General features: G+C 41.6%; 1 protein-coding gene, 1 non-coding gene and 2 pseudogenes across 2 annotated transcripts; 2 read left to right on the top strand and 2 right to left on the bottom strand.

Moving 5' to 3' along the window:
• The first annotated feature begins 4,541 nt into the window (after positions 1 to 4,541).
• LOC107523091 (zinc finger protein 14-like) lies at positions 4,542 to 80,471 on the top strand (annotated as a pseudogene).
• Positions 7,417 to 7,521, bottom strand: LOC132532504 (U6 spliceosomal RNA). Its single transcript, XR_009544458.1, has one exon. It is a non-coding gene; the product is annotated as a U6 spliceosomal RNA (small nuclear RNA).
• LOC103128127 (ras-related protein Rab-11A-like) lies at positions 10,069 to 10,866 on the top strand. Its single transcript, XM_060170903.1, has one exon. The coding sequence runs from the start codon at positions 10,131 to 10,133 to the stop codon at positions 10,779 to 10,781; it is 651 nt and encodes a 216-aa protein (XP_060026886.1). The 5' UTR covers positions 10,069 to 10,130; the 3' UTR covers positions 10,782 to 10,866.
• Positions 80,472 to 131,486: 51,015 nt separating the features above from the next.
• LOC103122945 (heterogeneous nuclear ribonucleoprotein A1-like) lies at positions 131,487 to 133,038 on the bottom strand (annotated as a pseudogene).
• Positions 133,039 to 144,179: the final 11,141 nt, after the last annotated feature.

Raw genomic sequence — 144,179 nt, forward strand, 5'->3', positions numbered from 1 at the left:
AGGATCTTTAGACCAATTATAGTTAAAATATATATTGATTTTTAGCCATTTTTACTTTGGAGTATAAACAAACTCAGGTTACTTAGAGAGTTACCGTATGTTAGTGACAATGGTTTTAACATTTGCAGTGCCAGATTGATGCCAGATCTGTTGTGAATTAATTTCCACAAGATAGTTTACAGGGCACTTTTGGGGGCCCTCCAAAAGCATCCTGTATACAGAATTTGCATTTTAGTTTTGGGGATATATTGTCACGTTAAATATTTAGACTTTACCTTAAATAGTAACTTTACCAAATTAACTTTACCTTTCCTGGTAGTGATATAGCTTCAAGGTTACACTTTTAACCATTAAGTTAATGTTTTACCAAACTCGAAACATACATATAAACATTTAGTTATAACACACAGGAGGGAAAAACTTTTGGTATAAAAACATATCATTTAAAAAAAACAAATTTATATCTGTCATTACTCACACAGTTTAAGACTAAACACTTACATATATACCAAAACTTATATATAAAATCAAAAGAGAGAGAGAAAAAAAATTGGAATGTTTCTGGACGTCTCCAGAAACTTTGACTGTGTCCAGCATATTTATATAAAGTCAATTACCTCATAGAGTACTCTGTGCAGATGGGTCATGCAAAAATTTTTGGTCATTCAACACACTCACTCACAAAACACAACTGGCCAGTCATAACATAAGACATTCAGGGAAGGGGTAGGAGAGAGGGCTCTGTGAGCCAAATTTTCTAGGTTCTGCCATGTCATATTATGGATCCTGGGATGTATCCTGCATCTAGTCCTCCTGTATTTCATGAGGGTATTGTCGGACATGGCGGGCAGGAACCCAGACAGGTTTAGAGTAATTATGTGGGGAAATGCATGCAAAACCTCTTCCAATGGTCATTAGATAGTCAGGCCCTTTCCAAATTTTATCGAGTTGGTCTTTCCACTTGACCTTAATAGCTGGAAGAGTAGATGGTGTTTGCCAGTGAAGAATAATAGGAGTTAAGTCTGAATTATTGTAAATATCAAAAAGATTTAATGTAGTTAAGGGTTTTGCTAGCTGGATATTGGGGGGTACGTTCCTCCTTTATCTTTATTTAATTGAGCCTTAAGGGTTTGATGGGCCCTCTCAACAATGCCTTGTCCCTGTGGATTATAGGGAATGCCTGTGGTATGAGTAATGTTCTAGAGGGAACAAAAATCTTTAAATTGTTTGCCGGTAAATGCAGGTCCATTGTCATTTTTCAGTTGCAGAGGTAAACCCATCCCAGCAAAACAGGAGAGCATATGGCTTATAAGCTTTTTTGAGCTTTCTTCCATCTGAGCTGTTGCCCACATAAATTTAGAAAAGGTATCAATTGAGACAAGCACATATTTTTCTTTGCCAAAGTTTGGTATGTGTGTGACATCGATTTGCCAAAGAGCATTAACTTTTAAGCCTCAGGGGTTAACACCAAGAGTCTGCATAGCAGGTGTTTTTATGAAACTTGCACAGGAAGAGCATGTAGCAAGGATATGTTTTAATTGTGGTAAAGGAACATCAGGAAATTGAGCTCGAAGGCCTTTAAGATTAACATGGGTTAGGGAATGAAAGTCAGCAGGATCAGAGACAGAGACTAGGAGAGTTCCTGTGGAGGCAAGGTGGTCAGCTGCATCATTCCCTTCAGACAGGGAACCAGGAACAGGGCTGTGGGAACAAAGGTGTTGAATATACAGTGGTTGGGTTTGAGAACAGAGCGTATAGGTGATTTGAATCAAGAGAGGGGAAAGTGGGTTGTCATCAATTTTCACATAAGAACAAGCAAGCCATGGAAGTAAGTGAACAGTATACACACTGTCAGAAAAAAGGTTGAAGGATCTGGTACAGCTTTTTTTTTTTTCCCTCCAGGGTTATTGCTGGGCTTGGTGCCTGCACCATGAATCCACCACTCCTGGAGGCCATTTCCCCCCCCCTTTTGTTGTCCTTGTTGTTGTAGCCTCGTTGTGGTTATTATTATTGCCCTTGTTGACGCTATTCATTGTTGGATAGGACAGAGAGAAATGGAGAGAGGAGGGGAAGAAAGAGTGGGGGAGATAAAGATAGACACCTGCAGACCTGCTTCACCACCTGTGAAGCGACTCCCCTGCAGGTGGGGAGCTGGGGTTCGAACCAGGGTCCTTACGCCGGTCCTTGCATTTTGTGCCACATGTGCTTAACCCACTGCACCACTACCCGACCCTCTCTGGTACAGCTTTTAATGCAAGGAAAACAGCATAGAGTTCTTTGTACTGAGGGGAATTATCAGAAAGCTCAGTAAAGAGAGGTTTAGGGGGTTGCTTGTCCCAGTAATATATAAGAGCAGCAGTTCCCTTTTCTCCACCATCAGTGAAGACTGTAGGAGCAGTAGGAATGGGATCTCGAGAGAAAAGTTTAGGTGCTAGTAGAGGCAAAAGAGGTAAAGAAGCTATCAATTTATTAGAAAGAAAATGGTTATCTATTTGTCCTGGAAACCCCACGAAGCTTATGGCAAACCGGGAATGTTGGCATATGAGTCACTCTGTATCTGTGGGAGAAAAGGGAAGAATAATTAAATCCGGTTCTTTCCCTAAGACCTGCACAGACCTATTTCTCCCTTGGCGAACCATGAATGCTAATGCATCTATCTCAGTGAGGAATCTTGGAGCTCCGCCTACAGGTGTGTGAAGCCATTCGAGAACCAACCAGATACAGCAGTTCATCATGACCAAGTGGGGTTTATCCCAGGCATGCAAGGTTGGCTTAATATATGTAAATCAATCAATGTGATCCATCACATCAACAAAAGCAACACCAAAAACCACATGGTCATATCAATAGATGCAGAGAAAGCCTTTGACAAAATACAACATACCTTTATGATCAAAACACTACAAAAAATGGGAATAGATGGAAAATTCCTCAAGATAGTGGAGTCTATATATAGAAATCCTACAGCCAACATCATACTCAATGGTGAAAAACTGGAAGCATTTTCACTCAGATGAGGTACTAGACAGGGATGCCCACTATCACCATTACTATTCAACATAGTGTTGGAAGTTCTTGCCATAGCAATCAGGCAGGAGCAAGGAATTAAAGGCATACAGATTGGTGATTAGTGATCTCTTGTCTGCAGCTGGTTCCCTTACTCCTCTACTGTGGGAGTTGGTCTGGGCTGCAGTGGGCCAACCCCATGATTCCTTAGCTCTTTTCTTTTTTTTTTTTAATATTTATTTTATTTTATTTATTCCCTTTTGTTGCCCTTGCTGTTTTATTGCTGTAGTTATTATTATTATTATTGTTGCTGTTGTTGTTGTTGGATAGGGCAGAGAGAAATGGAGAGAGATGGGGAAGACAGAGAGGAGGAGAGAAAGATAGGCACCTGCAGACCTGTTTCACCGCCTGTGAAGTGACTTCCCTGCAGGTGGGGAGCCGGGGCTCGAACTGGGATCCTTATGCCAGTCCTTGTGCTTTGTGCCACCTGCGCTTAACCCACTGCGCTACAGCCCGACTCCCTCCTTAGCTCTTTACATCCTCTGATTGCCAGAAGGTGAAAGTTGTATTTTAATATATACATGTTTAATTTACTGTTTCTTTTTTGCCCATCAAATTTCTTTCTGTATCTCTTGTTTCTTTCACTTTCTGCCAGGACACTGCTTATCCCTGGCTTAAGTGTGGGTTGTAGGACTCTTCCTTGGTTCCTTAGAGCTCTCCTACATTCTTCCTCTGCCACTGGCCTGGAAATCCTACCCTCACCTGAAATTCCTAGGTTTAAATCAGCCTCCTTGCAGAGCTTACACCAGGTGTGTCTAACTTTTTAAAATATATACTTTTTATTTTCCCTTTTTGTTGTCCTTGGTTCTTTTATTGTAGTTGTAGTTATTGTTGTTTTTATTGGTATCATCTTTGTTAGATGGCTCTGGTATCTTTATAATGAAATTGTCATTTACAAAATATTTATTCCCTAAAGCATTAATTCCCCAATAAAGAAATAAATTATTTTAAAAAAAGATGATAACAAGTTTTAACCTGAGAATGCTCTGTTCGCTCTCTCTTTCTTTCCTTCTTAAAAAAATATTTATTCCCTTATGTTGCCCTGTTTTTTTTATTGTTGTAGTCATTATTGATGTTGTTGCTGTTGGATAGGACAGAGAGAAATGGAGAGAGGAGGGGAAGACAGAGGGGGAGAGAAAGATAGACACCTGCAGACCTGCTTCTCCTGCTGTGAAGTGACTCCCTGCAGGTAGGGAGCCAATGGCTCAAACCAGGATCCTTAGGCTGGTCCTGAGATCCTTGTGACATGTGCTTAACCTGCTACGCTACCTCCCGACTCCTGTTTTACTAGATTTTTGTGAATGCTTTTGTTGAATAAAAAGTAAAAGGTTGGAAAGAGATGTCAGATGTCAGTATAATTTGTGGGCTTTGTAGTAGTCCTAATAGGCAGGATAACTCACTAAATGTTCCATAATCTTTCTGTTCACATTGCACAGCAGGGTATTGTACCTTTTATTCACTACAGTATCTTCCATCTAGGGGCCATACTGTCCAGTGAAGAGGCTGTGTTCCTAGATTTAAAACAGTCTCAAGCTATTGCTGTGATTGATCTTCCTTTTTCTGGCCTGAAAGACATTCAGGGAACGAGGAAGAGATGGCAGTTTCTTGGGTAAGTGACTTGCCCCACATGAGAGTCTGTTTCTTTTTCCTCTTGAATAAGTTGTATTTTAATTTATATCAGGAACCATCTTCCTCAGATAGAGTATGTTGTCCAGCATCTCTTTGGAGGATGGAACATTCTCTACTATTTTAGATCCAAGTTGAGGGCAGGCCTTATAGGGCCCCACAAAGGGGTCTATTTTGTTGTTCCTGATAGAGATGACTGTTATTGGAAGTTCTCACCATAGCAATCAGACAAGAGAATGGAATCAAAGGAATACAGATCAGAAGGGAAGAAGAAGTCAAGCTCTCACTATTTGCAGTTGATAGGATAGTATATGTAGATAAGCATAAAAAGGAGCCGGGGTGGTGGTGCACCTGGTTGAGCACACATGTTACAATGTGCAAGGATCCAGGTTCGAGCCTCTGCTCCTCACCTGAAAGGGGAGAGCTTCACAAGCGATCAAGTAGAGCTGCAGCTGTCTCTGTCTCTTTTCAAAAAGTGGTCTGGGAGGTGACGCAGTGGCTAAGGCACTAGAGGTTCTGAGTTTGAACCCTGGCAGCACATATCCCAGAGTGATGGCTGGTACTTTCTCTACACCTATCTTTCTCATGAATACATAAATAAATTCTTTAAAAAAAAAAGGGAGTCAGGCTGTAGCGCAGAGGGTTAAGTGCATGTGGTGCAAAGCGCACGGACTGGAGTAAGGATCCCAGTTAGAGCCCCCAGTTCCCCACCTCCAGGGGAGTCACTTCGCATGCGGTGAGGCAGGTCTGAAGGTGTCTATTTTTCTCTTCCCCTCTCTGTCTTCCCCTCCTTTCTCCATTTCTTTCCCTCCTTTCTCCATTTCTCTCTGTCCTAACAATGACAACATCAATAACAACAATAATAATAACTACAACAAAAATTTTTAAAAAACCAAGGGCAACAAAAGGGAAAATAAATAAATATATAAAAATGTTTTTTAAGGTAGTCGGGTGGTAGCACAGTGATTAAGCGCACATAATGCAAAGCACGAAGCTGGACACAATGATCCCGGTTTGAGATCCCGGCTCCCCACCTGCAAGGGAGTCGCTTCACAGGCGGTGAAGCAGGTCTGCAGGTGTCTGTCTTTCTCTCCCCCTCTCTGTCTTCCTCTCTTCTCTCCATTTCTCTCTGTCCTATCCAACAACAAGGACAACAATAAAACATCAAGGGCAAAAGAGAATAAATAAATATTTTTAAAAATGTTTTTTTTTAAAAAAGAAAAGTCTAAAGAATCCAGTAGAAAGTTACTGGGAGTTATTAGGCAATATAGCGAAGTATCAGGCTACAAAGTCAGTGTACAAAAATCAGTGACATTTTCTTATGCAGACACTAAATCCAAAGAAGAGGATATCCAGAATTCACTGCCATTCACTGTTGCGGCAATATCAATAAAATACCTAGGAATAAACCTGACTGAAGAAGTGAAAGACTTGTATACTGAAAACTGAGTCAGTAGTCAAAGAAATAGAAAGTGAGAGGGGCTGGGTGGTGGCACACCTGGTTGAGTGCACATGTTACAGTGTGTAAGGGACCCAGGTTTGAGTCCCCAGTCCCCACCTGCAGGGGGAAAGCTTCACAAGTGGGGAAGCAGAGCTGCAGGTGATTCTCTGTGTCTCTTCCTCTCTAGCCCCCCCTTCCCTCTCAATTTCTGGCTGTTTATCCAATAAATAAATAAAACTATTTTTAAAAAAAGAAATAGAAAATGATAACAAATCAATGAGACTACATCAAATTAAAAAGCTGCACAGCCAAAGAAACTATCACACCACCAAGAGACCCCGCAGAGAATGAAGAAGATCTTCACATGCCATACATCAGACAAGAGGCTAATAACCAACCAAAATATACAAAGAGCTCAGCAAACTTAGCACCAAAAAAGCAAATGTCCCCATAAAAAAATGGACAGAGGATAGGAACAGAATATTCACAACAGAAGAAAACCAAAAGGGTAACAAACACATGAAAAATTGCTCCAGGTCACTGATTGTCAGAGAAATGCAAATAAAGACAACATTGAGATAGCACCTCACCCTTGTGAGAATGGCAAACATCAAAATGGACAGCAGCAACAAATGCTGCAGAGACTGTGGCAACAGAGAAACCCTTCTGCACTGCTGGTGGGAATGTAAACTGGTCCAGCTTCTGTGGAGAACAGTCTGGAGAACTCTCACAAGACTAGGCATGGACCTTACGTATGACCCAGTAATTCCTCTCCTAGGGATATACTCCAAAGACACCATAACACCCAACCAAAAACATATGTGTACACCTATGTTCATAGCAGCACAATTCATGATTGTGAAAACCTGGAAGCAACCCAGGTGCCCAACAGATGAGTGGCTGAGAAAGTTGTGGTATATATACACAATGGAATACTACGCAATTATTAAGAACAGTGAACCCACCTTCTCTGACTCATCTTGGATGGAGCTAGAAGGAATTTTCTGTCTTTTTTAAAGTAGATTTTTAAGATACTATTTGTTTATTTATTTAACAAAGGATTGAGACCAAGAGAAATGGATGGAGCAGGGTAGATAGAAAGGGAGAGATAGAGAGAAACCTGCAGCCCTGCTTCACAATTCATGAAGAAGCTTTCCTTCTGTAGATGGGGACAGGGGGCTTGAACTGGGTCTCGGCACACAATAAAGTGAACACTTAACAAAGTGTGCCACCACTTGACCCCCTAGCCTTCTTTTTCTCTACCCAGCATTCTTTTTTTTTTTTTTTTTTATGAATGCTTCCCGAATTTGTGTCATCCTTGTGCAGGGTCCATACTATTCTTCTCTGTATCGTTCCAATTTTAGTACATGTGCTGCCGAAGCGAGCACATCTGCCCAGCATTCTATATAGGATGAATAATTCTTACGTTGGTTAGTGACATAGAACTGTTGAAAATGTTTTAATTTTTGCAAATACAAGTAATGGCATTAATCCACTATTCCTATTGAGAAAGATGTCTGTCCCGGCATATCAGAGATCTAACAAAATTCTGCTTAGTTTCCATGTGTGCTTTTCCTAACCTTTGTCAAAGATATTATAAAATTAGTAAATCTACAAAAGATGATTAAACCAGAGTTACTCCTTTTTTAAAAATGAAGCTTTATAGTTGTAATATACAGGTATCTGACAGGGATTGTGAGCAATTTTTAATTGCCCTGTGAATAAACATCTTCTTGGTTAAAAAGATTATAAATGTCTTTCTGCACATTTACTGTGGTTGTTGATGTTACTCTACTGAGTTGTGTGAGTACATATGTTGCTGATTAGCCTTTTGATGTATAGCATGTAAATATGTTTTTTTTTTTACTGCATCTCTTTGTCTTGGTGATAGGTTTTGTCATTATACCAAATATTTTCAGTTTGATGTAGTCTCAGTGGTTCATTTTTCCTTTTATTTATTTATCACTGATGTTGAGCTCAGGTCTCTGAAGACATTTCCAAATCAGAAATTAAGTACTGTACTGAGGATGACTTCTATAGGTTTTTTGGTTACTGTTGTAACATCCAAGTGCATCTTAAGGAATGTAAGACCCTTACACTGCCACAGACTTTCCATTAGGGCTCCCTCCTCCTTATAGCATCTTTTTGTATTTATAAATTATATTTCACTTCCTATGATAGAGCGAATTTGAGGAGAATGTAGATTACTGGGGAACAATTCTCTTTCTTGGCCTCCACTTTTTTTCTGCCACCAGGGTTATTTCTCCTCCCCCACCCCATTTATTTATTTATGAGAAAGATAGGAGGAGAGAGAAAGAACCAGTTATCACTCTGGTACATGTGCTGCTGGGGATCAAACTCGGCACCTCAACTTGAGAGTCCAAAGACTTACCACTGCAGGACATCCTGGACTATGAGATGTTTCATTTCTAACAAACTTATCATAATCATCATATGTTTTCTTTTTTTCCCCATCTTTTTTTTTAAATCACTGTGGCTTCATTATGAATTCTTTACACCCAGTGGCCATTTTCTTTCTTAGCTATATTTTTGAGTTTTATGTAGGTGAAAATAATTTAATAAGAAAAAGTGAGGTAGAAAGTGAAGTAGAGATATCTTTATCTCTGTGTGTGTCATATGAAATTGTTATTTATATATAATAAATGAAATTAATGTTTATTTCCTTTTAATGAGAAGAACTCAAGATAGAAGACACACCAACTTTGAGCTCTAAGTACCTATAAGTTCAATTCAAGTTACCTTCTACTTCACTCTCCCTATCAAATTCTCTTTACCCATATAAACTTTACATTATAAAGAAGGAAGAACATGTCCATAACTGCTCCACCGCTTGTGAAGAGTGCTGTGCCTCCCCCCCACGCCATACATGTGAGAACAAGGATATATAGAATCTCAGTCCTTTTATATGGCAACGTGAGCATCCTATCAGTTGTACTCCCACACAGCCCTAAGGTTTTATCATTTACTAATTACAAAAGTATAGAGGGGAAGAGTGAGAATAGGGATATCTATCTGTCATGTGAGATGGCAGGGATTCTACTCAGGGCCTCGTGAAAGTGAGACCTGTGTTCTAATCAATGTACCAACTTCTAGACCATGATTAAGAGGTATTTAATTTTCAAGTCACCAAAGACATGTTTGCAGATGATACAATCCTTCACAGGCTTCCTAAAGTAGAGATTGAATGGCTAATCTGCTTGTCACTCACATTTTCTCACATCAACACATTGCACATATTTTAGGGCTCAGTGACCTATGAAGATGTAGTTGTGATGTTCACTCAAGAGGAGTGGACACTACTGAATCCTTCAGAGAAGAAACTCTACAGAGATGTGATGTGAAAACTTGAGGAACTTTCTTTCAATAGGTAACTCTGATCGTCTTTAATTTTTCAACTAGAAGACAATTTCTTCACCAGTGTGTAAATGGAGACAGTGTTAAGTGAGCAGGGTTTGATTGTGACTCATAATGGATCGCAAATTCAGTCTTGTGGTCCAGGAGGTGGCGCAGTGGATAAAGCACTGGATTTCTCGACCATGAGGTCCTGAGTTTGGTCTTTGGCAACACGTGTACTAGATTGGTGTCTGGGTCTTTCTCTATTTTTCTCATGAGTAAAGAAATATTTTTTATTCCCATTTGTTGCCTTTGTTTTATTGTTGTTATTGATGTTGTTGTTGGATAGGACAGAAAGAAATGGAGAGAGGAGAGGAAGACAACAGAGGGGGAGAGAAAGACAGACATCTGCAGACCTGCTTCACCGCTTGTGAAGTGACTCCCCTGCAGATGGAGATCCTGGGGCTTGAACTGAGATTCTTAGGCCTATCCTTGAGCTTTGTGCCAGGTGCTCTTAACCCACTACACTACCGCCTGACTCCCCAAGAAATAAATTCTTAAAAAAAATTTCAGGGGACGCCCCCCGTCCCGCCGCCGCCGCCGCCGCCGCCGCCGCCGCCGCCCCTCCGCTCCCGGCCGCGCCATGGGCACCCGCGACGACGAGTACGACTACCTGTTCAAAGTCGTCCTTATTGGAGATTCTGGCATTGGGAAGAGTAACCTCCTGTCCCGATTTACTCGAAATGAGTTTAATCTCGAGAGCAAGAGCACCATCGGGGTGGAGTTCGCCACGCGGAGCATCCAGGTGGACGGCAAGACCATCAAAGCGCAGATCTGGGACACGGCCGGCCAGGAGCGCTACCGCGCCATCACGTCTGCGTACTACCGCGGAGCCGTGGGCGCCTTGCTGGTGTACGACATCGCCAAACACCTCACCTACGAGAACGTGGAGCGCTGGCTGAAGGAGCTGCGTGACCACGCCGACAGCAACATCGTCATCATGCTGGTGGGCAACAAGAGCGACCTGCGCCACCTGCGCGCCGTGCCCACCGACGAGGCCCGCGCCTTCGCGGAGAAGAACGGCCTGTCCTTCATCGAGACGTCTGCTCTCGACTCCACAAACGTAGAAGCTGCTTTCCAGACAATCCTGACAGAGATCTACCGCATCGTGTCCCAGAAGCAGATGTCAGACAGGCGCGAAAATGACTTGTCTCCGAGCAACAACGTGGTGCCCATCCATGTCCCGCCCACCACTGAGAACAAGCCAAAGGCGCAGTGCTGCCAGAACATCTAGGGCGCCTCTCTCCCTCTCCTAGCAGGCTGTGTACAGTCCGTTTCCCAGGTCTGAGATTTAAATATATTTGTAATTCTCGTGGTCACTTTTGTGTTCGGTCACTTTCTCACCCCTATGAATTTTCCCGTGTCTTAGGCCTTTTGATTTTCGCTTTCCAAAGCCGCCCACCTGTCCTGAATGACTGCTGCTTCCCTTTTTCTTTTCCCGTGCTATGGCTTCAGTAGCCTCAGTTTAATAAACTGAATGTTTGGATTCCTCAGTAAGTGTCGCCTTCTCCTCTTGGAAGCCTGTCACTGTAGGATGATAGATGGTGATCCCTTGAACTTCCGGCCCAGTTACTGGTCTGGAGCAGATGAGACTAAAGATGAGACTAAAGACTAGAAATCAGCTGTCGTGGTCGCCAGAGCAGCCTGCCCACAGCTGCTCAGCTCAGAAGCTGCCTTAGAAGCGGCAGGACCAGGAGAGCTTGAACATGTCCCCGCTCTTCCGGAAGCCGGTTTCTAAAATGCCTTAACAGGCTTGTGGAGCCTAGCACATTTTGGGTTTCGACTTTTTTTTTTTTTTTTTTTTTTTAATAGAAGTATCAAAGTTGACTGGTGAGGGGACACTTTTCCTGACTAGAATTCTCTGGGTAAACATGGAAGTCTGCTCCGGTTTCAGGAGCAGTGTGGTCAGCTGCCCTCTTGGCCAGGGGCCGGGGGATCGGGCGCCCCCGAGGCAGTGCTCGGCTGGCCCCAGGCCCCTCCACTCCACTCCACCCCCAGCAGTAGGTCGCAGTGCGGCTCTCATTGCCGAGTTACAGTAGCTGGTCTGATGCTTTAGTCTCAAGTTGCCAAGTGAATGCAGCCTAGTAGCACTGACCACTATGCCCACCAGCAGCGTGGATAATTCTGTTAGCGTTGCTGAGTTTTAAGCTTTGCAGTAGATCCTGGACCACGGTTCCCTCCAGTACGTGGTGACAGTCTGACTGAAGAAGGCCAGCGTGTAGGTGAAGCGGCGCCTTGAGTCTGAGTAGCTGTGTCCAGACCCGCCACAGCACTGAAGTTCCCAGCAGCTAGCATTCGCACTCCGAAGCGTGCACAGTGTTCGCTTTTCCTGTGGATGACATGAAGCACTTCACCCTGCAGCGTTCTGAAAGCTGTGTCAGCTGAGGCGATACCACTCAGGATGGTGGAATTAGCCCCCCCCCCCCCCATATTGATGTGGGCTTGCGCGGCTTCCTGTCTGGCAGCTACCCCTCTGTCTCGCAGTGCTCATGATGTGTGGGGGCACGGAAGGCATTGCTCTCCCCCGTCCTTCTGGTTGCTATTTAGTGTATCGGTTATCAAGACCCTGCGACCTATTTGTAAATTGCTACTTTGTATCTTATGCATGCTCTGTAATTGGTTTTTCCCCCTTTTTTCTTTTTTAGTTTGTTGATTTGAAATATACTCACATTCTAATAAACAGTTACGGGGGAAAAAAAATTTCAGGGTGGGGGTAGACAGCACAATGGTTATACAAACAGGCTCATGCATGAGTCTCTGTCAAGTCCCAGGTTCAATCCCCTGCAACATCATAAACCAAAGCTGAGTAGTGCTCTGGTAAAGAAAATAAAAATAATTCAATCTATTTGTATTATTTCTTTCCTTTTTAAATTAATTAATTTATTCATGTGAAAGATAGGAGAAAAACAACCAGCCATCACTCTACTACATGTGCTGCTGGGGATTGGACTCGGGACCTCATCCTTGAGAGTCTAGTGCCTTATCCACTGTGCCACCTCCCAGACCACTATTTGTATCATTTCTAAGACTTTATAATTTTTTGTAATTTTATAAAAAGTACAAGAACATTCTACCAAAGAGCAGCATAACTTGCATGGGAGTAAACAAAGATGAGAGTTACATTTACTGTAAAGCATGATATACCACCCAGAAAGCTGCTGTGTTTTCAAATATTTGGTCTCTGTGTAATTTACCAAGATCTGGTGCCTACATGGTTTCCCTGTTGTAGACTTACGGTTTTTTATTTATTTATTTATTTATTTATCCATTCCCTTTTGTTGCCTATGTTTTATTGCTGTAGTTACTGATGTTGTCATTGTTGAATAGGACAGAGAGAAATGGAGAGAGGATGGAGAGAGAAAGACACACCTGCAGACCTGCTTCACCACTTATGAAGCAACTTCCTTGCATGTGGGTACCCAGGGCTCTAACCTAGATCCTTAGTCAGGTCCTGGTGCTTTGTGGCACCTATGCTTAACCCGCTGAACTATCACCCAACTCCCAACTTACAGGCTCTTAATTGTGTGCTCTCTACTGACTTAATTACATAGCAGCTCTTTTAATACAATTTTTAAGAAAATAATATTTATAATAAAAACAAAAACATAAAATTTATAATCACTGCCACCTTTTTGTATAGTCTTTTATTCAATATGTAATTATTTATTCCCTTTTGTTGCCCTTGTTTTATTGTTGTTGTCATTGATTTTGGACATGACAGAGAGAAATGGAGAGAGGGGGAGAGAAGGATAGACACCTGAAGACCTGCTTTAACACTGGTGAAAAGACTCCCCTGCAGGTGGGGAGTCAGGGACTCAAACGGGGATCCTTAAACCTGTCTTTACGCTTTGTGCCATGTGTGCTTAACCCACTGTGCTACTTCCTGACTCCCAAGCACAGCCACTTTTTACCAGTTTTTTTAACTTTACTTTTAATTTGAGATCTTTTTAAAATTTTTTTTCATTTGTTAATTGATAGAGACAGAGAAATTGAGAGAGAAGGGGGAGATATAGAGGAAGAGAAACAGAGAGACACCTGAAGAACTTCTTTAACACCTGTAAAGTGACTACCCTGCAGGTGGAGAGCCAGGGGCTTGAACTGGGATCCTAACCGGTCCTTGCTCTTTGCACCACTTGTGCTTAACTTTCTGTGCTACTACCTGACTCCCTTAAGATCTTTTTATAATTTTGAATATTTGTGATTTTTTTCAGTATATGTTTTTAGTGAAATCTATTGTTAATGTCTGATTTTGTGGCTCATTATGTAAAATAATTTCATGCATCTTGATAATAGAAGCAATTACATTCTTATGTATTAAAATGTCATTAATTGTTCATTATTTTTACAGTTATACAGCAGTGAAAATCTTTGAGGGCAAAAATGTCAGAATGGTAGAAAATCTCAAGGATGTGAAGTATACAACAAATCATTCACTTATTCTATTCATCTTCAACAACATGAAAGAACTCACAGTAGAGAGAAACCCTATGAATGTAAACTATGGAGTAAAACATTCAGTTGTTCCAGTAGTCTTCAGACACATGAAAGAATTCACAGTGGAGAGAAACCCTATGAATGTAAACTATGGAGTAAAACATTCAGGCAATACACTCATCTTCGGGTACATGAAAGAACTCACAGTGGAGAGAAACCCTATGAGTGTAAACTATGTAGTAAAACATTCAGTGATTTTGGTACTCTTTCGAAACATAAAAGAATTCACATGGAGAGAAACCCTATGAATGTAAACTATGTAGCAAGACATTCAGTCAGTACAGTCATCTTCAGAGTCATGAACAAACTCATAGTGGAGAGAAACCCTATGAATGTAAACTATGTAGTAAAACATCAGTTGTTCCAGTAGTCTTCAAAAACATGAAAGAATTCACAGTAGAGAGAAACCCTATGAATGTAAACAGTGTAGTAAAACATTCAGTTCAAGTTATCTTCAGAAACATGAAAGAACTCACAGTGCAGAGAAGCCATATGAATGTAAACAATGAAGTAAAGCATTCATGGAGTCTAGTTCTCTTCACTTACATGGTAGAACTCACAGGGGAGAGAAAGAAACCTCATGGATGTAAACAGTGTAGTCAAACATTCATTTAAGTCAATGTTCTTTGGAGACGAGAAACATCTCACAGTGGAGAGAAACCCAGTGAAAGTGAACAGCAAAACTGATTCAGGCCAGTCATCGTTGTCAACATGAAATAACTCAGAATGGAGAGAAATTTGATAAGTATAAGCAGTGTTGAAAACATTCTGTTATTCTGGTCCTCTATGTAGACATGAAAGAATTCACAGTGAAACAAAACCCCAAGAAAGTCATAAAGCTTTCCAATGTTCCACTAATTTTGAAACACATGAACATATTCGCAATGGAAATCAATGTTTTTTTTAAACTTCTCTTTTGTTGCCCTTGTTGTTTTAGTGTTGTAGTTATTGTTGTTACTGATGTCATCGTTATTTGATAGGACAGAGAGAAATGGAGAGAGGAGGGGAAGACGGGGAGAGAAATATAAACACCTGCAGACCTGATACTTGTGCATTGCGCCACATGTGCTTAACCTGCTACCCTACTATCTGACTCCCAGAAGTCAGTCTTTTGAGCATAATCTGTACTATAGATTAGAGAGAGATGCAACGTGAGACATGATACAGAGGCTTGTATTTCAATATAATAGCTCTCAGGTGTGAGCCTCTGCGGGGCGTTACTTGTCTCGACAGGCTTTTTTTTTTTTTTCTCTGTGGGCATTACCTAGCATGGGGGCGGGGATATGGCCTAGAGTCCCAAGGCAGCTGGCTCCAGTTAGTCTTTGAGAAACCCAGCAGCATAAAGGGAAGCTGCTAGTTTTGTGCAAAGTGTCCAAGAGTTGTACCAGTGAGTCCAATAGAAATGCCAGTCCAAAGCAGATGTCCATGGAAGAATGCCAGGGGGTGGAACGTTGTATGAGGAAGGTCAGCTGCTGGAATACCACTTTTCTGTAGAGAACTTGACAGCTGCAATTTACTTACTATGAAACAAAACTTGTAGCAGGTTAGAAGCTTTCCTATTCTATAACCCTCTGGGAGTATGTACCTATAGTCATTGTGTGTATGCAGAAGATGGAAGATGTGGCTTCTGGAATTGCTTCCCTGGTGAACATGGGCATTGACATGTCGATCCATACTCTCTGCCTGTCTCTTTTTTTTTCTTTCTTTCTTTCTCTTAAAGAACTGTTTTATTAATACAAAGTTAGATTCACAAACCACAACGTGTCAAGTTTAAATAGGTCATTCATACCAAAAAAGGCAGCAATTCAATGTCCAGGGCTGACAGAATGCTTGAAGGAGACTGGAACATATCAGATTCCCACAGTGGGCTGGGCATCTTCACAAGGGAAAGGGGAACCAGGTTCAGCAGCCTGTAAAGTTACTTGTCCTCAAGAATCATGAGGGGCACACCTCTCAAGGGCAGGTATGCAATCTGATGTTCTTCAAGCAGGTCAAAGCTCTCAAAATCTAGAGGATTAAAGGGAAAGAACTCTATTTCTGGATAGGTGTCCTCTGAGACAGGAGCAGTGCTCTTTGCTTTAACAGACTTTTCCGTTAACTCTTGGGCAGAGAAAGTTTTCTGTCTCTGTATAAGGGGTCCATTAGTCTGCATAGACTTTCCTGTGGTTCTGTTTACATTCGGCCCATGAGCTCAGTGGTCTTGTGTATTCTGCTGCCCCCTTCCCTGAACCCTCTCTTCCAATGCTTCCCTGTGTGAACAAAAATGTCACAGGTGGTGGGATTGCTGTTCCTCACACTGCAGTAACTGGACAAGGCTCTCTTCTGCTGATGCATTTCACAGACTGTCCTCTGCTCCAATGCAGGATAGGCAGCTCCCCGACGATAAGCGGCATCTTTTCATCCAGGCCCCAGGGGTGAGCTCCATTTAGCAGTTCCTGGCATGTCTGCAGGAGTGGGCTGCGCCCTTAAGCTGTCCAGGCTGGCTTAGCCATGACCCTCTCGCAGTCTCTTCCACACAGCTCTGCTAGCCTAGGCCCCTGACGCGGGAGGCTGGGGAACCTTGGGGATCTCTTGTCACCTTCCAATGGTCAACTTAGAGTCCAGCAGACACTAAGTCCCTTCCCACACACCACACCCTTGTGGATTTGTGTGAGTCTTACTATAGTCCCAGTCTGACGTCAGCCATATGGGAATTATGTCCCAAAGTCTAGTATCCACACCTTTAGCTGTTCCCACCTCTTTGACACTTGGAGCATTGTGTGTACAGTGGATGGCCCAGGAATATGCCACCAGAATCTGGAAGAAATGCAGATCCAGTACCTACTTCAACGTAAGGACAGTTGAAGCCCAGAGAGGCCATGCGACTTCTTCAAATTCTCCTAAATTGGTCCACACATGCCAGTATTATTATTTATTTATTTTAATTTTTTAAATATTTAACATTTTTCATTTTGTTGCCCTTGTAGTTTTTTATTGATGTTGTAGTTACTGTTATTATGTCATCATTGTTAGATCAGACAGAAAGACCTGGAGAGAGGAGGGGAGCACAATAAGGGGGAGAGAAAGATAGACACCTGCAGACCTGATTCACTGCCTGTGAAGCAACTCCCCTGCAGGTGGGTATCTGGGGGCTCGAGCCATGATTTTTACCCTGGTCCTTGTGCTTTGCGCCACGTATGCTTTACCTGCTGCACTTCTGCCGGACTGACTGCCACAGGATCATTTGTTTACACATAATTATATGTATTTATGTATTACATAGAGGTGTCCAGAAAGCGACAGGGTGGGAAAAAGAGAGGAAGAGAGAGAGAGAGAGACACCTGTAGCTCTGCTTCACCACTCGTGAAGCTTTCTTCCTGCATGTGGGGACTGGGGACTCAAACTCTGGTTTGTTCACTATAATGTTTGCTTTCTACCTGGTGTGCAACCACCCAGCCCCCACATGCTTCAGGATTATCTTGTTTAATGAGGTGGATGGGTCCCTCCATAAGACCAACCTTGAAGCTCTAGGATACAATCAGTGTGTGTGTGTGTGTTTGTGTAGGGGGTGCACAGCACTTCAGGCACTATGGGGTTGTCAGTGTCACTATTACTTAGAAAGGAGTCTCTTGAGCTAAAGGAGGAAGGAGACACAGACCTCTTCACCTCTGAGTAACAAATCTTTGGAGGAATTTGAGGATGGGAGCACTTCTGGTGAGTGACCGTGGAACAAGAGGGGATCACAGGAAGACAACCAGGACACGATCTGGCGAAGGAACTTGGCTCTGTCCTTGCACAGGATTGAAGCCCCTCTACCCTGGAGGGACCTCGACCATCTGGTGAAGATCCCACCTCTGGTCAATAAGGCTGTTTCTCTTTTCCATCTCTCTGCTGGCAGTTGACATCTACTTAATCTTTTTCTTTTTTCTTTCTTAATTTATTAGGAGGATTAATTATTTACAGTCTGGTTGTCTTGCACCAAAGTAAAAGACTGTTCCATGGATTGAATTCAGAACATCATGGTTTTTCTTCTTAATTTTTAAAATTATCTTTATTTATTGGATAGAGACAGCCAGAAATTGAGAGGGAAGGGGGGTCAGAGAGGAAGAGAGACACCTGAAGCACTGCTTCACTGCTCGTGAAGTTTTCCCCTGCAGGTGGGGACCGGGGATTTGAGCCTGGGTCCTTGCTCACTGTACCATATGTGTTCAACCAGGCACGCCACCACCCAGCCCCAGAACCTCATGTTTTAATGGCCCAATTTTTATCCACTACACTACCTCCCACACCATAATTTTTTCTAATCTTAAATAGAAGGTGATGCTTAATGTCACTGACTTGATGACATCTAAGCCTACTTTTACTCTTTAGTCTCATCTTTAATTTTCCTTTCATATCAAAGCCCTGAGTTGAGTGAAGCACTCATATTACTTCCCTGAATGAAGCTTTTTCTCTCTAACTCCTTTGGCTTCATGGTCCCCACTCCTCTATGAAAACAAAGGTTCACTGTCTACAACCATGATTGTTGCTCCCCTACACATTATCAAAGACTTCCCTCCTCAGAACACAGCTCTGTTGTAAATTAACTTAAAGAATGGGTTTGGGGGTTGGGGCTGCTTGTGGCTGCTGCTGAGGTGCATAAAAGGATTCATGGCAGGAGCTGGGAACTGGTTTAAATAATACAAGGTTTATTAGGGTGAAATAGGTGAAAGGCAAAATACCCTCATCATCAAGGCTTAAGCGTACATTAAGTCTGTAACATCTGAATATAGTTATCAAAAGGTTAGTCCCATAAGATAAACTATTATAATCTCTGGGAAAGGTTGCTCATGGCTATGGAGGGTTCTAGAAGTTTACCAGCTAGCAGAGTCAAACGTGTTCAGTTCCCAAGAGAAGTAGACATTGCAGATGGATGCTTGGAGCACCTCCACCGAGATGCATCTGACCTTGAGAAGAAGCCTTAGCCAAAGAGACTCACATTCTCAAAGTCCCTTGCTTCTATACATCCCCTTCTCTGAAGCACATCCTCAGGCTGAGGTCATTTGTGTGCTAATAGCCCCAAACTCCTGCTGGGGTCACCACAGAGCTCTATTCTCTCTCTTTTTTCTTTTCCCTCCAGGCTTATTGCTGGGGCTCAGTGACTGCACTAGGAATCCACTGCTCCTGGAAGCCATTTTTTCCCTCTTGTTACCCTTGTTTATATTTCTGTAGTTGTTGGATAAAACAGAGAAACGGAGAGAGAAGGGGAAGACAGGGGAAGAGAAAGACAGACATCTGCACACCTGCTTCACCGCTTGAGGCAAGCACTGTACAAGTGGGGAGCCGGGGACTGGAACCAGGATCCTTAGTCCAGTCCTTATTCTTGGCTCCACTGCACTACCACCCTGACCCCCTCTCCTCTCCTTTATAGTGAAACTGTCTTCAACTTGGATGCCATCAACACTCCTCTCAACAGCCTCCCAGCATGCCCATTAACTAGTCAAATTGTCTCACATTTGACTGAGCTGAGGCCACTTACTGGGCTTCCCCACTGCCTGTCTCGTCTGGCATGGCTGACTCCCCACCTACCCTGCTGCCCAGCCTGTCTCTAGACAATGCTGGGTGTGGTAGACATCAAAGAGAACAGCCCCCACAGCTCTATTCTCTTACTTCCTTCATCTGCTCCCATGCATAAGCAGCTGTCCCTGAGACTCCACAGAAAAGGCTCCAACAGGTTACTTCACACCAATAACTGTAGAAGCCTGATCACATGGCAGATCTTAGTCACCACTTCTCTACCTCTATTTCTAACTCAGGAACAGTGGAGAAATTGACATATCAACTAGGGCAAAGTAAACAGACTGAGTAATCATAAGGAGAGCTATTTACCTGCACTGTTTTTTTATTTTTTTCCTTTTTTCAAAATTTATTTATTTAAGGAAGAAGACATTAAAATTGTAGGATTGGGGGTACAACTCCACACAATTCCCTCCACCCAATCTCCATATCCCATCCCCTCCCCCAATAGCTTTCCCATTCTCTATCCCTCTGGGAGCATGGACTCAGGGTCGTTGTGGGTTGTAGAAGGTGGTGTTGTTTTTGCCAGGGCTGGCTTCACGGGTGGATAACAGATACCAGAAACACACAGCTGAGCTGAGAACACAGTTTAATCTTTATTCACAGGTGGGCAATGTGCTCTGCCATCTTTCTCCTCCTGCAGCGGAGAGGAACTCAGGAAGTACGTAGGATAGGGGGCAGGGAGAAGGGAGAAGCGCAAAACTAGCAATGGCTAAACCACAATCTCCCCGAGGCAGGGGGAATGAGACCAAACCAATGTAAAGCATACCAACAAGGTGGAAGGTCTAGCTTCTGTAATTGCTTCCTGGCTGAACATGGGCATTGACTGGTCGATCAATACTCCCAGTCTGCCTCTCTCTTTCCCTAGAAAGGGTGAGTCTCTGGGGGAAGCTGAGGTCCAGGACTCATTGGTGGGGTCTTCAGTCCAGGGAAGCCTGGCCAGCATCCTGTTGGTATCTGGAACCTGGTGTCTGAAAAGAGAGTTAACATACAAAGCCAAACAAATTGTTAAAGAATCATGGACCCAAAGGTTGGTTTGTGGAGATGAAGTGTTGTGGGGTTTGATTGTTTTCTTACCAAAACTATGCTGAGTTCTGAGTTATTGTGACTTTGAGGACTGAAACATGTTACACTGAGTCTCAAGCATGAACTTTAGTTGTATCACTGCTATGCTAACTCACTGACCCCAAACATGCCCCAGACATATGGTTTCACTTCAAAATTGTTTTGAATATGGGCCCCAGATCAAATTGATGGGGTTTACGGTCGACAATATTTATACACCTTTCCCATATTTGGGAGCTACGCTTCCCTGATCCAGCTTTCTAGCTCTTTTTCCAGCCATGAAATCATCTCCCCAGATAATAACTTGGGTCCACCTGCATATCAGATTTCAGGCTCAGAAAAAAACAAAACCTAGTATAATAGTGGGCTCTTTGGAATATAACAAAAATATGCCTACTAACTAGCTACACAGTGGAGACTTCCAAATCTTCATCTGCATGATTCCAGCCTTTAGGTTCATAATTAGTCAACAATTTGTTTGGCTTTATATGTCAACTCTTCTTAGCCACCAGGTTCCAGATGCCATAATGCCAACAGGTTTCCCTGGGCAGATGACCACACCAGTGTGTCTTGTAGCCCCACCTCCCCAGACCCCTGCCCCACTAGGGAAAAAGAGAGACAGGCTGGGAGTATGGATCCACATGTCAACGTCCATGTTCAGCAGGGAGCAATTCCAGAAGCCAGGCCTCCACTTTCTGCATCCCACAATTCTGGGTCCATACTCCCAGAGGGATAAAGACTAGGAAAGCTGTCAAGGCAGGGGTTGGGATACAGAGTTCTGGGGGGTGGGAATTGTGTGGAGTTGTTTTTCCTATGTTTTTTTCAGTGTTTATTTTTTAGAAATAATTTTTTTTAAGTTTCAGGGGGAGGGGTCTCCAGAAAATTGGGGCTTGCCTGATCCCAGGACTCATGTGTTGTTGACTTTTTCATTGTTTTATGTTTCTGAGAGGTTGAGAGAGGAGGAATTCTGCTGGGCTAACCTGAGGGTGTTTCTTCCCGGGCATGTGCTCTCTGGGTTGGAGAGAACTCGACCAGAGCCAGCCTGGGCTGCTGCTTACTCAGAAATGCTGGAGAGGAACCAGGAACTTGTGCCAGGCTAGCGTCGTGGGAGAGACTCTGGGACTTGGAGTGGGAACACAATGCAATGTTTATTGATTAGAAAAAACTGCCTTTTATATCTTCTGAGATGGGAGTGGAAAAGGAAAATTGGTAGGAGAGTGGGTGAAGAGAAGACAAAGAGCTTAAGATAGCAAGCTTCCATCTAAGCAGTGGGGATAAAAACAATACCCTGCAGGCAGGGCGGGACTCAGGCAAAACAGTGATTATGTAAATAGGCCACAGCAATGCAATGGATGTGGTGTAATGACCAACAGAATTCCACCACAGTGCTCCACCCAAAGTGGAACTTTCCCTCCTTGTGATGTTTCCGTGGGGTGCTCAGACCTGAAATCTCATATACAGTAAGGCAAATGCTCTCCTGTGTGAGCCAGCTCTGTGTCCAGTGTTCATATTTATTCATGTTCAGTAGCACAGTGTTTTGTTTTTTTTTAAGACACATTTATTCAGTGTCATGATCAGACTTACATTTAGCAATCAACAGCATGGGTGAAAAAAAACTACATTAAAACCCATTGTTGGGGGAGCCAGGCAGTAGTGCAGCAGGTTAAGAACACATGGCGTGAAGCACAAGGACTGGCCTAAGGATCCCGGTTCAAGCCCCCAGCTCCCCACCTGCAGGAGAGTCACTTCACAGGCAATGGAGCAAGTCTGCAAGTGTCTATCTTTCTCTCCCCTCTCTGTCTTCCCCTCCTCTCTCCTGTAAACTCCCCTGTGCTAGGCTGAGTTTACAAATCAGACACACAGTTCCCTCCACATTCATGTGCTCACACAGATACACAGTTCCCTCCACACACAGGTGTTCAGCCAGACACACAGTTCCCTCCACAGTCAGGTTCTCAGACAGACACACAGTTCCCTCCTCAGTCACTTTCTCAGAGAGACACAAGGTTCTCTCACAGTCAGGTGCTGAGGGAGACCCACAGTTTCCTCTACAGTCAAGTGCTCAGTCAGACACACAGTTCCCTCACTGTCTGGTGCTCAGAAAAACAAAGTTTTCTCCATAGTCAGGTGTTCAGACAGAGACGCAATTCTCTCCAGAGTCAGGTGATCAGACAGACAGACAGACAGTTTCCTCTACAGTCCAGTGCTCAGACAGACACACAGGTCCCTCCACAGTCAGGTGCTCAGACAGACACACAGTTCCTTCACAGGTGGTCAGACAGATACACAGTTCCTTCACAGTCAGGTGCTCAGACAGATACACAGTTCCCTCACAGTCAGGTGCTTAGACACACAATTCCCTCTACAGTCAAGTTCTCAGACAGACACAACGTTCCCTCCACAGTCAGATGCTCGAACAGACACACAGTTCCTTCACAGTCAGGTGCTCAGACAGGCGCACAGTTTCCATTTCAGAGAGGTGCTCAGTTGACACAAAATTCCCTCAGAGTGAGGTGCTCAGACAGACACACAGTTCCCTCCACAATCAGGTCTTCTGTGAAAGCCACTTTTCTCTTTATTGTTGCAAGTGTCTCACTACTTTAGGCTGACTTTTAGATACAGAGGCAGAGACACAGAAGAATGGATGGGTTCCTAGCTCTGGAGCTATGGCTCTCCTGTGTGGGGTACTGAGTCAAGCTCCATGTGAGCCATCTCTCAGGCTCCATTTCCTTCTCTTCTTCATATTTATGAAGAGAACAGCCAAAGAGCACACCAAGGCATTACTAAAGTACATTGGGTGATAGGAATTGAACTGGGACCTTATGAAAGGAAGTCTGGCACATCATCCCCTGCAGAGTCTCCCAGGCCACAGAGCCACTTCTCTACAAGAGAGAAAAACTCCTCTCCACTGTCAGGGGACCAGGGAGCCTGGCTCCAGATGGGCAGCTGAGGCACCTGTGTTGAGCACCCCCACACTGTGCTTTGCAATATCTCTTGGGCCCACGTGACTGGCTGCAGTCATTAGTGGCAGGTCTGGAAGTTCAAAAACTGGGCTCACACACTTGTGGTGGTCGGTGTTGGCTGAAGGGCTGGGGCCTTCGGCTGGGGCAGCTGTGCCTCGCATCCCAGTCTCCTCACCAGTGGAGTCCTTTCCCAGTGCCTTGAACGTGGGTTGGCATTTGACTTTGCTGTGACCAATAGGATGTGAGAGGAGTGACGCTGTCTAACTTCCTAGGCAAGTCCAAAAGGGCCTTGTTCCCGCCACTTGGAACCATGTCTGACTACCAGAGAAGTCCCTTCACTTCTTCCTCTATCATAATTTTGATTAGTTAATTACTTAAAAATTTTATTATTGATAGAGATAGAAATTGAGAAGGGTGATAGAGAGAAAGACCATTTGTGAAGCTTCCCCCCTGCAGGTGGGCACTAGGGGATTGAGCCTGAGCTCTTGCACATTGTAGTGTGTGTGCTTAAGCAAGTGTACCTCTGCCTGGTGCTTACTGATTTATTTATTTATTTTTAAAGATAGTATTTATTTATTTATTATTATTTTATTATCTTATTTATTGAATAGAGACAGTGAGAAATTTAGAAGGAAGGGGGGAAATAGTGAGGAAGAGCAGCAGAGAGGCACCTGCAAAGCTCTCCCCCTGCAGGTGGGGACCGGGTGCTGGAACCTGGATCCTTGTGCATTATAACCTGTGTGCTCAACCAGGTGTGCCAGCAACCCCTTATTTATTTATTTATTTATTTATTTATTTATTTATTTATTTATGAGAAATATAGGAAGAGGGAGACAGAAAGAACCAGACATCACTCTGGTACACGTGCCGCTAGGAATTGAACTCATGCTTGAGAGTACAATGCTATATCTACTATGCCACCTACTGGACTACTCTATTTATTTTCCCATTTGTTGCCCTTGTTTTGTTTTTGTAGTTATTATTGTAGTTATTGATGTTGTCCTTGTTAGATAGGACAGAGAGAAATGGAGAGAGATGGAGAAGACAGAGGGGAGAGAGAGAGACCCCTGCAGACCTGCTTCACCGCCTGTGAAGCCGACTCCCCTGAAGATGGGGAGCCCAGGCTCGAACCAGAATCCTTCTGCCGGTCCTTTTGCACTTTGCACCATGTGTGCTTAACCTGCTGCACGACTGCCTGATTCCTTCTATTCATTAAAAAAAATTTTTTATATTTATTTTCCCTTTTGTTGCCCTTGTTGTTTTTATTGTTGTTTTTTAGTTGTTATTGTTGTTGATGTTGTAATTGTTAGATAGGACAGAGAGAAATGGAGAGAGGAGGGGAAGACAGAGAGGGAGAGAGAAAGAGAAACACCTGCAGACCTGCTTCACAGCCTATGAAGCAACTCCCCTGCAGGTGGGGAGCCAGGGGCTTGAACTGGTATCCTTATGCTGGTCTGCGCTTTGCGCCACATGAGCTTAACCCGCTACACTACCGCCTGACTCCCTCTATTCATTTTTTTAATGAGTTAGATACAGAGAGAAAAACAGAGAGAGACACCAAAACCAGAGCACTGCTCAGCTTTGGTTTATGGTGGTGCTGGCTATTGATGCTGGACCTTTGGTGTCTTGAGCATTAAAGTCTTTATGCACAACCATTAGGCTGTTTCCCAGTCCATCCCTTCCTTCCACTTTTCTGAAGGAAAAGTCACACAAAATAGACACAAGCGGCCCAAGCTGAGGCCCAAGATATCCCCACCCTATTTATTGCAGAACCACAGGAAAATAAACATTTCCCCCAAGCCACTGGGTTCCAGAGTGTTTGTCACACTGTGATCCATGACTGATGTACTGCCCAGCTCCCTGGGACAGGGTTGAATCTGCACATGGCCCATCCTTTGATCCCTCCCATCCAGAAGCCCCTGGGATGACTCATTGCTTAGTATTTGTTTCTTCTTTCCTCCCAGCCTATTTCCAGGACTGACACAGCCATGCCCACTGCTCTTTATTACTTGAATATATGTTGAAGTCACCAAATGATGCCGGGGCCCAGGTAGAACAGATGAAATGTGACCAAGTTCTGGTGGGTGATGGATAATGAGTAGGGACTGGGAAATCAATTGTGTTAATTCCTGGGGTGTCACTGGGACTGAGAATTAATGAGAAGATCTGTCTAACTTAATGGTATTTACACATTAACAGAGTGTGATAGAATTGTCCACAGGTGCTGCCTGGCATCCCAATGACAGGAGGCCTGCACAGCCCGAGAAGCGGCAGGTCTAAGAGGTAGGACCCAGGCTGAGCACACAGATACCCGGGTATCCCACGCTCCTCTGGGTGGGTCCCAGCACTTCCACGTGGGTCTCATTGACGTGGTTGCCTCCTGCCAAGCGTGGGCATCCAGCTGGCGGCTTTGAAGGCAAGTGCTCCAGAGTGGGTCTCTGGACCTGCTTTGAGGTCACCGCTCCAGACACTGTGTGGCAAGGTGGATAGCAGCCGGGGGACAAGGGGGCAGTTCATGTGTCAGCAGTGTCTGAGATACACAGGCCTCCTGTCCCCTCCGCTCCAACCCCCAAATCGAGGTCCACCCCATCGTCATTGTTGGCAGTGCCTTGAGGAACCTCATGGACCCCATGGCAGAAACTGCAGCCAAACTGTAATGTATGCCTTTCAGACGAGATCAGGCATGTTCAGGGTGGTATGGCCGAAGACATCTACCTTTCTGAAGCTCTAAGACCAGGGCTTGTCCCAGCTTGAGCCACCCATGGAGATCACCACCTCCCCTCTGGCCCCCAATCCCTGGCATTCACACTTTTCTTGTGTGTGGTTTTCTTTCATGCAGAAAATGTTGACTTATATATCCAGTGATATAGCAGACATGAGAATATGCAACTATGAGGGTAGTTTCTGCCTCTCTCTTTAAGAAATATTTTTATTGATTTATTATTGGATAGAGACAGAGAGACACCTGAGTCCTGTTTCAGTACTTGTGAAGTTTTCCCCCACAGGTGGGGGCCAGGGCCTTGAACCCAGGTCTTTATGTACTGTAATGTATGTGCTAAACTAGACGTGCCTCCACCTGGCCCCCAGAATTGAGACTTTTTGCCAGCAGCCAGATCCAGGGGAGAAAACTCTCAGGAATGTGGCCTCTAGCTCTGGTCGAGTCTCTAGATGACACATGCCCATCATATTTTTTAATTTTTAATTTTTAAATTTCTTTATTGGGGAATTAATGTTTTACATTCAATAGTAAATACAGTAATTTGTACATGCATAACCCACCCACCCCAGAGTCTTTTACTTTGGTGCAATACGCCAATTCCAGTTAAAGTGCTACTTGTGTTTTTTCTTCTGATCTTCTTTCAACTTCTGCCTGAGAGTGAGATCATTCCATATTCATCCTTCTGTTTCTGACTTATTTCACTCAACATGAATTTTTCTTTTTTTTATAATTTATTTCTTTTTTTATTTTTTTATAATTTATTTCTTTATTGGGTAATCAATGTTTTACATTCAACAGTGAATACAATAGGTTGTACATGCATAACATTCCCCAGATTCCCATTTAACAATACAACCCCCACTATGTCATTCATCATCCTTCATGGACCTGTATTCTCCCCACCCACCCACCCACCCCAGAGTCTTTTACTTTGGTGCAATATGCCAATTCCATTTCAGGTTCTACTTGTGTTTTCTTTTCTGATCTTGTTTTTCAACTTCTGCCTGAGAGTGAGATCATCCCATATTCATCCTTTTGCTTCTGACTTATTTCACTCAACATGATTTTTTCAAGGTCCATCCAAGATTGGCTGAAAATGGTGAAGTCACCATTTTTTACAGCTGAGTAGTATTCCATTGAGTCTATATACCACAATTTGCTCAGCCACTCATCTGTTGTTGGACACCTGGGTTGCTTCCAGGTTTTGGCTATTACAAATTGTGCTGCCAAGAACATATGTGTACACAGATCTTTTGGATGGATATGTTTGGTTCCTTAGGATATATATTACCAGGAGAGGAATTGCAGGATCATAGGGTAGGTCCATTTCTAGCCTTGTGAGAGTTCTCCAGACTGTTCTCCACAGAGGCTGGACCACTTGACATTCCCACCAGCAGTGTAGGAGGGTTCCTTTGACCCTGCACCCTCACCAGCATTGGCTGCTGCTACTGTTTCTGATGTATGACATTCTCACAGGAGTGAAGTGATATCTCATTGTTGTCTTTATTTGCATTTCTCTGACAGAGACTTGGAGCATTTTTTCATGTGTTTCTCGGCCTTTTGGATCTCTTCTGTGGTGAATATTCTGTCGAAGTCCTCCCCCCATTTTTGGATGGGGTTATTTGTTGTCTTGTTGTTGAGTTTGGCAAGCTCTTTATATATGTTGGTTACTAAACTCTTGTCTAATGTATGGCATGTAAAGATTTTCTGCCATTCTGTGAGGGGTCTCTTGGTTTGGGTAGTGGTTTCTTTTGCTTTGCAAAAGCTTTTTAATTTGATGTAGTCCCATAGGTTTATGCTTGCCTTAGTCTTCTTTGTAATTGGATTCATTTCATTGAAAATGTCTTTAAAATTTATGCGGAACAGAGTTCTGCCAATATTTTCCTCTAAGTATTTGATAGTTTGTGGTCTAACATCCAAGTTGTTGATCCACTTGAAATTTACTTTTGTATTTGGTGAAATACAGTGGTTCAGTTTCCTTCTTGTGCATGTTTCAACCCATTGTTTCCAACACCATTTGTTGAAGAGACTCTGTTTTCCCCATGCAATAGTCTGAGCTCCTTTGTCAAAGATTAGATGTCCATAGGTGTGGGGGCTCACTTCTGGGCTCTCAGTTCTATTCCAATGGTCAGTGTGTCTATTCATGTTCCAGAACCAAGCAGTTTTTATGACAACAGCCCTATAATACAGTTTGAGATCTGGGAGTGTGATGCCTCCGGTTCTGTTCTTTTTTCTCAAGATTGTTTTGGCAATTCTAGGTCTTTTCTGGTTCCAGATAAACATTTGTAGCATTTGTTCTATTCTTTTTTTTGGGTGGGGGTTAACTTTGAAAAGTCCCTTTGTTATGGTTTGCTGTACAGTATCCAGTATCTTGTATATAGCTGTGCTATTGGATGCTTTTTTTTTTTTTTTGTAAATTTATTTCTTTGTTGGGGAATTAATGTTTTACATTCAACAGTAAATACAATAGTTTGTACATGGATAACATTCCCCAGTTTCCCATTTAACAATACAACCCCCACTATGTCATTCATCATCTTTCTTTTTTTTTAATTTAAGAAAGGATTAATTAACAAAACCATAGGGTAGGAGGGGTACAACTCCACACAATTCCCACATTTGTTCTATTCTAAAAATTGTACTTGAGATCTTGATGGGGATAGCATTAAATTTGTAGATGGCTCTGGGTAGTATATTCACTTTGATGGTGTTAATTCTACCAACCCATGAACATGGAATATCTTTCCACTTCTTTGTGTCTTTTTCAATTTCCTTGAGTAGTGACTCATAATTTTCAGTATACAAGTATTTCACTTCTTTGGTTATGTTTACTCCTAGATATTTTATTGTTTTTGTTGTTATAGTAAAATGAATTGATTTCTGGATCTCAATTTCTTCTCACTTAATGTTTGCATAGAGGAATGCCACTGACTTTTGAATGTTAATTTTATAGCATGACACCTTACTGTATTTCCTGATGATTTCCAAAAGCTTCTTGCTGGATTCCTTAGGTTTTTCCATGTATACTATCATGTCATCTGCAAATAAGGACAGTTTGACTTCTCTTCCAATCTGTATCCATTTAATTCCTTGCTTCTTTCTGATTGCTACGGCAAGAACTTCCGACACTATGTTGAATAGTAATGGTGATAGTGGGCAGCCCTGTCTAGTACCTGATCTGAGTGGAAATGCTTCCAGTTTTTTACCATTGAGTATGATGTTGGCTGTAGGTTTGCTATATATAGACTCCACTATCTTCAGGAATTTTCCATCTATTCCCATTTTTTGTAGTGTTTTGATCATAAAGGGATGTTGTATTTTGTCAAAGGCTTTCTCTGCATCTATTGATATGACCATGTGGTTTTTGGTCTTGCTTTTGTTGATGTGGTGGATCACATTGATTGATTTACATATATTAAGCCAACCTTGTATGCCTGGGATAAACTGCAATTGGTCATTTTGAAGTGCTGTATCTGGTTGGCTAGAATTTTGTTCAATATTTTTGCATCTATGTTCATCATAGATATTGGTCTGTAGTTTTCTTTTTTGGTTGTGTCCCTGTCTGCTTTTGGTATCAGAGTGATGTTGGCTTCATAGAAGCTGGTAGGGAGGAAAAAAAAATTAATAAAGGGTAAGGTTTTGCATCATCTAAACTAGACCAAAAAAAAAAAAAAAAGAAAAGAAAAGAAAAGAAAAACAAAGAATAAAAGAAAAAGAATGTTGGGTCTTCTCACTTTTTTGTTTTGTGAGTCTGGCTAAAGGTTTGTCGATTTTGTTCATTCTTTTGAAGAACATTTACTTTCGTTGATCTTTTAGGTGGTTTTCTTATTGATTTTGTTTGTTATTGATTTCTGCCCTAACTTTAGTGATTTCTGTCCTTCTGGTTGCTTTAGGGTTCAATAGTATTTTAATCCCTGAGCTGGAGCTCAGTGATTTAAAAGCCTTTTTTTTTCTTCTCTGTAGGCTATGGGAGCCTGAGGGCTTTTAACTTAATCACTGACTCCTAACCAAGAGATAAGGCAGGGTGTGGCAGAGTTAGTCTGGTGGTTATGAAAAGAGACTTTCACAGCCCCACAGCTATGCTACCAATGTATAGGTATTTTCCTGTATTTCCTGGTTAGATCTCTGTCCCCCAGTGTCCCTCCCTGCACTATGGCCCAACCCTAAACCAGGATTATTTCCTGAGCTCATTGTGAGAACTTTGAATCCACTCCTGCAGAACACCATTTTTTTCTTTCCATTTTATTTGATAGGAGACACCTGCAGGCCTGTTCGCTGCTCATGAAGTGTCCCCCACTCAGGAGGGTAGGAAGTCTCAAACCTAGGTCTTGTGTCATGGTGATATGTACCCTTAACCAGGTGCACCCTGCCCTGCACCTGTTAATAATAAAGAGCTGTGTGGCTTGAGATGTTTCATTTCCTTTTTTCTTTTTTAATATTTTATTTATTTATGAGAAACATAGGAGGAGAGAGAAAGAACTTTGAGCTCTAAGTCCCCAGGGGATATAGGTTAAATTCCTGTTACCTTCTACTCCATTCTCCCTATCAAATTCTCTTTACCTATATAAACTTTACATTATAAATAATGAAGGAAATGTCCAAAACTTCACCACTTGTGAAGAGTGCTGTGCCATCCCCCCCCCCCCCCCCCCGTGCCTGTGAGAACTAGGATATATAGATTCTTGGTCCTTTTATATGGTAACATGAGCATCCTATCAGTTGTACTCCCACACAACCTTAAGGTTCTATCATTAACTAATTACAAAAGTATAGAAGGGAAGAGTGAGAATGGGGATATTTCTCTGTCATATGAGATGCCAGGGATTGAACTCGGCCTTGTGAAAGCCATTGTTATAATCAGTGTACCAACTTCTAGACCACAATTAAGAGGTATTTGATTTTCAAGTCACCAAAGACATGTTTGCAGATGAGACAATACTTCACAGGCTTCCTAAAGTAGAGACTGAATGGCTAATCTGCTGTCACTCGCATTTTCTCCCATGAACACATTGCACATATTTTAGGGCTCAGTGACCTATGAAGATGTAACTGTGATAGTCACACAAGAGGAGTGGGCACTATTGAATCCTTCAGAGAAGAAACTCTACAGAGATGTGATGTGTGAAAACTTGAGGAACTTTCTTTCACTAGGTAACTCTAATATAGCCTTAATTTTTCAACTAGAAGACAAATGGCTTTTTGTTCACCATTGTGTACATGGAGACAGTGTTAAGTGAGCAGTGTTTGATTGTGACTCATGATGGACCACAAATTCAACCCTGTAGTCCAGGATGTGGTGCAGTGGATAAAGCATTGGATTCTTGACCATGAGGTCCTGAGTTTGGTCTTTAGCAGCACATGTACTGTTTTAATACAATTTATTAAGAAAATAATATTTATAATAAAAACATAAAATTTATAAACACTGCCACAGATAGATTAATTTTTAAGTAATCTCATCAAGATAATTCATGACTAGGTTATACAATACTTGGACAAGTGACTGAAATATGTATGTGATGTACATGACTGAAGTTCCCATCTGCGTCACTGGCAACAAAAGTACCATAATGATGTACAGGTCTACAGGTGTCCATCTTTCTCTCCCCCTCTCTGTCTTTGCCTTCTCTCTCCATTTCTCTGTCCTGTCTAACAATGACGACAACAATACTAACTACAACAATAAAAACAACAAAGGCAACAAAAGGGAAAATAAATAAAACTTTTTTTTAAATCTCTAATGTGTGGTCTGGGAGGTAGTGCAGTGGATAAATCACTGGGTTCTCAAGCATGAGGTCCTGGATTCATTCCCGGGCAGCACATGTACTAGAGTGATGTCTAGTTCTTTCTCTCTCTCTCCTCTCTTTTTCATACATAAATATTTTTTTTTAATTTCATGTATGAATATCTATATTTTTATGATAATTAGATGTGGTCCTTCAGAAAATATCAATATTTTCAGTGAAAAATTTCAACACAAAGCCAAAACTTGCTACTAACAAATTTTGGTTCAATTAATACATACAAAATAGCTGTAAAGATATCATTAGTTTTGGCATAATATATTTATATGAAAGTATTTACTTTTTTACCAGTTTTTCTCTCATTTATTTATTGGATAGAGACAGCCAGAAATGTAAATGAAGGGAGAGCGAAAGAGAGGTATCTGAAGTCCTTCTTCACCACTTTCAAAGCTTTCCCCTGCTGGTGGGGACCAGGGGCTTGAATAAGTTCCTTGCTCATTTCAGCCTGTGCACTTAAATATTTATTCCCTCTTGCTGCCCTTGTTGTTTTATTGTTGTTGTTATTGCTGTCATTGATTTTGGACAGGACAGAAAAATGGAGAGGGGAAAGAAAAAGATAGACACCTGAAGACCAGCTTTACCACCTGTGAAGCGACTCCCCTCTGCAGGTAGACACCTGAAGACCAGCTTTACCACCTGTGAAGCGACTCCCCTCTGCAGGTGGGGAGCCAGGGGCTCAATATGCTATCCTTCAACCTGTCCTTATACTTCATGCCATGTGTGCTTAACCTGCTGTGCTACCTCCTAACTCCCAATCCCAGGCCCTTTTTCCACTTTTTTAACTTTACTTTTAATTCGAGATTAAAAAAAAATTATTTGTTACTGGATAGAGACAGAGAAATAGAGAGACAGAGAGATAGAGAGGAAGAGAGATATCTTCAGACCTGCTTCACTGCCTGTGAAGTGATTCCCCTGCAGATGGAGAGCCAGGGGCTTGAACTGAGATCCTAACTGGTTCTTGCTCTTTGTGCTGCGCATGCTTAACCCGTTACACTACTGCCTGACTCCCTGGAGATATTTGTATAATTTTGAATATTTGTGATTTTTTTCACTATACATTTTTAGTGAAATCTATTGTTAATGTCTGATTTTGTGGCTTATTGAGTAAAATAATGTCCTGCATCCTGGTAATAGGATCAATTATATTCATTGAAACGTTATTAATTAATTGTTCACTATTTTACAGTAATACAGCTGTGAAAATCTCTGAGGGGAAAGATAGTCAGAATAGTAGAAAATCTCAAGAATATGACGTATACAACAAATTATTCACTTATTCTATTCATCTTCAACAACATGAAAGAATTCACAGTGGAGTGAAACCCTATGAATGTAAACTATGTAGCAAAATGTTTAGTTATTCCAGTAGTCTTTGGACACATGAAAGAACTCACAGTGGAGAGAAACCCTATGAATGTAAATTATGTAGCAAAACATTACATTATTCCAGTAGTCGTTGTGGGGGAGAAGTATTGTAAGTTACTCCTAGGAGTATTTTTGCCATACTTCCCAGGAGAAGTAAAGGCTGTAATAGGAAAGGAAATCTGTATTGGCCTGACACGTGGTGTTGGTATCATAGTTACACATAATTTCAGGTTGGGTAACGCCATGGGAGCTCTGGTTATCTTCAGGTTTCCCTTTGGTGGAATTAACCATCCCCAAGGGTAATGAGCAGTCTTGATATACATATATCTGTGTCATTTCCTTTCTTATGGTTAAGAGCTCCTCTATCCACTATACATGCTCTGTGGGTTAAGTTACAAGTCAGGAAATTCATTGGTGTATAGTATAGTACATCCCATGGTTGAGTGAATAAATTGGTCATATCCTGTTTGGGTTTCAGTGCTGTCCAGTCAGACATATGCCATATTTGATGTTGCGCATTCTGCCACCACCTCCCCCTGCTCCATTGCTTGAAGCTGTGGTCTATTTACATAATCATTGTTTTGTCTGAGACCTGCCCTGCCTGCAGGGTATTGATTTAATCCCCACTGGTTAGATGGAAGCTTGCTACATTCATGCTCTTTTTTCCCTCTCCACCCCCTATCCTACACATTTCCTTTTCTGGCCTGGCAATTACACTCTGGAAGGTATAAAGGCAGTTCTTTTCTGACCAATAATGGAAGAATTACATTGCATTCCCTCTCAACCAAAAGTTCCTGGTTCCTCTCCCTCATTGCTGAGTAAGCAGCAGCCTAGGTTGGTTTGGCCCTGTTCTCTCCAACCCAGAGAGCATGTGTCCTGGAAGAAACACCCTCAGGCTAGCCTGGCAATTTGAGGTCTAAACTATGCCTCTTTAAGAGGTATTATGTGTGATATATGGTGTCCAAAGTCCATCTTAATGAGAGGTAGTATGTAATAGAAATAATATGGTAGTCCTGTATGTCGTATCTCATGGACTCCTTTCATGGTAAGTTTCCATGATTTACACTCTGTAGTGGTTTATTATCTACCTACTTAATGTGATATCTAGGTCTGACTGAGCTATGATCTAGATCACATCCTGCTACTATGAATTTAGTAATGGCTAACACTGCTGTCTGATACTGTCTACTTTTCCATCCAGTGAAATTAAATGCTTGCCTTATATGGATGGAGTTATCTGGGAGAGTGAAATGTCTTTCCCGAATTCTATGGTCCCTTCTGTGGTATTAATATTCCATGGTATTGGGAATTCTAACCTGTCAGCATTAATTCCAAAATCACAACCCTCAATCATAGTACAGAAGGGTATACACCTTCTGGTAGAGGTATGGGTGTTATGAATCTGAAGACAATGTATAAAAGAAAATATCAAATTGTATGCTGTACTTTAGCTATCTTGTACAGGTTTCACCAGAAATTCCTTATATGTATGAATTGATTATGTTGGCACCTCAGGTGATGTTATATTAATATAATATATGAGTGTTCAAAAAACTAATAGGATAGGTTTACCTATCATAAGCCAGAGGTTGTCAGATAGACAGTATAGGTGTAGTGTGCTGGAGGTTGCTAACTTGGCGGTGCGTGATAACTTGTTAGTTTTCTTAAAGTTACTTAATAGAGATCCTGTGGTGATATTTATATCTCCAGTATGATTATAATAATTGCCTTTCCCTTGTGGTTATGTGGCCAGAAATTTAAGAGCCATAAGGGTTTCTCTCTCTTGCCTTTATGGTACCCTGGTACAACACAACAAGTGTGGGTAGCTCCCTGTGGTGAACAATGCAACTTAGATTTCTTAGGGGCATTGGATTGCCATGGTTGTGGCCCAATATCTGTTAAGACTAATGGCATCTGATAAGGATGTACACCTAGAGTCATGATTTTCATCCACTGTTCCCATGAGGGCCAGTTCTCCAGGGAAGTATTCACAGAAGGCGATACCTCATCATTATTTATACCCTAAGTGTCCACAAAATGGTAGGTTGGGAAATTCCACTACACACAGCCATAGAGTACTACCACTTGAATTCCTTAAGAACTTATCCTCACTCTGTATGTTGTCCTTTAAAGTCTCACTCTGTATGTTGTCCTTTAAAGTCTTGGGCATTAATTTCCCCATGGAATTGGTAGGGCTGTAACTCATCTTTTAACCAGTTTAGGCTTTACTTATTCCCCTTTATTACATGCAGTCCAACTCATTGGATTGCATGGATCTGCAGATTCAGTGGCAATGACTGATTCACTAAATTCCTAATCCTTCCATTGCATCGCTTCTGCAGACCCATTGTAAGTTATACTGTTGTCATCATCCCAAGCATTTTTGACAACCATGGAGAAGAATGCTCTTCATAGCGTCATGTTCATAGACATATCACCATCAAAAGGATGTAAAGTAAAAACTGCTTGAAACACATCCCCTGTTAGTAGCTTAAATGCTATCTGATGTATTCAGCTAGGTGGCCTCCAATGTGTGGAGTATATTACTATGGTATCTGTCTTATTGGTTCAAACTTCTGAGAAACGACATTTCAGTGGCTTTTTCTCAGATCTGTTAGTATTACCTGAGTCATTAGTTACCAGCATATATATCTTATTAGGATGATAAGGGGCTACCCTAGCTCTGTACTGATCACATCCTGGATTCCAGACATATGTGAGACTGTGAATATTTCTGCCAAAATGATTATATGATAGGAACAACATTAGTATATAGGGTCTCATCAGTCCAATAGAGAGGGAGATTCCTCTCAGGGTCCACTTCCTTTGGTGTCCATGCCTTCAGTGGCTCTGTAGTTGGCAGTTCTGGTATAGTGGGTTTGGGTTTTGCAGGAGTGCTGGTTGTACTGGAGAGAGTACTGCCGTCACTGATAGTAGTGCCATCTGCCTGAGTGCTAGTGATGATGCCAAGAATGTGGTCACTAATAATGCACAGAGTGTTATATTTGGGGTGTGTGTAACTACTGGGTGTAGTAAGCTTAGGCATTGTAGGGGTATGGTGTGTGTGGGGGGGTTTAAGGTATCTCACTGGTCCACTAGAGATGACTTTCATTTTCCCAGTGCAATGAGGAGGAGAGTCAATAATCCCCACATCAGTCCCTCAGGTACTGTCTTTGCTCCTCGGAAAAGTGTGCCTCAGTCCAGCAGATGGTGTAATTAGCTAGCAGGACTCCTAGTCTCCTGTTCCCTATGATATTTCTCTGGTTGCAACTATAAATTGGCGCAGGCACCGCAATGCAAGATGCTTGATGTGTAACCAGCTTCATAGGAAGTTCACGGCTGGACTCTCCAGGCCAAACTGAAACCATCTCGCCTTTTTCCATGATTAAGCTCTGTGTGGTCTTAATAATATTTACCTATGGCCAGGCTCAGAGCCTGACCAAATGACAAAAATAATGACAAAACCTGCACAGCACTCTGTAAGATTGATCATAATGGAACAAGCAATAGCAGTAATGGAGAATTTTTCAGGAGGCTCCAATAGGAAAAAATGTTTTCCCCTTTATATACAGCACTTCCTTTAGTGTTCCCCCTACAATATAGAAAAAGATTGGTGGTTCCCACAGTGGAGGGGCCACCTTACATAACATAATTAATGGAAAGTTATGGTACTTGCCTAGATACAATGGGCCTTTTAATCTACAATCCACCACTATGCTCCCTCCTCCTTATACAAGAATAGTACACAAGAACCTAGGTTACACAGTGATCATACACAGAAGATGGATTCTAGCTAGAGAGTTTAACTTGAAACAAAACAAAACAAAACTCCTGGATCAAACAATGGAACAGATTTTGTGAAAAATGGGCTGCTAAATTTGTTTAAGGGCACTAGAAACATAACAAGCTTGAAATTTCTATAAACCATTGTCTTCTGATGCATAGGGCCAAGAGAATGTCATAAAAGGTAGAATATTAATCTTAATCAATAGGACATTTCCCTAGGACACAGGTACAGGAAAAACAAAAGACACAGAAACAGTGATGTGATTTCTAGGGCAGAAAGTGCCCCTGGAAGGTAAATGTTCCACAAAGCAGGAGGTGTTCCCTACCTGTGCTGTTCTTACTTGATGATTTTTGTTTTAATAATCAAAGCCTTGGTGATTTTTGTTTTAATAATCAATACCTTGGTGATTTTTGTTTGAATGATCTAAGCCTTATGATACTATAAAAATAAAGTTCTGCTTATGTAAGACAGAGATGTCTGCTTGAGCTTGATTTACCTAGGGCCTCCTAGGTAAATAGCAATAACAACACTAGGATGTACCTTGTGCACATGCTCTTGTGCTATTTGGTTCAGTTAGGCAAACCTTAAGTCACCCTTGTCCTTAGTAATCCAAGCAGTGTTCCCTTGACCTTCTGTCACAGTCTCAGCCTTTACCAGTGATTGCATTTTCTTGTCCCTGTAGAGACAAGTGTCTGGTCTAATTAGTTGTTGGTCTGGGAGGTTCACATAGTCTAATATAGGTACTTGTCTGATTGTCTCTTGAACAGGGGAATATCTAGAGTCTAGACCTCTTTAACTCAGAAGATGCCTTTACTATTGCTTCCTCAAGATTTTTATATTCACTGTTCATTAATTTAGCTTTAATGAGCCCATTCCATCTCTACATAATCTGTTGCTATTGGATTGTAAGCCATATGGAATTCCCATATGATACCTAAGTTCTGTGCCCATTGTTGGATCATGTTTCCAGTAAAGTGTGTTCCTTGAGATCAAGGAGCTAACTGTATGACAATTGGAATACCATCTATTGATATCCAATTGCATAAAGTAAAAATAGCCAGATTTTGGGAGGGGCTATTGCCACTTCTTGCTAATCCTAGACCTGTTCATACATCCACTATTATACAAGCATATCTGTCCTTGTACTGTTTTAGGGGTCCTATAAAATCTGTTTGTAGGGTATGGTTAAAATGTAATTTTATTTCAGTCTGTCCTGGGTATCTATGAGAAAATCTACTTTGTTCATTTGGACAGTTCTTACAGGACCTGCCAGCTTCCTTTACCATGTGCCAAGTGACTTTAGCATTCCTTTCTCTAAACCACTTGTGTGATCCATGATTCCCGAGATGCCCTAAAAACTCATGGACTTCTATGATTTCCACTAGTGTGATGGGTCTAATCTGGGAGTCCCTTTTTAACTTTAATTTTGTTCCTGTTTTTCTGTCACTCTCCATCCCCTGTCTATTTTTCCTTTAAGATCTGCTAATTTATCAACCTCATTATTATATTTAGTCTGTAAAGATTCATCTTTCTTATGAGCATCTACATGGTATACCTGAATTTTGATCTGTCTCCCAATCTGGTGTAGCTCCTTCCATGCTTCCTTACTCCAAATCGCCTTTCCATTGATTTTCCAATCTGTATGTTCCCATTTTCCTGACCATAAGACTATCTTGTTCACTATACACCATGAGTCAGAGAACAAATGTAAATCCTTTCTCTACTTTAAAGACTGTCTGGCAGCTAAAAGAGCTGCTATAACTTCTCCATGCTGTGTGGAGTGGGTCGTGCCTTGATCAATAATGATCATGTTATCGAATGGTCACAGTGCTGTGGCTTTCCATCTTACCATGTTATTTTGGGTGGTAGAGGAACCATCAGTGAACCAGAGAGGGGGAGTATTGCCCTGGTCCCCATCATTCATTAGGTACCTGTTTCTGGGGAGGGGAGGTATGTGGGGTGGAGGAATATACCCGCCACCCAGAACTTGTTGGAACACCTGCACGGGCACCGTGGGTACCATCTGTGAAGGTTAGAAACCAACTGTTACATCTTAGAGACTGTTACACTGAAACCAACTGTTACTTGTTAGAGACTGTTACACTGAAACCAACGGTTCCTTGTTACAGCCTTTAAACTAAAACCAACTGCTCTTGTTCCCTGTACTATAAAAAACTGAGAGCAAGAATGTTGCAATCATCAGTGCAGACTCTCCCTTGTGTAGACAGGTGTCAGCCACCCAAGCTTCAGCTGGGGAATAAAGGCTCTTGCTGTTGCATGTAATTCTGGTCTTCCTTGTGTGAGATCTGGACTGGAACTTCAGTGCACAATACCATCCTCTTCGCTACCAGGGATACCCCAGGAAGAAACTCGAGAGATGCCATTTCCATTGAAGTACTTTTCCTTCCATGGGTAGGCCAGTCCATGCCTCTGCCGGTGACTTGAACCAATATAATATGGGCACGGTAGTTTGAAGTACTACCTGATTATTCCTCAAAATAGAGTGGCATGTTCTCAAAGCTTTATAGACTGTCCATACATACTTTTCAAACAAGGAAAATTTGTTCTCTGACCATGGGAATCTTTTACAATAAAATCCTACAGGAGTTAGCCTGCTCTGTTCCCTAAAAAATTCATTCCAGTTTCCCCAGCTGAGTTTATAGAACATCAATGACTACTGTTTGACCTTTTTAAAATATAAGTGAGCTCCTTATATTCTTTTTTTTTTCATCCTTCTGTTTCTGACTTATTTCACTCAACATGATTTTTTCAAGGTCAATCCAAGATTGGCTGAAAACGGTGAAGTCACCATTTTTTACAGCTGAGTAGTATTTCATTGTGTATAGATACCACAACTTGCTCACCCACTGATCTGATGTTGGACACCTGGGTTGCTTCCAGGTTTTGGCTATTACAAATTGTGCTGTCAAGAACATATGTGTACACAGATCTTTTTGGATGGATGTGTTGGGTTCCTTAGGATATATTCTTAGGAGAGGAATTGCAGGGTCATAGGGTAGGTCCATTTCTAGCCTTCTGAGAGTTCTCCAGACTGTTCTCCACAGAGGTTGGATCAATTGACATTCCCACCAGCAGTGTAGGAGGGTTCCTTTGACCCTACACCCTCTCCAGCATTTGCTGCTGTTACCTTTTCTGATGTATGACATTCTCACAGGAGTGAAGTGATATCTCATTGTTGTCTTGATTTGCATTTCTCTGACAATCAGAGACTTGGAGCATTTTTTTCATGTGTTTCTCGGCCTTTTGGATCTCTTCTGTGGTGAATATTCTGTCCATGTCCTCCCCCCATTTTTGGATGGGGTTATTAGTTGTCTTGTTGTTGAGTCTGGCAAGTTCTTTATATATGTTGGTTATTAAACTCTTATCTAATGTATGGCATGTAAAGATCTTCTCCCATTCTGTGAGGGGTATCTTGGTTTGGGTAGTGGTTTTTTTTTTGCTGTGAAGAAGCTTTTTAATTTGATGTAGTCCCATAGGTTTATACTTGTCTTAGTCTTGTTTTAATTGGGTTCGTTTCATTTACAATTGATGCAGAAAAGAGTTCTGTCAATATTTTCCTCTAAGTATCTGATAGTTTGTGGTCTAACTTCCAAGTCCTTGATCCACTTGGAATTTACTTTTGTATTTGGTGAAATACAGTGATTCAGTTTCATTCTTCTGCATGTTTCAACCCATTGTTTCCAACACCATTTGTTGAAGAGACTCTGCTTTCCCCATTTAATAGTCTGGGCCCCTTTGTCAAAGATTAGATGTCCATAGGTGTGGTGCCTCATTTCTGGGCTCTCAGTTCTATTCCACTCATCAGTGTGTCTGTTTATGTTCCAGTCCTAAGCAGTTTTGATGACAATGGCCCTATAATACAGTTTGAGATCTGGGAGTGTGGTGTATCCAGTTCTGTTTTTTTTTCTCAAGATTGTTTTGGCAATTCTAGGTCTTTTCTGGTTCCAGATAAACATTTGTAGCATTTTTTCTATTTTCAAAAAAAATGTGCTTGGGATCTTGATGACTGGGTTGAGACTTATTCTGTGGTGTTCACAGGGCTTTAATTTTGTCTATTGCAGCCTCGGGAATTTTAGGTCCCATGGTTGACCAATGTACTCCTAAGAACTTAACACTTTTGGGAGTTGGGTGGTAGCATAATGGGTTAAGCACACATGGCACGAAGCACAAGGACTGGTATAAGTGTCCTGGTTCGAGCCCCTGGCTCTCCACCTGAAGGGGTATTGCTTCACAAGCAGGTCTGTAGGTGTCTTTCTCTCCTCCTCTCTGTGTTCCACTCATCTCTCTATTTCTCTCCTATCCAACAATAATGACAACAGCAATAATAACTGCAATGCTAAAGAACAACAAGGGCAACAAAAGAGAAAGGATGAAAGAAACAAAAAGGAACTCTACACTTTCAGCAGGGCCTTGGACCTTATTCTGATTAATAGTCTATCCCTGTTGTCTGAATTGTTTAACAGAGACATCCAGAGCCTGTGTCACAGTGTCCTTATTCTGCCCTATAATTAAAAGATCAAAGCCAGCAACAAGCAGCTCCTGACAGCTTTCAAGCTGTTGGTCCTGCTCTTCGAGTCCTCCAACTTAATGTTGAGGGGCTGTCCTTTGCCAAACGCGTTCTTATTGGTCAATTGGCGATACAGCATCAGGCAGATGTTATCTGCCTACAAGAAACACATATAGCAGTCGATGAAGCTGCTTGATTCACCATCAGTGGATTCGATTTAAGATGCTATAATCTCCATCCTAAACATGGCTGAGCCATCTACGCCAAATCGTGTCTTGGGGCCGTTTACCATACGGCCTCTTCGACCTTCTACGACTCCATTACTATTGGAACTATTCAGCTCATCAACGTATATAAGCCTCCCAGTGCCTCATGGGATAATGAGGTCCTGCCTAGCCCAAATCACCCAGCCGTTTATGTTGGAGACTTTAATAGTCACCACCAAGACTGGGGATATTCCTCCACTCATGCTGATGGCTCTATCTTAGCCGACTGGGCTTCAGCGAATGACCTCTCCCTATTATACGATCCCAAACAGCCAGGCTCTTTTCACAGTGCTAGATGGAATAAAGACTATCACCCGACCTGTGCTGGATTAGCACAGTCAACGGCCAAGCCTTTCCCGCTACGAGACAAGTTCTCAAGATCTTCCCGCACAGTCATCACCGCCCAGCTATCATCCACATTGGTCTCCAGCTCCCACTGATTCTGTGCTCGGAGAAACTAAGATGGAACTTTCAGAAAGCAAACTGCCGTCTGTTCAGTGATCTTACCAACAAATTTATTCCTGCAATTCCAATTAACTCTATCCCCTCTGAAGATTCCTACAGGTGCTTCCGCCAAGCCATCTTCAAAGCAGCTTCCCAAGCCATTCCTCATGGGAGACGTGCTAACTATACGCCTTGTCTTGATGCTGAATGCGAGCAACTACTAAAGCAGTATGATGAGTCGGGTGACCCAGATGTGGCTGACCATCTCATTGCCTCCCTGGATGCAGCACGCCAAGCCCGCTGGCAACAACTCACGGAAAGTCTGAACTTCACCCACTCAAGTAGGAAGGCCTGGAAGCTTCTTCACAGACTGGGTGCCGGTAGCCAACCCCCTCCAGCCTCCCATCCTCCTGTATCTCCAAAGTCAGTGGCCAATCACCTAACTCAAGTTGGACGTGCTAAGATCGACCCAGGAAAAGAGAAATTTCCCACGAGTGGTCATCGCACTTCCGGTTATCTTGTCCATCTCCAAAACTCTCTCCCTTTACACTGTCTGAACTGGAAGACGCTTTGAAAAGGGTTAAACCTGGCTATGATAACATCACCCCAGAACTCATTCTTAACCTGGGTCCCGTGGCAAAGAAGTGGCTCGCTTCATTCCTGTCCCACATCTTGGAATCTGAGTCTATGCCCAAAGTTTGGCATCGTGCGAAGATTATAGCGGTTTTGAAACCAAAGAAAGACCCAACACTGGCCGCCAGCTATAGACCAATTTCTCTCCTCTCCGTGTGTTACAAACTCCTTGAGAGGCTGCTTCTGTCACGTATTTCTCATCTTACAGAGAAATTCCTATCACCCGCCCAAGCTGGTTTCCGCCCAGGAAGATCTACCTGCGAACAAGTCCTGGCCCTCAAACTTACATTGAGAATGGATTCCAGAAGAATTTAAAGACGGGTGCTGTCTTTGTTGATCTCACAGCAGCCTATGACACGGTCTGGCACCGTGGTCTCCTAGTCAAGATCTCAAGATGCCTGCCTCCATGGGTGGCCAACACTATATCGTTTCTTCTCCAAAACAGAAGATTCCGGGTGCATCTGGGTGACAAGTCTAGCAGATGGAGACTTGTCTCAAGTGGCCTCCCCCAGGGCTCTGTTCTGGCTCCTACGCTATTTAATATTTACATCAATGACCTCCCAGAAACTTCTTCAAGGAAGTTCATCTACACCGATGACATCTGCTGTGCAACTCAGGCATCCAAGTTTGACATCCTCGAGGAAACACTCACGAAAGACATGTCTCTGATATCTGATTACTGTAAAAAATGGCGACTAATCCCTAGCACTGCAAAAACGGTATCATCTGTTTTCCATCTACACCATGCCTCGGCCTCGCGTGAGCTTAATGTGCAGCTTGGCGATACGAGAATCTGGCATGAAGCCCAGCCAGTCTATCTTGGCGTTACTCTCGATCGCACTCTGTCATTTCACAAACATCTCATAAAAACTGCAGCAAAGGTGGGCGCGAGGAATAACATCATTGCAAGACTGGCCAGCTCCTCATGGGGCGCGAGCGCTTCCACACTACGATCATCATCTCTGGCATTATGCTATTCCACTGCAGAATACTGTGCCCCAGTATGGTTCCGTAGCCCCCATGTCCACTTGGTCGATTCCAAATTATATTCCTCTGTGAGGATAATTTCTGGAACCATCCGTTCCACCCCGGTTCCATGGCTGCCAGTTCTTAGCAACATCATCCGCCAGATATTAGTCAGGATGCGGCATCTTCTAAGTTCATTTCCCACGTCTACGCTTGACCGGACCTGCCAATATACGCGGATATCTTTGCCCACACTGTCCAACGCCTGACGTCTCGTCACCCAATCTGGTCCCCTATGCCTACACTGAACTTCTCTGTTCCAGTCTCTTGGAAACAGAGTTGGCAGTCAGCTGAGGTAAAGAACAAACACCTCATCACAGACCCCTGCAAGCGTCAACCCAGCTTTGACCTAGCACGTTATGATTGGGCCCTCCTCAATCGCTACCGAACAGGCCATGGCCGGTGCGCCGCTATGTTGCATCGCTGGGGAGCCAGAGACGACCCAAACTGCCCCTGCAGCTACAGACAGACTATGACCCACATAGTCAACGACTGCCACCTCTCCAGATTCAAAGGAGGTCTTGAAAGTTTACATCAGGCTCAACCTGACACTGTTGACTGGCTACGGAAGAAGGGCAAACGCTAGAAGAAGAAGGGGATTGAATCTGGGACTGTGGAGCCTCGGGCATGGGCGTCTGTTTGCATAACCATTATGTTATCTACCCCTGCCCTATTTATTCCCTTTTGCTTCCCTTGTTTTATTGTTGTAGTTGCTGTTGTTGTTATTGATGTTGTTGGATTGGACAGAGAGAAATGGAGAGAGGAGGGGAAGACACCTGCAGACCTGTTTCGCCCCTTGAAGAGACTCCCCTGCAGGTTGGGGAGCCAGGGGCTCAAACTGGGAGCCTTAGGCTGGTTCCTGAGCTTTGCACCACTTGCAGTTAACCCGCTGCGCTACCGCTTGACTTCCATTTACTAGATTTTTGTGGATGTTTTTGTTGAAGAAAAGTTAAAAGGTTGGAAGGAGATGTCAGTAGAATTTGTGGGCTTTGTCATGGTCCTAATAGACAGGATAACTCGTTAAATCTTTCCATAACCTCTTCTGTTTCCATTGCACAGCTAGGGTATTGTACCTTTTAGTCACTACAGTATCTTTGATCTAGGGTCCATACTGTCCAATGAAGAGGCTGTGCTGCTAGATTTAAACAGAGTCTCAAGCTATTGCAGTGATTGATCTTCCATTTTCTGGCCTGAAAGGCATTCAGGGAAAGAGGAAGAGATGGCAGTTTCTTGGGTAAGTAACTTGCCAATATCAATGTCTATTTCTTTTTCCTCTTGAATAAGTTGAATTTTAATTGATACATGTTTCATCTACTGTTTCTTTTTTTCCCATCATATTTCTTTTTGTATCTCTGTCTCTCTCTGCCAGGGAACTGCTCTATTCTGGCTTATGCTGGGTCAGAGAATAGAACCTGGAACCTGAGAGATCAGGCAGAAACTTTTCATTATCTCCCCTGCCCTACTATTTATTTTCACATTTTTATTATTATGTAATTTTTATTTATAAAATTTTAATGCTTTGGTCCAGGATATGGCACAGTGGTTAAGGAACTAGACACTTAAGCATGAGGTCCTGAGTTCTGTCGCTGGCAGCACACATACCAGAGTGATGTCTGGGTCTTTCTCTTCTTCTATGTTTCTCATGAATACAATAATAAAATCTTTAAAAAAAAATGGAAATGCTGACCAGACCATAGGATAAGAGGGTTACAATTCCATGCAGTTCCCACCACCAGAATGCCATATCCTATCCCAACTCCTGATAACTTTACTATTCTTTATCCCTCTGGTGGTATGGACCCAGGACCATTATGGGGTCCAAAAGGTGGAAGGTCTGGCTTCTGTAATGTCTTCCCCACTGCACATGAGCATTAACATTTCAATCCATATTCCCAGCCTGTCTGCCTCTTTTTGTAGTGGGGCAGAGCTCTGGGGAAGCTGGACTCTCATTTTTTTAAAAAATTATTTCAATGAGAGAGACCAGCATAGTGCTCAACTCTGGCATACCTTGATGCTTGGGGTTGAGAGCCTCAAGTATGGAAGTATTTTGCATAGCCACTATGCTGTCTCCCCAGACACTTACTCTTAAATCTCTAACTTTCCATTTAGTATTATCACTGAGACCCAGTGTCACCATTGTTGAATGTCATAATATATATATAGATAGATAGATAGATACAGATATAACTAGATACAAGAAAAGGGGCAGGGTGAAGACTTCTCTCTACAGCTGTTGGAGAGATGGGTCTTGAATACATCTGAGTTCTCACAGGTGATCATTTGTGGTCTCCACTTGGTATGCCACCATAAAGACCCTGTGAAATAATTGTTGAATATCAACACATATCTCGTGTTGTAAGTGCAACTTTGTCACAGCCAAATATTGAGTTTCAAGCCCTGACAACACAGATAGATATGAAAAGGGAACCTTCATGGGTGTTATTCTGGCATGTTTCCTGTTTTTTTCTGTTTTGTTTTGTCTAATCTTCTATCTAGAGAAAATAAATAAAATTGGTCCACCAGGAATATTGGAATCATGCACAAATAAGCTGCAATAGAATAAATACTTCCTAAGGTTGAGAGTCTTCACTTTTCTCTCTCTTTTTTAATTTAATTTTTTATTTTATTTATAAAAGGAAACACTGACAAAACCATAGATAAAAGGGTACAACTCCACACAGTTCCCACGCAAGGTCATTGAGAGATGCAGAAGTCTGCCTTCTGGAATTACTTCCCCACTGTACATAGGCATTGATAGGTTGATCCATACTCCCAGCCTACTCCCTCCCATACTCTTTCCCTAGTGGGTTGGGGTTCTGTGGAATCTGTGCTACAGGACAGATTGGTGAATTTGTTTATTTTTGTTATATTTCATAGGTTCTGTGGCTATACTAGTTTGTTTGTTTTTCCTCTCTGAGCCAGAAATCTGATATGCAGGTGGATCCAAGTTATTGTCTTGGGAGATGATGTCATGGCTGGAAAAAAGGATCATAAAGCTGGATCAGGACAGAGAGTAGCTCCGAAGTATGAAAAAGGTGTCAGGGAGTCAGGCGGTAGCATAGCACGTTAAGTGCAGGTGACGCAAAGCGCAAGGATGGGCATAAGGATCCGGTAGGAGCTCCTGGCTCCCCACCTGCAGGGGAGTTGCTTCACAAATGGTGAAGCAGGTCTGTAGGTGTCTATCTTTCTCTCCCCCTCTCTGTCTTCCCCTCCTCTCTCCATTTCTCTCTGTCCTATCCAACAACAATGACATCAATCATAACTACAACAATAAAACAACAAGGGCAACAAAAGGGAATAAATAATAAATAAATAAATATTTTTTAAAAGAAAAAGGTGTCTAAGTATTGTTGACTAAAAAGCCCATCAATTTGATGTGATGTAGGGCCCACAGTCAGCTTAGGAGCCAATGTGACCTCTGCATGCCTGTAGATCTGAGCTCACATTCTGTGGTCATGAGAGTAGGAAATTTCAAGCTAGCCTAATATCAGGATCTATCTTCCTCAGGTGGTAGATAGAGTATGTTGTCCAGCCTCCCTTCAGAGGGTGAAACATTCTCTACCATTGTTGATCCAAGTTGAGGGCAAGGTCCTATGGGGGCCCACAAAGGGGTCTATTTTGTTGTTCCTGACAGAGATGACTGGTATTAGAAGTTCTCACCATAGCAATCAGGCAAGAGAAAGGAATCAAAGGAATACAGATGGGAAGAAGTCAAGCTCTCACTATTTGCAGTTTATAGGATAGTGTACATAGAAAAATATAAAAAGGAGTCTGGCATTGGTGCACCTGGTTGAACGCACATGTTACAGTGCCCAAGGATCCAGGTTCGAGCCCCCAGTCCCCACATGCAAGGGGAGAGCTTCACAAGTGGTTTAGCAGAGCTGCAGGTGTCTTTCTGTCTCTCTTCCTTTCTATCAACCCCTTTCTTCTCAATTTCTGTCTCCAATAAACAAAGACAATAAAAAAATAATTTTAGTAGTGGTCTGGGAGGTGACACAGTGGCTAAGGCACTAGACTCTGAAGCATGAGGTCCTGAGTTTGAACCCCAGTAGCACATGTACCAGAGTGATGGCTTGTTGGTATGCTTCTAAATTCTGCTTCTAAGACCCCTCTGTTACATTGCTTGAGGCTGTAGTCTATTTACATAATCATTGTTCTCACTGGTTTAATTTCCACTGATTAGCTTGCTATTCTCCTTCTCCCCCCCCCCCATCCTATGCACTTCCTATTCCTAAAACTTCCACCTCAGGAGATAGATAGGACAGAATTGTGATTAGACTTTGGGTTGTTGAACTGCGTTCCCAGCTCAGCCATGAGTCCCTGCTCGTCTGTCTCCTGCCCGGGAAGCCAGCCCAGCAATGGATGTTTCTTTCTCTACTTTGTCATGAATTCATAAATCAATTCTTTAAAAAAAATAAAAGTCTTAAGTAATCCAGGAGAAAGTTACTGGAAGTTATTAGGCAATATGTCAAGGAGTCATGCTACAAAATCAAGTGTTCAAAAGTCAGTGACATTTCTTTATGCAAACACTAAATCCAAAGAAGAGGATATCCAGAATTCACTCCCATTTTTTGTTTAATTTTTTTATTTGTTATTGGATAGAGACAGAGAACAATTGAGAGAGAATGGGGAGACAGAGAGGAAGAGAGACAGAGAGACACCTGCAGACCTGCTTCACTGCCTGCTGAGCAACTCCCCTGCAGGTGGGGTGCCAGGGCTCGAACCAGGATCCTTACTCTGGTCTTGCGCTTTGCGCTACATGCGCTTTACCCACTGCACCACCTGTGCCTGACTCCCACACTCCCATTTTCTGTTGCAGCAATATCAGTAAAACATTTAGGAATAAACCTGACCAAAGACATGAAAGACCTGTACACTGAACTGAGTCAGTATTCAAAGAAATAGAAAATGATAGGGTCTGGGAGGTGGCACACCTAGTTGAGCACACATGGTACAGTGTGCAAGGACCCAGGTTTGAGTCCCCAGTCCCCACCTGCAGGGGGAAAGCTTCAGAAGTGGTGAAGCAGAGCTACAGGTGCCTCTCTGTCTCTCTTCTTCTCTAGTCCCCCTTGCCTTTCAATTTCTGGCTGTCTCTATCTAATGAATAAATAAATAATAATAAAAAAAAAGAAATAGAAGGTGGCCAGGCAGTGGCGCACCTGGTTAAGAGCATACACTATAGTGCACAGGGATGTGGGTTCAAGCCCCTGGTCCCCACCTGCAGGGGGATAGTTTCACGAATGGTGAAGCAGGGCTACAGATGTCTCTCTGTCTCTTTCCATTTCTATCTTTCCTTCCCCTCAATTTCTGTCTGTCTTTATCTAATAATAAAAATAAAGTTTAAAAAAAAATTTTAAGTGAGAAAAAAACCTCCATTCTTTAGAAAAAAAAAAGGAAGTAGAAAATACTAATAACAAATCAATGGGAGTTCATCAAATTGAAAAACTGCACAGCCAAAGAAACTATCACACAAACACAGGGATCCCTCAGAGAATGGGAGATCTTCAGATGCCATATATCAGACATGAAATGAATAACCACATATACAAAGAGCTCAGCAAACTTAGCAACAAAAAGCCAAATGTCCCCAACCAAAAAAGGGCAGAGGATATGAACAGAATATTCACAACAGAAGAAATCCAAAAGACTAACAAATACATGAAAAATTGCTCCAGGTCACTGATTGTCAAAGAAATGCAAATAAAGACAACTTTGAGATAGTACCTCACCCCTGTGAGAATGGCAAACATCAAAAAGGACAGCAGCAACAAATGCTGGAGGGGCTGTGGGGACAGAGGAACCCTTCTGCACTGCTGGTGGGAATGTAAATTGGTCCAACCTCTGTGGAGATCTATCTGGAAAACTCACAAAGCTAGACATGGACTTTACATATGACCTAGTAATTCCTCTCCTGGGGATATACCCCAAGGACACCATAACACCTAGCCAGAAAGATATGTATACACCTATGTTCATAGCAGCACAATTTGTATTAGTTAAAACCTGGAAGCAACCCAGGTGCTCAACAACAGATGAGTGGCTGAGAAAGCTGTGGCATATATACACAATGGAATACTACGCAGCTATTAATAACAGTGAACACATCTTCTCTGACTCATCTTGGATGGAACTGGAAGGAATTTTCTCTCTTTTTTAAAGTAGATTTTTTAAATATGTGTGTATTTATTTAATAAAGGACTGAGAAATGGATGGGGCAGAGGAGATAGCAAGGGAGACACAGAGAGAAACCTGCAGCCCTGCTTCACATTTCCTGAAGCTTTCCTCCTGTAGATGGGGACAGGAGTCTTGAACTGGGTATTTGCACATTTTAAAATGAACACTTAACCAAGTGTGCCACCACTTGACCCCCTAGCCTTCTTTTCTCTCTAACCAGCATTGTATATGGGATGAACTATTCTTATGTTGATTAGTGACATAGCACTGTTGAAAATGTTTTAATTTTTGATAAAAGTAATGGCATTAATCTGGTATTCCTACTGAGAAAGATGTCTTTCCTGGGTTATAAGAGACCTCACAAAATTCTGCTTAGTTTCTATGTATGCTTTTCTTAATCTTTGTGTAAGATATTATAAAATTCAGTAAATCTACAAAAGGGTATTAAACCAGAATTACTCTTTTTTAAAAAATGAAACATTATTGTTCTAATATACAGGTATCTGACACTCAGGGACTGTGAGTGATTTTTAATTGCCCTGTGACTAAACATCTTCTTGGTTAAAGAGATTATAAATGTCTTTCTGTACATTTACTGTGGTTGTTCATGTTACTCTACTGAGTTGTGTGAGTACATGTGTTGCTGATAAGCACTGTGATGTATAGCATATAAATATGCTTTCTTTTATTTTACTGCATTTCTTTGTCTTGGGGTTAGGTTTTGTTATACCAAATATTTTCAATGTGATGTAGTCTCGATACATTTTTCCATTAATTTTTTTATCATTGATGTTGAGCTCCGGTCTCTGAAGACATTTCCAAATCAGATATTATGTACTGTACTGAGGATGACTTCTATAGGTTTTTGGTTATTGTTGTAACATCCATGTGCATCTTAAGGACCATAATACCCTTTCACTGCTACAGACTTTCCACAATGGTTCCTTCCTCCTCATAGCATCTTGTTCTATTTATAAATTATATTTTACTTCCTATGATAGACAGAAATTGAGGAGCATGTATATTACTGGATTACTGTTCTTCTTGGCCTCCCCTTTTTTATGTCACCCGGTTTATTTCCTTTTTCCCCCCTTTTCTTGCCCTTGTTTTTGAAGCCTTGTTGTGGTTATTATTGTTATTGTTGATGTCGCTTATTGTTGGATAGGACAGAGAGAAATGGAGAGAGGAGGGGAAGACAGAGGAAGAGAGAAACTTAAGACTCCTGCAGACCTGCTCCGCCGATTGTGAAGTGACTCCCCTGCAGCTGGGGAGCTGGGGGCTCGAACCGGGATCCCCACTCTGGTTCTTTTACTTTGTGCCACATGCACTTAACCCGCTGCACTATGGCCCAACCCTAAACTAGGGTTATTTACTGAGCTCATTGTGAGAACTTTGAATCCACTCCTGCAGAACACCATTTTTTTCTTTCCATTTTATTTGATAGGAGACACCTGCAGGCCTGTTCACTGCTCATGAAGTGTCCCCCACTCAGGAGGGAAGCAAGTGTCAAACCTAGGTCTTGTGTCATGGTGATATGTACTCTTAACCAGGTGCACCCTGCCCTGCACCTGTGAATAATAAAGAGCTGTGTGGCTTGATATGTTTCATTTCTTTTTTCTTTTTTTAATATTTTATTTATTTATGAGAAAGATAGCAGGAGAGAGAAAGAACCAGAAATCACTCTGGCACATATGATGCCGGGGATCAAACTCGGCACCTCATGCTTGAGAGTCCAAAGCTTTACCACTGTGTCACCTCCCGGACCTCTTCCTGTCTTTTCTTTTTATTTATTTATTTATTTAATTTATTTATTCCATTTTGTTGCCCTTGTTGTTTATTATTATTTTTATTTAAGAAAGGATTAATTAACAAAACCATAGGGTAGGAGGGATACAATTCCACACAATTCCCACCACCCAATCTCCATATCTCACCCCCTCCCCTCATAGCTTTCCCATTCTCTATCCCTCTGGGAGCATGGACCCAGGGTCATTGTGGGTTGCAGAAGGTAGAAGGTCTGGCTTCTGTAATTGCTTCCCTGCTGAACATGGGTGTTGACTGGTTGGTCCATACTCCCAGTCTGCCTCTCTCTTTCCCTAGTAGGGTGGGTCTCTGAGGAAGCGGAACTCCAGGACACATTGGTGGGGTCTTCAGTCCAGAGAAGCTTGGCCGGCATCCTGATGACATCTGGAACCTGGTGACTGAAAAGAGAGTTAACATACAAAGCCAAACAAGTTGTTTAGCAATCATGGACCCAAAGCTTGGAATACTGGAGAGGAAGTGTTAGGGGGATACTCACTGCAAACTCTAGTGTACTTCTGCTTTCAGGTATATATTTTGCAGTAGTTTACGGATACATGTGAACATATGCTCTCTCTCACAGAAACTGGTGTATATCTAGGTTTTGGGATTTTGTTAGAAAGTGAACCACCTGAGATGGAATTAGAGTATACTATGAAAGGAATGGTCTCACCCGAGTAATGAAGCTGAAGGGTTGTCATTCCACACGTGAGGTCTCTGGACACAGTCTGAAGTGAAGCATGTTGAGGTGGCAATCATTGTGTTGGTTAGGTTGTGATCGGCAGATGCAATATTATTTGATATGTGTTGTTGCGGTGGTCTGGTGTCGGGCTGCACCACGGAGAAGAGAGCAGACGTCCAGAGCAAAGGGGTACACAAATCTTTTTTATAGGATGGGGGGGAGGTTTGGTTCAGACCACGTGAAGCCAGCCAGCAATGGCCGACCACGGGGGGAGAGCAGGGAGCGAGACCTCAGAGAGGGAGAGCTGAGAGCCCAGAGAGAGAGAGGGGAGGGGTGAGGGGGCTTTTTATTGGGTGACAACCAGGGGTGACGTGTAGGGCCAGGATTGGTTGAAAGGGGGCACTCTAGGATTTAGCGGGGCATAGAAAAACCTGGGGGCGGAGCCAGGATTGGTTGAAAGGGGGCACTCTAGGATTTAGCGGGGCATAGAAAAACCTGGGGGCAGAGACTGCATCAGAATAACTCCTCTGCAACATCTCCTCCTATCCCTTTATATCTAAATGGACACAGTAAAGAAAAATGGAATGGAGCAGGCTTAAATGTTTTAGAGGAATGCCATGCTCAGGTGGGAAGATGTAGGACTTTCTGTGGAGGAGGGAAGGCTTAAATGGCTGCCAACCTTGTGAGATTTATGCGTCCTCCTGTGCTCAACCCCTCTTTAGAGAGAGAGACTTACCTGGAGAGACTCATCTCATAGGTTTAAGCGCAGCCTGCTCAACCATCTCTTCACAATATCTCTACATCTTTTCTGTCTTTCTATCTAGTAATTGCATAAGATGTACAAAGTCTATAAAAGACTATCATGGGGCAGAAACCTTTTGGGCATAACAAAATAGGAAGGGACAAGTAGGGGAGAAGTAAAAGCCAGTGTGGTGTGAAGGGAAGGATTGGTGTGTAAAGGAACATTCCCTGCTTGGGTGGGAAAAGGGGCAAGGGTACATAATGAGGGGGAGGCGGGAGGCATGACCCACCAAACAGAGGGGCTATTTGGCATTGTATAGTCCTCAAGGCAACAGTCTGTAAAGTCTATGAATTACTCAGGATCAGTCTATGAAAAACCAGCAGCGTGAAGGGAAATAAGCTGCTTCAAAATTGTGTAAAATGTATATAGGGTATGTCAGAAAGTCCGATACAAGTCTCAGTCCGAAGTACATGGCTAGGGGAAGAATTGGCAGGGGATGCAATGCTGCATGAGGGAGGTCAGCCGCTGGAATGTTGCTCTTTTGTAGATAGCTAGCTGGAACTGCCAACACATAACAAGCAGGTCAGAAGCAGGAACGGTAACCAGGCATGAAGAAAGTTCTGTCCTTGGAGTTCGTGTATCAGGTTCTTCAGATCGCGTTGAGTGACATCTAGGGTTCCGGGGGGTGTGCCACGGTAGTCGTGCCATCTAGTGAGTGACGTCAGGGTGTGCAGGGGTTCAGATGGTTTTTCCAGGATTCCTGTGAAAGAAACACAAACAATCTGCTTCTCGTGGTTAATTTGAATTTGTAACAAGTTATAGGTTTGTTATAGTTGATACCTCGATGATTATAATTGGTTTAGAATCTCTTTATGATTTTATTTAAAGGTCATCTAATGTGACCTCCTGTAGCAGCCTCTACTGCAGGATCTTAAGACCAATTTTAGCTAAAATATGTATTTTAAACAGACTCAAATTGCTTAGAGAGTTAATGCATATTCGTGACAATGATTTCAACGTTTACAGTGCCAGATTGATGCCAGATCTGTTGTGGATTAATTTCCACAAGATAGTTTACAGGGCACCTTTGGGGGCCCTTCAAAGGTGTCCTGTATATAAAATTTATATAGTTTAGTTTTGGGAATGAATAGTCACGTTGAACATTTAGACTTTTACCTAAATAGTAAGTTACCTTAACAAATTAATTTTTACCTTGTCTGGTAAAAGTGTAGCTGTAGGGTTACACTTTTGACCGTTAAGTTAGTGTTACCAAACTTGAGACGTACCCATAAACATTTAGTTATAACAAACTGGAGGAAAAAGAACTTTTGTTATAAAAACACATTATTTAAAAACAATTTTAAATCTGTCATTAGTCACACAGTTTAAGACTAAACACTTACATATATACCAAAACTATATATAAAATTCAAAAGAGGGAGAAAGAAAATTTTGGAATGTTTCTGGACGTCTCCAGAAACTTTGGCTGCGTCCAGCATTTTTATATAAGGCCAATTACCTTTTAGAGTACTCCAAGCAGATGGGTCATGCAAAAAAAAAGTTTTTTTGTTATTCAACACACTCACTCACAAAAACAACTGGCCAGTTATAACATAAGACATACAGGGAAAGGGTAGGAGAGAGGTCTCTGTGAGCCAGATTTTGCAGGTTCTGCCATGTCGTATTACGGGTCCTGGGATGTATCCTGCATCTGGTCCTCTTGTAGTATTTCTTGTTCTTCAGGAATAACAGCGCCATCCTGCGGGTATTGTCGGACATGGCGGGCAGGAACCCAGACAGGTTTAGAGAAATTTTGAGGGAAAATGCATGCGAAACCCCTTCCCATGGTCAATAATGGGTCAGGCCCTTTCCAAACTTTATCGAGTAGGTCTCTCCATTTGACCTTAATAGATGGGAGGGTAGATGGTGTTTGCCAGTGAAGAATAATAGGGGGTAAGTTATTGTAAATATTAAAGAGATTTAACGTAGTTAAGGCTTTTGCTAGCTGGATATTGGGGGGATATGTTCCTCCTTTATCTTTATTTAGTTGAGCCTTCAGTGTTTGATGGGCCCTCTCGACAATGCCTTGTCCCTGTGGATTGTAGGGAATGCCCGTGGTATGAGTAATATTCCAGAGGGAACAAAAATCTTTAAATTGTTTGCTTGTAAACATAGGTGTATTGTCTGTTTTCAAAAATAATGGGACCCCCATAACGGCAAAACAAGAGAGCATATGGCTTACAAGATTTTTAGCACTTTCTCCTGTCTGAGCTGTAGCCCACATAAATTTAGAAAAGGTATCAATTGAGACAAACACATATTTTTGTTTGCCAAAGTTTGGTATGTGGGTGACATCAATTTGCCAAATAGCATTAGCTTTTAAACCTCGGGGGTTAACCCCAAGGGTCTGGATAGCAGGTGTCTTTATGAGACTTGCACAAGAAGAGCATGTAGCAAGGATATGTTTTAACTGTGGTACAGGAACATCAGGGAATCGAGCTTGAAGCCCTTTAAGATTAACATGGGTTAGAGAGTGAAAATTAGCAGGATCAGAGACAGAGACTGGGAAAGTTCCTGTGGAGGCAAGGCGGTCAACTGCGGCATTCTCTTCGGACAGGGAACCAGGAAGAGGGCTGTGGGAATGAAGGTGTTGAATATACAGTGGTTGGGTTCGAGAACAGAGCATAGAGGCGATTTGAATCAAGAGAGGGGAAAGTGGGTTGTCATCAATTTTCACATACGAACAAGCAAGCCATGGAAGTAAGTTAACAGTATACACACTGTCAGAAAAAAGGTTGAAGGATTCTGGTACAGCTTTTAGTGCAAGAAAAACAGCATAAAGTTCTTTGTACTGAGGGGAATTATCAGGAAGCTCGGTAAAGAGAGGTTTAGGAGATTGTTTGTCTGGGTAATATATAAGGGCAGCAGCCCCCTTTTTCCGCCATCAGTAAAGATTGTAGGAGCAGAGGGAATGGGATCCCGAGAGAAAAGTCTAGGTGCTAGTAGAGGCAGAAGAGGTAAAGAAGCTATCAATTTATTAGAAGGAAAATGGTTATCTATTTGTCCTGGAAACCCCACGAAGCTTATGGCAAAGCGGGAATGATGGCGTATAAGCCACTCTGTATCTGTGAGAGAAAAGGGCAGAATGATTAAATCCGGTTCTTTCCCTAAGACCTGCACAGACCTATTTCTCCCTTGGCGAACCATGAATGCTAATGCATCTATCTCAGTGAGGAGTCTTGGAGCTCCTCCTACTGGCGTGTGAAGCTATTCGAGAACCCCATGGTCTTGCCACAGTGCCCCTACTACTGTGGGGGTGGAGTTGAAGATTAGAAGGTTTACCGGAGAGGAGGGGGAGAATCGAACAAGGTGCATGTCCTGGAGGGCCTGGTTAACCCTTTCCAGTGCCAAGGAGGCCTCAGGAGTTAACTTACGTTTTGAAGAGGGCTGTTTGTTTCCTTTCAACAGGTCAAATAGTGGTTGGAGGCAGCTTGTGGGCAGATAGAGATACTGCCTAAGCCAATTTAAATTTCCTAGAAAACTTTGTAAAGAAGCAAGAGTAAGGTTAGAAGGGAAGGTAACATTAGGTTTTAAGGGACGAATTTGCGTTAGAGAAATCTCTGAACCTAGGAAGGATATTGGAGGGATTCGCTGTATCTTCTCAGGGGCTACATTAAGGCCGCTTTTCTTTAATGCAGGAATGAGAAAATCACGTAAGGCATAGAGATATGTATCTGATTTTCCCCATATTAAAATATCATCTGTATAATGAAAAATATTAAGGCCCTTATGAATATATGGGACAAGGGCAGATTTAACAGCCTCCTGACAAATTGTAGGACTATTGGCCATACCCTGGGGCAGCACCACCCATTCAAATCTATCAGCAGGGCTGGCATTATTAATAGACAGAACAGAGAAGGCAAAACGTTTACAATCTCGCGGATGCAAGGGGATAGAGAAAAAACAATCTTGTATATCAATAGCTATGATTGGAATTCCCGTGGGAATTGCAGAAGCAAGAGGCAAACCCCTTTAGGGGGAGCCCCAGACCTGCATGGTTTTATTTACTGCACGGAGATCTTGAAGGAGGCGCCATTTTCCCAAGCGCTTTTTAATCACAAAGACAGGAGTATTTCATGGGCTTCGAGAATGACGAATGTGTCCCAAGGACAACTGCTCTCAAATGAGCTCTTTTAAAATTTTTAGCTTATCCCTAGGTAAAGGCCACTGTTCCACCCAGACAGGCTCATTAGAAAGCCAGCTTAAGCGGGGTGTTTGGCTACGAACAGTGGCATTTAGTATTGGGGGTGCTGAACAGACCTGGTATCGCGGGAATGAGTTTTACGCTCTGCAGAGGCGTCTGTGGATATCCTAACATTAAGACATTCCGGAAGATCCCTGCCCAGTAAGTTGGTGCTAATATTAGTTACCAAAGGGCGGAAGTGTCCGGTAGAACCTTCTGGGTCTTCCCACATAAGCGAGTCTCGTGTGCAAAATGCTCTGGTCATCCCTCCTATTCCATGTAAACTGGGTCCAGGGATGAGTTCCCAATCTTTGGGAACCTCTTCTTGCCTTAAAATCGTCTTTGCTGCCCCCGTGTCAATCAAAAATTTAAAAGGAATATTGCCAATCTTTACTGTCATAGAAGGGTGACCTTGTTCTAAAACAGGAGTGGTCCACAAAATCTCAGGCCCCGAATTTGTACTATTCAGGGGCGAACCATCTTTATGAAATTGGGACCAACAATCTCTCTTCCAATGAAACCCCTTACGACATTTTGGACAAACAGTACGTGGTCTCTGGCTCCCTGACTGAAAGCGGGGTTGCTCTGGCTGGAGGCGTGGTTTCCCTGACTGGAGGCGTGGTCGCAACTTATCAGGACATTGGTTACGCCAATGTCCTTGGCGACCGCACTGAAAGCAGGCCCCGTTTTGCTTACGTGGGGCAACTGCATAGACCTGCGTCGTAGCGGGTGCCCCATAATTGCCTGATGTAAGTTCCTGTGTCACTAGAATCCAATTATCTGGGTGTAGGTGTTTAAGATTAAGGCATACCTGACAGAATTGTGGTGTCATGCCTTCCCAGACAATAGAGCGCAGGAGTAGTGTGCGGACATCAGGATTATAAACCTTTCTCTCTAAGCTTCTCTTCACCCTTGAGATGAAGCTTGCCAATGACTCATCAGAGCCTTGGTGAAAAGAGTTAATGGGAGCTGACAGATCTACATCGGGTGTGGTCACCCTTTCCCATGCTTGTGTTGCACAGATGCGTACCTGTTCAAAATAACCAGTTGGAAACCTGGCTTCTGCCTGCTGAGCTCCAGATTCATAAGCTCCTGCTCCAAACAAAGCATCAGAATTCCATTCTACCTGTTTGTTACTATTTTCCTGCGATTGCCTAGAGCACTCATCGCGGAAACATGCCTGCCACTGAAGATAGAGTGGGTCTGGGAGTGCAGCACGAGCCAGTTCTTTCCAGTCTTGTGGTGTATTTAAATGCTGGTAAAAGCTTCTCAAGATGGACTTGGTCCATGTAGAGTGCATACCGTCCTCCCTGACTGCTTGTCTGAGTGTTCCAAGGTCTTTAGAGGAATATGGCTGCCACGGCTGAGGGTTTTGTTTAGAAGGGGCCAAGTTTACCGGGAATGTGTGGATTTGGTCCGTTGGCACGGGAGAGGGAGCTACAGAAGTGGAAAGTTCAGTAAAAACTGCTGTAGTGGCTGCAGGGGAGACTAAACGCATATCTACGGGGACGGAGCTCCCGGGGTGGACTGCACATGGTTTAAAATCCTTAAATGCTGAAAAAATATCCTTCAGCTCTCGTATCTCAGCCACTAGGTCCCTTAATGGTGACGTGTCAGCAGGGGGCGGGGTCAGGGACGAGGAAGCCTCAGGCGGAGCTGAAACCTTGGCGGCAGGGGCCGGGGGCGGGGTCAGGAAAACGGTAGCTGCAGGCGGAGCTGAAACCGGGACGGCAGGGGCCGGGGGCGGAGCTGAAACTGGGATGGCAGGGGCCGGAGTGGGGTTCAGGAACGCAGAAGCTGCAGGCGGAGCTGAAACCCCGGCGACAGGGGCCGGGGGCGAAGCTGAAACCGGGACGGCAGGGGCGGGGTTCAGGAATGCAGAAGCTGCAGGCGGAGCTGAAACCGCGGTGGCCAGGGCCGGGGGCGGAGCTGAAACCGGGATGGCCGGGGCGGGAGCGGAGCTGAAACCGGGATGGCAGGGGGTGGGGTCAGAGGAGGAGCATCCGAACACGTGTGCGTGTCTGTGGGAACGGAATTCTTGCGTTTAGCCGCTGATCGCTTAGGATGTCTAAGTCTTAAGCACATGTGATTTAACTCTCGTACCTCAGCCTCAAGGTCACTTATCCTTATGGCATACCACGTTTTACATATCTTGAAAGTGGCGACCACAGTTAAAAAAATCCAAGGGGTAGTGAAAATTAAACCTTTTATGACAGCGGGAATCTGTCCCAGGTCAAGAGATAATGACTGGGACACCTCCTCATAAAACGAGAAATTTCCCATGGTGGAGGGAAACGCGGGGCCACAGAAGTGGGCGGATGCCACTTACCTGTGTCTGGGCGGTTTCGGAGACCTCAGGCCGGGCGTGGTGTGGGTACGGAACACGATGGGCGCCAGATGTTGTTGCGGTGGTCTGGTGTCAGGCTGCACCGCGGAGAAGAGAGCGGACGTCCAGAGCAAAGGGGTACACAAATCTTTATTATAGGATGGGGGGGAGGTTTGGTTCAGACCACGTGAAGCCAGCCAGCAATGGCCGACCACGGGGGGAGAGCAGGGAGCGAGACCTCAGAGAGGGAGAGCTGAGAGCCCAGAGAGAGAGAGGGGAGGGGTGAGGGGGATTTTTATTGGGTGACAACCAGGGGTGACGTGTAGGGCCAGGATTGGTTGAAAGGGGGCACTCTAGGATTTAGCGGGGCATAGAAAAACCTGGGGGCGGAGCCAGGATTGGTTGAAAGGGGGCACTCTAGGATTTAGCGGGGCATAGAAAAATCTGGGGGCGGAGACTGCATCAGAATAACTCCTCTGCAACAGATATGGATTGGGAGAGGCATACAGGAAAGTGGGCCCTATCCAATGGTTCCAGGACTGGGGGAAGTAGAGGTTCTATAGTGGAGATGTGAGGTTCCTGCTGTCTTAGGGTTCAAAAAGACAATCGATAGTTAATGTTATCATCACATTATTTGGTAATTGGGTTAACTTTGAAAAGTCCTTTTGTTAGGGTTTGCTGTACAGTACCCAGTATCTTGTATATAGCTGTGCTATTGGTTGCTTCTGATCTACTTGTTCTAGGCTTTTGAGAGTCTGCATATCAATTACACTGCATATATTGAGAAAAGATTCAGTTTGTGTTTTGAAAAACTTACAAATTAATATTAACATACAATTAATTTTCCCCCTCTCATATTAATTAACTAGTGATGTATATGACTACATTTTACTAAGAGTGTACATAAACACCATTCCCACCACCAAAAGACTGTGACCCATCCCTCCCACCCACTCCCACCCCCCACTGTCCCAGGAACCTGCATGTCTACCCCTCACCACAGGGTTATTACTTTGGTGCCATACTTACAATTTGGTCAGGTCCTGCTTTTAGTTTCCCTTTCAGATCTTCTTCCTCAACTTCTGTTGATGAGTGGGATCATCCCATACTCATCTTTATCTTTCTGACTTAGCTCACTTAACATAATACCTTCTAGCTCCATCCAAGATGGATCAGAGAATGTGGGTTCATTGTTCTTGATAGCTGCATAGTATTCCATTGTGTATATATACCACAGCTTTCTCAGCCACTCATCTGTTGTTGGGCACCTGGGTTGCTTCCAGGTTTTAGCTATTATGACCTGAACTGCCCCTGCGGCAACAGACAGACTATGACCCATATAGTCAACAACTGTCACCTCTCCAGATTCAAAGGAGGACTTGAAACTCTACATCAGGCTCAACCTGACGCTGTTAACTGGCTATGGAAGAAGGGCAAATGCTAGAAGAAGAAGCTATTATGAATTGTGCTGCTATGAACATAGGAGTACACACCTCTTTTTGGTTGGGTGTTATGGAGTCCTTGGGGTATAACCCCAGGAGAGGAATTACTGGATCATATGGAAGGTCCATGTCTAGCCTTCTGAGAGTTTTCCAGACTGCTCTCCACAGAGGCTGTACCAATTTACATTCCCACCAGCAATGTAAAAGGGTTCCTCTGTCCCCACAACCTCTCCAGCATTTGTTGCTGCTGTTCTTTTTGATGTATGCCATTCTTACAGGAGTGAGGTGGTATCTTAGTGTTGTCTTAATTTGCATTTCTCTGACAATCAGTGACCTAGAGCAGTTTTTCATATGTTTGTTAGCCTTTTGGATCTCCTCTGGAGTGAATGTTTTGTTCATATCCTCTGCCCATTTTTGGATGGCTCATTTGCTTTTTTGGTGCTAAGTTTGCTGAGCTCTTTATATATTTTGGTGATTAGTTTCTTGTCTGATGTCTGGCATGTGAAGATCTTCTCCCATTCTGTGAGGGGTCTCTTTGTTTAATAGTTTCTTTGGATGTGCAGAAGCTTTTCAATTTGATGTAGTCCCATTGGTTTGTTTCTGCTTTAGTCTTCCTTGCAATTGGGTTTGATTCATCAAAGATGTCCTTGAGGTGTAGGTGGGAAAGTGTTTTACCAATGTTTTCCTCTAAGTATTTGATTGTTTCTGGTCTGACATCTAGGTCTTTGATCCATTTGGAGTTGATTTTTGTTTCTGGTGAGATAAAGTGGTTCAATTTCATTCTTCTGCATGTTACAACCCAGTTTTCCCAGCACCATTTATTGAAGAGAGCCTCCTTTTTCCATTTAATCCTTTGGGCCCCCTTATCAAAGATTAGATGTCCGTAGGTCCTTGTTGTTTTATTGTTGTAGTTATTGTTGTTGGATAGGACATAGAGAAATGGAGAGAGGAGGGGAAGACAGAGAGGAGGAGACAAAGATAGACACCTGAAGACCTGCTTCGCCTCCTGTGAAGGGACTCCTCTGCAGGTGGGGAGCTGGAGTTCGAACCAGGATCCCTATGCCGGTCCTTGTGCTTTGTGCCACCTGTGCTTAACCCACTGCGCGACAGCATGACTCCCTCCTGTTTCATTTCTAACAAACTTATCATAATCATCACATGTGTTCTTTTTTATCCCATCTTTTATTTATTTTTTTATCACAGTGGCTTCATTATGAATTCATTACACCCAGTGGCTATTTTCTTATTTATATTTTTGAGTTTTATATAGGTGAAGAGAATTTAATAAGTAAAGTGAAGTAGAGATATATCTATCTGTGTGTGTGATGTGAAATTGTTATTCATATATAATAAATGAAATTAATGTTTATTTTCTTTTTATGAGAAGAACTGAAGATAGAAGAAGACACACCAACTTTGAGCTCTAAGTCCCCAGGGGCTATAGGTTCAATTCCAGTTGCCTTCTACTTCACTCTCCCTATCAAATTCTCTTTACCTATATAAACTTTACATTATAAATAATGAAGGAAATGTACAAAACTTCTCCACCACTTGTGAAGAGTGCAGTGTCACCCCCTCCCCCCATGCATGTGAGAACTAGGGTATATAGAACCTTGGTCCTTTTATATACTAACGTGAGCATCCTATCAGTTGTACTCCCACACAACTTTAAGGTTTTATCATTTACTAATTACAAAAGTATAGAGGGGAAGAGTGAGAATAGGGATATTTCTCTGTCACGTGAGATGCCAGGGATTGAACTCGGCCTTGTGAGAGGCCATTCTTATAATCAATGTACAAACATCTAGACCATAATTAAGAGGTATTTGATTTTCAAGTCACCAAAGACATGTTTGCAGATGAAGACAATTCTTCACAAGGCTTCCTAACATAGAGACTGAATGGCTAATCTGCTGTCACTCACATTTTCTCCCATGAACACATTGCACATATTTTAGGGCTCAGTGACCTATGAAGATGTAGCTGTGATATTCACTCAAGAGGAGTGGGTACTATTGAATCCTTCAGAGAAGAAACTCTACAGAGATGTGATGTGTGAAAACTTGAGGAACTTTCTTTCTTTTTTTTTTTTTAGGTAATTCTAACTGCCTTAATTTTCAACTAGAAGATAAATCACTTTTTGTTCACCAGTGTAGAGACAGAGATACTGTTCAGTGAACAAGGTTTGATTGTGACTCATGATGGATGAAAAGTTCAATCGATTTGTATAATTTCTTTTTCTATTAATTACTTAATTTTTTTCTCTTTTTTATTTTATTTTTTTTTTATTTATTCCCTTTTGTTGCCCTTGTTGTTTTATTGTTGTAGTTATTATAGTTGTTGTCATCGTTGTTGGATAGGACAGAGAGAAATGGAGAGAGGAGGGGAAGACAGAGAGGAGGAGAGATAGACACCTGCAGACCTGCTTCACCGCCTGTGAAGTGACTCCCCTGCAGGTGGGGAGCCAGGGCTCGAACCAGGATCCTTATGCAGGTCCCTGTGCTTTGCGCCACCTGCGCTTAACGCACTGAGCTTCAGCCCGACTCCCCTATTTTTTCTCTTTTTTTACCAGAGCACTGTTCAGCTCTGACTTACGGTGGTGTGGGCAATTGAACCTGAGACTTTGTAGGCTCAGGCATGAGAGTGTGTTTGCATGACCATTATGCTATCAACCCTCTGCCTCGATTTTTATAATTTCTAATACGTTTTATATTTCGCAATTTTAGAAAAGATACAAGAACATTCCACCAAAGGGCAGCATAACTTACATGGAAGTAAACAAAAGTGAGAGTCACATTTACAATAAAACATGATGTACCACCTAAAAAACAACTGTGTTTTCAAAAGTGTTGTCTCTGTAATTTACTGAGATCAGGTGCCTGCATGGTTTCCCTGAACAAGTAGACTCATGGGTTCTTAATTGTGTGCTCTCTACTGACCTAACAATTGCAAATGACCCCTTTTAATACAGTGCATTCAGAAAATGAAAGTTATAGTCACTGCCACAAATAGATCAATTTTAAATGAGCAAATCAAAAATACTTCATGACTAGGTTATAGAATCGTTGGACAAGTGACTCCAATGTGATGTATGTGATGTACATGACTGAAGTTCCCATCTGAGGCACTGAGTACCATAATGATGTCCTACATTATCTGTCTTTCTCCACTTTACAGGAAAATCTTTATCATATGTAACAAGTAAATGGAAATTTCTAAATAGGGGCAAAGATGTTAAGTATTTATAAAATAATACACTTGGAAGCAACAAGAATATCTTCAGTGTATGAGTATCTATCTATATATTTAAATATTTTTCATTTATTTTCTTTTTTGTCCTTGTTTTTCATTGTTGTTGTAGTTATTGTTATTGATGTTGTCATTGTTAGATAGGACAGAGAGAAATGGAGAGAGAAGGGAGAGACAGAGGGGGAGAGAAAGATAGATACCTGCAGACCTGCATCACCACCTGTGAAGCAACCCCCCCTGCACGTGGGGAGCCGGGGGCTGGAACCATAATCCTTGCAAATATCTATATTTTTATGATACTTAGAGGTAGCCCTTCCAGAAGAGATCAATATTTCTAGTGGAAAATTTCAACACAGATCCAACACTTGCTATTAACCAATAGAAATTCAATTAATGCATGTAAAATACCTGTAATGATACCATTATATTTGGCATAATATATTTATATGAAAATATTTGGGTATTATGAGTTTTATATTTGGCATAATATATTTATATGAAAGTATTTAGGTACGATGGGCCTGTTCATGTTATCCACTTCCTCTTGACTTAGTTTTGGAAGTTGGTAGGTATCTAGGAAATCATTCATTTCTTCCAGATTCTCTAGCTTGGTGGCATATAGTTGTTCATAGAAGCCTCGCATGATATGTTTAATTTCTGCAGTGTCTGTTGTGTTATCTCCTCTTTCATTTACTATCCAATTTATTTGGGTCTTCTCCCTTTTTTGTTTTGTGAGTCTGGCTAAAGGTTTTTCAATTTTGTTTACTCTTTCGAAGAACCAACATGTACTTTCATTGCTCTTTTGTATGGGTTTTCCTATTCTCAATGTTATTTATTTCTGGCCTAACTTTAGTGATTTCTGTCCTTCTGGTTGCTTTAGGATTCCTTTGTTGTTCTTCTTCTAGGTCTTTAAGATGTTCAATCAGGCTGTTTATTTGTGCCTTTTCTTCTTTCCTAATGTGTGCTTGTATAGCTATGAACTTCCCTCTTAGGACTGCTTTAGCTGTGTCCCAAATATTTTGATAGCTTGTGTCTTCATTTTCATTGAACTCTCGAAACATTTTGATTTCTTCCTTGATTTCCTCTTTGACCCAGAAGTTGTTAAGTAGTGTACTGTTGAGCTTCCACATTTTGGCACTGTTACTAATCTTTTGTTGATTGTTAAGTGTTAGTTTAATTCCACTGTGGTCTGAGAAGATGCTTGGGATGATTTCAGTGCTCTTGAATAGGCTGATGCTGTCTTTGTGGCCTAACATATGGTCTATCCTTGAGAATGATCCATGTGGATTTGAGTAAAATGTGTATTCCAGTTTCTTGGGATGAATGACTCTGAAAATGTCCAATAGTTCTAGTTTATCTATCTCTTCATTTAGCTCTCTTATGTCTTTACTGATTTTCTGCCTGGATGATCTGTCAAGTTGAGAGAGTGGGGTGTTGAAGTCCTCTACTATGATTGTGTTACTGTTAATATATTGCTGTAGCTCTTTCAGTAGAAGTTTGATGTATTTAGATGGCTTCTCATTGGGTGCATAGATATTAATAATTCTTAAGTCCTCTTGATTGACTGATCCTCTGAGCATTAAGTAGTGTCCATTCCTATCTTTTTTAATCTTATCTATTTTAAAGTCTATCTTGTCAGATATGAGAATAGCTGTTCCTGCCCTTTTTTGTGGGCCATTGGCTTGTATGATTGTTTTCCATCCTTTCACTTTAAGTCTGTGTTTGTCTTGTTGAGTTAGGTGAGTTTCCTGTAGACAACATATTGTTGGGTTGTGTTTTCTGATCCATATTCCTACTCTGTGCTTTTTAATACGTGAATTCAGGCCATTGACATTTACTGATATCAAAGATTGAAGATATTTTAATGCCATTCTTGTAGAGTTTTAGAGTGTTTTGATATATGTCCTATTTGTGGTGGTCTGGTTGTTTATAGGAGACCTTTCAGAACTTCTTTCAGGGAAGGCTTGGTGATGGTTGCTTCCTTCAACTGTTGCTTGTCTGAGAAGGTTTTGATGCTTCCATCTAGTCTGAATGACAGTCTAGCAGGATATAGTATTCTTGACTGAAAGCCTTTCTCATTGAGCACTCGATAGATATCTTGCCATACTCTTCTGGCCTGTAGTGTTTGTATGGAGAAGTCTGCTGCTAATCTTATGGGTTTTCCTTTGTAGGTGACTCTTTGTTTTTCTCTTGCAGCCTTCAGGATCCTTTCTTTATCCTTATTCCTTTCCATTCTAAGTATGACATGTCTTGGTGTCTTTAGGTCTGGGTTAATTCTGTTTGGGACCCTCTGGGCTTCTTGAATCTTTATGTCTTTGGTGTTGTCTAGACTAGAGAAATTTTCAGCTATTATGGCCTGGAGAATGCTTTCTTCCTCTCCTCTTTCTTCCTCTGGTATGTCAATAATCCGTATATTGTTTCTTTTGAAGTTATCCCAAAGGACTCTGTTGTTGTTTTCAGCATCTCTTAATCTCTTTTTGAGATCTCTCACTTCTTTTTTAGTTGTCTCTAATTCATCCTCAATCTTGCTAATTCTGTCTTCAGCCTCATAGATTCTATTCTCTCTGCCCTCTACTGTTTTCTGGAGTTCATCTATTTTGTTGCCCTGTTCTGATACTGTTTTAGCTTGTTCAGCTAGTTGCCTTCTTAGCTCAGAGATTTCAGCTTTCAGCTCTCTAATAACCATGAGATTATTAGAATTTTCTTCCATATTCTCATTTGTTGTTCCTGCATTTCTGGTTACAATTTTTTCAAATTCTTTACTCACTCCTGTTATTATTTCCTTAGCTAATGTTTGGATGTTGAACTCGTTGTTTTGCGCTTTACCCTCTGGAGGACTTTTAGCTGGACTCTTGTCCTGGTTCGAGTCTCCAATATTTTTTCTTGTTGTTTTAACCATTTTATATATTATGTTATGAGTTCCCTATATCAGTACTTTTCAAATTAATGGTCACTGTTGCCTGGATTGACTTGTGTCTAAGTTAGTTAATTAAAGGGTTTACAGTGGTGAAAGTTAACAGTTTTTTCAATCCCTGAGTTGGAGCTCAGTGGTATAAAAGCCTCTTTTTTTTTCTTCCCTGTAGGCTATGGGAGCCTGAGGGTGTTCAAACTATCAATAGGCTTCTTAGCTTAATCACTGACTCCTGACCAAGAGATAAAGCAGGGTGTGGCAGAGATAAACCAGTGGTATGCAAAGAGACTTTCACAGCCCCTCAGCTATGCTATGGAGGTATAGGTCTTCTCCTGAGTTTCCCGGTTAGATCTCTGTCCCCTGGTGTCCCTCCCTGTTGCTGCTCCAGATTCTGAGGGTAGTAGCAATGGAGACTCAGAGTTGCATTTGGTGAGTCTCTGGGGAGTCCTCTCCTCCCTTCAGCTCTCCCCTTGTTGGTGGAGCAGACTGGAGGTGGTGTCTCCACTGATAAACTGTTGAACTGTTAGCAGTCACTTAATCTCTCCTTAGGCCCCTCTCTCCTCTCTGTCACCAGCCATGCGTGTTTGTACTCACGGGTGATTTACTGGGTTCCTGTGGTCATTCTAGTCCTATCTTATTTCGGTCTGGGTGGTCTCCTTTTCTATTCCTCGTTGATCCGGGAGAGGAGAGGAGAGAAAGTGATCTGCTCGTAGCTCCGCCTCCGGAAGTCGAATCTCAAATAAGTTGAATTTTAATTGATACATGTTTCATTTACTGTTTCTTTTTTTCCCATCATATTTCTTTTTGTATGTCTGTCTCTTTCTGCTCTTTTCTGGCTTAATGTTGGGTCAGGAAATAGAGCCTGGAACATGAGGAACAAGGCAGAAACTTTTCATTATCTCCCCCGCCCTACTATTTATTTTCACATTTTTTATTATGTAATTTTTATTTATGAAATTTTAATGCTGTGGTCCGAGAGATGGCACAGTGGTTAAGGAACTAGACACTCAAGCATGAGGTCCTGAGTTCTGTCGCCGGCAGCACACGAACCAGAGTTATGTCTGGCTCTTTCTCTTCTTCTGTTTCTCATGAATACAATAATAAAATCTTAAAAAATAAATTGAAATGCTGACCAGACTGTTGTATGCTTTACATTGGGTTGTTCTAGGTCTCCCCCGCCAAGAAAATTGGATCAGTCCTGCTAGTTTCGCAGTCCCGCTTGGCCCCGCCCCTAGGAACCCCGAGAGGGTTCCAGAGTTGCAGTTTGAGAGTGCTTGGTGCCACCGTGGGGGAAAGAGTCAGCAGAGTTCTGTTTGGTGATTAGTTTGGTTTAGTTTATGAATCGTTGTTCCTGAATAAAGAAATACAGCTGCCCTGCCCAGCCGTATGTCTCCGCGTCTCTGTTACCCGCCCTTGAAGCTAGCCCGGCCAGCTGGAGCCTCCGAAATTTAACAACACCAGACCATAGGATAAGAGGATTATAATTCCATACAGTTCCCACCACCAGAATGCCATATCCTATCCCCTCTCTGGATAACTTTCCTATTCTTTATCCCTCTGTTGGTATGGACCCAGGACTATTATGGGGTCCAAAAGGTGGAAGGTCTGGCTTCTGTAATGGCTTCCCCACTGCACATGAGCATTAACATTTCAATCCATATTCCCAGCCTGTATGCCTCTTTTTGTAGTGGGGCAGAGCTCTGGGGAAGCAGGACTCTCTTATTTTATTTATTTATTTATTTATTTTAATTATTTCAGTGAGAGAGACCAGCATAGTGCTCAACTCTGGCATACCTTGATGCTTGGTGTTGAGAGCCTCGAGTATGGAAGTATTTTGCATAACCACTATGCTATCTCCCCAGCCACTTACTCTTAAATCTCTAACTTTCTATTTAGTATTATCACTGAGACCCAGTGTCACCATTGTTGAATGTCATTATATATAGATAGATAGATACAGATATAAATATACACAAGTAAAGGGGTGGGGTGAAGACTTCTCTCTACAGCTGTTGAAGAGATATGTCTTGAACACACCTGAGTTCTCACAGGTGATCATTTGTGGTCTCCACTTGGTATGCCACCATAAAGACCCTGCGAAATAATTATTGAATACCAACACATATCTTGTGTTGTAAGTGCAACTTTGTCACAGCTAGATATTGAGTTTCAAGCCCTGACAACACAGCTAGACATGAAAAGGGAACCTTCATGAGTGTTACTCTGGCATCTTTCCTGTTTTTTGTTGTTTTGTCTAATCTTCTATATAGAGAAAATAAGTAAAATTGTTTCACCAGGAATATTGGAATCATGCACAAATAAGCTGCAATAGAATAAATACTTCCTAAGGTTGAGACTCTTCAGCTTTCTCTCTTTTTTAATTTAATTTTTTATTTTATTTATGAAAAGGAAACACTGACAAAACCATAGGATAAAAGGGGTACAACTCCACACAGTTCCCATGCAAGGTCATTCATTGTAAGATGCAGAATTCTGCCTTCTGGAATTACTTCCCCACTGTACATAGGCATTGACAGGTTGACCCATACTCCCAGCCTGCCTCTCTCTTTCCCTAGTGGGTTGGGATTCTGTGGAATCTGTGCTCCGGGACAGATTGGTGAATTTGTTTATTTTTGTTATATTTCATAGGGTCTGTGGCTATACTAGTTTTTTTTTTCCCCTCTGAGCCTGAAATCTGATATGCAGGTGGATCCAAGTTATTGTCTTGGGAGATATTGTCATGGCTGGAAAAAAGGATCATAAAGCTGGATCAGGACATAGAGTAGCTCCAAAGTATGAAAAAGGTGTCCGGGAGTCGGGCGGTAGCGCAGCAGGTTAAGCGCAGGTGACGCAAAGCACAAGGATGGGCATAAGGATCCCGGTTGGAGCCCCTGGCTCCCACCTGCAGGGGAGTTGCTTCACAAACGATGAAGCAGGTCTGTGGGTATCTATCTTTCTCTCCCCCTCTCTGTCTTCCCCCCCTATCTCCATTTCTCTCTGTCCTATCCAACAACAACGACATCAATCATAACTACAACAATAGAACAACAAGGGCAACTAAAGGGAATAAATAATAAAATAAATATTTAAAAAAAAAGGTGTCTAAGTATTGTTGACTAAAAAGCCCATCGATTTGACATGATGTAGGGCCCGCAGTCAGCTTAGGAGCCAATGTGACCTCTGCATGCACCTGGTTGAGCGCACATGTTACTGTGTGCAAGGATCCAGGTTCAAGCCCCCAGACCCCATCTGCAAGGGGAGAGCTTCACAAGTGGCTTAGCAGAGCTGCATGTGTCTTTCTGTCTCTCTTCCTTTCTATCAACCCCTTTCTTCTCAACTTCTGTTTCCAATAAACAAAGACAATAAAAAATAATGATGTAGGGCCCGCAGTCAGCTTAGGAGCCAATGTGACCTCTGCATGCCTGTAGATCTGAGCTCACATTCTTTGGTCATGAGTAGGACAGTTTCAAGCTAGCCTAATATCAGGATCCATCTTCCTCAGGTGGTAGAGTATGTTGTCCAGCCTCCATTCAGAGGGTGAAACATTTTCTACCATTGATGATCCAAGTTGAGGGCAAGGTCCTATGGGGCTCCACAAAGGAGTCTGGTGGTCGTGCACCTGGTTGAGCGCACATGTTACAGTGTGCAAGGATCCAGGTTCAAGCCCCCAGTCCCTATCTGCAAGGGGAGAGCTTCACAAGTGGCTTAGCAGAGCTGCATGTGTCTTTCTGTCTCTCTTCCTTTCTATCAACCCCTTTCTTCTCAACTTCTGTCTCCAATAAACAAAGACAATAAAAAATAATTTTAGTAGTGGTCTGGGAGGTGACACAGTGGCTAAGGCACTAGACTCTGAAGCATGAGGTCCTGAGTTTGAACCCCAGTAGCACATGTACCAGAGTGATGGCTTGTTGGTATGCTTCTAAATTCTGCTTCTAAGACCCCTCTGTTACATTGCTTGAGGCTGTAGTCTATTTACATAATCATTGTTCTCACTGGTTTAATTTCCACTGATTAACTTGCTATTCTCCTTCTCCCCCCCCCATCCTATGCACTTCCTATTCCTAAAACTTCCACCTCAGGAGATAGATAGGACAGAATTGTGATTAGACTTTGGGTTGTTGAACTGCGTTCCCAGCTCAGCCATGAGTCCCTGGTCATCTGTCTCCCACCTGGGAAGCCAGCCCAGGAATGGATTTCTTTCTCTACTCCTATCTTTGTCATGAATTTGTAAATCACTTCTTTAAAAAAATAAAAGTCTAAGTAATTGAGGAGAAAGTTACTGGAAGTTATTAGGCAATACATCAAGGAGTCATGCTACAAAATCAAGTGTACAAAAGTCAGTGACATTTCTTTATGCAAACACTAAATCCAAAGAAGAGGATATCCAGAATTCACTCCCATTTTTTGTTTAATTTTTATTTGTTATTGGATAGAGACAGAGAGAAATTGAGAGAGAAGGGGTAGACAGATAGGAAGAGATACAGAGAGACACTGCAGACCTGCTTCACTGCCTGCTGAGTGACTCCCCTGCAGGTGGGGAGCCAGGGCTCGAACCAGGATCCTTACGCCGGTCCTTGTGCTTTGCACTACAGGCGCTTAACCCACTGCACCACCGCCTGACTCCCACACTCCCATTTTCTGTTGCAGCAATATCAATAAAATATTTAGGAATAAACCTGACCAAAGACATGAAAGACCTGTACACAGAACTGAGTCAGTATTCAAAAAAATAGAAAGTGATACGGGCTGGGATGTGGCACACTTGGTTGAGCGCATATGGTACAGTGTGCAAGGACCCAGATTTGAGTCCCCAGTTCCCACCTGCAGGGGAAAAGCTTCACAAGTGGTGAAGCAGAGCTACAGGTGCCTATCTGTCTCTCTAGTCCCCCTTGCCTTTCAATTTCTGGCTGTCTCTATCTAATAAATAAATAAATAATTTTTTTTAAAAAAAGAAAAATAAGTAGAGGGGCCAGGCAGTGGCACACCTGGTTAAGAGAATACACTATAGTACACAGGGATGTGGGTTCAAGCCCCTGGTCCCCACCTGCAGGGGGATAGTTTCACGAGTGGTGAAGCAGGGCTGCAGTTGTCTCTCTGTCTCTCTCCATTTCTATCTTCCCTTCCCCTAAATTTCTGTCTGTCTTTAATAATAAAAATAAAGTTTAAAACAAATTTTTTAAGTTAGAAAAAACCTCCATTCTTTAAAAAAAATAAGTAGAAAATAATAATAACAAATCAGTGGGACTCATCAAATTGAAAAACTGCACAGCCAAAGAAACTATCACACAAACAAAGGGATCCCTCAGAGAATGGGAGAAGACCTTCAGATGCCATATCAGACAAGAAATGAATAACCACATATACAAAGAGCTCAGCAAACTTAGCAACAAAAAACTAAATGTCCCCAACCAAAAAATGGGCAGAGGATATGAACAGAATATTCACAACAGAAGAAATCCAAAAGGCTAACAAACACATGAAAAATTGCTCCAGGTCACTGATAGTCAAAGAAATACAAATAAAGACAATATTGAGCTAGCACCTCATCCCTGTGAGAATGGCAGACATCAAAAAGGACAGCAGCAACAAATGCTGGAGGGGCTGTGGGGACAGAGGAACCCTTCTGCACTGCTGGTGGGAATGTAAATTGGTCCATCCTCTGTGGAGATCTGTCTGGAGAACTCTCACAAAGCTAGACATGGACTTTCCATATGACCTAGTAATTCCTCTCCTGGGGATTGTTGGTATGCTTCTAATTCTGCTTTTAAAAACCCCTTCTGTTTCATTTGGTTTAATCCCCCCTGCTTAACACTGTATTCTATTTACATAAGTACTGCAGGGCATTGGTTCAATTCCCACTGGTTCATGATGAGTTTTTGCTCCGCCCCCTCTCCTTGTCACACCCTGATTTTCACCAGTCACTTTTCTCTCCACCCTCTCTACGTCACATCCTGTTCACACCCTACTTGGAAAGTATATAAGGACAGCATTGTTCGTTTTAGGTAGTTGTAGTTAGTTTTAGTTTAGCTCGGCTTAGATTGTGCTGCATTCTACATGAATAAAGAGATACTGCCTACAGCTCAACCATGAGTCCCGGGTCATCTGTCTCCTCTCGCGAAGCCAGCTCGTCAGGGGATATACCCCAAGGACACCATAACACCCAACCAAAAAGATATGTATACACCTATGTTCATAGCAGCACAATTTGTATTAGTTAAAACCTGGAAGCAACCCAGGTGCTCAACAACAGATGAGTGGCTGAGAAAGCTGTGGTATATATACACAATGGAATACTACGCAGCTATTAAGAACAGTGCACACACCTTCTCTGACTCATCTTGGATGGAGCTGGAAGGAATTTTTTCTCTTTTTTTAAAGTAGATTTTAAAAATATTTGTGTATTTATTTAATAAAGGATTGAGAAATGGTTGGGGCAGAGGAGAAAGCAAGGGAGACACTGAGAAACCTGCAGCCCTGCTTCACATTTCCTGAAGCTTTCCTCAAGTATATGGGGACAGGAGGCTTGAACTGGGTATTAGCACATTTTAAAATGAACACTTAATCATGTGCCACCACTTAACCCCCTAGCCTTCTTTTTCTCTCTACCCAGCATTGTATATGGGATGAACTATTCTTATGTTGATTAGTGACATAGAACTGTTGAAAATGTTTTGATTTTTGCAGATAAAAGTAATGGCATTAATCCGGTATTCCCACTGAGAAAGATGTCTTTCCTGGGATATCAGAGACTTCACAAAATTCTGCTTAGTTTCTATGTATGCTTTTCTTAATCTTTGTGTAAGATATTATAAAATTCAGTAAATCTACAAAAGGGTATTAACCCAGAATTACTCTTCTAAAAAAATGAAACTTTATTGTTCTAATATGCAGGTACTCAGGGACTGTGAGCGATTTTTAATTGCCCTGTGACTAAACATCTTCTTGGTTAAAGAGATTATAAATGTCTTTCTGTACATTTACTGTGGTTGTTCATGTTACTCTACTGAGTTGTGTGAGAACATGTATTGCTGATTAGCGCTTTGATGTATAGCATGTAAATATGCTTTATTTTATTTTACTGCATTTCTTTGTCTTGGGGTTAGGTTTTGTGATTATACCAAATATTTTCAATGTGATGTAGTCTCAGTGGTACTTTTTTTCCACTACTTTTTTTTATCATTGATGTTGACCTCAGGTCTCTGAAGACATTTCCAAATCAGATATTATGTACTGTACTGAGTATGACTTCTATAGATTTTTGGTTACTGTTGTAACATCCATGTGCATCTTAAGGACCATAATACCCTTTCACTGCTACAGACTTTCCACAATGGTTCCTTCCTCCTCATAGCATCTTGTTCTATTTATAAATTATATTTTACTTCCTATGATAGACAGAAATTGAGGAGGATGTATATTAGTGGATTAATGTTCTTCTTAGCCTCCCCTTTTTTTCTGTCACCCAGTTTATTTCCTTTTTTCCCCCCTTTTCTTGCCCTTGTTTTTGAATCCTTGTTGTGGTTATTATTGTTATTGTTGATGTCGCTCATTGTTGGATAGGACAGAGAGAAATGGAGAGAGGAGGGGAAGACAGAGGAAGAGAGAAACTAAAGATTCCTGCAGACCTGCTCCGCTGATTGTGAAGTGACTCCCCTGCAGCTGGGGAGCTGGGGGCTCGAACTGGGATCCCCACTCTGGTTCTTGTACTTTGCACTGCATGCACTCAACCCGCTGCACTATGGCCCAACCCTAAACCAGGGTTATTTCCTGAGTGTACTGTGAGAACTTTGAATCCACTCCTGCAGAACACCATTTTTTGGTTTCCATTTTATTTGATAGGAAACATCTGCATGCCTGTTCGCTGCTCATGAAGTGTCCCCCACTCAGGAGGGAAGCAAGTGTCAAACCTAGGTCTTGTGTCATGGTGATATGTACCCTTAACCAGGTGCACCCTTCCCTGCACCTGTGAATAATAAAGAGCTGTGTGGCTTGAGATGTTTCATTTCCTTTTTTCTTTTTTAATATTTTATTTATTTATGAGAAAGATAGCAGGAGAGAGAAAGAACCAGACATCACTCTAGCACATGTGATGCCAGGGATCAAACTCGGCACCTCATGCTTGAGAGTCCAAAGCTTTACCACTGTGTCACCTCCCGGACCTGTTGATATTTCATTTCTAAACAAACTTATCATAATCATCACATGTGTTCTTTTTTATCCCAATTTTTATTTCTTTTTTTTTTTTTATCACTGTGGCTTCATTATGAATTCATTACACCCAGTGTCTATTTTCTTATTTATATTTTTGAGTTTTCTATAGGTGAAGAGAATTTAATAAGGAAAGTGAAGTAGAGATATATCTATCTGTGTGTGTGATGTTAAATTGCTATTCATATATAATAAATGAAATTAATGTTTATTTTCTTTTTATGAGAAGAACTGAAGATAGAAGAAGACACACCAACTTTGAGCTCTAAGTCCCCAGGGGCTAGAGGTTCAATTCCAGTTACCTTCTACTTCACTCTCCCTATCAAATTCTCTTTACTTATATAAACTTTACATTATAAATAAGGAAATGTCCAAAACTTCTCCACCACTTGTGAAGAATGCAGTGCCACCCCCTCCCCCCGTGCATGTGAGAACTAGGATATATAGAATCTTGGTCCTTTTATATGGTAACATGAGCATCCTATCAGTTGTACTCCCACACAACTTTAAGGTTTTATCACTTACTAATTACAAAAGTATAGAGGGGAAGAGTGAGAATAGGGTTATTTCTCTGCCACGTGAGATGCCAGGGATTGAACTCGGCCTTGTGAGAGGCCATTGTTATAATCAATATACCAACTTCTAGACCATAATTAAGAGGTATTTGATTTTCAAGTCACCAAAGACATGTTTGCAGATGAGACAATACTTCACAGGCTTCCTAAAGTAGAGACTGAATGGCTAATCTGCTGTCACTCACATTTTTTCCCATGAACACATTGCACATATTTTAGGGCTCAGTGACTTATGAAGATGTAGCTGTGATATTCACTCAAGAGGAGTGGGCACTATTGAGTCCTTCAGAGAAGAAACTCTACAGAGATGTGATGTTTGAAAACTTGAGGAACTTTCTTTCACTAGGTAACGCTAATTGCTTTAATTTTCAACTAGAAGAGAAATCACTTTTTGTTCACCAGTGTAGAAACGGAGATACTGTTCAGTGAACAAGGTTTGATTGTGACTCATGATGGATGAAAAGTTCAATTGATTTGTACAATTTATTTCTGTATTAATTAATTAATTAATTAATTAATATATATATATTTTTTTAACCAGAGCACTGTTCAGCTCTGGCTTATGGTGGTGCAGGGGATTGAACCTGAGTCTTTGTAAGCCTCAGGCATGAGAGTCTGTTTGCATAACCATTATGCTATCTACCCTCTGCCTCGATTTTTATAATTTCTAATACGTTTTATATTTTTCAATTTTAGAAAAGATACAAGAACATTCCACCAAAGGGCAGCATATCTTACATGGGAGTAAACAAAGGTGAGAGTCACATTTACAATAAAACATGATGTACCACCTAAAAAACGACTGTGTTTTCAAAAGTGTTGTCTCTGTAATTTGCTGAGATCAGGTGCCTGCATGGTTTCCCTAAATAAGTAGACTCATGGGTTCTTAATGGTGTGTTCTCTACTGACCTAACAATTGCATCCCTTTTAATACAGTTCATTCAGAAAATGAAAGTTATAGTCACTGCCACAAATAGATCAATTTTCAAATAAGCAAATCAAAAATACTTCATGACTAGGTTATAGAATCGTTGGACAAGTGACTCCAATGTGATGTATGTGATGTACATGACTGAAGTTCCCATCTGAGGCACTGAGTGCCATAATGATGTCCTACATTATCTGTCTTTTCTCCACTTTACAGGAAAATCTTTCTCACATGTAACAAGTAAATGGAAAATTTTAAATAGGGGCAAAGATGTTAAGTATTTATAAAATAATACACTTCGAAGCTATAAGAATATCTTCAATGTATGAGTATCTATCTATATATTTAAATATTTTTTATTTTCTTTTTTGTCCTTGTTTTCATTGTTGTTATTATTGTTATTGATGTAGTCATTGTTAGATAGGACAGAGAGAAATGGAGAGAGAAGGGAGAGACAGAGGGGGAGAGAAAGATAGATACATGCAGACCTGCATCACCACCTGTGAAGCAACCCCTCTGCACGTGGGGAGCCCAGGGCTGGAACCATGATCCTTGCAAATATCTATATTTTTATGATACTTAGACGTAGCCCCTCCAGAAGAGATCAATATTTCTAGTGGAAAATTTCAACACAGATCTAAAACTTGCTATTGACCAATAGAAGTTGAATTAATGCATGTAAAATACCTGTAATGATACCATTATATTTGGCATAATATATTTATATGAAAGTATTTAGGTATTATGAGTTTTATACTTGGCATAATATATTTATATGAAAGTATTTAGGTATTATGAGTTTTTTTATTTATTTACTTATGTATTGGATAGGGACACAGAGAAATCAATAGGAATGGGTACGTAGAGAGGGGAGAGACAAAGACTCCTGCATTCCTATTTTGCCACTTGCAAAGCTTTCCTCCTGCAGGTGGGGATAGGGGCTTGAAGCCTGTTCTTTGCTCATTGTAGCATGTGCGCTCAGCCAAGTACACCACTGCCCATCCGTTTATCCCATTTTTTTTAACTTTACTTTTAACTTGAGATATTTTTATTATTTTTCAATATCTGTGATTTTTTTCATTTTTTTTAAAAATATTATTATCCCTTTTTTTCTTGTTTTTTATTGTTGTAGTTACTATTTTTATTATTCTTGATTTCATTATTGGAAAGGACAGAGAAAAGGAGAGGGGATAGGAACACAGGGGGAGAGAAAGATAGACACTGGCAGACCGGTTTCATAGCCTGTGAAGCACCTCCCCTGCGGGTGGGGAGTAGGGGGCTCTAAAGAGGATCCTTACGCTTTGCACCACATGTCCTTAACCCGCTGCACTATCACTTGACTCCCTCCCTCAGTATGTTTTAGTCAAATCTATTTCTAAAGTCTGATTTTTGTGGCTTATTAAGTAAAACAATGTCCTGCATTTTGATAATCAATTACAGTGTTATTCATTAAAATGTCATTAATATATTCTTTGTTGTTTTACAGTAATACAACAGTAAATATCTCTGAGGGCAAAGATAGTCATAATGCTAGACTATCTCAAGAATGTGAAGTATACAACAAATTATTCACTTATCCTATTCATCTTCAAAAATATGAAAGAACTCACAGTGGAGAGAAACCCTATGAATGTAAACAATGTACTAAAACATTCAGTCAAGCTGGTCATCTTCGGGCACATGAAAGAAATCATAGTGGGACGAAACCCTATGAATGTAAACTATGTATTAAAACATTCAGTTGTTCCAGTAGTCTTCTGGCACATGAAAGAATTCACAGTGGAGAGAAACCCTATGAATGTAAACAGTGCAGTAAAACATTCAGTTTTTCTGGTAATCTTCAGAGACATGAAAGAATTCACAGTGGAGAGAAACCCTATGAATGTAAACAGTGTAGTAAAACATTCAGTTGTTCCAGTCATCTTCGGGCACATGAAACAATTCACAGTGGAGAGAAACCCTATGAATGTAAACTATGTAGTAAAACATTCAGGCAATCCAAGAATCTTCAGCAACATGAAAGAATTCACAGTGGAGAGAAACCCTATGAATGTAAACAGTGTAGTAAAACATTCAGTTATTCCAGTAATCTTCAGAGACATGAAAGAATTCACAGTGGAGAGAAACCCTATGAATGTAAACTGTGTAGTAAAACATTCAGTTATTCCAGTAATCTTCAGAGACATGAAAGAATTCACAGTGGAGATAAACCCTATGAATGTAAACTGTGTAGTAAAACATTCAGTAAACTGTGTAGTAAAACATTCCAGTAATCTTCGGTCACATGATAGACTTCATAGTGGAGAGAAACCGTATGAATGTAAACAGTGTAGTAAAAGATTCAGTGATTCCCGTAGTTTACGGGTACATGAAAGAATTCACAGTGGAGAGAAACCCTACGAATGTAAACAATGTAGTAAAACATTCAGTTGTTCCAGTTATCTTCGGTCACATGAAAGACTTCATAGTGGAGAGAAACCGTATGAATGTAAACAGTGTAGTAAAAGATTCAGTGATTCCCGTAGTTTACGAGTACATGAAAGAATTCACAGTGGAGAGAAACCGTATGAATGCAAACAGTGTAGTAAAACATTCCGGCAATCTGGTGGTCTTCTGCAACATGAAAGAATTCACAGTGGAGAGAAACCCTATGAATGCAAATAGTGTAGTAAAACATTCCAGCAATCTGGTAGTCTTCAGCAACATGAAAGAATTCACAGTGGAGAGAAACCCTATGAATGTAAACAGTGTAGTAAAGCATTCAGTTGTTCCAGTAGTCTTCAGAGATATGTAAGAATTCACAATGGTGAGAAACCCTATGAATGTTAACAGTGTAGTAAAATATTCAGTTGTTCCAGTCATTTTCAGTCACATGAAAGAGTTCACAGTGGAAGTGCAGAAGATAGATAGCATAATGGTTATGCACACAGACTCATGCCTGAGGCTACAAAGTTCCAGGTTCAATCCCTCACACCACCATAGGCCAGAACTGAGCAGTGCTCTGGTTAAAAAAAAAATTCACAATGGAGAGAAATACTATGAATGTAAAGAATGTAGTAAATCATTTCATCCAGTTATCTTCAGACACATGAAAGAATTAACAGTGGAGAGAAACATTATGAATGTAAACTTTGTAGTAAAATATTCAGGTTATCCAGTAATCTTCAGACACATGAAAGAATTCACAGTTCAGAGAAACCCTATGTCTATAAACAATGAGGTAAAGCATTCATAGTTTCTAGGTTTCTTCAGTTACATGAAATTTGAAAGATCTCACAATGGAAAGAAACCCAGTGGCTATACAGCAAAACATTTTTTTTTGTTTTTATAATTTATTTATTGGTGAATTAATGTTTTACATTCAACAGTAAATACAATAGTTTGTACATGCATAACATTCCCCAGCTTCCCATTTAACAATACAACCCCAACAGCAAAACATTGATTCAAGTCTGCCATCTTTGTCATCATGAAATAACTCACAATGGAGAGAAATTTGATTAATATAAGCAGTGCTGAAAACATTCTATTATTCTGCTCTTTGTAAACATGAAAGAATTCACAGTGACACAAAACCCCATAAATGTAATAAAGTGTTAGATGTTCCACTAAATTCAAATACATGAAAATATTCACAATGGAAATCAATCTTGAGCATAAACTGTACTAAGAAAGAAAGATGCAACCTGAGATATGATGCAGAGGCTAGTGGTTCAATGTAATAGTTCTGGGGTGTGAGCTTCTGGACTCCGTGGGTAGTTATGTTCTGTTTTATTGTGTCTCTATCTATCTTGTTATAATATATAAGTAAATATACTTAAATATAGGGATGACAGTTCCATGATACAAGTGAATGCATACCACTGATTATTAATGAGTAAGTATTTTGATTCTTTGTCTTAAATTCTAATATATGAGAAATCCATTTGGTACTAAGAATTTACTGATGTCAACAATGCTTAGATGTATTCTAATCAGTAATGGGTTTTGCACATATAAGATCACTGGAATTAGAAAAATAATTCTTGCCCTGGGAGTCGAGTGGTAGCGCATTGGGTTAAGTGCATGTAGCGCAAAGCTCAAGGACCAACATGAGGATCCTGGTTCAAGACCCCAGGTCCCCACCTGCAGGGGAGTTGCTTCACAAGCATTGAAGCAGGTCTCTCTTTCCCCCTCTGTCTTCCGATCCTCTCTCCATTTCTCTGTCCTATCCGGCAACAGCAACAGTTACAACAATAGAAAAAGGGGGACAAAAGGGAATAAATAAATGAATAATTTAAAAAAAGACAATTCTTGGGAGTCAGCCAGTTACACCACAGGTTAAGCACATGTGGCATCAAGCCAAGGAGTGGCATAAGGATCCTGGTTTAATCCCTGAGCTCACCACCTGAAATGGAGTTGCTTCACAGGTGTTGAAGAAGATCTGCAGATGTCTCCAACACTCTCTCTGTCTTCTACTCTCTCCATTTCTCTGTCCTAGCAATGACAACATCAATAAGAACAGTAATAATAATTACAAAAACAATCAAAAAAATTTTATTTCCTTTTGTTGTGGTTATTACTGTCATTGGATGGGACAGAGAATTTGAGAGGAGAAGATGGGGAGAGAAAGACACCTGCAGACCAGCTTCACCACCTGTGAAGCAACTTAAGCCTACGCCACGTGAGCTTAACCTGATGTGCTACCACCTAGTCCCCAATCAAAAAAATTTTTTAAAGACAACCCTTTATAAAAAAAAAAAAGATAAACAATTCTTATCAGTGTAGATATTTTACAATGACTTTACAGACCTAGTAAGTAACTTGTACTGGAGAGCCCAGTGAATGTAAAACAGTGGAATAAGAATGGATGCTACAATATGTGAATCTTAAAAGTTTTTTTTATGTATTCTCCCTTTTTTGGTGACCTTGGTTTTTATTGTTGTTATTGATGTTAGATAGGGCATAGATAACTGGAGAGAGGTGGGTTCCGCCATTAGCGCAGTGGGTTCAGTGCACGTGGCGGGAAGCTCAAGGACTGCCATAAGGATCAAGGTTCCAGTCCCTGGCTCTGCACCTGTAGGGGGTCGCTTCACAGGTGGTGAAACAGGTCTGCAGGTGTCCATCTTTCCTTCTCTCCATTTCTCTCTGTCCTATCCAGCAATTAGAGCAATGGCAATAATGACAACAACAAAAAAACAAATGGGGGGAAATTGAAAAAAGAAAAAGTGATGAATGGAACACCCGTGGTGGGACTTAAATTAGCTGTGGTCTATCACAGCTGATCCAGGGACTCAAAGGGGCCAGGTAAGAGGGTCAGAAAGCGGTGAGAACTCAGCGTGGCTCTAGGCTAAGGCGTGCTGACACCAACCTGGGACTATGGAGCTGCAGAAATGAGAATCTGCAGACCCATTATGCTACCTACCCTCTGCATACAACAGTTTTGTAATTCAATACTCCCTGGATTAAAGGATATTTTGTCTTGTTGCCCATTCACTTATTTACTCATGTATTTATTTTATTAGTGGTTTAATAATGACTAACAAGCTCCTTGATTCCCACCACCAGAGTTCCATGTCCATTAGAGTGCCCTCCACTGGAAGCTTCCATATTCTTTATCCCTCAGGGAGTGTGTATATTTAAAGTCTAATTTTTTAAAGATTTTTTTATATTTGTTTATTCTCTTTCATTGCCCCTTTTTTTATTATTGTGATCATTTTCTAAGGCTCCAGAATAGTGCTCGCAGAAATAAAATGATTAGTAGCTGATTTGTGAATAGAGGTAGAAACGCAAAGGGAGTTTCTGGGAGGTGCCGCAGTGATGGGGCTTTGGACTCTCAAGCATGAGGTCCTGTGTCCGATCCCCAGCAACACATTTGCCACAGTGTTGTCTGGTTCTTTCTCCTCCTGTCTTTCTCATTAATAAATAAGTTTTTTTTCTTTGCCTCCTGGGTTATCAGTGTGGCTCAGTGCCTGCACTATGAATCCACTGGTCCTGGAGTCCATTTTTTCCCACTTTGTTGCTCTTGTTTCATTATTATTATTGTTGCCATTAACGTTGTTGTTGGATAGGACAGAGAGAAATGGAGAGAGGAGGGGAAGGCTGAGGGGAGAGGAAGACACACCTGCTGACCTGCTACACCGCCTGTGATGCGACTCCCCTGCAGGTGGGGAGCTGGGGGCTTGAAACAGGATCCTCACGCAGGTCCTTGCGCCACCTGCTCTTAACCTCTTAACCTGCTGTGCTACCACCTGCTGTACAATAAATAAAATATTAAAAATAAAAGGAAGGAAGATCTACGTGGGGGGGAACAGGAGAGAGACACTGCAGCCTTGTCTCGGCCTGTGAAGCTTCCGCTGCAGACGGGGATGGGGGATGGGAGAAGGAAGGACTGAGACACAAGGCCCCAGCAATATGCCATGTCGCTCAGCTTGGAGCGCCTCTGCCTGGCCTCACCAATAAAGGATAATATAGCTGTCAGTCCCCGCATGAGTCTAAAGTTTGCTAGTGCCCACAGGAAGGAAGTAAAAAAAAATTCCTTGAATGAGTTTTAATTTTTTAAGTATCTTTACTGGGGTACTAGTGGTTACAGTCAACAGTAAAGTACAATAGTTCGTACATATGCAACATGCTCAGCTGTCCACATAGCAGTTCGACCCCCACTAAGTCCTCCTCAGCCTCATGTTCCAGGACCAGAGCCCTGCCCTCCACCACAGAGTCATTTCCTTTGTTGCAAGACACCAATGAATTTTAACTATCGATTCAGCCCACTGCGCCCAGATCTTACCATCTCAACCTGTCAATTTGAGGCTATAGGGCCGATTTTATAGCTTTAGTCATGGAAAAAAATAGCTAGCATAATTGTCAAAGTCTGGCATTTGGTTGACAATTCAGGCAGAAGCATTTGAGCTGATGAGGTTCTGAGAGCTCAGCAGCCACTGCAGTTAGTGACTGTTGTGTCAGACACACAGAGGCACGAACACACTGCTGGCGGCCTCACGTTGTCACAGAGATGTGGTCATTGCCATGACCCATCTCGCAGACTGTCGCATTCTTAGAAAAGTCAAGTGAGTGCTCTGTCCTCTCAACTTGCTTTCTAGTCCTTTCATAGCTTTGGACACTTTGAACTGTCTCTGGATGGTTACTTCTGATTAATTTTTCCAGAATCCCCCCCATAACCTATGGTCATATACCCTATACTTTTTTTTCCCCCCAGAATCCACCCCCATCAGCTATGGTCATATACTTAGTGTTCATGTGAACATGGTCCTTTTCTATACTTTTTTTTATGTGTATATATATTTTTTTATTTAAGAAAGGATTAATTAACAAAACCATAGGGTAGGAGGGGTAGTCCTTTTCTATCCTAATTTTCTTTGTTTCTTTCTTTCTTGCTTGCTTTTTTATTATTAGAGCACTGCTCAGCTCTGGCTTATGGTGGTGTAAGGATTGGACCTGGGACTTCAGAGCCTCAGGCATGAGAGTCTCTTTGCATAACCATTGTGGTATCTACCCCCACCCTTCTGTGCAACTTTCTATACATTTTTACAAAGTGCTTTGAAAACAGGAACAAAGAATTAGAAATATTTCTAAGACAGTTTACTCTTGTGTAATACTAGTACTAAATGTGGGAGGTCTGCACAGCTCTAGAAATTGTGAGCATAGATGGAAAAATGCCCTATTATTACTTAAATGGGGTAAAGAATTTTGCTGCAGTACTCATTTATTGACTCTAGATGGTAATCTAACACCATGTTACACTCTAACATCACACTAACATTAAAATGTTATTGAAATGCAGTTTAGAAATCTTAATATCCTGATTCTTATAATTCTTATAATTACAATTATGTATCCAAATACCTCCTCAGTATAAAACAGGTAGGTGCACAGGTAAGGTCAGGACAAATTATGTCCTCAGGTTAACAAAGCTGGTCCAGGCAGAGTTCTGGTCAGGATGGGTCCTGATTCTGGTTTGGATGGGTCCTGGGTCTGGTCCTAATCTGGTTCTGTTCCAAGTAGCTGGTTCCTTTCTGGGTCTGGTGGGGAATCTGCAGACACCTCCCTGACCATTGGTGTGTTGATTGCCACGGGATATGCTGGATGGGTGCTTCTGAACTTACAGAGTAGGAGGCAGTTCAAAAGTTGCCATCCATGTCCGAATGTCCATGGCTTTTATCCTTGAGCTAAGCTGGGGTGTGGATTAGTTAATATCCAGCCAATGAGAATTGGGGTCTTCCTGACATGTGGGTCTAACTTTATCAGGTGATACAGATGTAGGGCTTGCCCTGCACAGGACTTTATCTTATGCTGGTGTAAGGGGCATTTCAGAGAACTCAGGGGGATTGAGCTTGCCCTGCACAGGACTTTATCTTATGCTGGCCTGCAGGGGCGTTTCAAAGAACTACGGGGGCCGCATAAAGCTTTCTCTGCACTGGACTTTGTCTTATGCCTCTGCAGGGCCATTTCAGGCCATTTATCCTGCATAGGACTTATCTGCAGGACTTGGGGGCCAAGGTTCTAAGTTTTATCTTTCACTTTCCTTTGTTGCTTAAAACTCAAGAGTATTTTAGCACTTTACTTTTAACAATGTTTCATCACTCAAATAAGCATTTTAACATTTCAAACTCAAAATAATATTCTCACGCTGGAATATTCACTTTAACTTTAATAAACACTCTAAACTTATCCTCATTTTTCCAGCCTATTTAAACATTTCACACTCAGAGGAATACTTTCACACTTAATATTCTCACACTTCTTATATATGTCTTATGTACACACTTATTGTTTCATGTACATATTATTATTTCAAATACATATTGTTTCATATACACACTTTAATATTCTAAGTTCATATACCTTATATAGTAATATTATTCTAGTCTAAGTTTGGGCATAAGTCAGCACTAGGTTCACACTCCTTATACATTAACATTATTCTATTCTAAGTTGGGCATAAGTTACAACATATTTGTTCAGGAATCCGAGGTTTCAGCCCTTGTGTTGAAGGGGTCGTGTTTTCTTCATCTGGTATTGTTGGACTGCAAATCTAAGGAAGCACCAAGAGACTGGGGTGATGTAGAAGCAAAGAGCCTTTATTCTAGCCGGCTAGGGTCGAATTACTGAGGGGCTGCCACACCAGCTCTCTGGTAATCGACCCCGTACCCAAGTCTTACTAGGATATATATACATTTCAGATTACAGACTACATCACAGGGTTCAGCTACACCATGACAGTTTTACAACAGTGGTTATCTATGGTCCGAGGTGCAGGGAAGGGAGGGAGGTTATCTCCTCCAGACCCTAGACTCCAGGACTGTTTTATCAGGGTCTGTCCTTGGATTTATCTCCTGCCTTCCAGATTCCCCGGATTCTCTGTTTACAGCTTTAACTCCTGAGGATTGCTTTCTTCCTCAGGGACAGGCCTGTCTTATAATTGCCTACTTAACACTTAGGTAGCCTGAGACTAGGTTCATTTGTCTTGTTATTTTATCATCTTACATTTATTTCTTTTTGCTCAGTTCCTACAGTATATGTAAGGGACACTTAACTGAATGCTTGAATATTCTTGTTTGTGACATTCCATCCCCTTAGTCGCGAGGGCCGAGAAGGCCCAAAAGGTCCAGTGGTCTAGGGGGAGCATGAGAGAAAACTGGGCTGTACCATATACCAGCTCACTGTGCCTGCACTTACCTGAGGTGCAATGTTTTACATCCCCACCAATAACTCTGAGCTATGTATTGGTGAATACATTCCTCGATACGAGGTTTTAAGATCATAGGAGCTGTGTGTGGTTCTAAAGTTTTGGGCTGATAGGCCGTGTCTGGTGGGGGGTGTCTAGAGTACCAGTCTCCTTCCAGGAATGTGAATATGCCCTCTGGTTGCCTAATTAACATGTATAAAATAAGAAATACTGTGTATATGATCCTTTACCTGTGTAACAGGCTCACAATCCTGCCCAGGTTGCTGTCTGTAGTAGAGGGTCCCTGTGTACACGTTTCTTAGGATTTAATGGGTCATGCCCTATCAGATACTACTACTACTAGCGTTTGCCCTTCTTCCGTAGCCAGTCAACAGTGTAAGGTTGAGCTTGATGTAAAGTTTCGAGACCTCCTTTGAATCTGGAGAGGTGGCAGTCATTGACTAAGTGGGTCATAGTCTGTCTGGAGCCACAGGGGCAGTTTGGGTCGTCTCTGGCTCCCCAGCGATGCAACATAGCGGCACACCGGCCATGGCCTGTTCGATAGCGATTGAGGAGGGCCCAATCATAATGTGCTAGGTCAAAGCTGGGTTGACGCTTGCAGGGGTCTGTGATGATGTGTTTGTTCTTTACCTCAGCTGACTGCCAACTCTGTTTCCAAGAGACTGGAACAGAGAAGTTCAGTGTAGGCATAGGGGACCAGATTGGGTGACGAGACGTCATGCATTGGACAGGGTGGGCGAAGATATCCACGTATATTGGTAGGTCCGGTCGTAGACGTGGGAAATGAACTTAGATGATGCCGCATCCCGACGAATATCTGGCGGGGCAATGTTGCTAAGAACTGGAAACCATGGAACCGGGGTGGAACGGATGGTTCCAGAAATTATCCTCATGGAGGAATATAATTTGGAATCGACCAAGTGGACATGGGGGCTACAGAACCATACTGGGGCACAGTATTCTGCAGTGGAATAGCATAATGCCAGAGATGATGATGGTAGTGTGGAAGCTCTCGCACCCCATGAGGAGCTGGCCAGTCTTGCAATGATGTTATTCCTCGCGCCCACCTTTGCTGCAGTTTTTATGAGATGTTCGTGAAATGACAGAGTGTGATCGAGAGTAACGCCAAGATAGACTGGCTGGGCTTCATGCCGGATTCTCGTATCGTCAAACTGCACATTAAGCTCATGTGAGGCCTAGGCATGGTGTAGATGGAAAGCAGGTGATACCGTTTTTGCAGAGCTAGGTATTAGTCGCCATTTTTTACAGTAATCAGATATCAGAGACATGTCTTTCGTGAGTGTTTCCTCGAGGATGTCAAACTTGGATGCCTGAGTTGCACAGCAGATGTCATCTGCCAGGAGCCATTTCTCTGCTTGATATGATAAGCTTTGAGACAACAGAACCCCTCAAGACAAGTGTTAATTCCCCCCTGGGCAGGCCATTTCCCCTTAGGTAAACCATTTATCAGTAATCAAGTGAGTCAACACACAGCTTGGTTTCCTCCATTTGTTGCAAGGATCATTCCACTTTGAAGTTTGCTCCCCCTCCCTCCTCCTCCAGCACTTCCCCCCTCCTTCCCCAAAGCCTTATAATGCCTGTGTTCACTATACAATTTTGCAGCTTGATCAGAAACCTGTCTTGCTGTCATTATTCGTGTCTCGTGTCCCTATCATTTCAGGTCTCATTGGGTTCCTAGCCCCTGTTCACCGCCCTGCTGGTCGGGGCATTCTGACGCCCGGAATGTGGGGCGAAGAAGCCTTCTGGACCTAGAAACTCGAGAGGGTAGGCCTACCCAAATTCACTGAGTCACCACGGCCCGAGGGGGTTAACGCAAAGACTCACATAGATCGCCATGGAGATACCCGACTGTGAGTCGCATCTGGAGGAGAGTGTCACAGCGGCTGAGGTAAGCAAAACCATGGGACATGAATTTAGCAAACAAGATTTATTTATTAAAGGACTCAAGGAGTCACTCAAGACACGAGGAACTAGGGTTAAAAAGAAAGAATTAAAGAAGTTTTTAGATTATATTGGAAATATTTGCCCCTGGTTCCCCCAGGAAGGCACTATAGATGAGAAACGTTGGAGAAGAATTGGTGGTTGTCTTAATGATCAATGTCAGTCTTTTGGTCCTGAACGTGTACCTGTTTCTGCCTTTTGTTACTGGAATTTAATTAATGATATCTTAAAAATTTATAATAATCACCCTGATATTAAAAACCTTATTACAGAGGGTGAAAAGGCCCTCCGGCAACTTTCTAGTCTGCCATCCAGGACAAAGTCCCCATCCCCATGCCCTTCTGTGATTATTGATCTTGATCCCCCAGTACCCAGTCAAAATAAAAGCCTCCCAGCACCCGATGAAAGTAAAAGCCCTGTTCCCCTCCCTACAGGTTCCACCTCACTCACTAAAGTTCCCTCCATTGACCCTCCTATTGCTAATTTACATGAGGATAAAACTCACCATTGTTTCCCCCCGCCTCTATCCAGTTTTACAAACCCCCCCCCTCTCCTGAAGCACTTCCCAAGGAGAATGAGGCTTTGCTAGAAAAAGAGGCTGCCAGATACTACAATCCTGATTGGTGTCCTCCTCCCTTTAATTTCCCTCCCTATATCCATGCCCCTGCTCTCCAGCCTGACCCTCTCCTTGACAATCCTTCTGTCAGGCGGGCATGCTCAGGAGCCCTTACAGGAATTTCCACCCTCCGCAAGGTCCTTGCTGACCGGAGAGAGCAGCTTCAATTAATGAAAGAAATAGCTGCAGTTACAGAAGAGCTTACATTTTTAGTCTCACCAAAAAACCCAGTCCCTAAAACTAAACCATCCAAATCAAGACCGGTTTTGGCTTTCCCTGTTACTTGGAGCCAGGCTCAAACTGGCTAACCCTAACCCCTACGCTCTTCCTTGTCCAGACTGCCTCCCTACACCACCGCCCCTCCATTTTGTGCTCCGGTCCTTGACTTGGCCAATAATACTGATTAGACCACTTTCTTTAAAACTGTAAAATGTACCTTAGCCCAGAAAAAGAAATTTTTTTTCAAAGATTTTTCTCTGTGCAGTGGCGGTAAACTAAGCCCGCCTGTTCCGCCCGCACAGCCAATCACGTCACAGAGCTCCTGCTCCACAGATTGGCAGAGACTGCAGTCAATCATTCCCTAGCCACTAACACCCCTCCTGGGTAGATAGGCTATGAGTTAGGAATCCAAAAACCAAAGTGGTTTTTCAAAGGAAAATTTTTTCTGTTCACCAAAAATGTATGTTTTAAGTCTGTGCTAACCTTGTTTTCATTAATGTGTGTTAACCCCTAAGTAACTAAAGTTTGTTTTAAGTTTTAAATAAGATTTAGTTAAGCTAAATGTGGTTTCAGAGATCCGGACTCAGAGTTGGCACACCTTTACCAAAGTAAAATATAAGACAGTTTCGTCCTTCTGATAGCTAATATCAGCATCAATTCATTAGTTAAAAGATTTTCTGAGATATCTAGGCATGGTAAAATGCCTCTGCAGTCTCTCTCACTCTTGTGAAAATTGTAGATATTACCAGCACCCCAATATCAACTGCCACTGTTTGTTAATTTAATTCCATCCTTGAACTGGCTTTCTAATAACCCAGTCAGTGTAGAGCAGTGGCCTTGCCAGGAAAAAAAGGGGTTAAACATATTCCTGGCCTGATAAAAAATTTTTATTCAACAGATGTGACTCAACAAAATTATTTAGTGTAAAATGGTCATCTAAAAGAAATGTTAACAGTAAAAATTTATTTTAACATTTCAGCTATAAGGTTTATCTTAGCTTTTTAAGTTACCTATACAAATCAAAGTGAAAGATCAATTAAGTTGTGTACCCACCCTTGTCATAGCTGCCCTAAGGGTGTTATAGCTTTGTGATAAACAAAGGTCCTAGCAAACAAAGTTTAACATTTTACTTAAAATGGTTTGGGTTAATAAAAGATAACACAATAGTTATGTTAATTATTTACATGCCAGAGGCTTTTGCTCTGGTTTTCCTCTTTATATCTTTCTGCTTTTAAAAATTATCTGACTTTTTAAGACACTGCCAGAGGTTTATTCTTGATAAATTAAGGTAATAAATGGTGTTTTTGGTCTGATAGATTTGTTTTGGAAAATCCTGATTTAACAAAATTATTATTTTGAACATTTAAACTATGAGGTTTTATTTTAGCCTTTTAAGTTGCCATATTAGAGTTCTAAGGAACAAAATCTATTAAGAGTTTTATATCTATGCTTACTCATTATAGCCTTGTGATGAGTAAAGATCATAGTAAACTAAAGGTATAATAGTGTGCTTAAACTGTCTAATCAGTTTAAAATAATGCAAAAAATGGTAAACATTTTATCATGTCAACACATTAGGTATTGACTTTCTATAACATGTTGGTATATTCTAATAAAGAGCCTTCTAAAATCACAGAAAAAACCTCAAGCCAATTCTAACCATTAGATCATCAATTAACTTGGTACAAGTTCTCTCCCTAAGTAAATAATTATAGGTACATCTGCACATGAAGAACTGACTGCTCATATGGTAAGATTTAAAACTAAACATTTTTAATTTTTTATTTATGGGTGTGTGATGACTCCTAAAGTCACTCATATCCTAAAATTTTTTCTCTCATTTTTTTACAAGCCTCTTAAAATTTTAACGCTTGACCTGCCATAGTGAGAGCACTTTACTGGCTCCTGCATTGTTTAATTAAGATCTTGCTATTCAGACTTTTAAGATTAATCTCCATTGATAAAAGCCAATGCTCTCTGACAGATTGATGTAATTCACCTGCCCATGTTTAGTAAACAAAAACACTTTTTTCTTTCTCAGTTGGTATTTTTTCTAAATTTATGTGGGCTACAGCTCAAACAAGAAAAACTAAAACCCTTAAGCTTAATTAATAAAAAAAGAAGGAGAATGCACCCCCCAGTATTCAGTTGGCTAAAGTGTCAATGAAGTAACATACTAAACCTTTTTAATATTTACAAAAATTCTAATTGTCCATTTATTGTATCTCATTGACAAAGCCACCCACTTTTCCAGTCACAGAGACATATTCTTTTCTCTTTTTCAACACTGGATGTCCATGTTTGTTTTCCTTTTATTATGGTGGATGACATTGCTCTTGAAAAATCCACAGAGTCCCTGTTGGCAAGTCCTTACCACAAAGGACGCCATGGCAGTATATAGTCCAGCTAACCTCACCAGCCTATCCAAGTCTTCTCTTTCTGCTGACCTACTACTGCTGACTTCATCTTTGCATGCTTATTGACTGCTCACTTTTCTCAAAAATATTCCTCATGTTCAAGGAACCTCACCTTAACTTCTAATGTGTATGTACCTCCTCTGTGTTTTGGTACAACACCATCCTATATTTTCATGTCGATTCTTCTCTACCTGGTCCTTGCCTCCTAGTTTTGCTTGTTCCACAGCTGACCCTCTATGAAGAAGAAAAATTTCATCAGTTGGCGCTGACCAGAAGACCAGACGTGCTGTGTTTCTTCCCCTGGACATCACATCCACTGACTGCTTCCCTTAGACTTGCTGGTGGCACGCTAGGACACTCTATATATTCCTCCCATGAATTTTCTGACAAATTACAACAGGTTATAGACTCCACCACAAATAGTCTTGAGTCACTACATAGCCCCTTATGGGACCCTTATTAGTCTTTTGTTAATGATTACCTTAAGACTCTTTATTTTTAATAAGATTACTGATTTTATAAAACGGCAGATTGACTCCTTGGCATCAAAACCTTTGCAAATACATTATCACAGACTTGATTTGGCTGACAGAGGCCTGGCTGAACCTGAGGATGACAGACCCCCTTTTCGGATGGCATAAAACTCAGAATTATGCATCGAGACATCCAACCGTGGCAGGGTAAGGACACCAGTAAGGGGTGCAAGGCAAAGCACTGCAGGGGGAGGACCCTATCGTCCACCTCTGAGTCCCCCGTGAAGCAAAACTGATTTGCATGGAGGTTGGTGTCAGCAACAAAAATTGTTTCCCTAGAAACTGTGGCTCTGCCTCCCCTCCCCAAAAAGACACCAAGAGCCTTATAAGATGTGGGAAGGTTGGTTTTGCACCCACCCCACGGGAGGAATCGGGTCAATACTTCCCTCCTCTGGTTACGACCACCAAACCTGCTGTTAGGGTCTCTGCTCCTCACCCCCATTGCCTGCCTCAATTTAAGAACTTCCTTGAAGAAGTTTCTGGAATGTCATTGATGTAAATATTAAATAGCGTAGGAGCCAGAACAGAACCCTGGGGGAGGCCACTTAAGACAAGTCTCCATCTGCTAGACTTGTCACCCAGATGCACCCGGAGTCTTCTGTTTTGGAGAAGAAACGATATAGTGTTGGGCCACCCATGGAGGCAGGGATCTTGAGATCTTGACTAGGAGACCATGGTGCCAGACCGTGTCATAGGCTGCTGTGAGATCAACAAAGACAGCACCCATCTTTAAATTCTTCTGGAATCCATTTTCAATGTAAGTTGAGAGGGCCAGGGCTTGTTCGCAGGTAGATCTTCCTGGGTGGAAACCAGCTTGAGCGGGTGATAGGAATTTCTCTGTAAGAGGAGAAATATGTGACAGAAGCAGCCTCTCAAGGAGTTTGTAACACACGGAGAGGAGAGAAATTGGTCTATAGCTGGCGGCCAGTGTTGGGTCTTTCTTTGGTTTCAAAACTGCTATTATCTTCACATGACACCAAATTTTGGGCATAGATTCGGATACCAAGATGAGGGACAGGAATGTAGTGAGCCACTTCTTTGCCGTGGGGCCCAAGTTAAGAATGAGTTCTGGGGTGATGTTATCATAGCCAGCAGCCGTTCCCGGTATAACCCTCTTCAAAGCATCTTCCAGTTCAGACAGTGTAAAGGGAGAGAGTTTTGGAGATGGACAAGATAAACGGAAGTGGGAGGACCACTCATGGGAAATTTCTCTTTTCCAGACTGGGATGCATTGGATCGACCTTCCCGTGGTGCATCCCGTGAGTACCCATTCATTAGGGAAACTGACGATCCTTCCTAGCCGACTGAATCCATATGGATCCCAGTCACTTCCAAAGCCAGCAACAAGCAGCTCCTGACAGCTTTCAAGCTGTTGGTCCTGCTTTTCGAGTCCTCCAACTTAATGTTGAGGGGCTGTCCTTTGCCAAACGCGTTCTTATTGGTCAATTGGTAATACAGCATCAGGCAGATGTTATTTGCCTACAAGAAACACATATAGCAGTCGATGAAGCTGCTCGATTCACCATCAGTGGATTCGATTTAATATGCTATAATCCCCATCCTAAACACGGCCAAGCCATCTACGCTAAATCATATCTTGTGGACGTTTACCATACGGCCTCTTCGACCTTCTACGACTCCATTACTATTGGAACTATTCAGCTCATCAACTTATATAAGCCTCCCAGTGCCTCCTGGGATAATGAGGTCCTGCCTAGCCCTAATCACCCAGCCGTTTACGTAGGAGACTTTAATAGTCATTACCAAGACTGGGGATATTCCTCCACTCGTGCTGACGGCTCTATCTTAGCTGACTGGGCTTCAGTGAATGATCTCTCCCTATTATACGATCCCAAACATCTAGGCTCTTTTCACAGTGCTAGATGGAATAAAGACTATCACCCGACCTGTGCTGGATTAGCACAGTCAATGGCCTAGCCTTTCCCGCTACGAGACAAGTTCTCAAGATCTTCCCACACAGTCATCACTGCCCAGCTATCATCCACATTGGTCTCCAGCTCCCACTGATTCTGTGCTCGGAGAAACTAAGATGGAACTTTCAGAAAGCAAACTGGCGTCTGTTCAGTGATCTTACTAACAAATTTATTCCTGCAATTCCAATTAACTCTATCCCCTCTGAAGATTCCTATAGGCGATTCTGCCAAGCCATCTTCAAAGCAGCTTCCCAAGCTATTCCTCGTGGGAGACGTGCTAACTATATGCCTTGTGTTGATGCTGAATGCGAGCAACTACTAAAGCAGTATGATGAGTCAGGCGACCCAGATGTGGCTGACCATCTCATTGCCTCCCTGGCTGCAGCACACCAAGCCCGCTGGCAACAACTCACGGAAAGTCTTCTTCTTCTAGCGTTTGCCCTTCTTCCGTAGCCAGTCAACAGCGTCAGGTTGAGCCTGATGTAAAGTTTCGAGACCTCCTTTGAATCTGGAGAGGTGGCAGTCGTTGACTATGTGGGTCATAGTCTGTCTGTAGCTGCAGGGGCAGTTTGGGTCGTCTCTGGCTCCCCAGTGATGGAACATTGCGGCGCACCGGCCATGGCCTGTTCGATAGCGATTGAGGAGGGCCCAATAATAACGTGCTAGGTCAAAGCCGGGTTGACGCTTGCAGGGGTCTGTGATGAGGTGTTTGTTCTTTACCTCAGCTGACTGCCAACTCTGTTTCCAAGAGTCTGGAACAGAGAAGTTCAGTGTAGGCATAGGAGACCAGATTGGGTGACGAGACATCAAGCGTTGGACAGGGTGGGCGAAGATATCCGCGTATATTGGCAGGTCCGGTCGAGTGTAGACGTGGGAAATGAACTTAGATGATGCCGCATCCCAACGAATATCTGGTGGGGTGATGTTGCTAAGAACTGGCAGCCATGGAACCGGGGTGGAACGGATGGTTCCAGAAATTATCCTCATGGAGGAATATAATTAGGAAACGACCAAGTGGACATGGGGGCTACGGAACCATACTGGGGCACAGTATTCTGCAGTGGAATAGCATAATGCCAGAGATGATGATCGTAGTGTGGAAGCTCTCGCACCCCATGAGGAGCTGGCCAGTCTTGCAATGATGTTATTCCTTGCGCCCACCTTTGCTGCAGTTTTTATGAGATGTTTGTGAAATGACAGAGTGCGATCGAGAGTAACGCCAAGATAGACTGGCTGGGCTTCATGCCAGATTCTCGTATCGCCAAGCTGCACATTAAGCTCACGCGAGGCCGAGGCATGGTGTAGATGGAAAACAGATGATACCGTTTTTGCAGTGCTAGGGATTAGTCACCATTTTTTACAGTAATCAGATATCAGAGACATGTCTTTTGTGAGTGTTTCCTCAAGGATGTCAAACTTTGATGCCTGAGTTGCACAGCAGATGTCATCGGCGTAGATGAACTTCCTTGAAGAAGTTTCTGGAAGGTCATTGATGTAAATATTAAATAGCGTAGGAGCCAGAACAGAGCCCTGGGGGAGGCCACTTAAGACAAGTCTCCATCTGCTAGACTTGTCACCCAGATGCACCCGGAATCTTCTGTTTTGGAGAAGAAATGATATAGTGTTGGCCACCCATGGAGGCAGGCATCTTGAGATCTTGACTAGGAGACCACGGTGCCAGACCGTGTCATAGGCTGCTGTGAGATCGACAAAGATAGCACCCGTCTTTAAATTCTTCTGGAATCCATTTTCAATGTAAATTGAGAGGGCCAGGGCGGAAAGTTCAGATGGAAAGTCTGAACTTCACCCACTCAAGTAGGAAGGCCTGGAAGCTTCTTCATAGTCTGGGTGCTGGTAGCCAACCCTCTCCTGTCTCCCATCCTCCCGTATTTCCAAACTCAGTGGCCAGTCACCTAACTCACGTTGGACGTGCTAAGATCGACCCTATCAGATGGTGTGCTAGAGTGACCAACTGGTCTTCATCTTCTGGCCCTGGCTTTGAGTAAGTTTTCCAAAACATAATACTGTATTTATATGTATGAAATTGGCAATGAATTTCCTTAGGAAAAATGTTTCTACAGAGTCTAGATTGGACACTGTATATATGAAACAAAACTGTAAGCCTTCAGAATGCATTTTGTAACAATTATAAAAAAAACAAAATTGATTACTCCATGTTCCCAGATCACACTTCCACCCGGAGTCCCACGGATGTTCCTTCATGCTGTGTCTTCGAGACCTGATAGACATAGTCACAGCAACAGTGGCACACTGGAATGCAAACTCTGACTGTCAGTGCAGAATAACAATTACACAGGTGATCCGAAACATCTGTTCCACCCAATACCACCAATCACAAATATGTATACACAGAAAATCAAGTTGCGCAGCTTAGGCCAGAATATCCCCAAATGAGCATCTCTTAATAGCTGTACTAGTGGATCTGTGTTTAAAGATGTTGGGTTGTAATACTCCCACAGTTTGATGTCCATCATGGATCTTTGCCTTGAGCAACTGTTGCTGTTTCTCTATTTTCCATTTATGTATACTTTTTAACTGTTTCTCTTTCCTTGTGGCAATTACCCATATTTCATTAGCAGTTTTAATAAAATGGTTGTAATTTTCCCAGTCTAGTTCAAAGTCAAATATTTGGTCGTATAAAAATAATACTTCTCTTCATAGTGTAGATTGGTGATCAGGGTGGTATTATGCACTGTGGCTTCTGAAGAATTGGTCATTATATAACACCCCTTTGTCAAAGTATAAATAATGCTAACTTCTTCCAAGGAGGTTTTATTCTAATAAGTGCACACTAGTTGAGTGGACACAGCTGTACATATTAAAAAGGTGCAATCACCCAATTTTTAAGCATTTTTGGCACTGGTGCCTTTGCTAAATTTGTGGTTGCCAATTTTACCTCAGCGAGGCCTTTATGTGTAAATAAGCTTGGTCTTAATTGCAGGCACTCCTCCACAGGTATATACTTTGATGTGTTAGTAGTATTCGGATCTGTGCACAAGAAATGGTCCACAGGTATAACCCATTCATTTACTCCAGGGTTGAGGAACAACCTGGGTGTGATGATCGGCTACATAAGTATTATCCAAGAATATTTGCAGCAAACTTGGTTTACATATTCCATCTTCACACCAAGATTCACCCTTGGGGTTCAGTCTAGTTTGAAATTCTCTAGTCCTTCTCCCAATTCCAGTGGTAAAGAAAGTATTTAGTTGTCTTTCTAGCTCCTGGAGTGTAGAAGTGTACATCTGACACATCACTACATTGTGATTCTCCCCTATCAATTACAGTGTCCTATTGTATTCTTGTTGGTAAGTCTCCTCCAATGCCTTCATCTCAGTCTGCATGGTATTGATAATTATATGCATAGAATACAATGCTTTAGATAATGCATGGATTCCTCTGACTGAGTCCTTATTCAGTCTCTCCAAATTAGCTATGTCTGTTTGAAGAGGCTGCATTAGTGTGGCTGCAATACCACCTCCCAATATGCCTCCAATTATTGTTCCATCCATAAATGCTCCTGCTGCTAGGAACAGTAAAGGTTTCCTTCCCATCCATTGCGGGGAAGAATATTGTAAGTTACGCCTAGGAATATTTTTGCAATATTTACCAAAATATTTATAATATATTTGTAACATTTATAATATTTTTGTAAAGACTGTAAAAGGAAAGGAAATCTGTATTGGCCTGACATGTGGTGTTAGTATCATAGTTACAGGTAATTTCAGGTTGAGTACCGCCATGGGGGCTCTGGTTATCTTTGGGTTTCCCTTTGGTGGAATTAACCATCCCCTAGGGTAATGAGCAGTCTTGAAATACATCAATTCTGTGTCATTTCCTTTCTTATGGTCAAGAGCTCCTCTATCCACTATTCATGCTCTGTGGGTTAAGTTACAAGTCAGGAAATTTATTGGTGTATAGTATAGTACATCCCATGGTTGAGTGAATTATTTGGTCATATTCTGTTTGGGTTTCAGTGCTGTCCAGTCACACATATGCCATATTTGATGTTGCGCATTCTGCCGCCACCTCCCCCATGCTCCATTGCTTGAAGCTGTGGTCTATTTACGTAATCATTGTTTTGTCTTAGACCTGCCCTGCCTGCAGGGTATTGATTTAATCCCCACTGGTTAGATGGAAGTTTGCTACATTCATGCTCTTTTTTTCCTCTCCACTCCCTATCCTACATATTTCCTTTTCCGGCCTGGCAATTCCACTCTGGTAGGTATAAATGCAGTTCTATTTTTTTATATATAATTTTTTATTATTATTTTATTTATTCCCTTTTGTTGCCCTTGATGTTTTATTGTTGTAGTTATCATTGCTGCCATTGTTGTTGGATAGGACAGAGAGAAATGGAGAGAGGAGGGGAAGACAGAGGAGGAGAGAAAGACAGACACCTGCAGACCTGCTTCACCGCCTGTGAAGTGACTCCCCTGCAAGTGGGGCCGGGAGCTCAAACCAGGATCCTTACGCCGGTGCTTGTTCTTTGCACCACCTGTGCTTAACCCGCTGCGCTACAGCCTGACTCCCCAAAGGCAGTTCTTTTCTTTTTTTTTTTTTAATATTTTATTTTATTTATTCCCTTTTGTTGCCCTTGTTTTATTGTTGTAGTTATTATTGTTGTTGTCATCGTTGTTGGATAGGACAGAGATAAATGGAGAGAGGAGGGGAAGACAGAGAGGAGAGAAAGACACCTGCAGACCTGCTTCACCGCCTGTGAAGGGACTCCCCTGCAGGTGGGGAGCCGGGATTCGAACCGGGATCCTTATGCCGGTCCTTATGCTTTGCGCCACCTGCGCTTAACCCGCTGCGCTAAACCCGCTGCGCTACAGCCCGACTCCCGGCAGTTCTTTTCTTACCAGTAATAGCAGAATTACCTTGCGTTCCCTCTCAACCAAAAGTTCCTGGTTCCTCTCCCTTGTTGCTGACTAAGAACTGGTTCTGGCCCAGTTCTCTCCAACCCTGAGAGTATGTGCCCAGGAAGAAACACCCTCAGGCTAGCCTGTTGTTAAAATTCGGAAGATCTTGCTGGGCGGGTAGCTTCACGGCGGGTAACAGAGACACGGAGACAACAGCTGGGCAGGGAAGCTGTATTTCTTTATTCAGGAACAATGATTCATAAACTAAGACAAACTAATCACCAAACAGAACTCTGCTGTCTCTTTGCGGCGGCACAAGCACTCTCTCTTACTCTGGAACTCAGGAACCCAGGAACTCTGTCTCTCTGGCACTCTCTCTTACTCTGTAACCCTGAAACTCTTGAACTCAGGAACTCAAGAACTCTGGCACTCTCGAACTCAGGAACTCTCGGACTCAGGAACTCAGGAACTCTGGCACTCTCGAACTCAGGAACTCTCGGACTCAGGAACTCAGGAACTCTCGGACTCTGGCACTCTCGAACTTAGGAACCCTCTCCTGGGGTTCCTTGGGGCGGGGCCAAGCAGGCCCGTGAAATTAATAGGACTGATCCAATTCTCTTGGCGGGGGGAGGGCTAGAACAAACCAATATAAAGCATACGACAATTCCCCCTTTTCTTTTTAACTAAATGACTATAGTATCAAGGGTGTGGGGTGAACAGAAACATATATAACAAAACCAGCATGTTGCCAAGGGAAGGCCTGAGGGGGCCATATCTGAAAAAAAAAAACATTTCTTGCCTCTGGGGGGCTACTTGCCTCGACAGGCAATTGCATGGGGGCGGGGAACGGCCTAGAGTCCCACAGGCAGCTGGCTGCAACTTACTTACTATGAAACAAAACTTGTTATTAGCATATCTACTGCACGATCTAACGTTTCTAATAGAGAAGGAATTTGAGACTTTTACATATCAACAACGTCTTTTAACCTTTTGTTACACCCATTCAAGATGGAGACATACCCTAGGTGTGGGCCGGAGAGGAAACCTCAGGCATGAGAATAATTAGCATAGCCATTGTGCGATCTACCATTTCTAATAGAGAAGGTAGTGTTTTACATATCAACAAGTCTATTTAACCTTTTGTTTAGACCAACTTAGTTAAAATATATTGATTGTTAACTAATTTTTACCTCAGATGTAAGTTAATTTTAAATGTAAGTTAATTTTTATCTTTATGAGAATTACGTTGAAAATCTTTTTCATTTAACTTTGACTAGTAAGAATTTAGCCTTAAAGCTACTGTTTACCAAACTTTAAACATACACATAAACATGGTCATTAATACACTAGGAGAGAAACCTTTGTTATGAAGACATGTCATTTTAAACACGAATTTAAATCTGTACTGTCTTAGTTGTTGGGGGGGGGGGGTTCACCATCCGGAGGTGGCTTCCCGTGCAGCTCCACTTCTAGGAATTGCAGGTTGCGATCTCTGTACAAATCTCTGCGTACTCCAGCTTGTCTGTCTTCAGACCGGACCGGCAGCTGGAGATCTCGTGTGCCCAGTTTCGGCAGGGAGCCCGGGGTTCCGGGAGGCCCAGGATGGTTCCAGAATTCATAGAAAGAGGGCAGGCAGGCCATCTTTGTAGAAGGCGTGGGCCTAGGTGCCCGCGGCCTGCCCCATGGCCCTGCCATGTCTGCTGCCCTGCTCGCAGTGGCCGAGCAGCGTGGAGGGATCACGCGTCCAGTGCCCTGCGCCACACGGTGGAGAGCCGCCTCCTGTGGGCTGGTCTGTGTGCTGGCATTGGGCTCCTGCATGGTGGCATCAGGCTCCTGCGTGTTGGCATTGGGCTCCAGAGTGTTGGCATCAGGCTCCAGCGTGTTGGCATCAGGCTCCTGCGTGCTGGCATCGGGCTCCTGCGTGTTGGCGTTGAGCTGCTGTGTGGTGGCGTCGGCCTCCTGCGGGCTGCGGGGCTGCGGGGCTGCGGGCGTGGTGCGCGGGGTTGTCTGGGCGCAGCCAGCTGGCTGGCTGTTTAACCAGGTGGAAACAGCAGCTCCGTGCCTTGCCTCCCGCCCGCTGGCTATTCCCGCTGGCTGTTTTGAGTTTGCCCGAGAGAGTGGAAACCACAGAGTGGTCCAGAGATAAATGTTCCAGAAACAGCAAAAGAGTCTCGTGAAGAAAGAGTAGGGGCCTTTGGAGATCTCTTCACAAGCAGAAGAGAAGGCCATAGTGCACAGGTAGCCAAATTGTCTTTACTTATCTGAGAGATGCGCAGGTCAGGTCCACGTGGGTGCCATTTGTTGTTAAAATTCTGAAGGCTCTTGCCGGCCGGGCTGGCTTCACGGCGGGTAACAGAGACGCGGAGACAACAGCTGGGCAGGGAAGCTGTATTTCTTTATTCAGGAACAACGATTCACAAACTAAGACAAACTAATCACCAAACAGAACTCTGCTGTCTCTTTGCGGCGGCACAAGCACTCTTTCTTTTACTCTCGAACTCAGGAACCCTCTCCCTTACTCTAGAACTCAGGAACTCTCGTACTCTCGAACTCAGGAACTCCGGAACTCTGGCACTCTCGAACTCAGGAACCCTCTCCCGGGGTTCCTTGGGGTGGGGCCAAGCAGGCCCGCGAAATTAATAGGACTGATCCAATTCTCTTGGCGGGGGAGGGCTAGAACAAACCAATGTAAAGCATACGACACTAGCCCAACAATTTGAGGTCCAAACTCTGCCTCTTTAAGAGGTATTATGTGTTATATATGGTGTCCAAAATCCATCTTAATGAGAGGTAGTATATAATAGAAATAATATATTAGTAATGTATGTTGTATCTCATGGTATCCTTTAAGGTAAGTTTCCATGATTTACACCCTGTAGTGGTTTATTATCTACCTCCTTAATGTGATATCCATATCTGATTGAGCTATGATCTAGATCACATCCTGCTACTATGAATTTAGTAATGCCTAACACCAGTGTCTGATACTGTCTACTTTTCCATCCTGTGAAATTAAATGCTTGCCTTATATGGATGGAGTTATCCAGGAGAGTGAAATGTCTTTCCCAAATTCTAAGGTCCCTTCTGTGGCATTAATATCCCATGGTATTGGGAATTCTAACCTGTCAGCATTAATTCCAAAATCAAATCACAATCCTCAATCATAGTATAGGAGGGTATACACCTTCTGGTAGAGGTACGGGTGTTATGAATCTGAAGATGATCTATACAGGAAAATATCAAATTGTATGCTATATTTTTGCTATCTTCTACAGTTCCACCAGAAATTCCTTATATTTATGGATTGATTGTGTTGGCATCCCAGGTGATGTTACATTAATATAATATATTGGGTATTCAAAAGCTGATAGGATAGGACTTCCGGAGGTGGAGCTATGAGCAGCAGATAGCTTTCTCTCCTCTCCTGGATCAATTAGGAATACCAAAGGATACCACCCGGGACCAAAACAAGACAGGACTAGAATGACCACAGGAACCCAGTAAATCACCGGTGAGTACAAACAACTGTGGCTGGTGACAGAAAGGAGAAAGCAGCCTAAGGAGAGATTAAGTGAATGCTAACAGTTCAGCAGTTTGTCAGTTGAGACACCATCTCCAGTCTGCTCCAACAACAAGGGGACAGCTTAAGGGAGATGACTCCCCAAAGACTCACCAAGTACAACTCTGAGTCTCCATTGCTACTACCTTCAGAATCTGGAGCAGTGACAGGGAGGGACACCAGGAGACAGAGATCTAACCAGGAAACTGAGGAGAAGACCTATACCTTGGTGGCATAGCTGAGAGGCTGTGAAAGTCTCTTTACATAACAACTGGATTATCTCTGCCACACCCTGCTTTATCTCGTGGTCAGAAGTAAGCGATTATGCTAAGAAGCCTATTGATAGTTTAAAAGCCCTAAGGCTCCTATAGCCTACAGGGAAGAAAAAAAAAAGAGGCTTTTAAACCACTGAGCTCCAACTCGGATTGAAAAAACTGTTAATTTACACCACTGTAAACCCTTTAATTAACTTACTTAGACACAAGTCAATCCAGGCAATAGTGATCAATAATTTGAAAAGTACTCATAAAGGGAACTCATAGCATAACATATAAAATGGTTAAAACAACAAGAAAAAATATTGGAGACTTGAACCAGGACAAGAGTCCAGCTAAAAGTCCTCCAGAGGGTGAAGCACAAAATAACGAGTTCAACATCCAAACATTGGCTAAGGAAATAATAACAGGAGTGCGTAAAGTATTTGAAAAAATTGTAATCAGAAATGCAGGAACAACAAATGAGAATATGGAAGAAAACACTAATTATCTCATGGTGATTAGAGAGCTGAAAGCTGAAATCTCTGAGCTAAGAAGGCAACTAGCTGAACAAGCTAAAACAGTATCAGAGCAGGGCAACAAAATAGATGAACTCCAGAAAACAGTAGAGGGCAGAGAGAATAGAATCTATGAGGCTGAAAACAGAATTAGCAAGATTGAAGATGAATTAGAGACAACTAAAAAAGAAGTAAGAGATCTCAAAAAGAGATTAAGAGATGCTGAAAACAACAATAGAGTCCTACGGGATGACTTCAAAAGAAACAATATACGCATTATTGGCTTACCAGAGGAAGAAAGAGAAGGAGAGGAAGAAAGCATTCTCCAGGCCATAATAGCTGAAAATTTCTCTAGTCTAGACAACACCAAAGACATAAAGATTCAAGAAGCCCAGAGGGTCCCAAACAGAATTAACCCAGACCTAAAGACACCAAGACATGTCATACTTAGAATGGAAAGGAATAAGGATAAAGAAAGGATCCTGAAGGCTGCAAGAGAAAAACAAAGAGTCACCTACAAAGGAAAACCCATAAGATTAGCAGCAAACTCTCCATACAAACACTACAGGCCAGAAGAGTATGGCAAGATATCTATCGAGTGCTCAATGAGAAAGGCTTCCAGCCAAGAATACTATATCCTGATATACTGTCATTCAGACTAGATGGAAGCATCAAAACCTTCTCAGACAAGCAACAGTTGAAGGAAGCAACCATCACCAAGCCTGCCCTGAAAGAAGTTCTGAAAGGTCTCCTATAAACAACCAGACCACCACAAATAGGACATATATCAAAACACTCTAAATCTCTACAAGAATGGCATTAAAATATCTTCAATCTTTGATATCAATAAATGTCAATGGCCTGAATTCACCTATTAAAAGACACAGAGTAGGAAGATGGAACAGAAAACACAACCCAATAATATATTGTCTACAGGAAACTCACCTAATGCAACAAGACAAACACACACTTAAAGTTAAAGGATGGAAAACTATCATTCAAGCCAATAGCCCACAAAAAAGGGCAGGAACAGCTATTCTCATATCTGACATGATAGACTTTAAAATAGATAAGATTAAAAAAGATAGGAATGGACACTACTTAATGCTCAGAGGATCAGTCAATCAAGAGGACTTAACAATTATTAATATCTATGCACCTAATGAGAAGCCATCTGAATACATCAAACTTCTACTGAAAGAGCTACAGCAATATATTAACAGTAACACAATCATAGTAGGGGACTTCAACACCCCACTATCTCAACTTGACAGATCATCCAGGAAGAAAATCAGTAAAGACATAAGGGAGCTAAATGAAGAGATAGATAAACTAGAACTATTGGACATTTTCAGAGTCATTCATCCCAAGAAACTGGAATACACATTTTACTCAAATCCACATGGATCATTCTCAAGGATAGACCATATGTTAGGCCACAAAGACAGCATCAGCCAATTCAAGATCACTGAAATCATCCCAAGCATCTTCTCAGACCACAGTGGAATTAAACTAACACTTAACAATCAACAAATGATTAGTAACAGTCCCATAATGTAGAAGCTCAACAGTATACTACTTAACAACTTCTGGGTCAAAGAGGAAATCAAGGAATAAATCAAAAGGTTTCAAGAGGTCAATGAAAATGAAGACACAAGCTATCAAAATATTTGAGACACAGCTAAAGCAGTCCTAAGAGGGAAGTTCATACCTATACAAGCACACATTAGGAAATAAGAAAAGGCACAAATAAACAGCCTGATTGCACATCTTAAAGACCTAGAAGAAGAACAACAAAGGAATCCTAATCAACCAGAAGGACAGAAATCACTAAAGTTAGGGCAGAAATAAATAACATTGAAAATAGGAAAACCATACAAAAGATCAATGAAAGTAAATGTTGGTTCTTCGAAAGAGTAAACAAAATAACCTAGATATACATCAGTTTCTGTGAGAGAGAGCTTATGTTCACATGTATCCACAAACTACTGCAGAATATATACCTGAAAGCAGAAGTACACTAGAGTTTGCAGTGAGTACCTCCCTAATACTTCCTCTCCACTTTTCCAAGCTTTGGGTCCATGATTGCTCAACAATTTGTTTGGCTTTGTATGTTAACTCTCTTTTCAGTCACCAGGTTCCAGGTGTCATCAGGATGCCGGCCAGACTTCCCTGGATTGAAGACCCCACCAATATGTCCTGGAGCTCAGCTTCCCCAGGGACCCACCCTACTAGGGAAAGAGAGAGGCAGACTGGGAGTATGGACCGACCAGTCAACGCCCATGTTCAGCGGGGAAGCAATTACAGAAGCCAGACCTTCTACCTTCTGCAACCCACAATGACCCTGGGTCCATGCTCCCAGAGGGATAGAGAATGGGAAAGCTACTGGGGAGGGTGTGGGATATGGAGATTGGGTGGTGGGAATTGTGTGGAGTTGTACCCCTCCTACCCTATGGTTTTGTTAATTAATCCTTTCTTAAATTAAAAAAAAGAATAAAAAATAAATAAATAAATAAATGGCCTGATTTCATCATGACAAATAGAAGAGAGCAAAATACGGAGAGAAGTGAGATACTAGACTGTATATTGCATGTGTATCCCAGCAGCTGATTTCATCCTTCCATTTATCACAAGCAATAAGGAATGCACTAGTGAGAGGGAACTTCTGGAGGCATGACCATGGAGTAGGAATGCACTGATGATAGGAACTCTGACCTCACTGAGAATCTCAGTGGCAGCTCTCTGTAAATCAAAGCTGATGAGAGAAGACACTTTCAAAAGTAGCCTCCCTGATAATAGACCTGATAGAATCTTGAAAAAATAGAATTGAGGAGCCTTACCTAGCAAAAGCAAGATTAGAGTAGTAACCAAGGGAGAGCGACCCACAAGGGAGACAGTTTATAGAGCTCTGTCTATCTAGAGAAAAAAAAAAAAAGAAAAAAAAAGAAAATGAAGACACAAGCTATCAAAATATTTGGGACACAGCTAAAGCATTCCTAGGAGGGAAGTTCATAGCTATACAAGGACACATTAGGAAACAAGAAGAAGCACAAATAAACAGCTTGATTGTACATCTTAAAGACCTAGACGAAGAAGAATAAAGGAACCCTAAAGCAACCAGAAGGACAGAAATCACTAAAGTTAGGGCAGAAATAAATAACATTGAGAATAGAAAAACCATTCAAAAGATCAATGAAAGTAAATGTTGGTTCTTTGAAAGAGTAAACAAAATTGACAAACCTTTAGCCAGACTCACAAAACATAAATGGGAGAAAACCCAAATAAATCAGATAGTAAATGAAAGAGGAGATATCACAACAGACACCACAGAAATTCAACATATCATGTGAGGCTTCTATGAACAACTATATGTCAGCAAGTTAGAGAACCTGGAAGAAATGGACAATTTCCTAGATACCTACCAACTTCCAAAACTAAGTCAAAAGGAAGTGAATAACATGAACACGCTCATAACAGCTAATGAAATTGAAACAGTTATCAAAAATCTCCCCAAAAATAAAAGTCCTGGACCAGATGGTTTTACAAATGAATTCTACAAAACCTTCAAAGAAGAACTAATACCTCTACTTTTAAAAGTCTTCCAGGACTGGGGGAAGTAGAGGCTCTATAGTGGAGATGTGAGGTTCCTGCTGTCTTAGGGTTCAAAAAGACAATCGATAGTTAATGTTATCATCACATTATTTGGTAATTGGGTTAACTTTGAAAAGTCCTTTTGTTAGGGTTTGCTGTACAGTACCCAGTATCTTGTATATAGCTGTGCTATTGGTTGCTTCTGATCTACTTGGTCTAGGCTTTTGAGAGAGTCTGCATATCAATTACACTGCCTATATATTGAAAAGATTCAGTTTGTGTTTTGAAAAACTTCGAGACATATAATTAATTTTTCCCCTCTCGTATTAATTAACTAGTGATGTATATGACTACATTTTACTAGGAGTGTACATAAACACCATTCCCACCACCGAAAGACTGTGACCCATGCCTCCCACCCACTCCCACCCCCCACTGCCCAGGAAGCTGCATGTCTACCCCTCACCTCAGGGTTATTACTTTTGTGCCCTACTTACGATTTTGTCAGGTCCTGTTTTTAATTTCCCTTTCAGATCTTCTTCCTCAACTTCTGTTGATGAGTGGGACCATCCCATACTCATCTTTATACTTCTGATTTAGCTCACTTAACATAATACCTTCTAGCTCCGTCCAAGATGGGTCAGAGAAGGTGGGTTCATTGTTCTTGATAGCTGCATAGTATTCCATTGTGAATATATACCACAGCTTTCTCAGCCACTCATCTGTTGTTGGGCACCTGGGTTGCCACTCATCTGTTGTTGGGCATCTGGGTTACTTCCAGGTTTTAGCTATTATGAATTGTGCTGGTATGAACATAGGAGTACACACCTCTTTTTGGTTGGGTGTTATGGAGTCTTTGGTGTATAACCCCAGGAGAGGAATTACTGGATCATATGGAAGGTCCATGTCTGGCCTTCTGAGAGTTTTCCAGACTGCTCTCCACAGAGGCTGTACCAATTTACAGTCCCACCAGCAATGTAAAAGGGTTCCTCTGTCCCCACAACCTCTCCAGCATTTGTTGCTGCTGTCCTTTTTGATGTATGCCATTCTTACAGGAGTGAGGTGGTATCTTAGTGTTGTCTTAATTTGCATTTCTCTGACAATCAGTGACCTAGAGCAGTTTTTCAGATGTTTGTTAGACTTTTGGATCTCAAACTGTATTATAGGGCCATTGTCATCAAAACTGCTTGATACTGGAACATAAATAGACACACTGACCAGTGGAATAGAATTGAGAGCCCAGAAATGAGGCCCCACACCTATGGACATCTAATCTTTGACAAAGGGGCTCAGACTATTACATGGGGAAAGCAGAGTCTCTTTAACAAATGGTGTTGGAAACAATGGGTTGAAACATGCAGAAGAATGAAGCTGAATCACTATTTCAACAAATACAAAAGTAAATTCCATGTGGATCAAGGACTTGGATGTTAGACCACAAACTGTCAAATACTTAGAAGAAAATATTGGCAGAACTCTTTTCTGCATAAATTTTAAAGACATTTTCAATGAAGCGAATCCAATTACAAAGAAGACTAAGGCAAGTATAAACCTATGGGACTACATCAAATTAAAAAGCTTCTTCACAGCAAAAGAAACCACTACCCAAACCAAGAGACCCCTCACAGAATGGGAGAAGATCTTTACATGCCATACATCAGACAAGAGTTTAATAACAAACATATATAAAGAGCTTACCAGACTCAACAACAAGACAACAAATAACCCCATCCAAAAATGGGGGGGAGGACTTGGACAGAATATTCACCACAGGAGAGATCCAAAAGGCTGAGAAACACATGAAAAAATGCTCCAACTCTCTGATTGTCAGAGAAATGCAAATAAAGACAACAACGAGATACCACTTCACTCCTATGAGAATGTCATACATCAGAAAAGGTAACAGCAGCAAATGCTGGAGAGGGTGTGGGGTCAAAGGAACCCCCCTGCACTGCTGGTGGGCATTTCAATTGGTCCAACCACTGTGGAGAACAGTCTGGAGAACTCTCAGAAGGCTAGAAATGGACCTACCCTATGATCCTGCAATTCCTCTCCTGGGGATATATCCTAAGGAACCCAACACATCCATCCAAAAAGATCTGTGTACACATATGTTCTTGGCAGCACAATTTGTAATAGCCAATACCTGGAAGCAACGCAGATGTCCAACATCAGATGAGTGGCTGAGCAAGTTGTGTTATATATACACAATGGAATACTACTCAGCTATAAAAAATGGTGACTTCCCCATTTTCAGCCGATCTTGGATGGACCTTGAAAAAATCATGTTGAGTGAAATAAGTCAGAAACAGAAGAATGAATATGGGATGATCTCACTCTCAGGTTGAAGTTGAAAAACAAGATCAGAAAAGAAAACACAAGTCGAACCTGAAATGGAATTGGAGTATTACACCAAAGTAAAAGATTCTGGGGTGGGTTTTTGGGGAGAATACAGGTCCATGAAGGATGATAAATGACATAGTGGGGGTTGTATTGTTAAATGGGAAACTGGGGAATGTTATGCATGTACAAACTATTGTATTTACTGTTGAATGTAAAACATTAATTCCCCTGTAAATAAATAAATAAATAAAAAGAAAAAACCTGATAGGACAGGTTTACCTATCATAGGCCAGAGGCAATCAGATATATAGTATAGGTGTAGAGTGCTGGAGGTGTTACGTAGGTGTGCTAACTTTTTAGTTTTCTTAAAGTTACTTAATAGAGATCCTGTGGTAATATATCTCCAGTATGATTATAATAATTAATTGCCTTTCCCTTATGGTTATGTGGCCAGTAATTTAAGAGCCATATGGGTTTCTCTCTCTTACCTTGATGGTACCCTGGTACAACACAAGAAGTATGGGTAGCTCCCTGTGGTGAACAATGCAACTTAGTTTTCTTAGGGGCATTGGATTGCCATGGTTGTGGCCCAATATCTGTTAAGACTAATGGCATCCGGTAAGGATGTACACCTAGAGTCATGATTTTCATCCACTGTTCCCATGAGTGCCAGTTCTTCAGGGAAGTATTCACAGAAGGCGATACCTCATCATTATAATACCATAAGTGTCCACAAAATGTTAGGTTTGGAAATTCAGCTACACTGCTATATAGTACTACCACTTGAATTCCTTAAGAACTCATCCTCACTCTGTATGTTGTCCTTTAAAGTCTTGGGGCATAAATTTCCCCATGGAATTGGTAGGGCTGTAACTCATCTTTTAACCAGTTTAGGCTTTACTTATTCCCCTTTATTACATACAGTTCAACTCATTGGATTGCATGGATCTGCAGATTCAGTGGCAGTGACTGATTCACTAAATTCCTAATCCTTCCCTTGCATTGCTTCTGCCAGTCCATTGTAAGTTATCCTGTTGTCATCATCCCAAGCATTTTTGACAACCATGGAGAAGAATGCTCTTCATAGCGTCATGTTCATAGACATATCACCATCAAAAGGATGTAAAGTAAAAACTGCTTGAAACACATCCCCTGTTAGTAGCTTAAATGCCATCTGATATATGTATCTAGGTGACCTCCAGTGTGTGGAGTATATTACCATGGTATCTGTCTTATTGGTCCAAACTTCTAAGAAATGACATTTCAGTGGATTTTTCTCAGACCTGTTAGTGTTACCTAAGCCATTAGTTACCAGCATATATATCTTATTAGGATGATAAGGGGATACCCTAGCTCTGTACTGATCACATCCTGGATTCCATACATATGTGAGACTGAATATTTCTGCCAAAATGATTGTATGGTAGGAACAACATTAGTATACAGGGTCTTATCAGTCCAATAGAGAGGAAGATTCCTCTCAGGGTCCACTTCCTTTGGTGTCCATGCCTTCAGTGGCTCTGTAGTTGGCAGTTCTGGTATAGTGGGTTTGGGTTTTGCAGGAGTGCTGGTTGTACTGGAGAGAGTACTGTCGTCACTGATAGTAGTGCCATCTGCCTGAGTGCTAGTGATGTGACAAGAATGAGGTCACTAACAATGCACCTAGTGTCATATCTGGGGTGTGTGTAACACTGAGTGTAGTAAGCTCAGGCACTGTAAGGAGTAGGGTGTGCATGGAGGGGTTTAAGGTATCTCACTGGCCCACTAGAGATGACTTTCATTTTCCCAGTGCAATGAGGAGGAGAGTCAATAATCCCCACATCAGTCCCTTCAGGCACAGACTTTACTCCTCAGTCCAGCAGATGGTGTAATTAGCTAGCAGAACTCCAAGTCTATTGTTCCCTGTGATATTGCTCTGGTTGCAACTATAAATTGGCACAGGCGCCGCCATGCGAGCTGTGTGATGCAATACCAGATTCACAGGAAGTTCAGCATGGCTGGACTCTCCAGGCCAGATTGAAACCATCTCGCCTTTTGCCATGATTAAGCTCTGTGTGGTCTTAATAATATTTACCTATGGCCAGGCTCAGAGCCTGACCAAATGACAAAAATAATGTCAAAACCTGCACTGCACTCTGTAAGATTGATCATAATGGAATAAGCATTAGCAGTAATGCAGTATTTTTTAGTAGGCCCCAATAGGAAAAAATGTTTTCCCCTTTATCTACACCACTTCCTTTAGTGTTCCCCCTAAAATATAGAAAAAGATTGGTAGTTCCCACAGTGGAGGTGCCACCTTACGTAACATAATTGATGCAAAGTTATGGTACCTGCCTAGATACAATGGGTCTTTTAATCTACCATCCACCACTATGCTCCACCTCCTTATACAAGAATAGTACACAAGAACCTAGGTTACACAGTGAGCATACACAGAAGATGGATTCTAGCTAGAGAGTTTAACTTGGAACAAACAAAACAAAACTCCTTGATTGAACAGTGGAACATATTTTGTGAAAAATGGGCTGCTCAATTTGTTTAAGGCTCCTAGAAACATAACAAGCTTGAACTTTCTATAAACCATGTTCTTCTGATGCATAGGGCCAAGAGAATGCCATAAAAGGTAGAATATTAATTTTTTTATATTTATTTTTATTTATTTATTCCCTTTGTTGCCCTTGTTGTTTTATTGTTGTAGTTATTATTGTTGTTGTCGTTGTTGGATAGGACAGAGAGAAATGGAGAGAGGTGGGGAAGACAGAGAGGGGGAGAGAAAGATATACACCTGCAGATCTGCTTCACCGCCTGTGAGGCGAGTCCCCTGCAGGTGGGGAGCCGGGGGCTCAAACCAGGATCCTTATGCTGGTCCTTGTGCTTTGCACCACCTGCGCTTAACCCGCTGTGCTACAGCCCAGAATATTAATCTTAATCAATAGGACATTTGCCTAGCACACAGGTACAGGAAAAACAAAAGACACAGAAGCACTGATGTGGTCTCTAGGGCAGAAAGTGCCCCTGGAAGGTAAGTGCTCCACAAAGCAGGAGGTGTTCCCTACCTGTGCTGTTCTTGGTGATTTTTGTTTCAATAATCAAAGCCTTGGTGATTTTTGTTTTAATAATCAATACCTTGGTGATTTTTGTTTGAATGATCTAAGCCTTATGAGACTATAAAAATAAAGTTCTGCTTAAGTAAGACAGAGATGTCTGCTTGAGTTTGATTCAGCATCAACTCACTAGTCACTCATTCTTCATTCTTTGCCGATGTCCCTCCTCCTTCAGGCTAACCCTAATAACCTGCTGGGGCTGGCCCCCGGCAATAAATACTGTGACAGATAGCTGCAATCTCATGCACAATAGGGCCTCCTAGGTGAATAACAAACACAATAGCTATAATTAACACTAGGATGTACCTTCTGCACATGATCTTGTGCTATTTGGTCCAGTTTGGCCAACCTTCAGGCACCCTTGTCCTTGGTAATCCAAGCAGTGTTCCCTTGACCTTCTGTCACAATCTCAGCCTTTCCCAGTGATTGCGTTTTCTTGTCCCTGTAGAGACAAGTGTCTGGTCTAATTAGTTGTTGGTCTGGTAGGTTCACATATTCTAAAATAGGTACTTGTCTGATTGCCTCCCAAATAGGGGAGTCCCTATAGAGTCTAGGCCTGTTGTTTAACTCAGAAGATGCCTTTACTATTGCTTCCTCAAGATTTTTATATTCACTGTTCGTTAATTTAGCTTTAATGAGCCCATTCCATCTCTACATAATCTTCTGCTATTGGGCTGTAAGCCATATGGAATTCCCATATGATACCTAAGTTCTGTGCCCATTGTTGGATCATCTTTTCAGTAAAGTGTGTTCCTTGACATCAAGGAGCTAATTGTATGACAATTGGAATACCATATACTGATATCGAATTGCATAAAGTAAAAATAACCAGATTTTGGGAGGGGCTATTGCCACTTCTTGCTAATCCTAGACCTGTTCATACATCCACTATTGTACAAGCATATCTGTCCCTGTACTGTTTTAGGGGTCCTATAAAATCTGTTTGTAGGGTATGGTTAAAATGTAATTTTATTGCAGTCTGTCCTGGGTATCTATGAGAAAATCTACTTTATTCATTCGGACAATTCTTATAGGACCTGCCAGCTTCCTTTACTGTGTGCCAAGTGACTTTTACATTCCTTCCTTTAAACCACTTGTGTGTTCCATGATTCCCGGGATGCCCTAAAAACTCATGCACTTCTAAGATTTCCGCTAGTGTGATGGGTCTAATCTGGGAGTCCCTTTTTAACTTTAATTTTGTTCCTGTGTTTTCTGTCACTCTCCATCCCCTATTTTTCCTACAAGAGCTGCTAATTTATCAACCTCATTATTATATTTAGTCTGTAAAGATTCATCTTTCTTATCAGCATCTACATGGTATACCTGAATTTTGATCTGTCTCCCAATCTGGTGTAGCTCCTTCCATGCTTCCTTACTCCACATCACCTTTCCATTGATTTTCCAATCTGTATGTTCCCATTTTCCTGACCATAAGGCTATCCTGTTCATTACACACCATGAGTCAGAGAACAAATGTAAATCCTTTCTCTCCTTCAAAGACTGTCTGGCAGCTAAAAGAGCTGCTATAACTATTGCATGCTGTGTGGAGTGGGACGTACCTGGATCAATAATGATCATGATATCGGATGGTTGCAGTGCTGCGGCTTTCCATCTTAATATGTTATTTTTGGTAGTAGTGGAACCATCAGTGAACCAGAGAGGGGGAGTATTGCCCTGGTCCCCATCCTTCAATAGGTACCTGTTTCTCGGGAGGGGAGGTGTGTAGGGGGGAGGAATATACCCGTCCCCCCAGAGCTTGTTGTAACACCTGGTCGGACACCATGGGTACCATCTGTGGAGGTTAGAAACCAACTGTTACTTCTCAGAGACTTTTACCCAGAAACCAACTGTTACTTCTTAGAGACTGTTACACTGAAACCAACTGTTACTTGTTACAGACTGTTACACTGAAACCAACTGTTACTTGTTACAGACTGTTACACTGAAACCAATGGTTCCTTGTTACAGCCTTTAAACTGAAACCGACTGTTCTTGTTCCCTGTACTATAAAAACGGAGAGCAAGAATGTTGTTATCATCAATGCAGACTCTCCCCTTGTGTGGACAGGTGTCAGCCACACAAGCTTAAGCTTGCAAATAAAGGTTCTTGCTCTTGCATGTAACTCTGGTCTTCCTTGTGTGAGATCCGGACTCTGCACAACACCATCCTCTTCGCTACCAGGGATACCCCAGGAAGAAACTCGAGAGATGCCATTTTCATTGCAGTACTTTTCCTTCCATGGGTAGGCCAGTCCATGCCTCTGCCAGTGACTTGAACCAATCTAATATGGGCACAGTAATTTGGAGTACTACCGGATTATTCCTCAAAATAGAGTGGCACGTTCTCAAAGCTTCATAGACTGTCCATAAATACTTTTCCAATAAGGAAAATTTGTTTTCTGACATGGGAATCTTTTACAATAAAATGCTACAGGAGTTAGCCTGCTGTGTTCCCTAACAAATTTATTCCAGTTTCCCCAGCTGAGTTCATAGAATACATCAATGACGAGAGTCAGGTGGTAGTGCAGTGGGTTAAGCACAGGTGGTGCAAAGCACAAGAACCGGCATAAGAATCCCGGTTCAAGCCTCTGGATCCCCACCTACAGGGGAGTCGCTTCACAGGCAGTGAAGCAGGTCCGCAGGTGTCTATCTTTCTCTCCCCCTCTCTGTCTTCCCCTCCTCTCTCCATTTCTCTCTGTCCTATCCAATATTGACTACATCAATAACAACAACAGTAATGGCTACAACCACAATAAAAACCAACAAGGGCAACAAAATAAAAATAAACAAATAAATATGAAAAAAAGAATACATCAATGACTATTGTTTGACCTTTTTTAAATATAAGTGAGCTCTTTATATTCTATAACTCACTTCTTCACTATACCAAAGGCCTCTTCTTGTGGTTCTCCCCATTCAAAATATTCAGTTTTCTTAGTTATGTCATATAAAGGTTTAAGCACCATTTGTAAGTGTGGTATGTGGTTCCTTCAATACATAAATGTACCTACTATAGCTTTCTGGGTTTGAGACTTATTCTGTGGTGTTCATAGGGCTTTAATTTTGTCTATTGCAGCCTCGGGAATTTTAGGTCCCGTGGTTGACCAATGTACTCCTTAGAACTTTACACTTTTGGGAGTTGGGTGGTAGCATAATGGGTTAAGTGCATATGGCACGAAGCACAAGGACTGGTGTAAGTGTACCGGTTAGAGCGCCTGGCTCTCCACCTGCAGGGGTGTTGCTTCACAAGCAATGAAGCAGGTCTGTAGGTGTCTTTCTCTCCTCCTCTCTGTGTTCCCCTCCTCTCTACATTTCTTTCCTATCCAACAACAATGACAACAGCAATAATAACTACAGTGATAAAGAACAACAAGGGCAACAAAAGAGAAAATAAAAGAGAAAGAAAGGATGAAAGAAAGAAAGAAAGAAAGAAAGAAAGAAAGAAAGTAAGAAAGAAAGAAAGAGGAACTCTACACTTTGAGCAGGGCCTTGGACCTTATCCTGATTAATAGTCTATCCCTGTTGTCTCAGTTGTTTAACAGAGCCTGTGTCACAGTGTCCTTATTCTGCCCTATAATTAAAAGATCAGCTACATAAGAAAAAAATTCACATTCCTTTGGTAGCTCAAAGCTCCATCTGAGTCTGGTCTCTGAGCTTTGCGCCATGTACACTTAACATGCTGCACTATTGCCCGACTCCTGTTCTACTCGATTTTTGTGGATGCTTTTGTTGAAGAAATATTTAAAGGGCTGGATAGAGATGTCAGTAGAATTTGTGGGCTTTGTAATGTTCCTAACAGGCAGGATAACTCACTAAATGGTTCTGTAAACTCTTCTGTTTCCATTGCACAGCTAGGGTGTTGTACCTTTTATTCACCACAGTATCTTCCATCTAGGGGGCATACTGTCCAGTGAAGAGGCTTGCTGCTAGATTTAAACAGAGTCTCAAGCTATTGCTGTGATTGACCTTCCATTTTCTTTTTTTTTTTTTTTAATTTTTTATTTAAGAAAGGATTAGTGAACAAAAGCATAAGGTAGGAGGGGTACAACTCCACACAATTCCCAACACCCAATCCCCATAACCCACCCCCTCCCCTGATAGCTTTCCCATTCTCTATCCCTCTGGGAGCATGGACCCAGGGTCGTTGAGGGATGCAGAAGGTAGAAGGTCTGGCTTCTGTAATTGCTTCCCCGCTGAACATGGGCGTTGACTGGTCGGTCCATACCCCCAGTCTGCCTCTCTCTTTCCCTAGTAGGGTGTGACTCTGGGGAAGCTGAGCTCCAGGACACATTGGTGAGGTCTTCAATCCAGGGAAGCCTAGCCAGCATCCTGGTGGCATCTGGAACCTGGTGATTGAAAACAGAGTTAACATATGAAGCCAAACAATTTGTTGAGCAATCATGGATCCCAAGCTTGGAATAGTGGAGAGGAAGTGTTAGGGAGGTACTCACTGCAAACTCTAGTGTAGTCCTGCTTTCAGGTATATATTTTGCAGTAGTTTATGGATACGTGTGCACATAAGCTCTCTCTCACAGAAACTGGTGTATATCTAGGTTATGGGACTTTGTTAGAAAGTGAACTACCTGAGATGAAATTAGAGTGTACTATTAAAGGAAAGGTCTCACCCGAGTAATGAAGCTGAAGGGTTGTCATTCCACACGTGAAGTCTCTGGATACATTCTGAAGTGAAGCATGTTGAGGTAGCAATCGTTGCTTTGGTTAGGTTGTGATCGGCAGATGCAATGTTATTTGGTTTGGATTGGGAGATGCATACGGGAAAGTGCAGATGATATGATAGTATACATAGAAAGACCTAAAGAATCCAGTAGAAAATTACTGGAAGTTGTTAGGCAATATAGCAAGGTATCAGGCTACAAAATCAATGTACAAAAATCAGTGGCATTTCTTTATGCAAACACTAAATCTGAAGAAGAAGACATCCAGAAATCACTCCCATTTACTGTTTCAGCAAAATCAATCAAATACCTAGGAATAAAGTTGACCAAAGAAGTGAAAGACTTGTATACTGAAAACTATGAGTCGCTACTCAAGGAGATAGAAACAGATACCAAGAAATGGAAAGACATCCCATGCTCATGGATTGGAAGAATAAATATCATCAAAATGAATATTCTCCCCAGAGCCATATACAAATTTAATGCAATACCCATCAAAGTTCCACCAGGCTTCTTTAAGAGAATAGAACAAACGCTACAATCATTTATCTAGAACCTGAAAACACCTAGAATTGCCAAAACCATCTTAAGGAAAAGAAACAGAAATGGAGGCATCACACTCCCAGACCTTAAACTATATTATAAAGCCATCATCATCAAAACAGCATGGTACTGGAACAAAAATAGGCATACAGACCAGTGGAACAGAATTGAAAGCCCAGAAGTAAATCCCAACACCTATGGGCATCTAATCTTTGATAAGGGGGCCCAAAGGATTAAATGGAAAAAGGAGGCTCTCTTCAATAAATGGTGCTGGAAAAACTGGGTTGAAACATGCAGAAGAATGAAATTGAACCACTTTACCTCACCAGAAACAAAAATCAACTCCAAATGGATCAAAGACCTAGATGTCAGACCAGAAACAATCAAATACTTAGAGGAAAACATTGGTAAAACACTTTCCCACATACACCTCAAGGACATCTTTGATGAATCAAACCCAATTGCAAGGAAGACCAAAGCAGAAACAAACCAATCGGACTACATCAAATTGAAAAGCTTCTGCACATCCAAAGAAACTATTAAACAAACAGAGAGACCCCTCACAGAATGGGAGAAGATCTTCACATGCCAGACATCAGACAAGAAACTAATCACCAAAATATATAAAGAGCTCAGCAAACTTAGCCGCAAAAAAGCAAATGACCCCATCCAAAAATGGGCAGAGGAAATGAACAAAACATTCACCACAGAGGAGATCCAAAAGGCTAACAAACATATGAAAAACTGCTCTAGGTCACTGATTATCAGAGAAATGCAAATCAAGACAACACTAAGATACCACCTCACTCCTGTAAGAATGGCATACATCAAAAAGGACAGCAGCAACAAATGCTGGAGAGGATGTGGGGACAGAGGAACCCTTTTACATTGCTGGTGGGAATGTAAATTGGTACAGCCTCTGTGGAGAGCAGTCTGGAAAACTCTCAGAAGGCTAGACATGGACCTTCCATATGACCCAATAATTCCTCTCCTGGGGTTATACCCCAAGGACTCCATAACACCCAACCAAAAAGAGGTGTGTACTCCTTTGTTCATAGCAGCACAATTCATAATAGCTAAAACCTGGAAGCAACCCAGGTGCCCAACAACAGATGAGTGGCTGAGAAAGCTGTGGTATATATACACAATGGAATACTATGCAGCTATCAAGAACAATGAACCCACCTTCTCTGACCCATCTTGGACAGAGCTAGAAGGAATTATGTTAAGTGAACTAAGTCAGAGAGACCTTCCATTTTCTGACCTGAAAGACATTCAGGGAATGAGGAAGAGATGGCAGTTTCTTGGGTAAGTGACTTGCCCCACACCAGATTCTGGTTTTTTTTTTTTCCTCTTGAATACATTGTCCTTTAATTTATACATGTTTCATTTACTGTTTCTGTTTTGCACATCATATTTCTGTATCTCTGTCTCTTTCTCTCTTTTTCTGCCAGGGCACTGCTCATCCTTGGCTTTCATGCCTGGCTTATATCCCTGGCTTATAGTCAGCGAATAGAACCTAGTACCTGAGAACCTCAGGCAGAAACTTTGTTATCTTCCCCTCTCTTGCATTTCTCTTTTCATTTTTTTCTTTTATTATTTAATTTTTTAAGTCTTTTTGATTTTTTTAATTTTATTATTTATTCCCTTTTGTTACCCTTGTTTTATTGTTGTTGTCGTCGTTGTTGGATAGGACAGAGAGAAATGGAGAGAGGAGGGGAAGATAGAGAGGAGGAGAGAAAGATAGATACCTACAGACCTGCTTCACCGCCTGTGAAGTGACTTCCCTGCAGGTGGGGATCCGGGGCTCGAACCGGGATCCTTATCCAGTCCTTGTGCTTTGCGCCAAGTCTTTTTGATTTTTTAAAATATTTATTATCCCCTTTCTTGCCTTTGTTTTAAAAATATTTATTTATTTATTCCCTTTTGTTGTCCTTGGTTTTTTTTGTAGTTATTTATTTAATTTTTAAATTATATTTATTTATTTATTTTCCTGTTTGTGGCCCTTGTTTTTATTCTTGCTGTTGTTATTGAATTTGTCATTGTTGGATAGGACAGAGAGAAATACAGAGAGGGGGAGAAAAAGACAGACACCTGCAGACCTGCTTCACCGCCTGCTTCACTCCCCTGCAAGTGGGCTTGAATCGGTATCCTTATGCCGGTCCTTGCCCTTTGCGCCACCTGCACTTATATGCTGCGCTACCGCCTGACTCCCGTGAGTGATTTTAATTGCCCTGTGACTAAACATATTACTGAAGTTATTTATGAACTCTACTGAATTGTGTGAGAACATATATTGCTGATTAGCCCTTAGATGTATACCATGTAAATACGTTTTCTTATTTTTATTACTACATCTCTTTGTCTTAGTGATAGGTCTTGTCATTATACCAAATATTTTCAGTTTGTTGTAATCTCAGTGGTTCACTTGTCCATTTATTTGTTTATCTTTGATGTTGAGCTCAGGCCTCTGAAGACATTTCCCATTCAAATATTATGTACTGTACTGAGGAGACTTCTGTAGATTTTTTGGAGACTAGTCTAATATCCAAGTGCTTATGTATTTTGAGTTGACCCATGGTGTCATGTGATGGTGTTGTTTGGTTTTTATATGCATGCAGTGACTGACTCATTTTCCACATCATTTTTTAGAGAGACTTCACCTATTTACTTTCAGCATCATTGTCTTGCTCTAAACATGTTCTTAGGGATTTTTATGGAGATTGCATAGCATGTATATGCCACTTTTAAAATCATCATTTAGTTTAGAAAATCATTAATAATCCACCAGTAATCAATATTTTTCTTTGCCTTATGTTTTTATTTCACAGCAATTTATAGTTTTGAAAATTATTTCTTGAAAAAATTTTGTTGAAGTGCAAGGACCAGCATAAGGATCCTGGCTCAAGCCCCTGGCTCCCCACCTGCAGGGGAGTTGCTTCACAGATGGTCAAGCAGGTCTGCAGGTGTCTGTCTCTCTTCCTCTCTATCTCCGCCTTCCTTCTGGATTTCTGGATGTCTCTATCCAATTATAAATAAAGAAAAAAAATTTAAAAAAATTTGTTGCAAATGTATGGGAGTCAGGCAGTATCACTGCGGGTTAAGTGCATGTGGTGCAAAACAGTTTTCTTTTGCACTCTTATTATTTTTCTGCCACCATGTTATTTCTTGAGCTCAGAGTCAGAACATGAATCCAATACTCAAGAAAGGCATTTTTTCTTCCCATTTTATTTGATAGGATAACAAGAAATGGAGAGTGGAACAGAGGTCAAGAAAGAGCCATGTGCAGGCCTATTCACTGCTTATGAAGTGTCCCTCATTCAGGAGGGAAGCAAGCCTCAAACCTCCATTTCTGTCTGTACTATCCAACTATGACAAGATCGATAACAACAGCAACAATAAAAACAACAAGGGAAATAAAAGGGGAAATAAATAAATGCTGTAACATAATTTTTTAACAATTATATTTTACTTCCTATCATAGAGGGAAATTGAGAGGGATGTAGATTACTGGATAACAGTTCTTTTCTCTGCCACCAGGGTTATTTCTTGAGCTCAGTGTCAGAACTTTTGCTCAAGAAATGTATTTTTTGTTTCCATATTATTTGACAGGACATACAGAAATGGAGAGTGGAACAGGGGTAGAGAGAGACATTTCCAGGCTTGTATCACTACTCATGAAGTGTCCCCCTCTCAGGTGGGAAGCAGTTCTCAATCCTAGGTCCTGTGTCATGGTGATATGTACACTTAAGTAGGTGCAACAGTGCCCTGCACCTGATAATTCTTATTTATTTGTTAAACATTCTTGTGTTTTTTACTTTTTTTTTTGGACAGTGACACTACAGAGAGCCTTACTGTGGTATGATCACTCTAAAAGTATTTTTTCCATGCTTCCATAATAATGTTAATTTTATAAAGAGCCATGTGTGGCTAGAGATGTTTCATTTCTAACAAACTTATAGTCATCATTTGTTTTTCTATCCCATCTTTTTTTTTTTTAATTACTGTGGCTTCATTATAAATTTGTTACACCTGTGGTCCTGGAGGTGGCGCAATGATAAAGCTTTGGAGTCTTAAGCATGAGGTCCTGAGTTTAATCCCTGGCAGCACATGTACCAGAGTGATGTCTGGTTCTTTCTCTCTCCTATCTTTCTCATAAATAAGTAAAATATTTAAAAAAAATTTATTACACCCAGTGGCCATTTTTTTCTTATTTATATTTTTGTGTTTTATATCAGTGAAGAGAATTTAATAAGGCTATTGAAGTAGAGATATCTGTATCTCTGTGTGTATCAGGTGAAATTATTATTCATGTATGATAAATGAAATTAATGTATTTTCTTCTAATAAGATGAACTGAAGGTACTACAAAAACACACTAGACTTTGAGCTCTAAGTCCCCAGGAGCTAAAGGTTCAATTCTAGTTACCCTCTACTTCACTCTCCCTATCAAATTCTCTTTACCTATATAAACTTTACATTATAAATAAGGAAGACAATATCCACAACTGCTCAGCACTTGTGAAGAATGCCTCACCTCTGTGCATGTGAGAACTAGGATATTGAATCTTGGTCCTTTTATATAGGCAGCATGAGCACCCTATGAGTTGTACTCCCACACAACCACTAAGGTTTTATCATTTACTAATTACAAATCTATAGAGGGGGAATAGTGAGAATAGGGTTATCTCTCTGTTCTCAGGGCCTCGTGAAGCAGAGTCCAATGTTCTAATGAATGTACCACATTCTAGAGCATGATTAAGAGGTATTTGGTTTTCAAGTCATCAAAGACAATTTGTAGATGAGACAATCCTTCACAGGCTTCCTAAAGTAGAGACTGAATGGTTAATCTGCTGTCACTCGCATTTTCTCACATGATCACATTGCACATATTTTAGGGCTCAGTGACCTATGAAGATGTAATTGTGATATTCAATCAAGAGGAGTGGGCACTATTAAATTGTTCAGAGAAGAAAGTCTACAGAGATGTGATGTGTGAAAATTTGAGGAACTTTCTTTCAATAGGTAACTCTAATCGCCTTAATTTTTCAACTAGAAGACAAATCACTTTTTGTTCACCAGTGTAGAAATGGCTATACTGTTCAATGAGCAAGGTTTTATTGTGACTCATGAGGGATCAAGAATCAATCTATTTGTATAATTTCCAATACTTTTTATATTTTTTAATATTAGAAAAGATACAAGAACATTCCACCAAAGTGCAGCATATCTTGCATGGCAGTAAACAAAGGTGAGACTTACATTTACAATAAAGCGTTATGTACCACCTAAGAAGCTACTGTGTTTTCAAAAGTGTTGTCTCTGTAATTTACTGAGATCAGGTGCCTGCATGGTTTCCCTGTATAAGGAGACTCATGGGTTCTTAATTGTGTGCTCTCTACTGACTTAACAATTGCATATGACCCCTTTTTATACAGTTCATTCAGAAAATGAAATTTATAGTCACTGCCACAAATAGATCAATTTTTAAAATAAGCAAATCAAAAATACTTCACCACTAGGTTATATAACAGTTGGACAAGTGACTCCAATGTGATGTATGTGATGTACATGACTGAAGTTCCCATCTGAGTCACTGAGGACCATAATGGTGTTCTACATTATCTGTCTTTTCTCCACTTTACAGGAAAATCTTTCTAACATGTAAAAAGTAAACGGGAATTTTTAAAAGGGAGCAAAGTTGCTAAGTATTTATAAAATAGTACACTTGGAAGCAATAAGAATATCTTCAATGTATGACTATCAATATCTATATATATATTTTAATATGTTTTATTTACTTTCTCTTTTGATGTCCTTGTTTTTCATTGTTGCTGTAGTTATTATTGTTATTGATGTAGTCATTGTTAGATAGGACAGAAAGAAATGGAGAGAGGAGGGGAAGACAGAGGGGGAGAGAAAGACAGATACCTGCAGACCTGCTTCACCGCCTGTGAAGTAACCCCCCTGCCGGTTGGGTGCCGGAGGCTCGAACCAGGATTCTTGCAAATATCTATATTTTTATGATACTTAGAGGTAGCCCTTCCAGAAAAGATCAATATTTTCAGTGAAAAATATTTCAACACAAAGCCAAAAGTTGTTACTAACAAATAGAAGTTCAATTAAGGGAGTCGGGCTGTAGCGCAGCGGGTTAAGCGCAGGTGGTGCAAAGCACAAGGACCGGCATAAGGATCCCGGTTCGAACCCCGGCTCCCCACCTGCAGGGGAGTCGCTTCACAGGCGGTGAAGCAGGTCTGCAGGTGTCTATCTTTCTCTCCTCCTCTCTGTCTTCCCCTCCTCTCTCCATTTCTCTCTATCCTATCCAACAATGACAACAACAATAATAATAACTACAACAATAAAACAAGGGCAACAAAAGGAAATAAATAAATAAAATTAAATTAAAAAAATTAAAAAAGAAGTTCAATTAATGCATGCAAAATACCTGTAATGATATAATATTTGGCATAATATCTTTATATGAAAGTATCTAGGTATTATTGTGAGTTTTTATTTTTATTTATTACTTATGTATTGGATAGAGACACCCAGAAATCAATAGGAATGGGGAGGTAGAAAGGGGAGAGACAAAGACTCCTGCATTCCTACTTCACCACTTGCAAAGCTTTCTGCCTGCAGGTGGGGATGTGCACTTGAACCCTCTTCTTTGCTTGTTGTAGCATGTGCGCTCAGGCAGGTACACCACTGCCCAGCCCTTTTTACCATTTTTTTATCTTACTTTTAACTTGAGATCTTTTTATTATTTTCCAATATCTGTGATTTTTTTCAGTATATGTTTTTTAAAATACTTAATTATTATCCCTTTTGTTGTCCATGTTTTTTATTGTTGTTGTAGTTATTATTGTTGTTGTTATTGATGTTGTCATTGTTGGATAGGACAGAGACAAATGTAAAAATACGGGGGAAGACAAAGAAGGGGAGAGAAAGATAGACACCTACAGACCTGTTTTACTGCCTGTGAAGCGACTCCCCTGCAGGTGGGGAGCCAGGGGCTCAAACCAGGATTCTTACAGTTTGCACACCTGTGCTTAACCCATTTCGTTACCACCCGACTCCCTCAGTACATGTTTTAGTCAAATCTATTTCTTTTTTTGGGGGGCCCCCTGCTGGGTGCACTGGGTTAAGCACACATAGTACGAAATGCAAGGACCCCAGTTCAAGTCCCCGGTTCCTCAGCTGTGGCTCACTTCACAACTGGCTAAGCAGGTCTGCAGGTGTCTGTCTCTCCCCCTTCAGCTTCTCCTCCTCTCTCGATTTCTCTCAGTCCTACTCAATTAAAAAAAATAATAATAAAGGAGGGAGTCGGGCCGTGGCAATGCGGGTTAAGCACAGGTGGCGCAAAGCACAAGGACCAGCATAAGGATCCTGGTTTGACTCCCCATCTCCCCACCTGCAGGGGAGTCGCTTCACAGGCAGTGAAGCAGGTCTTCAGTTGTCTGTCTTCCTCTCCCCCTCTCTGTCTTTCATTTCTTTCTGTCCTATCTAACAACAATGATATCAATAACAACAACAATAAAAAACAAGAGCAACAAAAGGGAAAATATATAAATAAAAGAATTAAAAATAAAATAAAGGGAAAAAATGGTCTCTAGGAGCAGTGGATTTGGCACCGAGCCCCATTGATAACCCTAGAGGCAAAAAAGAAACAAAAGGAAGGGGTCCCCCAACAGTACCACATACATATATACCATCCTGGGATCATTCCCAATGCCATTAAAAAGATATACAAGCAGGTGTCTGTCTTTCTCCCCCCCATCATCCCCTTCTCTCTCCATTTCTCTCTGTCCTATCCAACAACAATGACATCAATAACAACAACAATAACAACAACAATAAAACAACAAGGGCAGCAAAAAGGAATAAATAATTAATTATTTTTTAAAAAAGATAGACAAGATAGGCAAGGGAGATAGCATAATGGTTATGTAGAGAGATTCTCATACCTGAGGCTCTGAACTCCCAGGTTTAATCCCCTGTACCACCATAAACCAGAGCTGAGTAGAGCTCTCTCAAATCTATTTCTAATGTCTGATTTTGTGGCTTATTAAGTAAAATAATGTCTTGCATTTTGATAATCAATTACAGTGTTATTCATTAGATTGTCATTAATTAATTGTTAATTATTTTACAGTAATACAACAGTAAAAATCTCTGAGGGCAAAGATAGTGAGAATGCTGGAATATCTCAAGAATGTGAAGTATACAGCAAATTATTCACTTATCCTATTCATTTTTAAAAACATGTCAAAATTCACAGTGGAGAGAAACCCTATGAATATAAACAATGTAATGGAACATTCAAGAGATCCAGTCATCTTTGGAAACATGAAAAAACTGACAGTGGAGAGAAACCCTATGAGTGTAAACAATGTAGTAAAACATTCAGTCAAGCTGGTCATTTTTATATACATGAATGAATTCACAGTGGAGAGAAACCCTCTGAATGTAAACAATGTAGTAAAACATTCAGTTGTTCCAGTCATCTTCAGAGACATGAAAGAATTCACAGTGGAGAGAAACCCTATGAATATAAACAATGTAGTAAAACATTCAGTGATTCCAGTAGTCTTCAGGCACATGACAGAATTCACAGTGGAGAGAAACCCTATGAATGTAAACAGTGTAGTAAAACATTCAGTGATTCCAGTCATTGTCGGAGACATGAAAGAATTCATAGTGGAGAGAAACCCTAAGAATGTAAACAGTGTAGTAAAACATTCAGTGATTCCAGTATTCTTCGGGCACATGAAAGAATTCACAGTGGAGAGAAACCTTATGAAAGTAAACAATGTAGTCATACATTCAGTGATTCCAGTAGTCTTCGGTTACATGAAAGAATTAACAGTTGAGAGAAATCCTATGAATGTAAATTGTGTAGTAAAACATTCAGTTCTTCCAGTAGTCTTCGGTTACATGAAAGAATTCACAGTGGAGAGAAACCCTACGAATGTAAACAATGTAGTAAAACATACAGTTTTTCCAGTAGTCTTTGGGCACATGAAAGAATTCACAGTGGAGAGAAACCCTATGAATGTAAACAATGTAGTAAAACATTCGGGCATACCAGTCATCTTCGGAGACATGAAAGAATTCACAGGGGAGGAAACCCTATGAATATAAACAATGTAGTAAAACATTCCGGCAGTCTGGTGGTCTTCAGAGACATGAAAGAATTCACAGTGGAGAGAAACCCTATAAATGCAGTGTACTTTTGGGGTATCTCCCTCTCCATCTCCAGCGGGGTGGTCTCCAGGGGAAACGTAACAGGCTGGTTATTTCTCGCTCATGACAGAAGTGACACGAAGTAAAAGACACCAGGGGACTCAGCGTGCCTAGAATCTGAGTCCTAGAATCCCAGAATCCTAGAGTCCGTTTATTAGCAAAGAGGACATGAGTTAAATAGAAAAGCAATGGAGGTAATTATTGTTGAATTATGTCAGAAATTACAGGTTTCTTAACAGTCAGCATGCCCCTAAGGTAGGGGGCTGGTATGACAGGAATTGATGAGATACAAGACAGTTATTTTCCATGACACAAGCAACTTAATTATCCAAAGGTATTTGAGAGAAACATAGGGGTTAAACCCGTAGGGTGAGACAGAGAAGATGAATATCAAAAAGCCATATAATTTGGAATTTCTCTTGTCTGGGGTCTGAGGTGTGTGATGAAGTGTGTGATAAGATGTGTTCTGTGATCAGAAGGTGACTTTGAATGAGTGAATCTGTGGCCATGTGGCCTGCGGTTAATGGAGAGAAGTACTGGGGTATCTGTGGGCCTGAGAGTCAAGAAGGAAAGAACCAAGTCTGAGTTTCCCCCCTTATGCTCATCTCGGTTGAGAGAGACTTACCAAGAGGTTATCTTCTCAGACTTCCATCCAAAGATGGGGTGGTTCTCCCTAAACTCTATCAGGCTTACACATCCCAACATCGTAGTAAAACATTCCGTTGTTGCAGTAGTCTTCAGTAACAATAACAATAAAACCTATAAAAAAATGGAAAACAAAGGCCACAAAATGGAAAATAAATAATAAAAACAACAAATAAATAAAAATATAATGAGGAAAAAGAGACAAAAACCTTTGCCTTGGTTCATCACTCATGAAGTCGTCCCTTTTGCAGTTGGGGAGCAGGGGCTTGAATTTGGCTCCTTTTGCATGGTACCATGTGCACTGCACTAAACCCTACCACCAAGTCCCCATTGAAAAAAAAATTTTTTTAATACAGGGTAAGGTTTTGCATCATCTAAACTAGACCACAAAAAAAGAAAAATGAAGAATAAGAAAAGAAAAAGAATGTTAGGAGTCATGCTGTAGTGCAGGTGGCACAAAGCCCAAGGACCAGTGGCTGAGAAAGCTGTGGAATACACAAACAATGGAATACTATGCAGCTATTAAGAACAATGAACCCACCTTCTCTGACCCATCTTGGACAGAACTAGAAGGAATTATGTTACTTGAGCTAAGTCAGAAAGATAAAGATGAGTATGGGACAATCCCACTCATCAACAGAAGTTGAGAAAGAAGATCAGAAAGGGAAAGTAAAAGCAGGATCTGACTAAATAGATAGTAGGACACCACCATAGAAACTCTGGTGAGTTGGAGGGTGGACATTTGGCTTCCGGGAACAGCAGGGGAGGGGTTGTGAGGGTGGGTAGGTGGAATGGGACACAGTCTTTTGGTGGTGGGAATGGTGTTTATGTACACTCCTATTAAAGTATAGTCAAATAAATCACTAACATGGGGGGAAAATTGTATGTCTCGAACTTTTTAAAATACTGACTGAGACTTTTGAATACATAGTCTGAGTCTTTGATATGCGGACTTTCTCAAAAGCCTACACCAAGTTGAACAGAAGCAACCGGTGGCACAGCTATATACAAAATACTGGGTATTAAACAGCAAACCCTAAGAAAGGGACTTTTCAAAGTTAACACAATTACCAAATAATGTGATGATAAGAATAACTATCCATTGTCTTCTTGAACCCTAAGAGACCCTAAACCCCTGGCTCCCCAACTGCAGGGGGGGTTTTCAAAGCAGTTAAGCAGGTTTGTGGGTGTCTATCTTTCCTCCTGTTCATCTTCCCCTCCTCTCCATTTCTTTGTCCCATCCAACATTGCCAACATCAATAACAACAATAATAATAACTACAACAATAAAAAGGCCAACAAAAAGTGAATAAATAAATGTTTTTATAAAATTAAAAGAGGAATGTAGCCAGGTCTGGATTTGGGTCACTGAGTGAAATGTCTGCCTTGCTCTGTGTGCAGCCAGCTTCTGGCCAGCCCTGGCCCTGTCATGAGGTCGAACAATTGAAGAGCCCCTGTTTCTTTGGTTCTTGGGACAATCAGAAAATAACTGAAGAGTGAAACACAGGAGTTTGAAGCAAAGAAGTTTTCATACAGTTTTAGCAAGCAGACATACACTCTGGGGGGTTTCTGTAGAGTGACTCTTGAGTTATTTTATGGTTTTTAATCAATATAGAGAGAGGGAAACAGTCTGCATCTCTGCTTGAGGTGGAAATGACATTCCTGATTGACAATCTGGGTGACAGACACCCTGTATGTGCTTAGTGCCTGTAATTACAATTCTTACAGAGAAGCTCTAGGGGGGCGGTGTGTAGCAAAATCTACAGTGGTTATTTCTACATTCCTTCAAAAAAATTTTATTATCTTTATTTATTATTTGCTAGAGACAGCCAGAGATCAAGAGGGAAGGGGGAGGCAGAGAGGGAGAGAGACACCTGCAGCCCTACTTCACCACTCCTGAAGCTTTCCCCCTGCATGTGGAACCCACAGCTTGAGCCCAGGTCTCTGTGCACTGTAGTATGCAAACACAGTTCCCACCACCAGAGTTCTCCACTGGGATCTTCCTTATTCTTTACCCCCCTGAGAGCATGGACCAAAGATCTTTCTGGAGTGCAGAAGGTGGAAGGTCTGGCTCCTGTAATCACTTCTCCACTGGACATGGGTGTTGGTAGGTGGATCCACACCCCCAGCCTGTTTCTGTCTTTCCCTAGTGGGGCACCTTACTCCGGGGAGGTGAGACTTTGGGACACATTGGTGAGGTCCTCGGCCCAGGGAAGTCAGGATGCTGTCATAGTAGCATCTGCATAGCAACTTGGTGACTGAAAGTTGCAAAGATAGAAAGCAGGACAAGTTGTTTAATAAACAGGATCCAAAAGTAGAAATAGAGCAGATGAAATTAGGGGTCTTCATGTGGGAAGAAGCTAGGACATCTATTTTAGGTATGTTCTGAGTGGCCCATGACTTTTAATAAAGCCCCCTGGACCTCAGTCTCCTGGTCCATCGCAAGGGTCCCAGATTCAGTGTGCTCCTTGGTCAGGGAGTGGGAAGCACCCTTCATGTTTCAAAACTTTTCTCTGCCTGGCTGAAGCTGCAGAGTCCCGTGTTGAGATTGTAGTGGGGAAATAAAAGGAAGACGACAGAGGTCCCACCATAAAGTTCCACTGATGTGGTTATAAGCTGATTTCTACATGAGGAATCACCAGAGAATCAGTCATGTTTCAGGGAGGCAAGCACTTACTAAGACAAATCAGAGAGAGAGAGAAAAGAGGCAAATAAATACACGATTCAGACATATATCCTCCCAAGATAAAGAGAGAGGGGGGTATTGAATTGTCTGGTCTTCTAACTTTCACTGTAGATTCAGTGGCATTCCAAGGGGATTAACTTCAGCATTTGTCTCCTAGTGTGCATATCTGCATGTCTTTTATTTATTTAATTTCTTTTTTGTCAGAATACTGATCACCTTTGGCTGATGTTGTTAGGGGAGATTGAACCTAGAACTTAAGAGCCTCATGCATCAAGAATCTCTTTGCATAACCATTATGCTATCTACCCTCTGCACTTACTTGCACTATGGATCCACTCCTCCTGAAGGCCTTTTCTTTTTCTTTTTTTTTTTAATTTAATTTAATTTTTTAAAACTTATTTATTGGAGAATTAATGTTTTACATTCAACAGTAAATACAATAGTTAGTGCATGCATAACATTCCCCAGTTTCCCATTTAACAATACAATCCCCACTATGCAATTTATCATCCTTCATGGACCTGTATGCTCCCCACCAACCCACCCCAGAGTCTTTTATTTTGGTGAGATATGCCAATTTCAGGTTCTATTTGTGTTTTTGTTTCAGATCTTTTTTTTCAATTTCTGCCTGAGAGTGAGTTGTCACTGCCACCAAAGCCACCTAAACGGCCACCACCAAAGTTTTCAGAACCACTTTGTCCTCTGTGGCTGGACGAGGCTCTAGCTATGTCTTGCTGTGATAAGGCTTTCCTTGCTTCACAGGTGTGGCCACTCTCTGTATGGTATTTCTGAATTACAGGCTTGTCGAAAGAATCATGGTCATCAAAGGTTACAGAAGCAAAGCCTCTCCTTTTGCCACTGCCCCGGTCAGTCATGATTTCAATAACTTCAATTTTCCCATAGTGTTCAAAATAGTCTCTTAGATGGTGTTCTTCAGTGTGTTCTTTTTGCTCCCCACAAAAATCTTTTTCACAGTTCTGTGGGCACCAGGTCATTGCAAATCTTCTCTGGCTGTCTTTGGTTCCACAACTCTCCCATCCACCTTGTGTGACCTCACATTCATGGCAGCACCCACCTCCTCCACGGTGGCATATGCGATAAAACTGAAACCCCTGGAGTGCTTGGAGTTTGAGTCTCATAACCACACAGTCTGTGAGAGTTCCCCACTCCTCAGAATGGCTACTAAGACTCTCATTGGTTGTTTCAAAGCTCAAGCCTCCGATGAAGAGCTTCTGTAGCTGTTCTGGCTCCTGGGGAGACTTGTTTCAAAGTTCAAGCCCTGATGAAGAGCTTCCACAGCTGCTCTGGCTCCTTCAGAGACTCAGATTTTGACATGATGGCAACAGACAGAGACAAGCTCAGGATGCTCACTTGGTGACGTCCACATGCAAAAAGCAGTGATGTAGTCGATGTCTGTAGCTCAGAGTTTATAGGAGCACATCCCTTTGGATGCCAGATTTCCCCTCTCCTGGAATGCAGACATCAGCAATCTCAGGATGTCAAAATTTAGACAACTTCCTCCCTCCCCAAGCCTACATTACAGTCAGAGGGCCCTGCTTACCTGGAACTGCCAGTGTGGAGCAGCTCACAGGCTCTCTTCAGAGCCTGTTAGAGATGGAAGTCCTAGAGAAGTGCTTCTGCTGATTCTGGGGACAGACCAGCGGCTCTCCACAGTGAGCAGCCATAGACACACCTCTAGATATGTGGGCCAGTGGTCTCCACACAGAATGTGTGGAGCTGCCCCAGGGATGGTGGGAAGGGTCAGCATAGATGATTGGCATCAAGACATTTCTAGTGCAAGGACCCAGGTTCAAGCCCCTGGTCCCCACCTGCATGGGGAAAACTTTCAAGTGGTGAAGCTTTGCTGCAGGTGTCTCTGTCTCTCTCCTTCTTTCTCACTCTTTCTCTCTCTATTTATGCCTGTCTCTAGCCAAGAAGTAAAGCTAATAATAATAATAATTTTTTAAAAAGGAGAAAAATAACATTTCTGCTTCTCCACTGGTCCCTTCATGACACTTTATTCTATTTCCTTCTTTTTCTTCTTTTCATAGGAGCACTTATTGGCTTTCACTTCCAGTGGTGCCAATGATTGACCTTCAAACCATGATGTCTCTGGCTTACAGTTTTTTCTTTAACAAGTGTCTTACTTCCAAGCACCAGGCTCTGCATTTAACAAGATAGCTATTAGTCGGGGTTGTGGGGGGGAAGACAGATAGCATAATGGTTACACAAAGAGACTCTCATGCCTGAGGCTCCAAAGTGCCAGGTTCAATCCCCGGTACCACCAGAAGCCAAAGTTCAACAGTGTTCTAGTAAAAAAAAGAAATATATAGAGGATTCAACTTCCGGAGGCAGAGCTAGAAGCAGCAGATCACTCTCTCTCCTCTTCTCTCCTCTCCACTCCTTTACTCTCCTCTCCTCTCCCAGATCAACTAGGAATACCAAAGGAGACCACCCGGGACCAAAACAAGACAAGACTAGAATGACCACAGGAACCCACTAAATCACTGGTGAGTACAAACACATGTGACTGGTGACAGAGAGGAGAGAGGAACCTAAGGAGAGATTAAGTGACTGCTAACAGTTCAGCAGTTTATCAGTTGAGACACCACCTCCAGTCTGCTCCACCAACAAGGGGACAGCTGAAGGGAGGAGAGGACTCCACAGAGACTCACCAAGTGCAACTCTGAGTCTCCATTGCTACTAACCTCAGAATGTGGAGCAGCAACAAGGAGGGACAACAGGGGACAAAGATCTAAACAGGGAACTCAGGAGAAGACCCATACCTCTGTGGCATAGTTGAGGGGCTGTGAAAATCTCTTTGCATAACCACTGGAGTATCTCTGCCACAACCTGCATTATCTCTTAGTTTGTAGTCAGTGATTAAGCTAAGAAGCCTATTGATAGTTTAAAAGCCCTAAGGCTCCCATAGCCTACAGGGAAGGAAAAAAAAGAGGCTTTTAAACCACTGAGCTCCAAATCAGGGATTGAATCAACTGTTAACTTGCACCACTGTGAACCCTTTAATTAAATTACTTAGACACAAGTAAATCCAGGAAATGGTGATCAATAATTTGAAAAGTACTGATAAAGGGAACTCATAACATAATATATAAAATGGTTAAAACAACAAGAAAAAATATTGAAGAATCGAACCAGGACAAGAGTCCAGCTAAAAGTCCTCCAGAGGGTGAAGCACAAAACAATGAGTTCAATATCCAAACATTAGCTAAGGAAATAATAACAGGAGTGAGTAAAGTATTTGAAAAACTTGTAATCAGAAATGCAGGAACAACAAATGAGAATATGGAATAAAATACTAATTATCTCATGGTTATTAGAGAGCTTAAAGCTGAAAGCTCTGAGCTAAGAATGCAACTAGCTGAACAAACTAGAACAGTATCAGAGCAGGGCAACAAAATAGATGAACTCCAGAAAACAGTAGAGGCAGAGAGAATAGAATCTATGAGGCTGAAGACAGAATTAGCAAGATTGAGGATGAATTAGAGACAACTAAAAAAGAAGTAAGAGATCTCAAAAAGAGATTAAGAGATGCTGAAAACAACAATAGAGTCCTACGGGATGACTTCAAAAGAAACAATATACGCATTATTGGCTTACCAGAGGAAGAAAGAGAAGGAGAGGAAGAAAGCCTTTTCTGGGCCATAATAACTGAAAACTTCCCTAGTCTAGAAAAACATCAAAGACATAAAGATTCAAGAATCCCAGAGGGTCCCAAACAGAATTAACCCAGACCTAAAGACAAGATATATCATACTTAGAATGGAAAGGAATAAGGATAAAGAAAGGATCCTGAAGGCTGCAAGAGAAAAACAAAGAGTCACCTACAAAGGAAAACCCATAAGATTAGCAGCAGACTTCTCCATACAAACACTACAGGCCAGAAGAGAATGGCAAGATATCTATCGAGTGCTCAATGAGAAAGGCTTCCAGCCAAGAATACTATATCCTGCTAGACTGTCATTCAGACTAAAGGGAGGCATCAAAACCTTCTCAGACAAGCAACAGTTGGAAGGAAGCAACCATCACCAAGCCTGCCCTGAAAGAAGTTCTGAAAGGTTTCCTATAAACAACCAGACCACCACAAATAGGACATATATCAAAGCACTCTAAAACTCTACAAGAATGGCATTAAAATATCTTCAATTTTTGATATCAGTAAATGTCAATGGCCTGAATTCATCTATTAAAAGACGCAGAGTAGGAAGATGGATCAGAAAACACAACCCAACAATATGCTGTCTATAGGAAGCCCACCTAACTCAACAAGGCAAACACAGACTTAAAGTGAAAGGATGGAAAACTATCATACAAGCCGATCATACAATGCCCCACAAAAAAGGGCAGGAGCAGCTATTCTCATATCTGACACGATAGACTTTAAAATAGATAAGATTAAAAAAGATAGGAATGGACACTACTTAATGCTCAGAAGATCAGTCAATCAAGAGGACTTAACAATTATTAACATCTATGCACCCAAGAAGAAGCCATCTAAATACATCAAACTTCTTTTTTTTTTTTCCCCACCGCCCAATCTCCATATCGCACCCCCTCCCCAGTAGCTTTCCCATTCTCTATCCCTCTGGGAGCATGGACCCAGGGTCATTGAGGGTTGCAGAAGGTAGAAGGTCTGGCTTCTGTAATTGCTTCCCCACTGAACATGGGCGTTGACTGGTCGGTCCATACTCCCAGTCTGCCTCTCTCTTTCCCTAGTAGGGTGGGTCTCTGGGGAAGCTGAGCTCCAGGACGTATTGGTGGGGTCTTCAATCCAGGGAAGCCTGGCTAGCATCCTGATGGCATCTGGAACCTGGTGACTGAAAAGAGAGTTAATATACAAAGCCAAACAAATTGTTGAGCAATCATGGACCCATATCTTGGAATAGTGGAGAGGAAGTGTTAGGGAGGGTATTCACTGCAAAGTCTAGTATACTTCTGCTTTCTTACTTTGGTGCCATACTCCAAACTCAGTCAATTTCTGCTTTGCGTTTCTACTTCTTTTTTTTTTTACATGCATAACATTCCCCAGATTCCCATTTAACAATACAACCCCCACTATGTCATTCATCATCCTTAAAGGACATGTATTCTCCCCAACCACCTACCCACCCCAGAGTCTTTTACTTTGGTGTAATACTCCAATTCCATTTCAGGTTCAACTTGTGTTTTCTTTTCTGATCTTGTTTTTCAACTTCGGCCTGAGAGTGAGATCATCCCGTATTCATACTTCTGTTTCTGACTTATTTCACTCAACATGATTTTTTCAAGGTCCATCCAACTCGGCTGAAAATGGTGAAGTCACCATATTTTACAGCGGAGTAGTATTCCATTGTGTATATATACACCACAACTTGCTCAGCCACTCATCTGTTGCTGGACACCTGGGTTGCTTCCAGGATTTGGCTATTACAAATTGTGCTGCCAAGAACATATGTGTACACAGATCTTTTTGGATGGATGTGTTGGGTTCCTTAGGATATATCCCCAGGAGGGGAATTGCAGGGTCATAGGGTAGGTCCATTTCTAGCCTTCTGAGAGTTCTCCAGACTGTTCTCCACAGAGGTTGGACCAATTGACATTCCCACCAGCAGTGCAGGAGGGTTCCTTTGACCCCACACCCTCTCCAGCATTTGCTGCTGTTACCTTTTCTGATGTATGACATTCTCACAGGAGTGAAGTGATATCTCATTGTTGTCTTTATTTGCATTTCTCTGACACTCAGAGACTTGGAGCATTTTTTCATGTGTTTCTCAGCCTTTTGGATCTCTTCTGTGGTGAATATTCTGTCCAAGTCCTCCCCCCATTTTTGGATGGGGTTATTTGTTGTCTTGTTGTTGAGTCTGGCAAGCTCTTTATATATGTTGGTTATTAAACTCTTATCTGATGTATGGCATGTAAAGATCTTCTCCCATTCTGTGAGGGGTCTCTTGATTTGAGTAGTGGTTTCTTTTGCTGTGAAGAAGCTTTTTAATTTGATGTAGTCCCATAGGTTTATACTTGCCTTAGTCTTCCTTGTAATTGGATTTGTTTCATTGAAAATGTCTTTAAAATTTATGCGGAAAAAAGTTCTTCCAATATTTTCCTCTAAGTATCTGATAGTTTCTGGTCTAACATCCAAGTCCCCGATCCACTTGGAATTTACTTTTGTATTTGGTGAAATACAGTGATTCAGTTTCATTCTGCTGCATGTTTCAACCCATTGTTTCCAACACCATTTGTTGAAGAGACTCTGCTTTCCCCATAAAATAGTCTGAGCCCCTTTGTCAAAGATTAGATGTCCATACGTGTGCGGCCTCATTACTGGGCTCTCAATTCTATTCCACTGGTCAGTGTGTCTGTTCATGTTCCAATACCAAGTAGTTTTAATGACAATGGCCCTCTAATACAGTTTGAGATCTGGCAGTGTGATGCCTCTGGTTCTGTTCTTTTTTCTCAAGATTGTTTTGGCAATTCTAGGTCTTTTCTGGTTCCAGATAAACATTTGTAGCATTTTTTCTCTTCTCCTAAAAAATGTGCTTGGGATCTTGATGGCGATAGCATTAAATTTGTAGATGGCTCTGGGTAATGTATTTATTTTGATGATGTTAATACTTCCAACCCATGAACATGGAATATCTTTCCACTTCTTTGGGTCTTTTTCAATTTCTTTGAGTAGTGACTCATAATTTTCAGTATACACGTCTTTCACTTCTTTGGTTAGGTTTACTCCTAGATATTTTATTGTTTTTGTTGCTATAGAAAAAGGAACTGATTTCTAGATTTCAATTTATTCTAACTTAGTGTTTGCATAGAGGAATGCCACTGACTTTTGAATGTTAATTTTATAGCCTGACACATTACTGTATTGCCTGACGATTTCCAAAAGCTTCTTGCTGGATTCTTTAGGTTTTTCCATGTATACTATCATGTCATCTGCAAATAAGGAGAGTTTGACTTCTTCTCTTCCAATCTGTAAATCTGTATCCCTTTAATTCCTTGCTCCTGCCTGATTGCTATGGCAAGAACTTCCAACACTATGTTGAATAGTAATGGTGATATTGGGCAGCCCTGTCTAGTATCTGATCTGAGGGGAAATGCTTCCAGTTTTTCACCATTGAGTATGATGTTGGCTGTAGGTTTGCTATATATAGACTCCACTATCTTCAGGAATTTTCCATCTATTCCCATTTTTTGTAGTGTTTTGATCATAAAGGGATGTTGTATTTTTTCAAAGGCTTTCTCTGCATCTATTGATATGACCATGTGGTTTTTGGTCTTGCTTTTGTTGATGTGGTGGATCACATTGATTGATTTACGTATATTAAACCAACCTTGCATGCCTGGGATAAACCCCACTTGGTCATGATGAACAATCTTTTTGATATACTGCTGTATCCGGTTGGTTAGAATTTTGTTCAGTATTTTCGCATCTATGTTCATCAGAGATATTGGTCTGTAGTTTTCTTTTTTGGTTGTGTCCCTGTCTGCTTTTGGTATCAGGGTGATGTTGGCTTCATAGAAGCTGGCAGGGAGTATTCCAGTGTCTTCAATCTTCTAGAAGACTTTTAAAAGTAGAGGTATTAGTTCTTCTTTGAAGGTTTTGTAGAATTCATTTGTAAAACCATCTGGTCCAGGACTTTTATTTTTGGGGAGATTTTTGGTAACTGTTTCAATTTCATTAGCTGTGATGGGCCTGTTAATGTTATCTACTTCCTCTTGACTTAGTTTTGGAAGTTGGTAGTTATCTAGGAAATCATTCATTTCTTCCAGGTTCTCTAGCTTGGTGGCATATAGTTGTTCATAGAAGCCTCGCATGATATGTTTAATTTCTGCAGTGTCTGTTGTGATTTCTCCTCTTTCATTTACTATCTGATTTATTTGGGTCTTCTCCCTTTTTTGTTTTGTGAGTCTGGCTAAAGGTTTGTCGATTTTGTTTACTCTTTCGAAGAACCAACATTTACGTTCATTGATCTTTTGTATGGTTTTCCTATTCTCAATGTTATTTATTTCTGCCCTAACTTTAGTAATTTCTGTCCTTCTGGTTGCTTTAGGATTCCTTTGTTGTTCTTCTTCTAGGTCTTTGAGATGTGCAATCAGGCTGTTTATTTGTGCCTTTTCTTGTTGCCTAAAGGGTGCTTGTATAGCTATGAACTTCCCTCTTAGGACTGCTTTAGCTGTGTCTCAAATATTTTGATAGCTTGTGTCTTCATTTTCATTGAACTCTCGAAACATTTTGATTTCTTCCTTGATTTCCTCTTTGACCCAGAAGTTGTTAAGAAGTGTACTGTTGAGCTTCCACATTTTGGCACTGTTACTAATCTTTTGTTGATTGTTAAGTGTTAGTTTAATTCCACTGTGATCTGAGAAGATGCTTGGGATGATTTCAGCGCTCTTGAATAGGCTGATGCTGTCTTTGTGGCCTAACATATGGTCTATCCTTGAGAATGATCCATGTGGATTTGAGTAAAATGTGTATTCCAGTTTCTTGGGATGAATGACTCTGAAAATGTCCAATAGTTCTAGTTTATCTATCTCTTCATTTAGCTCCCTTATGTCTTTACTGATTTTCTTCCTGGATGATCTGTCAAGTTGAGATAGTGGGGTGTTGAAGTCCCCTACTATGATTGTGTTACTGTTAATATATTGCTGTAGCTCTTTCAGTAGAAGTTTGATGTATTTAGATGGCTTCTCATTGGGTGCATAGATATTAATAATTGTTAAGTCCTCTTGATTGACTGATCCTCTGAGCATTAAGTAGTGTCCATTCCTATCTTTTTTAATCTTATCTATTTTAAAGTCTATCATGTCAGATATGAGAATAGCTGTTCCTGCCCTTTTTTTGTGGGTCATTGGCTTGAATGATAGTTTTCCATCCTTTCACTTTAAGTCTGTGTTTGTCTTGTTGCGTTAGGTGAGTTTCCTGTAGACAATATATTGTTGGGTTGTGTTTTCTGTTCCATCTTCCTACTCTGTGTCTTTTAATAGGTGAATTCAGGACATTGACATTTATTGATATCAAAGATTGAAGATATTTTAACGCCATTTGTAGAGTTTTAGAGTGTTTTGATATATGTCCTATTTGTGGTGGTCTGGTTGTTTATAGGAGACCTTTCAGAACTTCTTTCAGGGCAGGCTTGGTGATGGTTGCTTCCTTCAACTGTTGCTTGTCTGAGAAGGTTTTGATGCTTCCATCTAGTCTGAATGACAATCTAGCAGGATATAGTATTCTTGGCTGGAAGCCTTTCTCATTGAGCACTCGATAGATATCTTGCCATTCTCTTCTGGCCTGTAGTGTTTGTATGGAGAGTCTGCTGCTAATCTTATGGGTTTTCCTTTGTAGGTGACTCTTTGTTTTTCTCTTGCAGCCTTCAGGATCCTTTCTTTATCCTTATTCCTTTCCATTCTAAGTATGACATATCTTGGTGTCTTTAGGTCTGGGTTAATTCTGTTTGGGACCCTCTGGGCTTCTTGAATCTTTATGTCTTTGGTGTTGTCTAGACTAGAGAAATTTTCAGCTATTATGGCCTGGAGAATGCTTTCTTCCTCTCCTTCTCTTTCTTCCTCTGGTAAGCCAATAATGTGTATATTGTTTCTTTTGAAGTCATCCCATAGGACTCTGTTGTTGTTTTCAGCATCTCTTAATCTCTTTTTGAGATCTCTTACTTCTTTTTTAGTTGTCTCTAATTCATCCTCAATCTTGCTAATTCTGTCTTCAGCCTCATACATTCTATTCTCTCTGCCCTCTACTGCTTTCTGGAGTTCATCTATTTTGTTGCCCTGCTCTGATACTGTTTTAGCTTGTTCAGCTAGTTGCATTCTTAGCTCAGATATTTCAGCTTTCAGCTCTCTAATAACCATGAGATTATTAGAATTTTCTTCTATATTCTCATTTCTTGTTCCTGCATTTCTGATTACAATTTTTTCAAATTCTTTACTCACTCCTGTTATTATTTCCTTAGCTAATGTTTGGATGTTGAACTCGTTGTTTTGTGCTTCACCCTCTGGAGGACTTTTAGCTGGACTCTTGTCCTGGTTCGAGTCTCCAATATTTTTTCTTGTTGTTTTAACCATTTTATATATTATGTTATGAGTTCCCTTTATCAGTACTTTTCAAATTATTGATCACTATTGCCTGGATTGACTTGTGTCTAAGTAATTTAATTAAAGGGTTTACCGTGGTGGAAGTTAACAGTTTTTTTTCAATCCCTGAGTTGGAGCTCAGTGGTGTAAAAGCCTCTTTTTTTTCCTTCCCTGTAGGCTATGGGAGCCTGAGGGCTTTTAAACTATCAATAGGCTTCTTAGCTTAATCACTGACTCCTGACCAAGAGATAAAGCAGGGTGTGGCAGAGATAATCCAGTGGTTATCCAAAGAGACTTTCACAGCCCCTCAGCTATGCCAAGGAGGTATAGGTCTTCTCCTGAGTTTCCCGGTTAGATCTCTGTCCCCTGGTGTCCCTCCCTGTTGCTGCTCCAGATTCTGAGGTTAGTAGCAATGGAGACTCAGAGCTGCACTTGGTGAGTCTCTGGGGAGTCCTTTCCTCTCTTCAGCTGTCCCCTTGTTGTGGAGCAGACTGGAGGTGGTGTCTCCACTGATAAACTGCTGAATGTTAGCAGTCACTTAATCTCTCCTTAGGCTCCTCTCTCCTCTCTGTCACCAGCCAGGCGTGTTTGTACTCACGGGTGATTTACTGGGTTCCTGTGGTCATTCTAGTCCTGTCTTGTTTCAGTCCGGGTGGTCTCCTTTGGTATTCCTAGTTGATCTGGGAAAGGAGAGGAGAGGAGAGAAAGTGATCTGCTGCTCGTAGCTCCGCCTCCGGAAGTCGAATCCCAATACATCAAACTTCTACTGAAAGAGCTACAGCAATGTATTAACAGTAACACAATCATAGTAGGGGACTTCAACACCCTACTCTCTCAACTTGACAGATCATCCAGGCAGAAAATCAATAAAGACATAAGGAAGCTAAATGAAGAGATAAACTAGAACTATTGGACATTTTCAGAATCATTTATCCCAAGAAATTGGAATACACATTTTACTCAAATCCACATGGGTCATTCTCAAGGATAGACCATATGTTAGGCCACAGAGACAGCATCAGCCAATTCAAGAGCATTGAAATCATCTCAAGCATCTTCTCAGACCACAGTGGAATTTAACTAATACTTAACAATCAACAAAAGATTAGTAACAGTCCAAAAATGTGGAAGCTCAACAGTACACTTCTTAACAACTTCTGGGTCAAAGAGGAAATCAAGGAAGAAATCAAAATGTTTCGAGAGTTCAATTAAAATGAAGACACAAGCTATCAAAATATTTGAGACACAGCTAAAGCAGTCCTAAGATGGAAGTTCATAGCTATACAAGCACCCTTTAGGAAAGAAGGAAAAGCACAAATAAACAGCCTGATTGCACATCTTAAAGACCTACAAGAAGAAGAACAAAGGAACCCTAAAGCAACCAGAAGGACAGAAATCACTAAAGTTAGGGCAGAAATAAATAACATTGAGAATAGGAAAACCATACAAAAGATCAATGAAAGTAAATGTTGGTTCTTCGAAAGAGTAAACAAAATCGACAAACCTTTAGCCAGACTCACAAAACAAAAAAGGAAGAAGACCCAAATAAATTGGATAATAAATGAAAGAGGAGATATCACAACAGACACCTCAGAAATTCAACATATCATGCGAGGCTTCTATGAACAACTATATGCAAATCAAAACAAAAATGAGATATCACTTCACTCTTGAGAGAATGTCATACATCAGAAAAGGTAACAGCAGCAAATGCTGGAGAGGGTGTGGGGTCAAAGGAACCCTCCTGCACTGCTGGTGGGAATGTTAGTTGGTCCAACCTCTGTGGGGAACAGTCTGGAGAACTCTCACAAGGCTAGAAATGGACCTACCCTATGATCCTGCAATTCCTCTCCTGAGGATATATCCTAAAGAACCCAACACATCCATCCAAAAATATCTGTGTACACATATGTTCTTGGCAGCACAATTTGTAATAGTCAAAACCTGGAAGCAACCCAGGTGTCCAACAACAGATGAGTGGCTGAGCAAGTTGTGGTATCTATACACAATCTAATACTACTCAGCTGTAAAAAATGGTGACTTCACCATTTTCAGCCGAGTTTGGATGGACCTTGAAAAAATCATGTTGAGTGAAATAAGTCAGAAACAGAAGGATGATTATGGGATGATCTCACTGTCAGGCAGAAGTTGAAAAACAAGATCAGAAAAGAAAACACAAGTAGAACCTGAACTGGAATTGGTGTATTGCCCCAAAGTAAAAGACTCTGGGGTGGGTGGGTGGGGAGAATACAGGCCCATGAAGGATGATAAATGACCTAGTGGGGGTTGTATTGTTAAATGGGAAACTGGGGAATGTTATGCATGTACAAACTATTGTATTTACTGTTGAAAGTAAAACATTAATTCCCCAATAAATAAATAAATAAATAAAAATAAAATAAAAAAAGAAAATACAAACTGGCAGACTGAATTCATTATTGTGGAATCTTTTTTTAAGGAAGAAAAAAACATTTTTCAATACTCGGGTTATGTGCTTTAAACATTGCCCTAACATCTGTTCTTTAAAAGCACAAAAGAAGGCATGCTTTCCACTACAAACACAGATAAAATGTGGAAACACAATCTGTATTTCTGGGCTAGGGACATACTAAGTAATAGTGATTTGCATGAAAAAAAAAGAAATATATAAATAAATACAATGGGAAGGGAAGAAACCATGATTGTTATTTATGCAAAGAAACTCTAGTGACTTAATCTCCAAATCTCAGGTTTAATCTTTGCTCCAGCATCATTAAAGCTGAGCAGTGCCCTTGTTAAATTGTTTCTGACCATACGCATTACAAAGTAAGACAAACTGAGCCAACGAACTGGAACCCACACAAACTGACATGACTTCAGTATATAAGTGAAGTATAAGGAATTTATTCTTAAGTTTGAAAGAGTGAAAATATGGCCAGTCCACATACTTACAAAGAGACAACACCAAAGGATAAAAGGCAAAGACAAACCTCAGCTGAGTGATCCCAGGCCGCTACCAAATCTGGACCAGTTGCTCTGAGACAACCAGGCTTGAAATTCACCCTCCTTTAAAGGGAAAAGTCAAGGCGGTCTGCATAATTGAGGGGGGTCTGCATGTCCTTGCTAATTTATCTTTGAGGTAAAAGTTTCAAGGAGAAAATTCCATTCTTATCTTCCAGGGAGGAAGCCAGCAGTGTTTGTAGAAGCCAAATGGACAAGTTAACATAGAGCTGAGAGACCAGGGTCACAGG

The sequence above is a fragment of the Erinaceus europaeus genome, chromosome 13 (genome assembly GCF_950295315.1).
Source record: "Erinaceus europaeus chromosome 13, mEriEur2.1, whole genome shotgun sequence".
NCBI lineage: Eukaryota > Metazoa > Chordata > Mammalia > Eulipotyphla > Erinaceidae > Erinaceus > Erinaceus europaeus.

Coding starts and splice junctions, on each gene's coding strand:
- LOC103128127 (XM_060170903.1), top strand. CDS start 10,131: ATGGGCACCCGCGACGACGAGTACGACTACCTGTTCAAAGTCGTCCTT.